The 144,179-nt window shown below is 37.5% G+C and overlaps 7 protein-coding genes and 1 long non-coding RNA gene across 9 annotated transcripts; 4 read left to right on the forward strand and 4 right to left on the reverse strand.

Annotated features, from left to right (window-relative positions):
- Positions 1 to 4,305: 4,305 nt before the first annotated feature.
- On the forward strand, positions 4,306 to 22,570 carry LOC125277511. 2 transcript variants are annotated; one of them, XM_048205923.1, is made up of 16 exons: positions 4,306 to 5,390; positions 5,964 to 6,171; positions 6,258 to 6,424; positions 9,185 to 9,315; positions 9,386 to 9,552; positions 9,740 to 9,825; positions 9,955 to 10,038; positions 12,790 to 12,904; positions 13,211 to 13,386; positions 14,293 to 14,514; positions 15,571 to 15,773; positions 16,115 to 16,243; positions 16,334 to 16,471; positions 16,765 to 16,996; positions 20,164 to 20,358; positions 22,432 to 22,570. In XM_048205923.1, the coding sequence occupies exons 1-15, from the start codon at positions 5,232 to 5,234 to the stop codon at positions 20,314 to 20,316; spliced, it is 2,370 nt and encodes a 789-aa protein (XP_048061880.1). In that variant the 5' UTR covers positions 4,306 to 5,231; the 3' UTR covers positions 20,317 to 20,358; positions 22,432 to 22,570. The 2 variants fall into 2 exon arrangements, with proteins under 2 accessions (XP_048061880.1, XP_048061881.1); XM_048205924.1 differs by lacking the exons at positions 20,164 to 20,358; positions 22,432 to 22,570 and having other exon boundaries at positions 16,787 to 16,941.
- LOC125276392 lies at positions 20,722 to 23,892 on the forward strand. Its single transcript, XM_048203812.1, has 6 exons — positions 20,722 to 20,911; positions 22,381 to 22,660; positions 22,855 to 22,979; positions 23,053 to 23,213; positions 23,306 to 23,528; positions 23,632 to 23,892. The coding sequence occupies exons 1-6, from the start codon at positions 20,722 to 20,724 to the stop codon at positions 23,769 to 23,771; spliced, it is 1,119 nt and encodes a 372-aa protein (XP_048059769.1). The 3' UTR covers positions 23,772 to 23,892.
- A 208-nt stretch (positions 23,893 to 24,100) lies between these two features.
- Positions 24,101 to 35,098, reverse strand: dnaaf10 (dynein axonemal assembly factor 10). The gene is made up of 8 exons (XM_048205925.1): positions 34,763 to 35,098; positions 29,824 to 29,924; positions 29,602 to 29,732; positions 29,379 to 29,480; positions 27,611 to 27,726; positions 27,130 to 27,264; positions 24,636 to 24,733; positions 24,101 to 24,531 (listed from the first exon to the last, which is right to left on the reverse strand). Exons 1-8 carry the CDS (start codon positions 34,946 to 34,948, stop codon positions 24,324 to 24,326), a joined length of 1,077 nt encoding a protein of 358 aa, XP_048061882.1. The 5' UTR covers positions 34,949 to 35,098; the 3' UTR covers positions 24,101 to 24,323.
- Positions 35,099 to 35,224: 126 nt separating this feature from the next.
- On the forward strand, positions 35,225 to 43,537 carry pno1 (partner of NOB1 homolog). The gene is made up of 7 exons (XM_048205927.1): positions 35,225 to 35,542; positions 38,351 to 38,500; positions 40,005 to 40,088; positions 40,595 to 40,655; positions 40,736 to 40,853; positions 42,451 to 42,521; positions 43,287 to 43,537. Exons 1-7 carry the CDS (start codon positions 35,345 to 35,347, stop codon positions 43,352 to 43,354), a joined length of 750 nt encoding a protein of 249 aa, XP_048061884.1. The 5' UTR covers positions 35,225 to 35,344; the 3' UTR covers positions 43,355 to 43,537.
- A 21-nt stretch (positions 43,538 to 43,558) lies between these two features.
- Positions 43,559 to 76,606, reverse strand: ppp3r1a (protein phosphatase 3, regulatory subunit B, alpha a). The gene is made up of 6 exons (XM_048205928.1): positions 76,401 to 76,606; positions 61,254 to 61,293; positions 51,796 to 51,972; positions 49,628 to 49,687; positions 49,342 to 49,526; positions 43,559 to 46,174 (listed from the first exon to the last, which is right to left on the reverse strand). The coding sequence occupies exons 1-6, from the start codon at positions 76,401 to 76,403 to the stop codon at positions 46,127 to 46,129; spliced, it is 513 nt and encodes a 170-aa protein (XP_048061885.1). The 5' UTR covers positions 76,404 to 76,606; the 3' UTR covers positions 43,559 to 46,126.
- Positions 76,607 to 81,348: 4,742 nt separating this feature from the next.
- cnrip1b (cannabinoid receptor interacting protein 1b) lies at positions 81,349 to 85,070 on the reverse strand. The gene is made up of 3 exons (XM_048205930.1): positions 84,478 to 85,070; positions 83,598 to 83,742; positions 81,349 to 82,056 (listed from the first exon to the last, which is right to left on the reverse strand). Exons 1-3 carry the CDS (start codon positions 84,654 to 84,656, stop codon positions 81,892 to 81,894), a joined length of 489 nt encoding a protein of 162 aa, XP_048061887.1. The 5' UTR covers positions 84,657 to 85,070; the 3' UTR covers positions 81,349 to 81,891.
- Positions 85,071 to 89,049: 3,979 nt separating this feature from the next.
- plek (pleckstrin) lies at positions 89,050 to 102,855 on the forward strand. The gene is made up of 9 exons (XM_048205929.1): positions 89,050 to 89,248; positions 90,799 to 90,954; positions 91,044 to 91,225; positions 93,548 to 93,639; positions 93,835 to 94,019; positions 95,185 to 95,289; positions 101,570 to 101,653; positions 101,816 to 101,888; positions 102,081 to 102,855. The coding sequence occupies exons 1-9, from the start codon at positions 89,207 to 89,209 to the stop codon at positions 102,218 to 102,220; spliced, it is 1,059 nt and encodes a 352-aa protein (XP_048061886.1). The 5' UTR covers positions 89,050 to 89,206; the 3' UTR covers positions 102,221 to 102,855.
- A 6,748-nt stretch (positions 102,856 to 109,603) lies between these two features.
- On the reverse strand, positions 109,604 to 114,840 carry LOC125277517. The gene is made up of 4 exons (XR_007186913.1): positions 114,343 to 114,840; positions 114,134 to 114,198; positions 113,884 to 113,965; positions 109,604 to 109,945 (listed from the first exon to the last, which is right to left on the reverse strand). It is a non-coding gene; the product is annotated as an uncharacterized LOC125277517 (long non-coding RNA).
- Positions 114,841 to 144,179: the final 29,339 nt, after the last annotated feature.

Raw genomic sequence — 144,179 nt, forward strand, 5'->3', positions numbered from 1 at the left:
AAATTTGGCCTTGGTGATTTATTTTGCAAAACTGTCTGAATGTTATATAAAAATGGCAACTACTTGTTTTTAATATCTGCTCCACTCCTCACCTTTTTTTGTTTAATAGTCAAGGGATTAATATAACTGATACATATTCTCATAAACCAGTTAGCTGATGACACTGTTGATCATAACAAAGTTTGAATTTTGATAAATGTGAACTGCTTCCTATAAAGTCTTGTACTGCTCCATCCCTCTACAATATTCCTGTTAGGCCTTGGGTGAGTTATTTGATTGTAATTATTTGCAAAGATGACAATGCGAGAGGTAGACTAAACTTTGAACCTGTACAATTTTAAATTCTTGGCTTCAAAGAGACTTATCTCTAAGAGGAAGAGCTCTCTTCACCTAAGCTGAGGGTATTTCTAGATTGACCTACCCTGCTCTTTCTTTGCATGTGGACAAATCTATTTGTGTAGTGGTTGATAGAATTCCTTTTTGACTTCTTATGGAAACACAAGAGACATTACATCAAAAAAAACAAAATAGCCATTAATATCTTTGAACATGGGGGTCTAAATTTTCTTGACTTTTCTTGTTTAAACAATACTGTAGCAAGCTTTAAAGTTCAGGGAAGAAGGAGGCGGGAACCGGCAAATGTTACTTTAATCATAAAATAAATAAACAACAAAAAGAAAGTAAAGCAGCAGCCCCTCACGTACGGCTGGCGCATAAAAATATAATAAAAACACAACATAAATTATCCAGGCCTGGTCCTCCCTTGTCCTTCACTTTCGTCACTTCTTTTTTTTATCCTTCCAGAGCTCCTCCGTGCAATTTGAGATTGCTCATTAGCAATCCACCACCGACCTCACTCCGTTCCCACAGCTCTCAGCCCTGCCCTGCTTGCCACATACAGCACCTTCCACAATTATTGGCACCCTTGGTAAATATGATCAAAGAAGCCTGCAAAAATTAATCTGCATTGTTTATCCTTTTGATCTTTCATTAAAAAAATTCACAAAATTCTAGCCTTTCATTTAATTAAAACAATTGAAAGCTCATTATGAAATAAATGTTTTTCTCTAGTTTACATTGGCACCCAATTATTGCAACGTCCTTTTTCTCAAGATAACAGCTCTGAGTGTTCAACTATAATGCCTGATGAGTTTGGAGAACACCTGACAAGAGATCAGAGACCATTCCTTCATACAGAATCTCTCCGGATCCTTCAGATTCCAGCTTCATGCTGGTGCTTCTTCTCTTCAGTTCATTCCACTCATTTTTTTTAGGGTTCAGGCCAGAGGACTGAGATGGCCATGGCAGAAGCTACATTTTGTGCTCAGTGACACATTTTTGTGTTGATTTTGATGTTTGTTTTGGATCATTGTCTTGATAGAAGATCCAACCACGGTCCATTATAAGATTTCTGGCAGAAGCGGTCAGGTTTTGATTTTTTTTATCTGTTGGTATTTTATAGAATCCATGATACAGTATATATGAACAAGATGTCCAGGACCTCCAGTGGAAAAATAGGCCCACAACATTAAAGATCCAGCAGTATATTTAACCGTGGGCATGGGGTACTTTTTATCCATGTGTGCACCAAACCCATCTGGTGGGTTTGCTGCCAAAAAAGCTCTTTTCCTTTCATCTGACCATAGAAGCCGGTCCCATTTGAAGTTTCAGTCTTGACTGACAACTGAATATGCTGGAGATTGATTCTGGATGAGAGCAGAGGACTTTTCTTGAAACCCTCCCAAACAACTTGTGAGGATGTAATTGTTTGGTAATTTTTTTAGGTTTTCTGAGACTCAAGACTCAAATAATCGCTGCAATTCTCCCAGCTGTGATCCTAGGAGAGTCTTTGGCCACTCAAACTTTTCTCCTCACTGCGCATTAGGATGATTTAGACACCCGTCCTCTTCCAGGCAGATTTTAGTTGATTGGAACTTCTTAATTATTGCCCTGATGGTGGAAATGGGGATTTTCAATGCATTAGCTTTTTTTCTTACAGCCACTTTCTTTTTCTTTCAATTTTGTGAAGCTCAACAATATTTTGCTGCACATCAGAACTCCGTCTTTCCATTTGGTTTTCTCATTCACTGATAAGAATGATGTCCCTCCACTCCCGCAGGAGCTCCGTCTTTCCATCGAACCTTTCCTTCACTGCCATAGCATTGATGTTCCCTCCACTCCCGTAGGAGCTCCGTCTTTCCATTGAACCTTTCCTTCACTGCCATAGCAATGATGTCCCCTCCACTCCCGCAGGAGCTTAATTTCTCATTCAAACCTTTCCTTCACTGCCGTAGCATTGATGTCCCTCCACTCCCGTAGGAGCTCCGTCTTTCCATTGAACCTTTCCTTCACTGCCATAGCAATGATGTCCCCTCCACTCCCGTAGGAGCTCCGTCTTTCCATCAAACCTTTCCTTCACTGCCGTAGCAATGATGTCCCCTCCACTCCTGTAGGAGCTCCGTCTTTCCATCGAACCTTTCCTTCACTGCCGTAGCAATGACAACCCCTCCACTCCCGCAGGAGCTTAATTTCTCATTCTAACCTTTCCTTCACTGCCGTAGCATTGATGTTCCCTCCACTCCCGTAGGAGCTCCGTCTTTCCATCGAACCTTTCCTTCACTGCCGTAGCAATGACAACCCCTCCACTCCCGTAGGAGCTCCGTCTTTCTCATCAACCTTTCCTTCACTGCCGTAGCATTGATGTTCCCTCCACTCCCGTAGGAGCTCCGTCTTTCCATTGAACCTTTCCTTCACTGCCATAGCAATGATGTCCCCTCCACTCCCGTAGGAGCTCCGTCTTTCCATTGAACCTTTCCTTCACTGCCGTAGCAATGACGTCCCCTCCACTCCCGTAGGAGCTCCGTCTTTCCATCGAACCTTTCCTTCACTGCCGTAGCAATGACAACCCCTCCACTCCCGTAGGAGCTCCGTCTTTCCATCGAACCTTTCCTTCACTGCCATAGCAATGATGTCCCCTCCACTCCCGTAGGAGCTCCGTCTTTCCATCGAACCTTTCCTTCACTGCCATAGCAATGATGTCCCCTCCACTCCCGTAGGAGCTCCGTCTTTCCATCGAACCTTTCCTTCACTGCCGTAGCAATGATGTCCCCTCCACTCCCGCAGGAGCTCCGTAATTTCCATCGAACCTTTCCTTCACTGCCGTAGCAATGATGTTCCCTCCACTCCCGTAGGAGCTCCGTCTTTCCATCGAACCTTTCCTTCACTGCCGTAGCAATGATGTCCCCTCCACTCCCGTAGGAGCTCCGTCTTTCCATCGAACCTTTCCTTCACTGCCATAGCAATGATGTCCCCTCCACTCCCGTAGGAGCTCCGTCTTTCCATCAAACCTTTCCTTCACTGCCGTAGCAATGACAACCCCTCCACTCCCGCAGGAGCTTCATTTCTCATTCTAACCTTTCCTTCACTGCCGTAGCATTGATGTTCCCTCCACTCCCGTAGGAGCTCCGTCTTTCCATTGAACCTTTCCTTCACTGCCATAGCAATGATGTTCCCTCCACTCCCGTAGGAGCTCCGTCTTTCCATCGAACCTTTCCTTCACTGCCGTAGCAATGATGTCCCCTCCACTCCCGCAGGAGCTTAATTTCTCATTCTAACCTTTCCTTCACTGCCGTAGCATTGATGTTCCCTCCACTCCCGTAGGAGCTCCGTCTTTCCATCGAACCTTTCCTTCACTGCCATAGCAATGATGTCCCCTCCACTCCCGTAGGAGCTCCGTCTTTCCATCGAACCTTTCCTTCACTGCCGTAGCAATGATGTCCCCTCCACTCCTGTAGGAGCTCCGTCTTTCCATCAAACCTTTCCTTCACTGCCGTAGCAATGACAACCCCTCCACTCCCGCAGGAGCTTCATTTCTCATTCTAACCTTTCCTTCACTGCCGTAGCATTGATGTTCCCTCCACTCCCGTAGGAGCTCCGTCTTTCATCGAACCTTTCCTTCACTGCCATAGCAATGATGTCCCCTCCACTCCCGCAGGAGCTCCGTCTTTCCATTGAACCTTTCCTTCACTGCCATAGCAATGATGTCCCCTCCACTCCTGTAGGAGCTCCGTCTTTCCATCAAACCTTTCCTTCACTGCCGTAGCATTGATGTTCCCTCCACTCCCGTAGGAGCTCCGTCTTTTCATCGAACCTTTCCTTCACTGCCATAGCAATGATGTCCCCTCCACTCCCGCAGGAGCTCCGTCTTTCCATTGAACCTTTCCTTCACTGCCATAGCAATGATGTCCCCTCCACTCCGCAACCTTTCCTTCACTGCCATAGAGCTCCGCAGGAGCTCTTTCCATTGAACCTTTCCTTCACTGCCATAGCAATGATGTCCCCTCCACTCCCGCAGGAGCTCCGTCTTTCCATTGAACCTTTCCTTCACTGCCATAGCAATGATGTCCCCTCCTCTCCCGTAGGAGCTCAGTTTCTCCGTCTAACCTTTCCTTCACTGCCGTAGCAATGACATCCCCTCTGCTCTCGCAGGAGCTTGCCCCCATGCATGACCGTCCCCATCCAGTATCGAACTCCCGTCCGATGTTGCAAGAGTCCTCCCAGTCCAGCGACCAACAACCTCCCTGAGAACACCGCACCATCAGCCTTGTGCTTCACCTTTTTTTTTTGTGTGTGTGTGTGTTATTAATGTTGTGTATTTGTCTGTCTTGTACGTGGTGCTATCATGCTGCAGAACAAATTGCCCCTAAGGGGGACAATAAAGTTTTACAATACAATACAATTTCTTGGAGGGTTGTCAGTAACGTTTTCTGGCTGCTATCCCTCATTTGTTTTGCCCTTTTTGTGGGAGTACTCAGGTTTCAGGCTGAATTCTGAGCCTCCCCTCGGACAGCATGCCAAATACGCATACTCTTTTACTCTATCCAATTATTTGTAAGTGTGAATTTATGAATAATAATAAAATATCACTTCTCTCATCACTAGAAGATGTGTTAAATATGAACTTGTTTAAATAATAAACATTAGATCTATTAAAATCTTAGATCTATTAATGCCATTATGTCTAAAGGTCGAATAAACATGTTTTCATATCATGCATTAAACAATTCACTTATTCGCTTGATCTCCATTTCCATAGAGATTAATCTGTTTGGCTTCCCTGGCAACAAGGGTGCACCTAAACGTGGTTGTTCACTCAAGCCAAAATAACACCGCTTACAACAAAACAAATCTGTATTCCACATCCTGACTTCAAAATAAGTAAACTGTGAAGGATGGATAACTGTGATTTAGATAATTTTGCAATGTCTGAGGGAAAACTAAACCCTTCCTTCAGATCAGATATTACCCAGTACACAGCAACAGTTGAGAGCAGTGTCGAAACCACAACTCTACATCTACAGACAAGTGACTGCGGTGCCTCTTGTAATATCGTAAGTATGAAAAGCAGTGTCTACATATACATGTTAAAGTGTGACTAATATCATGTGCCTCAACAGGCGTAGTTCATTATTAACTATGTACATATTACACATTTGACAATCAAACAGTGTCACAACACATTTTGAACAGTGTTTTATTTTTCATTTTAAACATCAAACTGCCAGTTGCTTTGATATTTTGCCCCTAGTGCAATTACTTTCAAACGTTTTAAGTATGCCTTAAGTGTCCAAATAATTGTTTTGCTTGGTACATTGTATGTTGATCTATGACTTTGATTAATGTTCTGGCAAGATTCTCAAAGTTATGAATAAAGTTCTTCCAGTAATGTTAATTGAACAAATGTCTTTAATAGTATTTTTGGAACATTTAAAAAAACTGATTTTAAACGTTAAGAGAACACTCAGAAGTAATGTTTTCATAACATCATAGGAACGTTAGCAAAGCGTTCTTAGGGCATATTTTTGTTAGATGGGCCTATATAAAGATACATAGTACATAGGGATATATCTAGATAAAGAACTTATGTATATGTTGAGGTATTTTTACATATCAAATGTCTCCAGTTGTTTGGTGATGGATCCAAAACCATTAAACTAGAGGATGGATTAAATAAAGTAGAGATTGAGGTTGTTTCTGAAGATGGCACAACAAAGATGTATAGTATTGCGGTGACCAAACTCTCGGCCAGCGCAGCACAGCTGAGTGATCTGACCGTACATGGAGGACATTCACTTCAGCCTGATTTCTCTCCAACGACCTACAACTACTCATGTGAGTTATTTCAGGACTTACATTCTGAGAATCGCTGTTATTATGGCTGTTCAGTTTATTCAGGTCATTCTGTTTCTGTGATTTAGGTCTTGTACATTTTGACTGTTGTGAGGTGAGAATGAATCCTCAGACACCAGACAAGAGCATGCAGACTGCTGTCAATGACACTTCTTGCTCTGAATCCATCATGTTAAATGCAGGAGAAACAGAAGTTATTATAAAGGTGACATCAGCAGATGGCGCCAACTCTCAAGTAAGAACTAAGACCTGCTACTACACAACTAAACTCACTAAAACTCCTAAAAAGAACCACAGTGGGTGCTACCATTTTTTTCCATGGAAGCTTGTTTAATGATGATAATAATAATAATAATAATAATAGGCAATTGTGACTTTTTGTCTCAAAATTCAGACTTTTTTTTTTTCTTGCAATTGTGAGATAGGCCTATAAATTCGCAATTGCGAGTTCTAAAGTCAGAATTGCGAGATATAAACTCACAATTGTGAAAAAATGTCAGAATTGTGAGTGAACTTTTTTTTCTTTCTCAGAATTGCACGTTTATATCTCGCTAATCGGACTTTATAACTTGCACTTGATAAAAAATGTAAAAAGTCACAATTACCTTTCAAATTTTTTGTATTCCGTGGTGGAAACATGCTTCCATTTTTTTTTTGTCTTTCTACTTCAAAATGTCTCATTTAATTTAATGTGTTGTTTGCTGTTTCTTTGTAATTATTTGTGAATTTTACTAGCAATGTCTGATAGAAAATTTTTTCGAAGTAAATCCTACACCAATTTTTTTTTTTTTTTTTTTTTTCCAGTGAATGTCAATGATATTTTTGGTTATATTCTTCCGGCATGGTATTATACGGAAGATACGGAAGAGGATTAGGGCCAAGCAATAATAAAAAATAAAACCATCTCAAGATTAAAGTCATTAAATTACGAGAAAAAACGTTGTTAAATTTCAAGAAAAAAATCGAGATAAAATGTTGAGAATAAAGTCATTAAATTATGAGAAAAAAAGTTGTTAAATTACGAGAACAAATTTGTTAAATTATGAGAAAAATGTTGTTAAATTTCGAGAAAAAAGTCGAGATAAAATGTTGAGAATAAAGTCATTAAATTACGAGAACAAATTCGTTAAATTATGAGAAAAAAGTTAAATTTCGAGAAAAAAAGTCGGGATAAAATGTTGAGAATAAAGTCATTAAATTATGAGAATAAAGTCATTAAATTACGAGAACAAAGTCGTTAAATTACGAGAACAAATTTGTTAAATTATGAGAAAAATGTCGTTAAATTTCGAGAAAAAAGTCGAGATAAAATGTTGAGAATAAAGTCATTAAATTATGACAAAAAAAGTCATTAAATTACGAGAACAAAGTTGTTAAATTACGAGAACAAATTTGTTAAATTATGAGAAAAATGTTAAATTTCGAGAAAAAAGTCGAGATAAAATGTTGAGAATAAAGTCATTAAATTATGAGAATAAAGTCATTAAATTACGAGAACAAATTCGTTAAATTATGAGAAAAAAGTTAAATTTCGAGAAAAAAAGTCGAGATAAAATGTTGAGAATAAAGTCATTAAATTATGAGAATAAAGTCATTAAATTATGAGAACAAATTCGTTAAATTATGAGAAAAAAATTAAATTTCGAGAAAAAAAGTCGAGATAAAATGTTGAGAATAAAGTCATTAAATTATGAGAAAAAAGTTGTTAAATTACGAGAACAAATTTGTTAAATTATGAGAAAAATGTTGTTAAATTTCGAGAAAAAAGTCGAGATAAAATGTTGAGAATAAAGTCATTAAATTATGAGAATAAAGTCATTAAATTACGAGAACAAATTTGTTAAATTTCGGGAAAAAAGTCGAGATAAAATGTTGAGAATAAAGTCATTAAATTATGAGAATAAAGTCATTAAATTACGAGAACAAAGTCGTTAAATTACGAGAACAAATTTGTTAAATTATGAGAAAAATGTCGTTAAATTTCGAGAAAAAAGTCGAGATAAAATGTTGAGAATAAAGTCATTAAATTATGACAAAAAAAGTCATTAAATTACGAGAACAAAGTTGTTAAATTACGAGAACAAATTTGTTAAATTATGAGAAAAATGTTAAATTTCGAGAAAAAAGTCGAGATAAAATGTTGAGAATAAAGTCATTAAATTATGAGAATAAAGTCATTAAATTACGAGAACAAATTCGTTAAATTATGAGAAAAAAGTTAAATTTCGAGAAAAAAAGTCGAGATAAAATGTTGAGAATAAAGTCATTAAATTATGAGAATAAAGTCATTAAATTATGAGAACAAATTCGTTAAATTATGAGAAAAAAATTAAATTTCGAGAAAAAAAGTCGAGATAAAATGTTGAGAATAAAGTCATTAAATTATGAGAAAAAAGTTGTTAAATTACGAGAACAAATTTGTTAAATTATGAGAAAAATGTTGTTAAATTTCGAGAAAAAAGTCGAGATAAAATGTTGAGAATAAAGTCATTAAATTATGAGAATAAAGTCATTAAATTACGAGAACAAATTCGTTAAATTATGAGAAAAAAGTTAAATTTCGAGAAAAAAAGTCGAGATAAAATGTTGAGAATAAAGTCATTAAATTATGAGAATAAAGTCATTAAATTATGAGAACAAATTCGTTAAATTATGAGAAAAAAGTTAAATTTCGAGAAAAAAAGTCGAGATAAAATGTTGAGAATAAAGTCATTAAATTATGAGAAAAATGACATTAAATTTCGAATTTGTTCTCATAATTTAACGACTTTTTTCTTGTAATTTAACGAGTTTATTCTCAACATTTTATTCTGACTTTTTTTCTCGAAATTTAACGAGATTTTTCTCGAAATTTAACAACTTTAATCTCGAGATGGTTTTATTTTTTTTATTATTGCTTGGCCCTAATCCTCTTCCGTATTTTTATTAGATTTTTTTACTTAATTTTTTTATTTCTGAGAAAATGCAAGAATTTTTTTTTTTTTTTTTTTTGCAGGTGTATACTGTAAACATTACTAGAGAGCAAATTCCTCTAGCCGTGACTTTCTGTGACGTGAGAGAGCAGATTGAGTTTGAGTGTCCTGTATCTTTAAGTGCCCTCTACAAACCTGTGTCAATACATCAGAGGTGAGAGCAGTGTTTCTGTGGTCAAACCCCTTCATTTATTATCATGTTTATCTGTCATGTTTGTATGCAGTGAACCAAAGACAGTATTTTCAGCCCCATATATTGACGTGCTGACACGGAGGTCAAAAGTTGATCCATTTACTGAGCGTCCGTTGGGAGAGGGGTGGAAAGTTCGGGAGTCAGAGCTTGAGCAGAGAATGTCAAACGCTCCCGTCAAATGTTTCTTCTCACATCGTGGTATGAATATCAGTACAAAAATAAAACCTTCAAAGCTCTCTTCTTCTGCATCCTAAATAATGTTCAGACTTCAAGCCTGTAATATCTTTATTTTTTTGTTACTTTAAAAGTTGCAAATTAGATTTATAGAAATAATTATTGTCCAAAAAAACTGTATGCTGATAATGTCTGCATGGGTTTTTCATAGGATGCAGAAAGCAGATGAGATATGCAGAGATCGGAGCACATGCAAAAGAGTGTCGTCACAAACCGTCATCAGATCTAGATCCTCTGGTCAGTGTGATGAATGTACAGTTTCACTGCTTCTGAATTTGTTTCTCTTCAGTGATGTTTGTTTCTGTCCTACTTGTTTCAGTTCTACTCTCGTTCATGTTGCTTATGAAATCATTTGTGTCACTGCAGGAAGTTACACAAACAAACTGGTACAGAAAATATTTTGCATCCTCAAACAAGCTGGACATAACGACCAATCATCACACACTTGAGGTATGGACAGGACATGTGTGCGCTCATGCAAAAGATTTAAACCCAGCAAACAGGGAATGTACTCTGATCTTTGACTAATGTTATGACAATTTTTTCTCATTAATCGAATGTTTAAACATTAATAGAATGTTCATTCTGAGTTTACTGGTCTTTAATAATATTCGCAAGATGTTAGCACAAAAAAACGTTATTATAAATTATTCATGGAACATTTAATTTCTAAAATGTTTTAGTTGGACATTTGTCTTTCTTGTTTTATTTATTTATTTGTTTATTTTTTAAATGTTATTACTTAGGAATGGGCGACATGACCAAATTCTTATTTCATGAGAAATTTTACTTCACAATAACGATATACATCACAATATAGTTATTTTGTGTTATCTAATTTCGGTTATTAAAAAATAAGAAAAAAAGAAGGAAATTACAAACAATAGGACAAATACAATATAACAAAAATAAGAATTAAACAATTTTTTTTTTTTTTCAGGTACAATAGGTTTATTTAACATGTAGTTAGAATTAGTACAGAAATTTTATAATCCAATGTAAAAATAAAATATTGCATAGTCTTCACTGTATGAATTAAATATTAATTTAAATATAAAGCTAAAATAAAAAGTTATCCAGTCAAGAGCAATAAGTTGTTTTCTCTTTTGTTTGATTAACATTAATGACACAGAGCAACAGGATTATTAGGCTGCTGTCACTTTACCTGTTAACTGTCACGGGCCCACCGGTGGGCCCACAGCCATTACATATTTAAAACAGTAATATTCTATACTAAACCTAAACTAATCTTGACAAACTATATATCATTTGAAAGCTTAGAATCTCTAGTTTACATATTTGGTGACTGAATGTCAAAATAAATTACAGAGGAGCAGTAATTTATCAATTTGCAACAAGCATATTTTCATACTCATAAGGCATGTTCAGACCTTTATTTTGAAATAGTGATGAACATGAAAAATCATTAAAGATTGGTTGAAACATGTTTATTTTCATGCCAAGAGTTCAAAAGATAACATCCATTCAATTTTTTGAGAAAAAAAGGTCTGAAAATGTTTTTAATAGAAAAAAAAAATACATTTATGATTGTGGCGGCGATCTATAACCCACAAGCATGTTATTTTTATGTTTATTAGAGGCTGAATTCATATCAAATTCTGCCAAACTTCCCATACTACTTCTATATAGGATGTCTACTTCATAAATTGTATGAAAATAATGGAAATATATGGTTCAGATCACTCAAACCACATATGGAAATGGAGGCACCTTTATATGGTCAGTAATGGAGCTTGGTTGTCATCTAGTGAAAAAGTGTGGTACTGCGCCCAAACAAAATCTTACTGAAAGCTCATTTTTTGAGATATCAACCTGAAATTTGGAACACAACTTGTTCAGATTTTTGGCTTTGATTTCCTTGCAGTTTTAGAGTAAAACTTGTTTTGTAAAATATATATTTTATATAAAATATAAAATATTATATTTTTACATTTTACATTTTCATAAACTTAAACTTCTATAACTTTTTTTCTGTTTCACTTACATAAGTCATTCCACTTCTACAATAATCTGCCAAATTTCATTCAGGATGTTCTGGGAATGTTTAGGGGACTATTACTATAGGTCGTTCTGTTAACTTCCCAAATGTCCTGTTTGTAATGTTCTTATATGACCATAAAATTAACCAATTTTCAATGTCCCCCTAAAGTCATATAAGGAACCTTGAACTGCAGCACTTTCATTACCAAAAGAGGACGTTTTAAGAATGTCCCGAATGTTCTGTAAAGGTTCGGAATTTTCGTCACCTTTAGAGAACTTTTAGGGAACGTTGTGCAAGGTTACGAGAATGTCGCCTTCTACGTGGGTATTGTGCTTAATGACACTTTTTAACATTGAGCACGTCCCACATTTGCGATCACCTTCTGAGAGAGGTGGCTTTCTGTGCGCGCACTCTGACCGTGTGTCAGTCAACACGAGCGCCAAGCTCCTTTTCTGGATATATTGCGCTTATAACTCTTTTTAACATCAAGCACGTCCTGCTCTTTATATATTCTCATTCATGCATTTCATCACTCAGAAGTGTCAATAGTGTAATATATTTACATACCGCGATATACACGAGCAAAATCTCTGATGATGGACATTTTATACTGCATAACAGTATATCGTCATACCACACAGCCCTATTGCTACTAGTTTCAGAACGTTCAGAGAACATTCAAAAGTAATGTTGCCGTAATATTTCCAAAATGATAAAATGGAATGTTTCCTTAATGTTCGCATATCCACACACACACACACACACACACACACACACACATATAAAAAAAAAAACAGTTATGAACAAACATTCTTCCAGTAAGATTAACTGAACTTTTGTTAAAAGTTATCTGGTCTTTATTAATGTTCTCAAAAAATTTGCACAAAAACATTATTCATGCATAGGGTCGGGGTTAGTAGAATAAGTTGCCATGTAGTTGTAAAGTTACTTATAGTCAGTAGAATATCTGTTGGGAGCATCAAAATAAAGTGTTTGCAGATATTAAGCAGACAGTCTACTAATACTCTAATGACTGCTAGTTGATATATAGTTGCAACATTACTTATATTCAACAGAACAAAATAAAGTGTAACCAAAAAGGTTTTCATAACTTAATGGGAATGTTAGCAAAATGTTCTTAGAACATATTTCTGTTTGCTGGGAAACTGTAAGTAACTTTGCTGTTCTTGTTCAAATAGATTAGAAACTGGGAGAAAAGACTGCAGACAGCATTTGGAGAACGTGATTTAGATAATCTGATTGCTCATGCAGAGGAACACTTAAAACTCTACAAGAAATGGCTTCCTAATCCAGGTAGATCCTTATGAGCACACATAGAATATGAGACCCTGTTTCCACCTGATAAAGTCTGGGATTGATCCACGCACAAATGGTTAGCACTATAGGGTCCACTGAAACAACATTTGGCAGTGAGAAATGCACCAAACTACTTTGTAATGATTGAAGGAACACCGACTCACCTAACACATAATTAACATCAACTAAATAAATTTGAGTTGTGAATTGATTTTAATAGCTTTCTTAAGAATAATGGTAGACGGTATGAAATGGTAATCTCTAGCAAACTTACTAGCAGTTGATGTGCTGTTGTTTGTTCAGGTGACGTGATGCGCTGTGATCCAGGACAGTCTCCACTGGATCATCTGGAGCAGGCTGCCGTCCACTACGCTACTGCTCTTAAGATTAAACCCCACAATGCTAAACTGCATTTTCTTCTTGGGCAGACACTAGAGGAGCACTACTTCACAACAGAGATGTACGGCCTGAGAAAGAAGGTAGGAAATAGTGGGCATCGGTTTGGAATTTAGAGAGTCAATGTCAAACTAGCAACTTAAGTTTTAAGTGTCGGTCACGCTACACTTCATTCCATTGACTTCCATTCATACGCATGCAAATGTGGGAGACCAGAAACGCAAGCCCATGTGAATTTTGCTGCGTTCTAAAGTTCAAGTTTGGCAAACTCTGCCCTGCCCTGCTTAAAAAAAAAAAAGTACATTTTGTTTTTTTAGAATTTTTTCTTCATCGGAATGAAACTTAGTAAAGGTTTTGGCACTTGCTGTGAACATAACAAAATCATGGACATGATTCGAAAAGATATTTTCGAATTTCATCTAGTGGAAACGTTTGGTACTGCGCTCAATCAAAATCTTACTGAAAGCTCATTTTTTGAGATATCAATGTCAAATTTGAAACACAATTTGTTTAAATGTATGGCTTTGATTTTCTCACAGTTTTATAGTAAAACATGTTTTGGAAAATACATAGTTTATATAAAATTTTTGTGCATTTTAATAAAAATAAACAAGAGCCCAAACTTAAGTCTGTGCTCCAAAGCATTCAAGATTTACAACAATTTTAAGTTGAAAATGTTCAGGTCTATATGCTCAAAAAAGTGGTTAACAGGTAATTAATGGATTATAACTACTGCATAAATATCATTTAGTACCTTAGAATCCCCTAAAAGTCAAAATATTAAATGAAAAACAATATTGATCAAAAATATAGTGCATTCATTTCATTGAAATAATAAAAAATTGGTAATTTTTTGACCTCCACACAAGGAACATTAGAGGGTTAATTATTACACCAGATTTGAATCAGCAGTGCACATATGCTAATATTGTTCTCAAATAAAGAGCCATGTGTTATAATGCGGTAACTGACCATCTGAAATCCCACAGGCTGAGGAAGATGACCAGGATCTTGTCCAGGCCAAGTCTGCCGGGAGGCAGGAAGAGATCTTGGCCATCTGCAGGCTTCATGGCTTTCCAGGAACACCGACAATGGAGAACCAGCTAAAAGCACTTGACATGGAGTTACAAGATCTCAAACAGCAGGGCCAGTCAGCAAAGGCAGATTACATCCAGACACTTTTCCTCTGGCTATCAAAAAAAGTTGGAAAGGTCCCTATGTTGCCTTTTCTCAATCAGCATTTACATTTTTTTAATTATTCATGAAGCAGATGCCAGTTTATACAATTTAATTATCAATTCTTGGAGTTGGACCTACTGAGCTGCTACCTTGCTGTCTACTGCTTAATCGGCTGCTTTTGAAGCCAGCAGTGTGAATTGGCCTAAAAGAAGGTATCTTATAAGGTAACTTCCCAGACAGCAACATTGTGCCGGCCCAGATCCAGCCCACATCTGTTACGTGTGGATTCCACATATACCAGATGTGGGCCGGATATGGGCCGGCACAATCTTGATATCTGGGTTAGAAGCTATCTTAGCTTTTAGTGTTTGCAAGCGCTCCTATGATGCCTACATACCTGCAAACATGAAATTCAACATTTTAACATTGGAATAGTCAGTTCATGTGATTCATGCAAATCCGAGATTTGATATATAAGGGAACTGACTGCCTTCAGATACGTTTTAATGGCATTTTCTCTTTTTGATGCCTAATAAAGTAGTATTTATAAGCGCAGTGCTGCTTTGTGTACAAGGGTAACCGCTATATTTCTGCTTTTCCATATTTGCGCCATCTACTGCCAGAGAGGGTATTTGCATTGTCATTCAGCCCATTGTTTTATTCAGACTAATTAAACATAAAAAAACAATCATTTATTGGGCTGAAATGTGGTTTATTATTTTATAAAATGTTTAGTTTTTATGTATTATTTAAACTGTAAAGTTTTTTCTGGTCATTGTACTGTTTCGGATGTTACCATAGACATTGGTGTTGTTTCAAAAAAATGTGGTTCTATTCTAATATCAGAATTACCCAAAACCTTTTAAACTGCTGATTCCAAGCATTTTTCAAAAGAAAAAAAAAAAATCCCCATTCCCATTATGGCAGGTATAAAGAAAGCTGTCTAAGTAGGCAGCTCAGTAGGTTTTGTGACAGTGCTGTTGTCTTACATTCTGGCAGATGTTATGTGCTAAAAAGATAATTGAGATTAGAGAAAGTGTGCCTTCCTTTCATTGCAGTGGCCACAGTAGTGTTTGTCTGGTCTGTAGGACGGCAGCAGTGTTGTGTCTGATGAGAAGTGTTGGCTCTCTCGAGCCCTGCTGAAGTATCTGGACGCCTGGTCACTGAATGCAGACAGCTGGGAATATAACCTACACGTGGGGCGTTTGCTGCTACTACAGGGGAGAAGCAAGGAGGCATTGCAACACCTTCAGACTGCACTGGGTCTTCAATCCTGTCATCCAACAATTAGGTTTGACCAATCACATTCACAACATTTTAGACAAACATAGTTTGATGATGACAGCAATGCATTATGGCAGTGTTTCTCAACCTCAGTCCTCAGGACCACCAGAATATCAATTTAACACATAGTGAGACATCTACAACATCCACAGGACTGAAGCTGAGAAACACCACATTATGGGATTGTCTGATCCACAATGCATTATTGCATGCACTCTTATATCTTGAGTGCCCTTTGGTGTCTAAACACTGTTTTGGAACAGATTAAAAGTCTAATTTGGGTCTGGATAACTTCAGGACAGGCCAGTGTTTATTGTCAGTCCTTCACAAACATGTTTTTAACTGTAGGTTTTATACTGGCTTGGCTCAGCTGCAGCAGAAAGAGGAAACCATGTCCATTGAGCAGGTTGTGTTGTTCCTACAACAAGGCCTAGAATACGTCATGGGTCAATTCTTTGTCCCACATGATCACAAAGAGTATGTAAAAGGAGAATTCACATTCACATTCAGTCACTTTTAATGTTTTAATCCAGATTTGTTTTGTAATTTCACTTTTATTTTTTCCAGACAAGAGCAGTGGGACACTGGATGTCATTTGTCTGTAGTGAACGCTCAGTTTCTACGCGGTTGTCTCAGTTTGGCGGCTTTGCTTTCCAAGTACTCTTCCTCTGACCAGGCCATGAGTCCAGAGCAAGTCTATCACATGTGTGTTAGAGAGACAAACAAGAAACACATTAAAAAGACTCATTTGACTCTTTATGTTAGCTATCCTGGTGTTTAATAATAGTATCTTTGACAATAAAAGCACGTTTTTTGGCCTTATGAACATGCACTGATGTAGTAAGTGATGAATGTAGTCATGAATCAGAGACACTTGCGTACATTGAACTGAATTGATCTCAGGATCAAGGATTTGAACTTGATTCTCCAAGATATGACCCCTTTAATTATTCTCTCTACATAATAACAACAGTTCCTGATCTCTCTGATTCTAACAGCATCTCTGGGCTTGCGGCACAGGGCATCAGCAGGTGTGTGAATGCAGGTGAGGTGGTGCAGCAGCTGGAGTGGGTGTTGCTGGACGCTCATTTTGCTCTCCTACAAGCCCTCATTCAGCAGGACAGAGAAGGCAAACAGCCCTGGATAGTGAAGAGATGCCAGGCTCTCACTGCTTTGATACGGCTCTCATCTATCGCCCCCTGTAGGGAGCTTCTGGACATGCAGGAGAAGGTAGACTGTGTGCTTAATAATTGTACGATTCTGGTTCCATTTCAGGTTTAATGGTTCTATTAAAAATTATTTTTTTATTCTTGGGGAAAAAATTTATTGAAAATTAAATGCTATTTCATGCTTCAGTACCTATAAATTTTAATTGCATTCACTGCCTGTTGCCAACTGATCAGAAATTAGAAATAAATGTATACAAATGTTTAGAGGCATAAATGAGATACAACACTTGTTCCTAACTATAATAAATTAAATATTAAACAAAATATTGCATTCATTCATTAAATTTGTATAGAATACCAATAACACTCACAATGCCTTAAGTAATCAACTAATTTAAACAATAAACACTCAATTAATCTTTAACTACACATGCTTTATATAAACAACCATCCAGGGGTGCGTTTCCCAAAGCCAAATATGGTTGCGAGTTCCGTCGTTACCAATAGAGTTCAGTGGGACTTACGACCATAGTTGACTAACGATACTTTCGGGAAATGCACCCCAGTTAGTGAGTCAGAACAATTCGTAACCACTATGATTCATAAGTACTATACTTATAATTTGCTAAAAATGCAGCTCATAAAAGTCATTCATTTGTTAATCAGATTACTGGCCATGCTATATGATGATATATCTGCAAAAAAATGAAAGAAACTGTGGGTCTTTGGAGGGGATGCATGTTTGAGAACAGATAATGAACTAATTTGGTAATCAGTAATCAGTATCAGTAATAAACTAATCAGTAGCCCCCTTTTCACCATTGGGCTGAGCGGTTCTCATTGCGAAACTGTGCCGATCCGGGCTAGTTTGTAGAATGTATGTTACTTGAGTGATGCAAGAGTTGCATATGTGATACTGTAGTAGTTAAACACACTCAAAAAAATAACTCTTTGAACGAACATAAAAAAATCATGGAAAGGATTTCCACATGATTAAGTTGCTTTATTTCAGCATTATGCAATTCTGTTATTCCAATTTAATGTACTTACGTTGGGTCAACTTAATTTATTAAGGTTGATTCAACTTATTTACTATGGTTGGGCATAGCTTAATTTAATAGTGTCAGCCCAACTAATTTGCAATGTTTTGGAAAATAAATTGTTTTTGCTTTTGTGATGTTCTGTGTTAGAAATCTAGATGTGATACTGGATTCTTCCTTAATTGCCTTAACCAAAAACATTGTAAAGCCTAAATTGATCATAAGTCCATTGGTGGCAATGGTTTAACAATCAACATAGGATTACAATGCTTTTGGGAAATGCAACCCAGAGCACTACCATGGTGATTACTTTCTTATTAAAGTAATTTGAAAATTTGTTAGCAGGTCCTCAACCCAAGCACAAGTGCAACAATTCACCACAATGGTAACCCTAAATCTATTAATTAACAGAAACTTTTAAATACCAACAGAATAGAACATTAAAAATTCTATTTTCTCATCTTCCTAAAAACTGCTTAAAATAACAATTTATTTCAACATTTCCACTCCTAGTTCAGCCCCTTTGCAAAGCATGATGGGAAGTGAAAATCCTGTTTGATTGAGTCCTGGGGCCCGTTCTTCGTACGTCGCTAACTCAGTTAGCTGGATTTGATTGTTGACGATTTGGCATGATCTTGGATCGTTTGGTTCTTCGAAGCTCATCCTAGACTTGCTGTCATAGCAACAGGTCCGTAAGCTCAAACCTGCTCGGGAGCAGGCTTATTTCATGTAAACAGGATTAGATTGCATCTTTTTAAGCGGAGGTGATGTTTAAAGTCTGTCCCAGCCTCTGCTACTTTCCCACAAGAGTACCCTAATGTAAACCAGGGACAATAATAATGATTTAAAAATAAATTTGCAAATAACTATAATGCCTTGTAGTGTCATAATATAGACACCGACAGTTTTACTCTGTGAGAGATTCATTCGTGAGGGAATAATTACGTAATATTTTTTATTGGAGTTTTACACACATGATGTACAGATGTCTATGCCATACATGCATTTGTGCATTTGAACCGTGACATATATTCTGGGAGTGGCTTGATGAAGCGCAGGAGATGCAGATAACTTGATCTTGACCCTTAAGAAACTTTAATTAATGCTGTCAAATATGCTTCAAAGGTAAATTAGTTGCTAATTACAACATTGAAATAAAAAATTGAATGTACAAATAATAGAAATTGTGAATATAGCCTAAATAATTGGGTAATCATGTAAAAAAAAAAAAAAAAAATAGTGCACATTTCATTTATCTAACATTTATGTCGTTCTTCTGTCATTTATTCGCTTGGCTGTTTCCTTATAAATGTCTAGAAATTTGTCAAGTTTTTCGTCAGGTGTCTTTTCTCATTCTATGATGTCATTACGTTGCCATCTTGACTCCAGCCAATCGCTGCATTGCTGATCAATGTTTCTACTATCGATACATATCCCCTTTTAAGCCAACACATGAACGCACAATTATCTCAGATAACTCAATCCAGCGATACTAATCATACACAACAGGTGTGTTCGAAGAACCCAATTAGCCGGATCATGATTAGCACGATGATATCATCTTGGATGTGTCATTTGATCTTGGATGTAATAAGCGACGTACGAAGAACGGGCCCCAGGTTGGGTTTACTTGATTGAAACATGTTATTCCAATATAAAAACATCAAGTTAAGTCAAAGAGTAATCGTTTCAAGTCAATTTAACATGAATCAATCACATTTAAACCAGAAACCTGATACAATGGTGTTGAATCAAAATAAATTGTTTAAATAAACTGAACAGCATCAAAAAAATCTTTTTTTGAGTGCATTGGAGTGAGCGTAATCATATTCAACACTTCTACAAAGGACATTTATTGACATAATATTAAGTGAATAATATACTTATATATAAATTAGCTAGCGCAGTGGTTCTCAACTCTGTTCCTGAAGCCCCTCAAACTGTACACAATATGTATGTCTCCCTAATCAAAAACAATTGATTCCAGTCATCTGCTCATTAGAAAAGACTTCATTCCGTAACTGTTCATCCCAGTGATGGAAAGCGATAATGGTTTACACAACTTCCAGACAAGTGTGTTTGGGCAGGATGGAGGTGAAAGCTATGATTTAATCATGATGCAGTCTAAAGCTATATTTTGACTATATAAGAGAAACCGTGTGCATGATTCTGGTTCTGGTCTGTCTAGGTCTGTCAGATGGGAGTAGTGCAGCGCCCCGCTGTAGTCGCGCTCTGTGTCTGCTGGGTTCGGCACAACTGGCTCAGAGTGATGCAGCTACTGAAAGAGGTCAGGCAGCACTTGCAAATGCCTGCCTCAGTTTCCAGGCCAGCATTGAGTTAGAAGGTTCCCATCAGACCGGAGAACCACCTGAGCAGCTTAACAGTAAGTACTGTCGTTATTTCACCCAGCTTGGATTCCATGTTAGTCCAGGCTGGTTTTTGCTGGTATAGTGCTACTCATGCACCAGCATGCCCGCTTCCCATGCTGGGGACCAGCATGTAAAACATTTTTCAGCAAGGTATTTTTTTCTCCATTTATACATTCCCCTGCTGCTCATCTGGTACCGAGTTGCAGTGGCAGCAGGGTAAGTAGGGTCGCCCACATTTCCTTCCCTGGCAACTTCCTCCAGCTCTTCTTGGGTGATCCCAAGCTGTTCACAGTCCAGCTGGGATGATTATTCCTTTTAGAGCTTTCTAGGTCTCTTCCCAGTTGGACATGTCTTACTGATGAAGGCATCCTGACCAGATGCCCAACCCACCTCAACTGTCTCTTTCGATGCAGAGGAGGAGTGGCTCTACTCCTTGTCTCTCCCGGATGTCAGAGCTTCACACCCTGTCTCCCAGGATCAGCCCTATGGAAAAAACACATTTCAGGCACTTGTACCTGCGATCTCATTCTTTCGACCACTACCCAAAGTTCATGGCCATCGGTGAGGGTCAGAACATAGACTGACTGGCTGTTAAATCAAGAGCTTCACCTTCAGGCTCCCGTTTCACTGGGATGGACAGTACAACAGCGGCATTACTGCCTCAGAGATAATACTACATTTTCTCTTTCTTTAAGTCATATGGACTAATATTATGGTGCTTTTATGGTGTTTTTGGAGCTTGCTAATATAAATCATCATCACCATCACTTGGCAAGTGCTTGACAGGTTCAAAATAACAATCAATGATGTAAACTTAAAGGATTAGTTCACTTTCTAATGAAATCTAGCCCAAGCTTTACTCCCCCTCAAGCCATCCTAGGTGTATATGACTTTCTTCTCTCTGATGAACACAATCTGAGTTATGTCAATAAATATCCTGATGCATCCGAGCTTTATAATGGCAGTGAGTGGGATCAATGAGTATGAGCTGAAGAAAGTGTCTCCATCCACATCCATCCATCATAAATGTACTCCACATGGATCCGGGGGGTTAATTAAGGCCTTCTGAAGCGAAACGATGAGCTTGTGTTAAGAAAAATATCCATATTTATCAAGTTATGAAGTAAAATATCTAGCTTCCGCCAGACCGCCTTCTGTATTCAAATTACGAAGAAAGTGCAAAACTCTTGCTGTTCAAAAAGCTTACGCTTCATCCTACACCTTCCCTATTAAACTTACGGAAAAAGTGTAATTGACGTGACACCAGTTTACATTTTCTTCGTATCTTGAATACAGAAGGTGGTCAGACGGAAGCTAGATATCTTACTTCATAACTTGTTAAATATGGATATTTTTTTTTTTACACAAACACATCGCTTCTCTTGAGAAGGCCTTTATTAACCCCCCGGATCCCTGTGGAGCACATATTTATGATGGATTGATGTGGATGGAGGCACTTTTTCAGCTCATACTCAGTCGTATCCCTCACTGCTATTATAAAGCTCAGGTGTGTCAGGATATTGATATATCTCCGACTGTGTTCGTCAGAAGAAAGTCATATACACCTAGGATGGCTTGAGGGTGAGTAAAGCTTGGGCTAATTTTCATTCTAAAGTAAACTAATCCTTGAATCAAATATGAGACAAATTGGTCTGGATCTGGACTACGGTTAACCTCAGGATAAGAATGAAAAAGTCAGACTAGTATAATAGATTCCTCTTTCAATGTAACAAGTTCATTGTGTGTTATGGGAAGTGTTCCCAGTTCCGTTGACCTAATTAATGCAGCCTGAATTCTAGAAATATGATACAGTGTTATGTGTATGCTGACAAATAAACTGGGATATCTGGGTGCGGATAACAGAGTCCGTTCATTTACATGTACTACCAACATTGTAACAATACAAAGTTGAAAATCGTCTAACTTATTCTTTAAGCAAAGACAATTTTGAGTAAAGACAATCTTGAAGGAAAGGTTACGACAAATCAGTGGATGACGAGGGGCTGCAAGACTTTGAATATGATCTTTTTAGTGAGGGAATGTTCTTTATAAATATCTCTTTAGTGAATGCTTTGTGTTTAAATTAGAGCAGACATGGTGGAAGGATCATGTGGCTGCGGAAAGAGACAAAACAGTCAAGCATGAAGCTACTGAGGCCAAACCAACAATCGAGTCATCTGAGGCTACGGTAGATGGGAAGAAGACCGGCAGAGTAGCTCCAGCCCGAGGGGTCCTTACATCCACAGCGAAGACCCTCGCTCCTACACGAGTCAACAAGACAGCCACAGGAGCCAAACAGACTCCACAAGCTGCTAGGTGAGCATGACAAGATTTCATTGCACTGGGCTAAAAATATCTGTGAATACTGACTAGACCAAAGACATTGTTTTCAGGAATGACAAGGAAACAACTAATGTGACTATTCGTAATACATCACGGCCTCTTGTACCTTTACAAATAGTGGTTTTCTTATTCACAAATGATCGTTACGTTTATATTTCTTTCATCAGAGGGAGGAAAGTAGGACTTTTAACTGCCAAGAGTATCGGAGCTGGGAAGGCACCAGGCAAAACAAGCATTAAAGCTCAAACATCTTGTAAATCTGAGCAGGAGCACAAACCATTGACTTCAGCAGGTTTGGCCAAACTTAAAATGGCTAACATGGTAAAACAAATCTTCTATATTTATGACAGTCAATATTTTCTCAGTGGAGCTTGGCAAGCAGGACAATGAAGGTACAGTCTTAACAGCTCTGAATGAGAAGTCCTATTTGCCACGGCTAGGCTTAGCCAGGGCGCTGACGCGAACCGCCAACTCACAGAAACAGGCATGTCATTTGTACCGGGAAGTCATTGACATGGCTCCAGAGGTGAGATTCCTTCAAGGCAAACTTGATTACCATGCAATGATGCTCATTTCACACCATAATAGTGCGGTTCACTACTATTACATGCGTTTTAGGTGCATGATGCGTACATTGAGCTGGCCAATCTGCTGTGTAAGGATGATCCTCTGGCTGCTGTGGACATTTACAGTAGATTCCCGCTGAAGCCCGTTTGTGAACAAACCTTTGATGATGCCTTCATAACAGGAGAGATTGTTCATATTCTGATGAAACAAGAGATTTATGAACATCCTCAGCTACTGCCCAACCTGATAGCATATGGAAAAGTCATGGGACTCTGTAAGTTCCTGAAATGGCTTGTCATCTCAATCGATCAATCAATCAACCAAATTGGGTAATATTAGTCCTGAAATGCTAAAAAAATCTTCTTTTGCATGAAAAGGTTGCCTTGAAAAATATATTGAAGCACTTGAAGGGAAATTCATGACCAATCTTCTCAGGACGGTTTACGCTGGAATTCATGACAAGTCAGTGGATGATGAGGAGCTGCAAGACTTCTTCAAATTCAAGTGTTGGATATGATCTTTTTAATGAGGGAATGTACTGTATACATTTGGTTGTCCCTATTATTCTGTCTTATGGTCATCCTTATAGATTTTGTTTCCTTAATATGTAAATCCACTCTGAACATTAAACAGACGTCTTGGTCAACACCCATTCTGGCATTGTTATATGTTTAGTCAGTGTGAAACAGTATATTTGGTGTAAGACGGGACCATGGGGAATCATGATTCATGATATGGATCATAAGTGGGCATTACAGAATAGAAGAGTTAAAAAACAAGAGAAATCTGTGACATCAGCCTGATTTAAGTTATTATAAATTGATAAAAGACTGCGAAGACAAGTTGTTTTTGTTGTAAACCTTCACATTGTGCATAAGAACAGGTCTTACCAGTAATAGCAACTTGACAACAAAGCAAAGTCACTATAGCAAATAATATTACAAATAATTATAACACTTAACTGTGTTCTTTAAAAAACAACTCTATAATTGCACATATGAACTTTAGACATACATGTGGCATATGAACAGTCATCAAATATTCAGATTTGTTTGGGAATAATGTTAACTCAGACTGTGTTGAGTTTGGTCACAATAAGGACTCGTATAGACTGGTCAAATGAAGAGCAAACACAAAGACCCTGTTTGTCCGGGCTCCAGTCCAGACTAGAAATGGGTTGTGTGGACAGGGTGACATTCTGCAGGAGGGTCACAGACCCAGCGACGCCCATGTCTACATCATCTGCGCCCTTTTTAGTCCTCTGGGCGGGATACTCACTGGAACATTAGAAAAGCAATGATCAATCAAAAAATGGCACACTAATGAGTAATAATGATAAAGCATCTTATTAGATGTTAAAAATATTAAAGAAATTCCTTACTATTTCCATAAATGTAGATTACCCGCTCCACCAGCCGTCATGAAGACGTCACGATTTTGAGGCAAATGTCTCACTTGCCATACTGTAGACTTGTGAGCCTGAAATACAGAACGCAAAGGCTAAACGCTCTCAAATGAGTATTAAGAGTAACTTTTTCAACAGTAAGTGTGCAAAACAAAGATTTAGGGCCCTATTTTAACAATCTAAGCCAGTGGTCTCAAACTCAATTCCTGGAGGGCCACAGCTCTGCACAGTTTTGCTCCAACCCTAATCAAGCACACCTGATGCAACTAATCAAGGTCTTCAGGACTACAAGAAACTTACAAGCAGGTGTGAGTTGGAGCTAAACTGTGCAGAGCTGTGGCCCTCCAGGAATTGAGTTTGAGACCACTGATCTAAGCACATGGCACAGGTGCACTTAAAAAATGGTCGGCGCGCCCGGTGCATGGTCTAAAAGGGTTGTATCTAGTCTCTTAATGAGTCATGGGTGTGTTTTGGGCGTAATGTGCAATAAACCAATCAGAGTCTCATCTCCCATTTCCTTTAAAAGCCAGCTACTCTTGCACCATGGCAGATTCACTATTTACATGGCGGAATATAGACACCCTCAACCTGACGAGTGTGTATTGCCACGATTGGTCAAATAATTAGCCAATTTCATTCGTCATTATGCAAATAGGTAATTCTGATACATGCAATGACTATCCATTATGATGATCTTTATGCACACAATAATCTTTTTTATTTTTAATATTTGGCATGTTTGTGTGCTGCTGCACATCCCTGTGTGTGTAACAAGCAGAGTATGCGTGTTGTGCACCCACCTATAGGTGCATATTACTAACAAGCTCTTTAAATAACAAAAAAGAAATACTGCACTATTGACTTTAGAGCAGGTTTTGTTGGTCAAAACAACAGTTGCCTCAAAATAGCAACACGCCAACATTGTGCCTGAACACACTTCGTTTTCAGACCAGCATGCCCATGGGCGAACAGATGGGCACGAGTGCATTCGCTATTTAAAGAATGTGGTGCCAAACATGAAAATGATGACTGCATCAGGCTGAAACTAGCAAAAACACTTGCACCGTGCCTGGCGTTGCATTGCGCCGGATGTATGATAGGGCCCTTAGGTTACAAAAGCACCATGAAAGTGATCTAAGTGAACAATGCGCTATAATCCAAGTCTTCTGAAGCCATATGATTCCTTTATATGATGAACAGATAGAAATTTCAGCCATTATTCAGTGAAAATCTAACTAATAAAACTCTAGTCCTCCAACGGCTCAAGTGATGTCCAATTTGTAAACAAATTCTTTTGATCTTTTAGTTTTATTAAATCGATCCAGTCAGCTCACTTGTAGGGCTTGATTATTAGTGATTAGTTAAATACTAGTTTCTTTCTCACACAAAGCTATCACGGGCTTCAGAACACTGTAATGTAGCGCACAAATGGCACAGGCTGCATTTATCATACTTTTAGGCTGCTTTTGTGTCATTTCTGAAGCTTGAAAGTAGAGCTGGGTCTATAAACGATATGAGCTGCAGCGGCATAGATGTACAAGCTTGTCGAGTGCACATCCCTTTCTCACAGACATCGCTGAAAAGTTTGTAGTTCAGTCAGATATTCAATTTAATTTAATTCACAATAGCAAAGAAAGTAAAACGACCTATTACTAACTTTACTTGAAGGTAATGAGAGAGATCAATTATCATCAAATACACACTGAAACTCAACAGTCCTCAGAGCAACTTGTTAAACCAAACCCTTATTTTGGCTTAACTTGAAGAAATTATGACTATTGAAGAAATATATTAATATTATATAATATAAGTGCTTCAATAATATAGTTTTATTATTATTAGGGAAATATAATAAAACCCAAGATATTTTTTCAACTATGTTTTAATTTATACAGTATACACGTTCTGTTGTACAGAAACTTATTTTACAAAAAAATTAAAATGCAATGTTTTGCTGTAAATTGCTTATTTTCATTTGATTATATTTTAAATGATTGATTAAATTATAAAAGTTTTATTCATTTCATAAGATACCATTTTTAATGATAAATTTGCATTAAATCACAAAACATAATCCAGAAAAAATAAAATAAAATGGAAAGCAGAATTTGGGGGAAAATAAAACTGATTTAATGGGGTCCTAAATATTCTGTGGCGTTTACTTGTAAACAAACAAGTTATGTTAACATTCACTCTCGCGGTCTAACAAACATGTGAAATGCATTTATTTACCATTAATGCCTTCCACATTAATGGTAAATTAATATTGTGATAAATATATCAAGATGTTATGAAATGGGAAAAAAATATGATAATATTTCTGGCCATATCACCCAGCCCTACTTGAAAGCTTCAGTGCCAATTTATTGTAATTGCATGTTTTCTACTATATGAGAGATTAAATAAATGCAAATTACATTTTTCATTGGCAAAACACATAAAATAAAAATAAAACATGAGTGAAACAAACCTTTTCAGACACTGAAGCAAAGCCCTTGGTGGGGTGCTGGGTCCTCATGTCAAACACATTAAATTTCCCCTCTAAAGATGTTGCCACTAGTTTGTTCATGTTAATGTCTTTTCTGTCAAATTCAACAGAGCACACCTGTCAAAGAAATGCAAAATAAGTTTATCCATTATAGTGCATCTACACAAAACTAGACTGATCCACTATAATCAAGAAAGATCTCTACACTGAATGTGTTTCTTAGCCTCCGACACTGAAAAATTCTTCAACAGCTCACACAATGCATTTCAGATTAAAATGAATGATGAAATGTTTCTGTCGCTGAAGTGTACTTGAGCACACAGATGATTGGTCTGTGGATGTCTACTGTCTACACAGGCAGCTGGATAGTCATGATCAGGTGTTGGGAGGCATTTAATAATGTGCACTGAAACAGTTCTGAAGAAGCAACAGGCAGACGTTATATATGTCTTGACACACTTACCCCATTTTTGATATTTGTCTCCCATCGTAAGGACATATTTCTAAGATCAAATAACTTGATGTCACCATTGTCATATCCAGCACACACACAGCGGTCCTGGTCGTTGAAAGCGTGACCTTGAGATAAAACATGGAAAGTTATGATTAGAAATACAAGCATAGAAAAAAACTAACACTAAAAAAGCACAGTTATAACTTATTTTTATAAAATATTGTGCTTTAGAAAGAGACAATGCCAGAATCTGCCAGACCTTTGAAAAATAGTTTTGTCGTCTGCCGCTTAAAATGCTTGAGCTCTTTAAAGCAGGATGGATCCTGATTGGCTGTGAATGTTTTATCTTTCATCAGCTGGAAAAAATTGTTCTGAAAGTGATTCCAGTGATATCATTCTTCTGTGTCGTTATCGTTATTGCTGTGTGTGGTGGACTCTGCTATACTTTTACATTTAGAATGATTTTTAAAACTACACTTGCAAGAAAAAGTATGTGAACCACTTGCAGAATCTGTGAAAATGTGAATAGTTTTAATAAAATGAGAGATCATACAAAATGCATGTTATTTTTTGTTTAGTACTGTCCCGAGTAAGATATTTACATAAAAGATGTTTGCATTTAGTTCACAAGACAAAAAAATAGCCGAATTTATTAAAATAACCCCATTCATAAGTATGTGAACTATTGATTCTCAATACTGTGTGTGGTCACCTGATGATCCACGGCTGTTTGTGTGTTTTGTGATGGTTGTTCATGAGTCTCTTGTTTGTCCTGAGCAGTTAAACTGAGCTCTGTTCTTCAGAAAAATCCTCCAGCTCCTGCAGATTCTTCAGTTTTCAAGCATTTTTTGCATATTTGAACCCTTTCCAGCAGTGACTGTAGGATTTTGAGATTCATCTTTTCACACTGAGGACAACTGAGGGACTCAAACACAACTATTAAAAAAGGTTCAAACATTCACTGATGCTCCAGAAGGAAACACGATGCATTAAGAGCTGGGGGTGAAAACTTTTGAATTCAAATATCAAGGTAAATTGTACTTTAATTTGTGCAAGTATCTTCTGTTGGTTCCGAAGGGCAGTACTAAATGAAAAACAATGATATTTAAACAAAATAAGAAAAATTGTGACATCTTCATCCTGTTCAAAAGTTTTCACCCCCCAGCTCTTACTGCATCGTGTTTCCTTCTGGAGCATCAGTGAATGTTTGAACCTTTTTAATAGTTGTGTTTGAGTCCCTCAGTTGTCCTCAGTGTGAAAAGATGAATCTCAAAAATCCTACAGTCACTGCTGGAAAGTGTTCAAATATGCAAAAGATGCTTGAAAACTGATGAATCTGCAGGAGCTGGAGGATTTTTCTGAAGAACAGAGCTCAGTTTAACTGCTCAGGACAAACAAGAGACTCATGAACAACCATCACAAAACATAAAAACAGTGATGGATCATCAGGTAACCACACACAGTATTGAGAATCAATGTTCACATACTTATGAATGGGGTTATTTTAATAAATTCAGCTATTGTTTTGTCTTGTGGATTATATATAAACATCTTTTATGTAAAATATCTTACTCAGGACAGTACTAAACAAAAAATAACATGCATTTTGTATGATCTCCCTTATTTTATTAAAATCTCATTTTCACAGATTCTGCAAGTGGTTCACATACTTTTTCTTGCAACTGTATACCTTTATAGTTTTAGTCGCTGGTGTGAATGGGTCTTTGTTCCGAGGTTTTAATGGAAAACATGCAATACGAGTGAGAAAAATACCCACCAAAAGCTACAGTCCAGCAGTCTCTCTTGGTTTCTCCCTCCATCGGCTCCATGTTTACCACAGGTGTGTCTTTCTGCCTGGTGTCCCACACCTTGACTGTACCTGTTAATAAAACCACACACAAAATAAAAACCAAAAATGCTGAGAACAAACATATGAAGTATGAGTTCTGAGTACAGTAAGGTAAATGTTTCATGCGTGTGAGATCAAAAGTGGTAGTTACCATCTCTACTGCCAGTGACGATCTCAGGAGCCCCGTCACCGATGCCCAATCCTCCCACTCCATCAATGGCGTTTACGATCTCCTTGTGTGCTTTGACCGAGTACACTGGGGAATCAGGTGCTTCAAGATTCCTGCAAAGAAAGGTTTCAATTTCACATTGTCTTAGCTTGGATGCTAGACGTGCCAATGGAGAAACCGCAAAACAACCAAACGTAATCCTACCAAACATTAAGATTGCCGTCGAAGTCTCCTGTGGCCAGATGCCTCTGCTGGAGAGATGTGGCTCCAAACGTTCCACATTTGATTGGCTTGGGCTTTTCGATCTGGAATAAGGTAGAAGGTATTTAAAGATTTGTTCACTAATTAAAATTTCCTGATAATTTCCTCACCCCCATGTCATCCAAGATGTTCATGCCTTTCTTCAGTAGAAAAGAAATGAAGGTTTTTGAGGAATTCATTCCAGGGTTTTCTCCATATAGTGGACTTCACTGGGGTTCAACAGGTTGAAGGTCCAAATGTCAGTTTCAGTGCAGCTTCAAAGAGCTCTACATGATCCCAGACGAGGAATAAGAGTCTTATCTAGAGAAACCATCAGTTTCTAGAAACTGCAATTTGGACCTTCAACCCGTTGAACCCCAGTGAAGTCCACTATATGGAGAAAATCCTGGAATGTTTTCCTCAAAAACCTTCATTTCTTTTCAACTGACGAAGGAAAGACATAAATATTTTGGATGACATGGAAATGAAGTGAACTAATCCTAATAATAATTAGTAAGCAATAAGGTACGAGAGGCTGTGCTGTATCGTGAATATCATTAAAGCCGTGACTTATTCACAATACAGCACTAGCCTCGAGTACCTTATTGCTTTTATAAAACAGTTACCACACAATACAAATATTAAAGCCAAAAATATGTATCAATGCAACGTTCATGAAGTAAACCTTCATTAAAAGCCTTCCTTCCGCCGGAAAAAATAGTCCCTGACTGTGAACAGCAACATAAGTTACATTATTACGCCATTAGATGGCGGCAAAAACTGTCTTTGTGAGTGTGTCAATCAGTAGCGAAGACTTTTACATTGAATTGTTGTGAACACGGAACAAGACACAACTGACAAATGCTTTGACTAGCGCTGTCAGCCATGGGAAAACCCCTTAAACGTTAAAAGGACAAGATAATACATCAGACATTTAAACAGATTTTTTTTATGAACGTAGTTCTGACCTGAAGGAAAATGCTAAATCTGAATGCAGGTAATAAACTCGCTCACTCGATCTCTTTCTCACAATTAGTGGTTAAACGGATTGTTGTTGATCCGTGATCCGTACGGACCAAGCCCCACGGTTCGGCACGCATGTGATTCGCAGATCAATTGCAAGTTTAACCACAAGAGTGAAAGGTTATCATTTGCACGTGTTTTGTCTTGCTAGTTTACACATTAAATAGATATAAAACCATTCCAGCGCTAGAAGAGGCAAAAGAGGATTTAATTCGGTAGGCTATCGCCCGCCACACTGTTATCGGTGCACATACATACAAGGCTCGCGCGCACACAATAGATTTCTCTTTCGCGTCCTCAATGCACTTAGATGGACACATACACGCATTATGTCAGTCAAAATACCCTTCTCGGCAAGTATTCTCGTGAATACATTCGGTTATGTCTTAATTGAACGAGGTGAGAATTCGGATGTATATCTAGGATGTTTGCGTGCACGGGTCTTACTCTTAAAGTGACAGCAACCTATAAATACCTGTTGTTGTCTGTCATGTAAATCAAACAACAAAACACAGCTTTAACAAAGATTAATCTGTATTAAATTTATACAGTGAACAGTGTCATTTTACATTTAATTATTACATTTCTGTACACAAAAATTAATACTACAGTTAGACCTTATACTTTATGTTGTACTTAAGTCTGGTTCAGACTACACAATTTTTTTTTTGTCTATTACGATAGTCACTGTGTCAGATTACGCGATTTTGACTCCAAAAATCTTGTCGTGTCCTGGACTTGAAACATGAATGTCAGACTACACGTTGCTACGCGACCAATTGTCGCTTGTTGTCACGATGCGCATGAGAAACAAGAGCGTAAACAATGACTGAAGCGGCATGTTTTGTACTGGCTGTCTTATGTTTAGAAAAGTGCAAAAAAAGAAAGAAAACCCGAACATGGACACGTTCCTGGCTTGCTCGAAGAGGACAGTATGGGTTGTCAATCCTCCAAAGAGAACTTGAGGTAAAATATCGTTCTTTTCATATTAAATATTTTGTTATTAGCCAGTAGTAAAAGCTTGCCACAACGTATTTGTAAAAATCTATTAAAGGTGCCCTAGAATCAGAATTTATATGTATGACCCCAATATTTGCATAATGCCAGCCCATTCGACGCATTAGACAAGGAAAGGCAGTATTAACGGCTGGATCTGTGCACAGACAAGTAGGGGTGTGACGAGACCAGTATCTCACGAGACGAGACGAGACTCGAGATTGAGTTCACGAGACGAGACAAGATGGCGAAATACATGACTAGAAAAAATATTCTGCAGGTGTATTTGAAATGTTTTAACTAATCATTTTGTAATGAATGTCATTTCAGTTCTACTTTCTGAGACTGAATTATCATATGCAGTAAAAGACAACAATACTCAAGTAATGTAAAAGGTTTTGCCACTAACTCAACTGACTGACTTCTCTTCTGTATGATTTCAGTCTCTTCAGACCTTACTGTACATGATTTATGAGCTTCTACAGCTTTTGACCTCCTAACTGAACTCCTCTCCACAATCTGATCACAGAAATAAAAACAGTATAAATAAAAATGGTAACACTTTACAATAAGGTCTCATTTATTAACATTAATGTATTAACCAACATCAACTAACAACAAGCAATATATTTGCTACAGTATTTATTAATCTTTGTTAGTTGATAAAAATAGTCATTCATTGTTAGTTCATGATAGTTCACAGTGCATTAACTAATGTTAACAAATGAAACCTTATTGTTTGTACTAGTAAATAATAAGAAGAGAAAACTGTTATTCATTTTTATGGTAACACTTTACAATAAGTGCAACCATAATCGCACTCTCTCAATATTCAAAGATCAAATAAGACCACATTTTTCTTTGATACAGAGCTGAGAGATGGTTACAACTACGCTGCCCAGCCTAAAATAGGTTTCATATTGAGAGATATCTGTATTCATCAGTGAGCCGCTTTCAAAATGCGGGGTATTGAAATCACGTTTGAATGCGCGCGCGCGTTTACTTTCACTTTTAAACGGTCGCGCGTACTCTGTAAATATGGAGCGGCGGCGACCGTTATCCAACTGAATTAAATGTTTTTTTTTTATTTAAATACAAAGCAAAACGACAGTGGAGGCAAAATGTAAACGTAGCGGTGGCATATTCTTTCCTAATCATCCTAACACTCTGTCATGGCAACATCACGAGACTACTTTTCGCCTCGACGAGAAATCTCGTCACAGTTTAGTCTCGCGAGATCTCGTGCCACGAGATCTCGTCACACCCCTACAGACAAGGTAAGCAAGCAAGAACAACAGCGAAAAATGGCAGATGGAGCAATAATAACTGACATGATCCATGATATCATGATATTTTTAGTGATATTTGTAAATTGTCTTTCTAAATGTTTCATTAGCATGTTGCTAATGTACTGTTAAATGTGGTTAAAGTTACCATCGTTTATTACTGTATTCACGGAGACAAGAGTCGTTGCTATTTTCATTTTTAAACACTTGCAGTCTGTATAATGCATAAACACAACTTCATTCTTTTTAAATCTCTCCAACAGTGTGTAATGTTAGCTTTAGCCACAGAGCATAGCCTCAAACTCACACAGAATCAAACGTAACCATCTAAATAAATATTTTACTCACATAATTCGAAGCATGCATACAGCATGCATGACGAACATCTTGTAAAGATCCATTTGAGGGTTATATTAGCTGTGTGAACTTTGTAAATGCACTGTAATATAGTCGAGAGCTCGTGTGGCAGATAGAGCGCATCTCTTAAAGGGGCCGTGCTGAAAAAATCAGTGCATAGTTAATGATGCCCCAAAATAGGCAGCTAAAAAAATTAATTAAAAAAAATCTATGGGGTATTTCGAGCTGAAACTTCACAGACACATTCAGGGGACACCTAGGACCTATATTACATCTTGTAAAAAAAACAATCTAGGGCACCTTTAAGCTTACATTACTACAGGCAGGAGTACTGTTGCCACAGCTCCACGAACTTTTCCTCCATTTCGTAATTCCATCTAGCCGCACCATCATCTCTCTTGCGTTTTGCCATGTTTGAAAGTTGTGTACAAAAAGCGTCTGTGCTCCGATTGGTCAGCGTCACCCATGTGACGGAACCCGTCGTGAATGACCGCAAAAAAATTCAACATGCTAATCTTTCTGCCGTGACGTCGTGAACTATTGCAGACGCGGTTTCGGTTGTTGTATACTATGACACGCTATACGAGATGAAACGATCAATTCTTGCGTCCCGACGTCCATTGTCGTTTACGAATCCCTACGACACCTCAAACGGATCGTGCCAGATTCGGGCTAAAATCGTGTAGTCTGAACCAGGCATTATGCTTGTGTTATGGTCCAGTCAGTATTTTCACCCCATAATGGAGGCCGCGCTACCGGAGCGCCTTCTAGTGGCTGTTCCCAAAAAGTATCAGAGTGTTGCCTCTTGGGTTCTACGCTCTTTGGCCTTGGTTAAAATTGCAATTTTCTCACGATTAACAAATAGTTGCAAACATTTGGGATATTGTAAGTACTCAAGTGAACAAAATATATAACACTGGCCTAACGGTTTTTGGATATTTTACTGCAAAAATATTACATATTGCACCTTTAATTTGTGACAGGAGAACTTTTATAACTTTTTTACACTCATTATTTTGCAATAAACTGCCTCTTTAAAAAAAATAACTTTAGCTATTTTAAAAATCGTTTAATATTCATGAAATTCGCGGAGACTGAATGAAAGTTTAACCGAACCGCGTTCTGCGTCGCTTGTTGCCATGACAACCAGGCGACTGGAGTGTTCTAGAAAGTCTGTCTTCGCTGATGAACGTGTCTCATTAGTCTTCATTAGTGTGAAAATAAACCTCCACAGATCAAACCTCTTTGACCAGCTGCAGCTCCCCGTGCTGGATCTCGTAGATCTGCATCACTCCGGTTCCTCGGGCGAAGTTTCCCATACAAACAAACTTGGCGCTGCAGGGAATCCATCTGCTCTCGAACACCGTGTAGTTCAGACTCTTCTGCAGGTGCGCGATGATCTGCGGCTTCTCGAGGGCTGTTGACATGTTCTTATGTTCAACTAAAAACGAGAACGCTTTAGTTTAAAATCAGTTGTGTTGCTTGAACAGTGCGCTTGTATCGTGCGTTTCCTCCTATTGCACTAAGGACCCTCCCACAACTCATAGCTGGCCTACATATAGCCTGATCAAAATGAACAGCTAGTCTTTACAACACAAATAGACTAAAACACTTAAAAAAAACCCCGACTATTTATTTATTTTAAAAAAGTAAATGTTTAAAAATATTTTGACAGCTAACAGGGAAACGTATGATTACTTTAATAAGCAGTAGCATTGGCACTGCATGGGCAGCAATAAGGTCCTTTACTGTAACATGGTGAACGCCACATGTTCGTGGTAAACATCTCTGTTCAACTGTAGTTTTTAAAATCTCGTTTGACGATGGAGTCGGTAACAAACACGACAGCGGAGGCGACAGCTACTATGGACTGCGACGGAAACACAGACGGGTTTGAGAAGGTGAAGTCGAAGAGGAGTCGTAAACGCAAGCGGGACACGGCTGACGCGGACATGCAGGCGGAGGGGTCAGGAGCGGCCAAGAGACCGCAGTTCCCGGCCATATCTGGAGACCTGCTCAGGGTAACTTACTGCTCCTGTCCAGCTCTGTGTGGACTGTTTATTTCGTGTTTTGATTCCAAACGCTGGGGATTGTAACTTGTAACTTAGGCATGTGACGGTATCAAATTTTCAGCTAAAGCATTTATCGCGGTATTATCACGGTATTGAAATAAGTTGCAAAAAAGTGTTGTCATAGTATAACAGGTTTAAGAACTCTGTTTAAATACAATAACACAATACACAACAAAAAATATAAAGTAACATTTTCAAACAGAATAAAGTGCAAAAGAATTAGGCTATAAAGAACAACAGGTAACACTTTACAATAAGGTCTCGTTATTTCATACATTAACTAAGATTGCGCAATTGCTAAATTTGTTACAGAAGTCGAATGAAGCCGTTTTACTGAACAATAACAAATAATCAGAACATTTCTAATCATTAGGGCTTGTTGTAGTCCAGATTAAAATATAAAAATGTTTAAGTTTGAAAATAAATAGCCTATTAAGTCTTTAAGTATTTGGTCCTATGATGAACAACATTGAGATTACAAAAAAAATGATTGGCTGTTTGAGGCATTTTAAAAACTTCAGTTGCTTTGTTTACTGGGTTTCCGGGGTAACCGCTGCATTTCTGCTGTTCCATCAGTGCAGAGAGTGAACGTACACTTCATTCAGTGCGTCTCCTTCACTCGTTCAGCCATGTGCTTCTCATGCATGTTGGGCTTGTTTATATCTGAGCGCGTCTCTTTGACGCAGAATACAGTGGTGTTGTGCATTTTATACAGTTGATGGGGAAAGTATTCTTAATGCATTATAAAAATTTTAATGATTGGTAATAAATTATTATTTACAGTATTTTGAAGTGCCCACAATAACAATATCGTTCATATTCATTATCGCAATATATCGCATTACCGAATATCGGCACAAGTCTACTTGTAACTTTATCTATATTAGATGGGTGAACGAATGGTTCTTTTGAGTCAGACCTTTTTAGTGAAGTGATCGAACGGGTTCTGAACGATTCCTTTACGAGTCACTTTGAATTAATAAGAGCGGTTCTCTACCCGATCATTCTCTCTCTTTACTTTCCTATAGTCATAATTGTGACTTTCTGACTTAGTATGTCATTTATTTGTTTATGCCACAATTTAAAATGTCATAATTTCGACTTTTCATCTCATAAATATGACTTAGTATCACAGTTTCGACTTGTTCTGTATTAATTATGATTTACAAAAGCATGATTTTGTTCTTTATAGGGTTAGTTCATGCAAAAATGGTCACCCTCTTGTCGTTCACCCTTCGTTCATCTTCAGAACACAAATTAAGATATTTTTTGATGAAATCCGAGAGGTTTTTTTTTATACTCCATTGACAGCAACAAAATTACCGTCATTCAAGCTCCAGAAAGCTACTAAAGACATCGTTAAAACAGTCACGTGACTGCAGTGGTTCAACCTAACTGAATGTACAATACATACACACTATTATTATAAGCATTGAAATTAAGTTATTTTAATTGATTATATGATTATAATAAAAAATTGATAAATTTATAATTCCTAAGTCTATGCAAAATGTTGATTTCAGATCAGTCATAAATCCAGAATGAAATATAGTTGCTTTATGTCCAGGGAAGAGGATACAGAGGTTTCACATCTGGTTTTAACCTACAAGCCTCAAATAATAAAATCAGCAGAGTAAAATCACTTAGAACAAACTGAAGCCAAAGTATCTTTTTTTTTTTATATATATATACTCTCAGAAAAGAAATCATTTGATTATGAAAAATAGTAAACTACAGATCAATTAACAAGACTTGTCCAATAAAAACAAAGCAATTCATGTTTTCTTTAGGTAGCTTACTGCTAATTTTAACTTCATGTCTGTCATAATTTGTGATTAGAACACAGCACACTACAAACACAATAAGATACACTAATGTTGAAACGAACATCCTTACAGTTCTACTTAAGTTCATTGACAAGTTTGTTTATTCATTGAAATGAATGTCCCATGTTAACGTGGGCGTGGTTTGTGAGCGTGACATGAGAGCATGATAAACTTCCTTGAAACTGCTCCAAATACGCAAGAACGAACACCGTGAAATCAAAGCGCTTTATTATGCATATCAACGTTTATAACTAGTGAAACATACGTTTTTAAATCTGTGATCCGTGGAATATCGCATATGACGAATCTGTCGCCGTTTAACATCTGCCGGAAATCCAGGTAAACATACTTGCGTTCACGTGCCCGTCCCCACTTAACATGATCCCCAGTTGATCCGTAACACTGGCTCAGTATTGGCCAAAGCTGATCAGGTGATCAGCACGATGCATGTGTGTGACGCTGACGCTGGATCTGGCCAATAATGAGTCAGCGTTCTGACGGAGAACCTGGAAGCGCTGGACGTAAACAGCGTAAGAGAATGACTCAGAAGAGAAGAGATTGTAGAATAAAGTCATTATTTTTGTTTTGTTTTTGAGCACAAAAAGTATTCTCGTCGCTTCATAATATTAAGGTTGAACCACTGCAGTCACATGACTGTTTTAACAATGTCTTTAGTACCTTTCTGGACCTTGAATGATGGTAATTTCATTTCTATCTATGGAGGACACAAAAAACCTCTTGGATTTCATCAGAAATATCTTAATTTGTGTTCTGAAGATGAATGAAGGTCTTACGTGTGTGGAACGACATGAGGATGAGTAATAAATGACAGAAAAATTCATTTTTTGGTGAACTAACCCTTTAATGAAAGAAATGTGCTCCCATATTTCCCTGTCTGCTTTAATAACAGGTGAGGTGTTGTTTGTTTCAGGGAGGCTCAGACGAGATGCGGAAAGTGTCTGTTCCTGCTCATCGTTACACACCCCTGAAAGAAAACTGGATGAAGATTTTCACTCCCATCGTAGAAAACCTGCAGCTTCAAGTGCGATTTAATCTCAAAACAAGAAACGTTGAGATTAAAGTAAGTGATGACAGCAGTAGCACACATCGGTTATGTTTTTGAGGAACCGTCACCTTAATGGATTAGTTCAGTTTATAATCAAAAATGAAGTCATCATTTACTCACCCTGGTGTTGTTCTAATGCTGTATGCTGTTCGTTCTTTTATGGACCACAAAAGGATTTTTATTTTTATGTCACACTAATCCATATCATAGCTACCAGCATCAATCTTTAAAAAAAAAAAACATTAGGGATGCACCGATATGAACATTTTGGCCGATAATTCTTTATATAAGCCGATAACGATATATTGGCCGATAAATCTAAATCCAAATTTTTATATAATTTTTCAGAGCCCGATTACAAAAACTAAAGTCTCGCCATTAAAAGCACAATTATAATCTTCTCAATATAATATTATGTAGTCTATATGACAGACTCACATGCTTCACACGTTGAGCTTAACTGTGTTTTCCTTTCTGAAGTGATTTCAATCTTATTTCAAGCAATTCAAAACCATAATGAAAGACAGTGTGCATCTGAAGTGTCTCAGCTGAAGGAAATAACCCATTATTTATCGGCTGTAATATATCAGCCAAATGTTCTTATCAGGCCGATAACATTAAATATATCGGCCAATACTGATATGGTGGCTCATATGTCGTGCATCCCTACCAAACATATCACAGAATGGTCTGATGTTACACACATCATATATCTCAAGTGTTCTGGGGGTTTACGATCGAAGTTTGGTAAAAAAACAAACCGACATTTAATGTATTATTTAACGAAAAATGTGAGTCTCTATTAGTGCCGCAGTTCACTCCGACTCACACAGAAAAACACACAAGTTGTGACAAAATTAGGATTAATAAAAAAAAGAAAGAAAGAAAGAAAACCGACATGTGCCTTGAAATCCCCAAAGTATCTGTGTACTTTCTTCACTGGGTTGAATATCTCCAGTGGATAGATGTGAACGTGAAAACGTCTTGTGATGAAGACATTGGATATATTCACCTCAGCGAAGAAGGTACATGGACTGTATTTCATGTCGCTTTTTTCTTAATCTTGATTTCTCACAACTTGTGTGTTTTTCTGTGTGAGTTGGAGTGAATTGCAGCAATAATAGTCTCATGAAGGCGTAGAGGTCAGGATTTTCATTATTCATTAAATTTCCACTTGTTTTTCACCAAACCCTATCGTAAACCCCCAGAACACTTGACACGTGTAACATCGGACCATTCTGTGATACTTCTGAGTCTTTTTTTTTTTTTTTTAAAGCTTGATGCTGGTATTCACTGCCATTATATGGACGAGCACGAGTGGGCCATTTTTTTTTTTTAATTCTCCTTTTGTGGTCTGAGAAAGAAAGGCGGGCTTTAGAACAACACCACGGTGAGTAAATCATGACTTAATTATCATTTTAGGGTGAACTATCCCTTTAAGTGATGACAGGAAAACGCTTGGATAATAAATGCATGGTTTTATTTGCTCAGATATGCAGTAAAATCTGTTATTTTGCAGACGTGTAAAGAAACTCAAGACATCGGCGCTCTGACCAGAGCTGCTGACTTCGTGAAGGCATTTGTTTTAGGGTTTCAGGTGGAGGTGAGTGTGGGTGATGTTCATTATTCATGGTATATTCTAATCAAAAAGCTTTACATTTATGCTCTTCATTTGGCCATTATGTTTTCAGAAGACCCTGTCATTGGATATGGATATTATAACAGATGTTAATAACTCTGATTTAATTCTCAGTTCAAACTGTCCCTTTAATGAATCCATTACAAATGTTTATTCATCGATTTGTTTGTGTCATCATTCTCAAAAAAGTTACTCCAGTCACATGATCATTCTAATATGCTGATTTGCTGCTCAAGAAACATTTGATTATTATCAATGTTAAAAACAGCTTCATATTTTTATGGAAACCTTGATATGTTTTTTTAAAGACTCTTTGATGAATATAAAGTTCAAAAGAACAGCATTATATAGTTTTTATGTACATCACCCAGCCCTTTCTTTCAGTAGTTTATTACTGTTATTAGTAATGATGGTATTATTTCCAGATTGCGCAGTAATGATATAACATGTGATCGTATGTCAATCCACAGGATGCACTCGCACTGATCAGATTAGATGAATTGTTTTTGGAAACATTTGATGTCACAGATGGTACGTGTCTGTTAACCTGAGCCATTTTTTTTATTTATGTTTTTTGGTTCCCAGTCGCTGAATTTTGTGTGTTTTTGCAGTTAAACCTCTGAAAGGAGATCATTTATCCAGAGCCATCGGGAGGATAGCAGGGAAAGGAGGCAAAACTAAGTTTACCATTGAGAACGTGACAAAAACCAGGATTGTGCTCGCAGACACGTGAGTGCGCTTAAATATATCGTTGCTTGTTTGTGAACGGTCTTAGTGAATTTCATGAATTCTAACAAGAATTCTAGAATGTCTTGGGCCCGGTTTCACAGAAAGGGTTTAGATTAAGCCAGGATTAGGCCTTAGCTCAATTGGGGTATTTAAGTAGCTTTTATAAATGTGCCCTAGAAAAAACATTACTGGTGTGTATCTTGAGAGAAAACAATGGCACTGACATATTTTAAGATGCTTTCAGCTCAAACATGCATTTTAGTCTGGGATTAGCTTAAGCCTTGTCTGTGAAAATGGGGCTTAGTGTTTGTGCTGAGGATATAAGGAATATATAGTTTGGCCACCACCAGCTTTGTTGTTTTAGCAATGTTTTAAAGGTCCCGTTCTTCGTGATCCCATGTTTCAAACTTTAGTTAGTGTGTAATGTTGTTGTTAGAGTATAAATAAAATCTGTAAAATTTTAAAGCTCAAAGTTCAATGCCAAGCGAGATATTTTATTTAACAGAAGTCGCCTACATCGAACGGCCAGTTTGGACTACATCCCTCTACTTCCTTCTTTAATGACGTCACTAAAACAGTTTTTTGACTAACCTCCGCCCACAGGAATACACAAGAGTTGCGTTTGTAGAGTGTGTTTGTTGCCATGTCGTCGAAACGCTGTTATTTTCATCCCGCAGTCCAATCACCGGGTCTGATTCCGCTCAAATTGATAGGGTAAAATTTAAAGACATGTTTACAATAACACTGAGCGCGTGCATCTCCACGTTATGGTAAGAGGCGTGACCTTTCCGGGCACTGTGCGCTCAGAGCTGTCGAATCACAACACAGGAACCGCTGGCACAATCAGAACTCGTTACGTATTTCTGAAGGAGGGACTTCATAGAACAAGGAAGTCATCAGCCCGTTTTTATGACAGTGGAAACAGCGGTATACAGATAAGTAAATTATGTGAAAAATACTGTGTTTTTTACACGCGAAACATGAACACGTGTTATATTGCACACTATAAACACAATCAAAGCTTCAAAAAACCACGAAAAACGGGACCTTTAATGACCATCCATATTTATTTTTCAGTCTCTTTATACAAACAGAAAATAACATGTACACAAAATGAAAAAAAAAAAAAAAAAAAAAATCAGTATTTAGTGTGACTTCCTGGACTTCTTCCAGTTTCTCAAAGAAGAAACTCTGAGAAACTTCTCATCATGCTTTGAAAGTTTTCTTGGCCTTCCAGCCCTTTTCCATTCCACTCAGGTTTAAGAGAGCCGTTCCTGCTATTGCTCAAGTGTGGGGCGGTCACTAAGTACTTGCCACTTTAGCCTATAGAAGCCGATTTTTCTGATTTTGTTCTGTTTTTTTTTAATACTGCATACACATTTACTGTATTTTCTGGTTATTTTCTAATAAAGAGACTGAAAAATAATTATATATGGTCATTATACCATTGCTAAAACATCTAATGGTGGCCTAAGACTTTTGAACAGTACTGTATAATTTTTCAATTAATTTCAATTTATTATATATATAATATAATTATTATATTATTTTTTTTTTACAAATGAATACAGAAATGATATTTTTTTTTTCTTTACAGGAAGATTCATATATTGGGATCTTTCCAGAATATCAAAATGGCACGGACAGCAATATGCAACCTCATTCTTGGTGAGTGAAAATGAAATACTTAAAGTGCCTCTATAATGCTATTTTAAAGGTTCCTAGTTTATTTGAGTCTCTTACAACAGGTTCACATGCATCCAAGATCAAAAACATTTTTTTTAATTTTCTCATTATTTCCATTGAAGCATCAGCTGTTTTCTCTCAGTGTCTGAAAAGGTTCAGTCTCTCTAAACCCCGCCTTTCTGAGAGCTGCTCTGCTCTGATTGGTCAGACGGCTCAGTCTCTTGTGATTAGTTGTAAACCAAACGCTCATTATCATGTCTGAATCTCATCACATGATTCACAGTGATACGAACAGTAACGATGGCGTCGGTTTTACTGTATCGATCTCATCAAAGAGGGTTTGCGGAAAACAGCGTCTTCTCGACACGAACCAAACTCTTCCAGTCTCAGACACAACTACAGTGATTGAGGGCGGGGCAAAGAGACGCTGTTCAGCCAATGAAGACCATACGCTGCCATTATGCAAATTAGTAAAAAAAAAAATCTACATAAGGTTCAGCAGGAAGTGAAACTGGAGTTACTGACGACTAGTTTCAGCAGTTCAGAATCACTTCTTTCTTTTGAGAGACAAAAAACATTTATCTTTGAAACTTTGCAGACCTTTTACACTCACAAACAGCTGCTCTATTACACACTGCATGAAAGGTCGTGTCCGAAAAAGCATAATAGGAGCACTTTAATTTACGCACATAAAAACAAACAAAATACAACAGGAAATAATTCTGATGCATCATTTAACTTTTACAGGAAGTCCACCATCAAAGGTATACGGCAACATTCGGGCCGTGGCGAGCCGCGCAGCTGAGAGGTTTTAACCTCAAAACACTCAGCTCATGGACTAATCCAGAAATACTGCTGATTTACACTGACAGCGCCACATCGGCCTGAAAATGTCTATGAATCATACGATGAAGCATCTTGAACACCAGTGGACCGATTCCTCAACCAATGGATTTTTCTGAACCTTCAGAGAATAAACACATCATGAATGAAAATGAGACACGTGTGAATCCATTGAGTCAAGTTTTAAATGTTTATTGTTTCATACAGTATCAAGTAGTCCATATATCCCATAGTAGTTAGATGCAGCATGCAGAAAAGACATCCCATAACCGACGTGTTTATTGTGCCTTCATGTGTAGGAGATACCCATTTAATTCAGCAAAAGTTGCAGAAAAATTAATTTTATTAAACCATGACTTGCTTAAAAGATGTATTTACAAAACAAAGGGCAAATGATGTGACCTGACCATGACTGAAGAAAACGTTTGTTTCTAATTTGGCAACATATGTAATGCATTCATGGTTCTTCTGATATTGGATATAACTTTCACAGCTTGAGTATAAAGAATTACAATAGGTGAAACTGATAAACATGCAGAAATGAACTGGTTAACACAGCAGAAGCCTCAAAGATTGGTTGATATGCTGAGATCAGAGTAAATAGACCAGTGATGAATTTGGTTAAGCTGCTCCTGTCATGCATGTAAACATTCAAGAGTAGGCTAAATTCATTTTCGTAGTAGTCCGTAGTCTTGTTGAAAATATTATACTTGACTATACCCATTTTGTACTGTATTGAATGCCTGTGGATGTCAATCAACTGTGTAATACATATGTTTACCAAAGCACAAGGGTATCCTGCTGCATTTACATGTGAGTATACAAAAGATGGACATGAAAATCATCCATGTGTTATAGATTATTAGATACACGGCAGTCCCAAAAAGGTTTGGGCACTTCAGTCACATTATATGAAAAATCAAAGCAAGTGTCATTGTGAGAGAGCTTATTTTTAAGCAATATATTCGAACAAATTTAGTAGGTTTGTTGGATTTTACGTAACTTTATGTAATAATTTTCATGTATTAATCGCTTTTTTATTGCCACGTGTGAAATGCTTGTAACGAAACTTAAAAAAACGACACTTTCCAGCCTGACTGGTTTTTAAGTCAAAGACTTCGGGACGTTTTTGCCGGGAAAATCAAGAGGCTGTGACGGTTACAACGCGCGCTGCCGAGAGCCCCTCAAAGTTTATATTTTCATTTTTAAATTGTATGTACATTCATAATAACATTATAATTTGCATCAAATTACACAAAAATTAGTTTACGCTGCTGTGCGGGTGTTTGTAATAGGGAGTGACGTCAAATTGAAATCTTTCTCTCTTCTTATTGCCGTTATCAATCTCCATTTATTTTTTTTCCTCTTTTGAAAGTTGGGAAAATACTATTGTGGAAAATATATTTAATGTAGTCTCTTAAAACACTTACGTTTTGACGTCGCCGGAAGTAAATTTACCCTGCGATGCCAAGCACTGGAAACCCGGAAGTGTGAAAAAGGCTAATTAATGCTTACAATGACCCAAAAAGAGTTATTCTGTATTGTAATGTCAATGTGTCATGCAAAGAAAAGGGATTTATTCAAACTATAGTCTCAAATATACTTAAACGATCATAAGTTAATTACCTCACCTGTCGACATGATGCCGGTGAGTTGCAGAGCTTTTACTAACAAATCCACATCACTATGATCAGATGATTTCTTTACTGCCGTTTTCTTACTGCTGTCATTTTTGTTGTGTTTATTTTGTTATTGAGAAGAAAGCACACAGTATGCAGTTCACTTAATGGCCACCGGTGTCGCTAATAATAAGGGTTTTTGAATTCTACATATATAGACCTTTTCAATGTGACAAAAAGCCTGTGAGAACTGACAAACACCAGTTTAAAAGTCATTGTCTCAGAAAACTGAAGTTAATGCTGAGGAAAGATCTTGCTTTGATATTGAGTTTTCTACTGCAGTGACATTCAGACATCGCTATTGTGACTTTAGTGTCCAAATACTATTTGTGACCACCGTATGCTGGGATTATCATATGAACAAACCTATTCGTTGTGTTTCACATGAAGCGTTATTGAAGTAAACCAAATCGTATTTTGTTTCTTGGTAACTTTCTGCTGGACTGTCTCAACGATTCAGACCTGAAGATGCACTTTCCAACAATATAAACATTTATACATAAACATTATATCACGATTAATACAAAAACAGGTATTAAACATGGTTAGATGCTAAAATCCAAAATGCTAGAATGATAGAAATAGAGTATATCACAAAGCGTAACAGGAAAAAAGCAAACATTGCATCATTACGTCATGCAATGGAACAAGCTTTTGAACATGACGGTGGTGACTGTACGTTTGTTCTGTATGTTCTGCTTGGCACGTCATACCCTACGTATACTTATTTATATTATACTTAACTTTAAAAAAAAAAAAAAGAAAGAGATGAAACAAAATAAATATTAAAAAAAAGAAGCATTAAAAAAACCTAAATAAATATGGACAAGCCAATGCTCTTTCCTCTTTAACTGACATGCTCTTTCAGTGTCCATAAGCCCATAAAGTGCTACAGCAGGTTATTGAGCAGATTGGAGTTCAATAACACGCACACGTTGACAAGGCTTCTATTTGACAAAAGTGGCTTAAATACTTCCATTGAAATACACAGAGAGCATTTGCTGGATGTTTTGAGCAGATCGTCAGAGATGGAGAGGAAAGCAGATCTGGTGGAGATGGACTCGCTCACACATCCACGACCATCTTCTTGTGTATATCGAGACCTCCAACAACCTGCGGCGGGAAACAAGAAATGTACATACAATAAAATCTCCACATACAATAAAACTAGATTTACTTGATTTTAAACATTTTTTTCATAAGTACTATTACTTCTTCAAAAATATTATATTAAATATTAGGTGTGTCAGAAAAACGTCCAATATCAACTCTGAAAAATGTATACATCCCGCACAGTACGTTTCGATCAATCGACCTTCCTCAGCCTTACAAAACACACAAGTATCAGTAAATTTAAAGGTGCAGTATGTAAGAATTCTGTCCACTAGAGGTCGCTAGAGGCCTATTCAAAACAAAGGCGTAGCTTGATGACAGCAAGTTTGAGAGCGGAATCTTGGGACATGTGGTCTCCACCTCAACGGACGGTGCAAAAGAATCGGGATTGGACTTGGGAAGAAATCATGTTCATGGATGCGATTATTAACGTTACTGTAGTATGAAGCAGAGCAGGAGCGAGTGTTGTGGAGCTGAACGAGGAGCTGGAGCGACTGATCAACACACGCCTCACGAGCAGCGGGACTTTTATTATGACACAGTCGCCGGCGCCACTTCCGCTTTTCCGGTCATGAGTATGAGGTAACGCAGCTCTGTTTATCATATTAGATACATTTGAGAGTGTTGAAAATGATGTTATAAAGTTACTCTGTGCGTTCGCTCGGCGGCTGCTGTGAGACGCTGTTACACACTGCAGTAAGATAGATCCATTTTACAATATCATATTAAATGCTGGATGGCTTGTGTTGATAAATGGCATGCAATTAATTTTAAAACGTATTATATGATGGAGAAAATGCTGTATTACTGTTACTAAAAATAAAGCTGCATCTGATTATGCTATGTTAGCTACTTCACAAAATAGTGTTTTTCTCTGAGGCATGGTAAAAGCATGGTACTCGCAAAACATCAAGAAAATTAGATTTAAACAATAAGACTAAACGTGTTGAGCTATATAACAATAATTAGTTTTCTGTCTATAAATATATCAAAACAGTTGTTCCCTTGTCTATTAAAACGTGTAATATATTAAAGCGTCTTTGGTGTTTCCATGGTTTCTACAAGATAAAACCGGAAACCGAGGGTAACGCGGGTATGACGACATTGACAGGCGACTCCTCACACGTCCCGGAGCCTTGGTTAAAATTGCAGTTTTCTCACGATTTACAAATAGTTGCAAACATTTGGGATATTGTAAGTACTCAAGTGAACAAAATATATAACACAGGCCTAGTGGTTTTTGGGTATTTTACTGCAAAAATATTACATATTGCACCTTTAAGGGCTGTTTACACGACACCGTTTTCAGCTAAAAACGAAAAACATTTTAAGCGTTTTTGCATTAATTTACAAGACGACAGTGTTTTGGGGGCCTGAAAACGCAAACGTTTGAAAATAGGGATTCAAAGTGCAAGTTTTTGAAAATGCAAACTTTTTTTAAAACCTACAAAAACGTGAATTTGTGAAAACAAATGACACGCATATTACGTGTTCAGTCTATAGGCGTGTAGTGTTTCTTTACAAAGTGACATTTTGTGACCATCTACTGTCCTGGCAGCATTTTTAGTCGTTTTTTGCGAATACATGTGAATGAGGATCTTGTTCAATGGAACGATGGAAGCTTGTTTTCTCCCTACATAATAAAAAAAAAAAGGTAATTGTGAATTTTATCTTACAATTCAGAATTGTGAGCTACATTTTTTTTGAAAACTACAAAAACATGAATTTGTGAAAACGGTGACATCATGCGCATGTGTATTATCAAAGACTATAGAATAACACAAGACGTGTCACTCGTATTGTTTTGAATGGGAGAAAGTGTAACGCGCAATATGGCGGAATAAGTCCCGCCTTCTAAATAAGAGCCAATCGCCGACTGGTAAAGTCATCGCGTCACTTCAGCGGCCGTTAGAATCACCGGTTTCTATAGAAACAGTCAGACGCGCGCCTCCGAAGAGACGCGCATTTAGGTCTGCGCATGCAGCCTGAAAAATACATTTTTTTGTCATGATTCGAGCGTTTATAAACTAAATTTATGAGCCAGTTGTTGTTAGATTTCATTGGTGATTTCAAATATGATATGTAATCGTAAGGTTGGCGAACAGTTTTGGAGAATTTGATGTTTCCCCATTCAAAGAGATTGCATGATGCCCGAGAGGCGTTTCAAAGATGGCCGCCGAGTGAAATGACTTGTCTTAAAGGGACTTTGGTATTATGAGATCAGTCTATAGGCGTGTAGTGTTTCTTTACAAAGTGGAGGAAAAACTTTTCAGTTATTAGTACATCGTTGTCGTGTAAAACGCGCCCTTAAAAACAACTCATTTTAGAGTATTTACATTACTTTTTTGAGATAGGCCACACCTCCTCCAGTTACACAGCCAATATAAAATTCAAAATGCTAATAAAATATGCTTTTGTTTGAGTAGTTTGAGTTTGAGTAGTACGGATGCTTGTTTTCACCACATAAAAAAATTGGTAACTGCAAATTTTCTCTCACAATTCTGAATTGTGAGATGCACACAGAGATTGACAAAAAAAATATGTATATTGTGGCCAAGAATTAACATTTAGTCCATGACTTCCTAATACGTCAGCACTTTTAAACAATTCATTTAATTGTTTTAAATAAATCATGGCCACGTTTCTTAAGTTAGAAATGGGGGAATGAATTAGTTTAACGTGGCCACGATTAACTAAAAAGAGAGAATGAATGATATATATGTCATGTGCGGGGGTATAAACTTGCAATTGAGTTATGAAGTCAGAAGTGCAAGATATAAACTATTATTTCCTCGCAATTCTGACATTTTCTCTCGCAAATCTGATTTTTTTCAATTTTTTTTGAGCTTATACTTATAAATTAAAATAAAATACTAAAAGATTTATACAAAAAAGTTTTTCAAATATATATACAGAAGTATTGTATAGTTATTCTGGTGCAACTTCACACGATCAGCAAGGTGCATGGAATAATATATACATAAATTTGATGGGCAGCCAGACTAGCTAACCAGGGGTGCGTTTCCCAAAGCGAACTATGGTCGCCAGCTCCGTCATTCCCAATAGAGTTCAATGCGACTTACGACCATAGTTGACTAACGATGCTTTCAGGAAACGCATCCCAGACTAGTTTAAGCTCAACAAGTAGCTAGTGTAAGTTGTCTCACAGCACAGAATTCCTCGAAAGATATTCTTCCATCCCCGTCCTTGTCTGCATTGATGATGGTCTTATCCACGATCTGCTGCAGCTGCGTGTCCTTCAGGTTGTTGCCCACCATCATCTTCAACACCTGGAACAGCTCCCCGTTGGAAATGTAGCCATCCTTGTCCATGTCATAGATCCTAAAAGCAACTGGTTCCAGAAAAACAGCACATTTCAACCACAGGTCAAGTATTGTTTGACGTCAGTTGATGCAGACATACAGAAGAGAGGTGAAGTGCTTTCATACTCACAGCGGAGCTTCATTTCTTTATCACCCTTCACACTGAACTGTGAGACGCCCTCTATAAACTCTGTGGAGACCAAACAACACTCGTGATTATTAATCCAGTAACTGACCAAGCAGAAATGCACTTTTTATTGCTAGAATGCACATTTTATTAAATGTGACTGATGATCATTTGATACAAATCAAGACTGATCAATGTAGAGCTGCACGATTAATCGTTAAAAGATCGCAATCTCATTTAATAAACCCACGTGATCTTATTCCTAAATGACAGTGATTTGTCTCTCTGTCTACTAAACCTTTGACAAGTCACAGCGAACATTCAGATCTGTGTTCTGATCCAGAGAGAGCAGTTGTCATGTATGGATGAAACAGTCTTTTCAACCACACAGTATCATTATTTCTGTCTTACAATAATTCACACGATCACAGAAGTACTGGGATAAGAGTTTATAGTTCGGATATAAACACTGATGTCTACTTTAGCGATCAAAATAGAGTAAATCACCTTTTGAAAGTAACTTCAAATAAATAGCGTGTCAATTATATTGTAACACCAGTAGGCGGCGACAAGTGATTGTTAAAAAATGCGTTTGTCATTGAATCATTCATTCAAAAGATTTGTTCAAAAAACATTGATGCTGCATTCCCAATTCACAAAGAAGCTCCTCATTTCATTTCCTACAGAATCTGGGAGAAATGCAGCAGCACGTTTATCTGCCAGTCACTTTTTTTTCCAAGCGAAAACTCTCCTTATATTTTTGCATAATGATGCATTTAAAAGTTAATGGCCAAACGGATCTTTATAAAAGTTCACATTGTTATTGAAATATAACACGTATAACATAAATATTTTTTATCAGGTTAAATGTTGATTATTAGTCACTCAAACCCCTTTATCTAAACCTCTCTACGCACATCTGCCATGTTTGTAGTTTTTTAAACACTTTTTATTCATTTTTGTAGTTCTGAACCGAATCCTCCTTTAAAGTGCAATGGGTTGTGGGTAATATTAGCCGTGTGCACGGATCCACACTTCGAAAATCTAACAGAAATAGTAGACCATCCGGGGACTTTTGACACTCTTTTCAACATACTATGCTTTGGGACAAACTTATTCTAATCTCACATACTATTTAGGATGGATAGTATGGACAATGGGATGCAGAGTGATTCATTCAGTAATGAAATGAGTCAAGTCTTTGAGTGAGTCAGTGAATCATTCATTCAAACTATTTAAAACATTCAAATTAATTAAATATTTTTTTTTAAATAGACTGTCAGAACCTCTAGTAAATTATGTGTTTTGTTTAGTTTGTCTGTTCAGAATCGTGGGAGAATCCTGTTCTCTATTTGAAACTAAAAAACTCAATTTATCCAGAATCCTGCAGCTCTAGATCAGTGTGAAGGAATGTGAATGTTCTTGGCAAAGGACACAAAGGGCTTCTTTTCAAATTGTGAGGCAACAGGTCTGAGCTACTTTAAGCTCATTTGTTGAAGTATTTCACAGCTAGAAGCTTTTGCGTTTAAGGACATACATGTTTTTGCATGCAATATTCTCAGAAAAAAAAAAAAAAATTATTAGATTCAAAATGCAATACATTAAAATTCATTATATGGCAATCATGTGGTAATTTGACTAAACTTGTCATATTTCAGTCCACAATCAAAAATTATATATGACACAACAAATATTAAGCCTATTTAAGAAAATCAGGATTTGTGTGACATTTCATGACAATATAACATGAATCAATTTCTTAATTCTTATTATTTTTATGCAAAACTCTGATTCCCATTACCCTCAATTTTAAGTCACTTTGGATAAAAGCAATCTGCTAAATCAATAAATGTACAGTAAAGAGAAAAAATGCATAATTTAAATTGCAAATTAAAATAATTATTACATTTAATATGCATCTGTTGTACTGCCTTCATGCTGGTTTAAATTAAACAAAAATTATTGTATTAGATATATTTTTTAATTACTACTGTAATGAGAATCAAGTTCAAATAACCTTTGAGAAGACAGTAAAATAGGTCAAATGTGTTTAATTGTAATGAAAATTGGCTTAATGAATACTTAACACAAAATAATTAAATATATATCATTTATTTATTTAATTATTATATATTTCTGGTACTTATGAGTAATCAATCATTCAGCCTCACCTTTGAAATCCACCTCGCCGTTGCCATCCGTGTCGAATATATCGATGACTCTCTGCACCAGCGGATTCTGCTGTAACTCGGGCAAAGACATGAACTCTTCCACACTGAGGGATCCTGAATTATCTAGGTCGAGTTTCTTAAACCTCTTTCCCAGCCTTTTAATCTCATCAGCATCGACTAGAGTGGACAGAGAGGGCAGGGGAGAAAATGGGAGAGAGACAAAACAAACAAATAAATGGACAACATTAGCAGACAATCCAACACACGCAAGAAACTTTCACCGTCCTGTCTGCGCAGGAAATCCACCTAATCGAGCCACTATCTGTGCTTCGGCCAAAACACTCCAATGTGCCAAACAGTACAAATACAATCAAAAACAGTGAGAAATGAATCAAACCGGACACACTCACATCCCATGGCAGGATTTTTAGCTGCGGCTGGCCTTACATTGGTCATTCCACAGAGAGGCTTTCCCATCGCACTATACCTATGAGCCATACGGATCCACGATGCTGTTTAATACCACTGCTAAGCTTTGCCATATCAAACTCAGTTACTAACTGTAAGCTCATTCAGATTGTCACATGACTCTTTAGTCGGCCTCCCCCAACTCTGATCAGTTCAACAAAAGCTACGGCTCTTTAGACTGACAGCAAGATACACCTATTTGTATTTTAATACACTACGAGTCAAAAGTTTGGAATAATTAAGATTATGACTTCTGAAGGATCATGTGACACTGAAGACTGGAGTAATGATGCTGAAAATTCACAGGAATAAATTAGTTTACAATATATTTACATAGAAAATTAAATTGTAATAATATTTCACCGTTTTTTTTGTATTTTCACCTTGTTGAGCAGAAGAGACTTCTTTCAAAAACAACAAAAAACCTTACAAATCGTAAACTTTTGAACGGTAGAGTATACTCTACATACATGAAAAGATATATCCCTGTAATACCTATGTCTGAAATTTCCATATTCTACAGAAACACAAAGATTGATTATGACTATAAAAATAAACTCTTACAGAAATGTCATCGCCCGTGCGTGTGTGTGTGTGTGTGTGTGTTTGAGTAGGAGTATTATGAGGAGCTTCTGCGACTGAAGAGTGCAGACTAGCATGTGTTCCCAACGGCTGATGACTAATCAAAAGAAGTGGATGGATGAATATACTCTGAGTACTGAGAAGGGTTTTTAACTCTTTCCCTGCCATTCATGGAATTTCAGGCAATCCATGTTTTCACTGTAATACGGTAGGGGGCGCTATTATTTAATCTTCTGAAAGAGTACAGAATCTCTGGATCAAAACACAGGAAAAGAAGCAGCAGAAACAAGCGATAGAAGCATTGCTGACGCACATAAATGACACGATCAACAAATATTAAAGAGCGTACAAATCAAAGCTGCCTAACGTTACTGAATTAAAAATGTCGAAATGTTGGTTGCGAATCAGACTGCTGTCAATAATTCTGACTTATTATTAGACTAAGGGTGTTTTCACACCTGAGCGTTTGTTTCGGAGCCTGGTGCGTTTTCTCCCTTGGCTCAGTTCGTTTAGGCATATGTGAACACGGCAATCGTGCTCTGACAATATACACACGAAGCAAACTTGTCAGTCATTTTAATGGATGACGCTGAGCAAACTCTGACCAATAAGGGGACAGTTGTACATGCATGTGACTTGCATAAACACATTTTGGTATGCTTTGAAATACTGCCTTGTGAAAGCAAACCGAACCAAGAAGAAAATGCAACACTGTAACAAATTAAGTCCTTGTTTCGGAACAATGCAATCGATCTGTGAAAACACCCTAAGCAAGCATGTTCGAGTCATTAAACTTTAATCATTGAAATAATTACCTTACCTCCACTTTTTTCAGAATCTCTTACAGTTTTTGATAAATATTAGTGGTCAGTCAAGACATAACTATTACACCCAGTATTACAGCCACCATGAAAATCAAAAAATTATTTATTAATTCACATTAGGGCTTTTCACACTTGAAATAGTTCAGTCATTCTAAACACCGGGTAAACAGAATCATGGGTTATCTTTATTCACGTTTCACACTGTTCATTTGCGTGTCTGTAGTGTCAGTGTCATTGATTGGAGGAACGCAGCAAGTGACCGGTTTACATAAAATCCTCATATTAATATTGCCGACTTTACTATCGAGTTTATACTGAATGGACTATAAAGGTAAGAATGAAATGGTCTGTCAGCATTTGACTCTTTTCCTCTCAAACGCTGAATTCCTGTTTATATACAATGTGCAGTGTTTCTGTGACTGTCCAAATCACACAAATATGAGGCACATGATTGGTTGTCTGTTGCTAAGTGTCTAGATGTAACATTCTAACACCGCATCGTTTCACACTGTACAAGTTTGGCAGCGCAATGCGGGGTTAACACCACAAAAGCGGCTCTAATCCTGCTCTGGAGCAGGGTTTCATAACCCCTGGGTGAAAAGCGGTGCTAACCCCGCTTCTAAATTACAACTGTGAAACGTTCCTTTACCTGGGGTTAAAAGCGGTGTTTAGAACGCTGATAACCCAGGGTTAAGCGCAGTGTGAAAAGCCCTATTGTGTTAAATTCATGTGCCGCGTGAGATGCTGGGTAAGATATTATGTCTAGTCTAAAAGTCTTGTGCATGTCTTAAATGTATTCATTTGATTGTTGCTTTCTTTTAGCGCTCACCACTTCTGATTGGATCACCACAGATGGGTATTAATATCAGTCATTCTAGTTTAGCACACTTGTGTTACCAGGCAACTAAAGGTATAATAACACAATATCTGTACACCTGTACTACTGTCACATAAACCTAAAACTGGATGAAAAAAGCAAATGTGATAACCCCTGAAATTTGCCAGTTTTCTGTGTGCACATCCATTAACTCCGTGGTGAGATGAGTGGCGATGATGAATCACGAGAATTAGCTCAATTGTAATTAATGCAGTTACAGCCAGTGAGATGATTGTGATGACTCTCTTAAAAGCGTGACGACTGCAGGAGGTGAAACTATCAATCCATTAGTACAATGACCTTCTCTGAGCTGCTGATGTGGGAGAGCAAATCTGCCCTCAGCTGTACAAACGTTTATCCTGACACAGATACTGAATTCAAAATTGATGAGGGGGGAAATGTAAAAAAAAAAAAAAAAAAAGCAAACAAGGCATTAACATTAAAAATATTATAAACCAACACGTGTCGGCAGACAAACTGCCTTCATCAGGGCATAAAAGGAAAGACCAAATCAATCCAGTATCATGACACTCACAATGTGCAGAACTGTTTATACTATATTTTTATATAGTCTTGTATATTAGTGTGTGGTCTGGTCAGTTTTTGTGTATAAATATAATATTTATATTTATGAGTCATTGGTGTATTTTTCATATTTAAGGTATAATATTCATATTTATGACTGTATTATTGCTGCTCGTTTTATATTTAAGGTATTGTCACTGACATGTTCTATTTGGTTTAGTTTTCCCTGTCACTAATTGCCTGAGTTCTTGTTCATTGTCTGTTGTCATGGTTTCTAATTAGTTTCCCACCTGTGCCTTGTTCTGTTGATTATCATCCCTGTGTATATATAAGTTCTCTTTGTTCTTTGTTTGGTGTTGTCAACATTAATGTATAGTGTGCTAAGATTTTCTCTGTGTTCATTAAAGTCTCCTTGTTTCTATTGATCATTCTGCGTTATGCTTCGCATGACAGAACACTGAACCCAAAACATGGATACAGCAGCAGCATTTATTGCTATTGCCCGTAAAGGTCTTCTTTTGATAGATTACTCTGACGGTTCTGTGAGTTAGCCCAGCACACCATCTAGACGGTGTCACCTTAAAATCTACTTTTCAGGATGGGAACAAATTATTATGGCCCTCTGACGCTGCCAGATTTGGAGAATTTTACTTGGCAAGAAGCCATTCTTCGTTCCCTTCAATGTTTCTACCCTTTGTCAATGACTTTGCCCACAAACCTTGCTGACCCAGAACCAGAACCCAGCCAAAACCTCCACACGCCCACCAAGAACCCAGAGCCAGTGCCTAAACCCGCTAAAGTCCCAATACCAGTGCCCACTGCAGACTCAGGGCCAACTCCAGCTGAGTCTAACCAGTGAGCGGCCCCTATGTCTGTCCAGCTCATGTCTGAGCCATTATTCGTCCCAGAGCCAGAACCTGCACTCTCTATGTGGATGGACAGCAAACCAGAGCCCACCATGTGTGAGTTGGTATTTATGTCCATCCCTGAAGGAGTGTTGGTGGAGTTGGACCTTGTGGAGCAGAGTTCCATCCATTCCCCTAGCCCTTAAAGGTGCCCTAGAACTTTTTTTAAAAAGATGTAATATGAGTCTAAGGTGTCCCCTGAATGTGTCTGTGAAGTTTCAGCTCAAAATACCCCATAGATTTTTTTAAATTCATTTTTTTAACTGTCTATTTTGGGGCATCATTATAAATGAGCCGATTCAGGGCTACTGGCCCTTTAATTCTCGTGCTCCATGCCCACGGAGGTCTTTTAAACAAATGAGATTTATATAAGAAGGAGGAAACAATGGAGTTTGAGACTCACTGTATGTCATTTCCATGTACTGAACTCTTGTTATTTGACTATGCCAAGATAAATTCAATTTTTCATTCGAGGGCACCTTTAAATATATTCTCCACCATGTGCACTCCTGGATCCCTTCAGCACCTTGGCTCCTCCTTCAGTGGATCTGCCCAACTGCTTGGATCTGCCTTGAGCTTCCAGGTCTCCAGCTCTGCCTTGGTGCGTCGATCCTTTGGCTCCACCACGGGCCTCTGAGCACCGGACTCCACCTCAGCCCTCCAACCCATCGGCTCCACCTTGGCTCCACGATCCCTCAGCTTCACCATAGTCAGTCATCCCTCAGGCTCCACCTTAGTCAATCTTCGCTCTGGCTCTGCTTCAGACATCTGTATTTCCAGATGCGCTTCAACCCTCAACTCCTATGGCTCAGCTTTCCCTCCGGTTTCGCCATTGTAGTCAGTCCCACTGTCTCCGCCCAGGTCACGCACACCTCAGTTTTACTTTACCTTGGCCCTCCAGGCATATGGAGTCACCCTGGGTCCTCTCCTCTATCTCGGTCGGTCAGTTCCTGGTTCCACCCTGGCTCCACCTGCCATGGGCCTTTGTCCTGGCTATTCTCTGAGTCTCTCTCTGGCTCCTCCCTTCATCATCTCTTCCCTGTCTCCTTCCTCAATCGTCTTATCTGTGGGATTTCCCTCTGCCGGCTCCTCCAAGATTTCACTTGTCTATGGCACCTCATCCATCTCCGGAACCACCTCCTTCCATGCTCTGTTGGACCCATTACGGATCGAGTACTCACATTCCGTGAGGGGGATGTACTGTCACGGTCATGTTCGGTAAGGTTTTGTTTTCCACATCTCTAATTGTGGTATTTATGAAGGTATAATATTTATATTTATGGGTGTATTATTGGTGCAATTTGTAGGTATTTTTTCCATCATCAATTTTCACAACACCATCTCACATGAGCACCTTTTGAAAATAATTTGTTGCCAAAGCACATATTTACGTAATCCTCTTCGTCCCGTGTGAGACATAAGGCCGCCAAAGTAATCACCTTTTTTATAGATAATGATTTGTTTGTTCCTTAAAAAGTAAATAAATAAAATGACAAATAATTACATTTCTCATTATTTTCATGAACACTTTGTTTTGCTCAGAGTTGATACATCATACTTGAGCTTTGATAATAACTCAATTTCACCATACAAAGACTGCAAAAGGCATTGCCTATTTTACGGTTATCATCTGGATGGACGTATAAATAAACTCTAATTGCAGTTTAAATGCTGGAATGTGCTGCTTGTGGATCTTCTCTTATGTACGACAGCTTGCTGTTGCCAGTTTCAGATCCATCAATGTTACTCTCCCCGCCAACAGCCAAAACCTGACATCAACGTATCAATGACTGCAGAGCATGAGCTGGGCAAGACCTGAAGCGGTCATATTTTTAGCCATGAGATCATAAGAACCCCCCATTAGCACCCTAAGGGAAACCCCCAGCAACAAGGGACTCCAGCAAACAGACTCGGGTTTATTTTGAGCGGATCGGACAGTTTGGGAAGCTGAAGGCCACATGCTAGTATGAGACACATTATTCCACACATGGTCTTGTAAGTGGGTCATTTGCATTAGCAAGCTGCCAGCTCTCAAAAATGAACTCCTGGTCTAAACTATCATGTGTATATTTAAAGAGATTTCCTGAAGATGGTGCATTTTTGTGAACACCAAATGTACTATAGCAGACTTTGTTCTAGCACTTGTGGCTTCTTTAAGGGTGAGCCAACTGAAACCTGACTACGGTAAAATTTCACCTCGAAATCAAAAGGAAGGAATAAGAAATTGTATTACATATTTTGCATGAATGATGAAGAAAATGAAGCCTATTCTAGGACCATTACAATGTTTTGCAGTAGGACATTATTTTCATGAAAATCAACCTCTTAATTTCATTTTCATACATTGTAAAATGCATGAAATGACAATGTCAGTCTGTTCCTCGCACAAATATGTAAGTGTACAAGCCTTTAATGACACTTTCCTGCTGATTTTGAGTCCTCATTCATTGTTACTGAATGGAAAAAGTGACTATAATAGTATATCACGAGCTCAAAGAATGAGGATGATTTGATTATGACATTATGAGTTTTTGGAAGAGCTATTCCTTTGATTGTCTTGAACTTAAAAGACATGAAATGCTAAAATGCATTTTCCTTTATGAATGTGAATTGGACATGTTTTACTTTTCTTTTTTTGTGAGATTAAGCCAGAATCTATGCAGTTATACGTTCGTATAAATAGGCGTGTATTTGCTGATGTAGTGAACAGCTGTCCTCTGTGTGTGTGTGTGTGTGTGTGTGTGTGTGTGTTGAATGTCAAGCCTCATATATGCCAGATTGGTGTTGCAATATGTTGCAGGTCATTTATCTAGGTTAACATTAGAGCGAACAAGTAAAGTTGCTTCTACTTACATATTTCAAATGATAAGCCATATTTGAGGTCGATGGATGATAGGCAAACGTTTGGGTTTCCTGCCCAACATACTGTAATTACCACAAGGAACCACCGTTTTCCAATTATTTATTTTTTTTAATTTAATGTTTTGCCATGATATTATAATATTTTATAAAGTCGATTTTAATGAAATATAATCATTTTAATATTAGGAAACGTTACAATTAGACATGTTGTCAATACAGCAATGATAACAGTCAAGAGAAAAAAAATGATCTGACTGCATGACGGCGCACCTGATTAAGTCTGTGTGTGTCGACCAAAGTGTTTTTAGCCATCTGAAAACGCCTTGCTGTAGTCGCTTGAGAATGTTTCTTTTCAGTTGAGATGCTATATGTGCTATGATTCGGAATATCCGCGGAACTGTTACTAGTATCTGATTTCGCAAATAGTTTGTTTCTGAATATAAAAATGTTGACACAATATAACTTTGGATGAAGAGATGTGCTTGTTGTTGTCATTTGTTATCGTCGTACAAGCAGGTTGTGGCGGTTGGTCGCTGTTGTATTTGTCCCGCCCCTCCTTCACTGTGATTGGACGGCTGGGTAAAAAGTGACAGTGATGAGTACTGATTTTTACCCAAAATTGAAGATTCTTCAACTCTCAGCGACAGGCAAAAAACGCCAAATGCTCAGTGTGAAATAGACACTCAACGCAACGTCACCCTGCTGTCGTTTTAAAGGGGCTCTATGTAGGAATGACACCCAGTGGTCGAAATAGGTACTGCAGGCCAAATTCAAAATATTGTTTGCCCCGCCCCCTCATTCAAAGACGCGGGTGGCCAGCTTGATGACACGCAACAAGAGGGAATGCAATTGACAATGAAAGCTGAGAAGAATAAGCTGATGAGTTGATTTATCTGTGTTTTAATATGCTGTTGTTGATAGAGATATTTAGATGGATTCAGAGGCTTTTTAGGTAGAATCTGTGATTCTCTGACCCAGTTTGTTTGTTGGCTTCCATGGCTGCAATACGCGTGTTTTCCGCCAATTGGCAACCTGTGATGTCGAAACACTATTGGATAAACTGGCATCACAGACCAAAACAAAGACAGACATTCCGACACGGAACGCACATTTTAAAATTAGAATATCAGACTGTAACATTGTTATTCTGAGAAACAAGTAGGTGAACTTAGCATGTTTCCTAAATATATGCAAACATATAGGGGTATTTTTATGCTTTATTAAAGTAAAAATCATACATATAGCTCCTTTAAAAAATACGGAGCTCCCACTGAAAAAAAAATTGTATAAATACGCTAGCCACGGGGGAAAAAAACGCTTTGGTGGACACACGGCCTACCGCTCTCGTGTGACGCGATGAAGGACCGGAATGTAGAACACATCGCTAGTCCTAACCGGCTAATCACCCAGAATGCATTTTTGTGTTGAAAAAAATGAGACGCAGGCAGTGGAATGGGAAAAAACGAGTTATGAGACGTTACTTGAACCATATTCTAGTTACGTTTTTAAGTTGACTAGTTAAACATTAAAAAAAATCAGAATCGTTCAAACGTTCTGAATTATTATTTTTTTGTCATATCGCCCAGAGCTACATCACACCAGTTTGTTCTTCAGTTGTGCTTGTAGTGTAAGACCGAGAGCATGTGCTGACGTTGGGTCGAGTCTCACAGCTCATTAAAATCAGCTCTGGAGGCCCACAGCGCTTCACACCACAACCTCATCTGCACACACAGCTGATTCCCAATTCATGCTCTTTCGGTCTTATTTCTTTCACTGCTCCACTTTGTGAGAGATCTGGCGCTTGCATGAGACCTCTTCAATATGGCACACAAATGGTTAATCTTGGCAAAGATTAACTAGCACACGCAGGGACCGGAGCGTGTCAAATTCCCTGACCTGCCGCAGACCATCCTCCTCTCTCGGTTAGTTCCGCACGTGCGAAACATTCACGTACATCAGAGGGAAGCTAAACTAATTAAAACAAAAGTTTCAGAGCTAAAAATAAGCCTCAGCATCTCTGGAGACAAGCTTGACTTGACATCATTTTCACTACAACCGATTCAGATGATGATCACATTTCAGTCACTATCGAGGTTTTAGAGAACGAGCAAGTAAACTTAATATACTGAAATAGATTAGAATTATTTGAGAGATTTCACGTCAAGTCAACATTACTTAAATAGGGCTTCATAAAATGCTGATTGTTTCAAAGCAGCTTCACAGTAATAAACTGTAAAATAACAGAATCAATGATGCAAACTATGAGACTAATTTAAATTATGCAGTAGAGTAGCTCGTCAGAAGACAATAGACTCGTTATTCAGCTTAATTCATTTCAGTGTCGATGTTGAAGTTAGTGTCATTATCCAGTTCAAATTTTGTATGTAAGTTAGGTACAAACTAAATGATACTTACAATGTGAGCACATTTCCAGGGGATAACTTGCCTCATTTCCCTACAAAAGAAGAAAACATAAGATTTCATTAACTTTTATTGAACGAATTACACATGACCTCTTCTATTCATCAAAAACACTATGATATTTGGCCACTCATTCAATATTTAATTTCACAACCAGTCAGATACACCAAGTGAATTATTTGAGAAACTTTGAAATTATAATTAGAACTAATATATGTTAATAAAACTTAAACAGTAAACCATAGGCATATATATATATATAACTGTGACACCGAAACACTGAATTCTTCCCTTTCATTTGATACAAACCAAATGCTGCTGCTGTGTTCTAGAAGATGAAATAGCAAATACTCCACCCTCTGTATCTCCATCTGCTTTGATTTATTATTTATAAAGTCTCATTCAGTTCAAGGGCTCAAAGGCCCATGTTCTGTATCTGTCACAGCAGTGGAGGACAGATGAGAGCTTTGCCTGTCTTGTTCTGAGTGTATGCTGGCTTTAGGATGAATTACCCTTGTTATTAAATTTACTATGCCACCAGGAGCAAAAGAAATGGTTAAACATTAGTAAGTAGTTAGTAAATTACACAATTAATTACAAAGTGCCTCTATTATGCTATTTTAAAGGAGTCTCCTACAACAGGTTCACATTCATCCAAGGTCAAAAACACTTTAAAGGTCCCGTTTTTCGTGGTTTTTTGAAGCTTTGATTGTGTTTATAGTGTGCAATATAACATGTGTTCATGTTTCGCGTGTAAAAAAACACAGTATTTTTCACATAATTTACTTATCTGTATACCGCTGTTTCCACTGTCATAAAAACGGGCTGATGACTTCCTTGTTCTATGAAGTCCCTCCTTCAGAAATACGTAACGAGTTTTGATTGTGCCAGCGGTTCCTGTGTTGTGATTCGACAGCAGTTTAGCCCATCTTGCCCGGAAAGGTCACGCCTCTTACCATAACGTGGAGATGCATGCGCTCAGTGTTATTGTAAACATGTCTTTAATTTTACCCTATCAATTTGAGCCGGAATCAGACCCGGTGATTGGACTGCGGGATGAAAATAACAGCGTTTCGACGAATGGTGACAAACACACTCTACAAACGCAACTCTTGTGTATTCCTGTGGGCGGAGGTTAGTCAAAAAACTGTTTTAGTGACGTCATTAAAGAAGGAAGTAGAGGGATGTAGTCCAAACTGGCCGTTCGTTGTAGGCGACTTCTGTTAAATAAAATATCTCGCTTGGCATTGAACTTTTAGCTTTAAAATTTTACAGATTTTATTTATACTCTAACAACAACATTACACACTAACTAAAGTTTGAAACATGGGATCACGAAGAACGGGACCTTTAATTTTCTCAAAATATCCTTTGCAGCATCAGCTGTTTTCTCTCTCAGTGTCTGAAACGGTTCGATCAAGGATTCTGTCTCTCTAAACCCCGCCTTTCTGGGAGCTGCTCTGCTCTGATTGGTCAGAAACCAAACACTCATTATCATATCTGAATCTCAGCTCTTGATCCACAGTGATACGATACACAGCACCGGTTCTTCTCGACATGAACAACACGAACCAATGAAGACCATAGGTGGGAATTATGCAAATTAGTTACAAACCTACATAGATATGTTACAGTAGTAAGAGTGGATTACTGACGACTCGTTTGGAATTCATTTTTCAAGAAAACTAAAGTATAATTTATTCCTGTGATCAAAGCTGAATTTTCAGCATCATTACTCCAGTCTTCAGTGTCACATGATCCTTCAGAAATCATTCTAATATGATGATTTTCTGATTATTATCAATGTTGAAAACAGTTGTGCTGCTTCATAATGTGTGTGTGGAAATAGTAATGATTTTTTTCAGGATTCTTTCATGAATAGAAAGTGCAGAATTTATTAAATGTATTTTTTCAATTTATTAAAGCATGTATTAAATATAAATCTTTTGTAACATTATAAATGTCTTCACTGTCACTTTTGGTCAATTTAATGCATCTTTGAAGTATTAATTTCTCTCTTTTTTTAAATCTTACCACAAATGTTTGAATGGTATCATTGTTTTCACATAAACCTGAAGCAGCACAACTGTTTTCCACATTGATAATAATCATAAATGTTTCTTGAGCAGCAAATCATCATATTAGAATGATTTCTGAAGGATCATGTGACACTGAAGACTGGAGTAATGATGCTGAAAATTCAGCTTTGATCACTGAAATAAATTATACTTCACTATATATTCACAATGAAAACAGCTGTTTTAAACTGTAATAATATTTCACAATTTTACTGTAGATTTTGATTAAATAAATGCAGCCTTGCTGAGCAGAAGAGACTATATAAAAAATAATAATGATAATAAAAAAAAAAACATAAAAAAATTGTAATGTTTCCAAAGTTGACACATTACATGAAAGGTCATAAAAAAGCATAATAGGGGTATTTTAAAGACTGAAATTATATTTTCTTGTAAAACACACTCCAATAATCTTTATTTACAACTTTGAAAAATATTTTTTTACAGTGACTAGGCCTAAGCATTTCATGCCCGAATTCTTGTTTTCACAGAACAGCAACCGTTTCCACTCTGTCCCTCTGAATGTGTGATGTGTGGATGTCTCTCGGCTTGACGTTACGCAGCAGCGTGGGTTTGTGGAACGAACCATCTGATCTGCAGCGAGAGGAGCTGTTGATCGCTGTATAGACTATCCTGAACCCCCACAGCAGCCGCTGCGCTGCCCACTCACAACAGAGACGCCAATCTGCCATGAGAGACACGGCCACTGCTGGGGAGTTTCAGCTGGGATGGGGGTGGACTAAGACCTTCCTGTTAAGAAAAGCTATCCTTATTTTGTTATTGAGCTCTAGGTTTTCCTGCTTGAATGTTGATTATTCTCCTCATATTCTCCATTGTTCAGCTCCTCTCTTCCCAGTCTGTCAGTAACGCTCTGTTTAGTTCCTGTCTCTATGAAGCCCCGCCTTCTGAAAAGCACAATGTGCTCTGATTGGTCGGCTGGAGCAGTGTGTTGTGATTGGTGTTTGGGAAATGTCCCGCCCCTTAACATAATCACCAGTTTCAAAACACTACTAACTAACTCAACCAGGCCCCGCCCCTTTATTCTGCGTATGAATATTTAAATGAGGAATATTGTGATGAAAACTCAAGACTACAATGGAGGTGTTTCAGAGAGTTCAGAAACACTGATATAGAGAAGAACTGGAGCTTTGCAGAGCTTTTTCATGCTCAAACAGCAACATTACACACTAAAGAAAGATGAAGATGGACATAAAGCAGAATAGGTCCTGTATAAGGCACAGTAGCATTTAATAAGTGCAGAATATTTACATTTTTCCCTATAAAAATAATTTTGCACGTTACTGTTAATATGTTAATTTTATCTGCATCTCAATTCAAGCTCAGTGCTTTAATGTCAAATTTCCAATGAATAAACGTAATATTATTAGTAACTGCACTTATTTATGCAAAACAATAGTGATACGATTACATTACCTTTATAATTAAAAAAAAAACGTAAATAATTTTCTGATGTTTAAAATATTATTTCTTGTCTTTTTGATTTTGGTGTGAGATTTGATCTGGACATGTTTTTGTCGCTCAGCACTATTTCAGGCTTAATTCAACTCATAATCCTTCTATAATCAGAAGACATTTGCCTTATTTATTAATCACACAACAGTTATATTGATTCTGCATTACACTTGGTGGTTTTGTCTTGTAAAAGGCTTGCTTCCTTTGAGATGAACAGATTAGATGAAACGGCACAAACCTATGAAACCAACTGTGAAAACAGATGCAATATATGCAAATACAAAGCTGCAGAAAAACAGCATCTGAAGTGTTTTTGAAGAGTTGGACTTGGTTATTAATATCAGATCCCCTGAGCCCAAACTAAACATGAATTAGAGCAATGACAATTCACAGCAGACCTACTATCTGTGAGCTGATGAGAACAAATGATGCCTTGCAGCTCAAAAAAGAGAAAATAGACAGGAAAACACAGAGTTTTAAATGAACTCCTGAATCATTAGAGGGCTCTTCTGAGATGTAAATGAACTCTTTAGTGGGCTGAACATTGTCTGGGAAGCCTAAGAGGCAAACACTCAGCGCAGTTCATAAATAATGCATTCTGCATTCAGAGTCAATTAGACCGCACAAAATATGCACTGCACAATGAACAGACGCTTGCATCCGGCAAAGCAAAACATAACTAAATACAAACAAAACTCATTGAAACATCTTCAATAACAAGGTGGAAATAGACAGAATGACAAATGTTTCATGGCCGGAGACGCTACTTATAACTGTCCATTTTGCTCATGCCGAGCATTATCTGGATCAAGAGGTCTGTATCTGTTTCTTAATTCTCTAATTATGAAAATCACTATTGAAAATATTAACCATCTGAACTCATAAAGTGATGAAAATTTAAAAGGAAAATGTCCCATTGCAAAAAAAAAAAAAAATCTAAAAACGGACTTCATGTTTAATGCAAACTATATCTTAATTTTGTATTTTCTGGTATATACACGGACATGATCTCTAAACAGCAATTTTTCAGCATTTTATGGCGCTTTTTACAGCGTGTTACAACTCGGTTCGGCTCGGTTTTCTTTTCCACTGCAGTTATACCCCTTCAAAGTGGGTGGGATTATAGACTGAACGTTATAGTTGCGCCACTGTGGTGAGAAATCGAGTCCCCCAGGAATCAGGTCTCCTTCAGGACCCTGAGTGATCCCACTGGACTTTTAATGGGTAGCATTTTTAGCCTGCTAGATATCTTATATTATATTAGGTATGTTTTTTGCTTCCAATATACACCGATCAGGCATGACATTATGAGCACTGACAGGTGAAGTGAATAACACTGATTATCTCTTCATCACGGCACCTGTTAGTGGGTGGATATATTAGGCAGCAAGTGAACATTTTGTCCTCAAAGTTGCTGTGTGGAAAAATGGGCAAGTGTAAGGATTTGAGCAAGTTTGACAAGGACCAAATTGTGATGCTAGACGACTGGGTCAGAGCATCTCCAAAACTGCAGCTCTTGTGGGGTGTTCCTGGTCTGCAGTGGTCAGTATCTATCAAAAGTGCTCCAAGGAAGGAACAGTGGTGAACCGGCGACAGGGTCAAGGTGAGGAGCGAAGGCTGGCCCGTGTGGTCCGATCCAACAGATGAGCTACTGTAGCTCAAATTGCTCCAGAAGTTAATGCTGGTTCTGATAGAAAGGATACACAGTTCATCACAGTTTGTTGCGTATGGAGCTGCATAGCTGCAGACCAGTCAGGGTGTCCATGCTGACCCCTGTCCACCGCCGAAAGAGCCAACAGTGGACATGTGACCATCAGAACTGGACCACGGAGCAATGGAAGAAGGTCTGGTCAGATGAATCACGATTCTTTTACATCACATGGATGGCTGGGTGCGTGTGCATCTCTTACCTGGGGAACACATGGCACCAGGATGCACTATGGGAAGAAGGCAAGCCGGCAGAGGCAGTGTGATGATCTGGGCAATGTTCTGCTGGGAAACCTTGGGTCCTGCCCTCCATGTGGATGTTACTTTGACACGTACCACCTACCTAAGCATTGTTGCAGACCATGTACACCCTTTTATGGAAACGGTATTTCCTGGTGGCTGTGGCCTCTTTCAGCAGGATAATGCTCCTGACACAAAGCAGAAATGGTTCAGGAATGGTTTGAGGAGCACAACAATGAGTTTGAGGTGTTGACTTGGCCTCCAAATTCTCCAGATCTCAATCCAATGGAGCATCTGTGGGATGTGCTGAACAAACAAGTCCGATCCATGGAGGCTCCACCTCACAACTTACAGGACTTAAAGGATCTGCTGCTAACATCTTGGTGTCAGATATCACAGCACACCTTCAGGGGTCTAGAGGAGTCCATGCCTCAACGGGTCAGGGCTGTTTTGGCAGCAAAAGAGGGACCAACACGACGCTCAAAGTTCAATGTAAAGAGAGATATTTTCTTTTACAGAATTCTCTGTTTAAGGACTACAACAAATGGCTGGTAGGGACTACAACGAGCTTCTTCCTGGGTTAGTGACATCACTAACCCTAAAATTTACATAAACCCCGCCCCCAAGAACACAACAAAGGGGGCGGGGCCATGTTGGGCTGCTTTAGAGAAGAGGAAGAGTTGTTGTAGTAGAGTGTTGTTGTCATGCCGTCATTTTACGCCAGACTGCTTCACAAACGAGGTTCAATTCAACACAAAAGATGAACATGACGGCACATGCTAGTGGATGAGTTGAATCAACTCCACAGCAACTACATAAATTTATCCACTAACCATTCAGAAACGTCTAAAAGTTGTAACTTCTTCCTGAGTCTCTCCATCAGTGTCGACTCCGGTTTGAACAATGTAAGGCTGAACACTTTCGTCATTTTGGCTGCGTGAGATTCTCCAGCTTTGTTGTTGTTGAGCTTTTAAAGCTCCGCCCTCTTCTGGAAAGGGGGCGGGAGCAGCAGCTCATTTGCATTTAAAGGGACACACACAAAAACGGCGTGTTTTTGCTCACACCCAAATAGGGGCAAATTTGACAAGCTATAATAAATGATCTGTAGGGGATTTTGAGCTGAAACTTCACAGACACACTCTGGAGACACCAGAGACTTATATTACATCTTGTAAAAGGGACATATGTCTTTTTGGTCTGTCTCCACCTTGTGCCTTCTTAAAGAGCGCAATAATCACAGTTGTCTGAAATAATTGCGGTTACATCAAATAATCGCGATCAGACTTTATTTATAGGGGTGTAGCAATACATTGTGTCACAATATATCGCAATACAGAAATGCAACAATATCGTGGATAGTGACAAAATGAAAATTAGTTTGAGAAAAAAAAAGTTTACAGAGTTTGAGTGTGAGTACTACATTAAGCTACTATATATAATGTTGAATATAAATTAATAATAATGCAATGGGAGAATATTTGTTGGTCCTGAAAATGCCAAATGTCTTGTGTTACCAGTAAGTGGCCTATGTTATTTTAAATATATCTAGTCAGTGACAGAGTGCAAACATATTCATCTAAAACAAGTCTGTCCCTGCGTTCCATTCGGAAGGGCTCATCCCTATGCCCTAATCCCTTCAGAGGGTTTACCGTCCGGAGTGAGCGCTTTGAAGGGATGAAGGGTGTAGGGGTCAACAAAACTCTTCTTTTGGAACGCACTTCTGCGTCACCTTGACGAGACCAGTGTTGCATGATATACCGGTACTGGAAAGGTATCGCGATACCCTGCTTTTAAAAACGGTTCAGCTGTATTTCCTAAAGTGCGACAGCAGGGGGCAGTGTGTGTGCAACGCGCTGCTTCTAAGGCACATTGAGTGCGTCTTTATCAGTGTTGGTCACGTTACTTTAAAAAAGTAATTAGTTATAGTTACTAGTTACTTCTCACAAATAGTAACGGAGTTAGTAACTGAGTTACATCATTATAAAAGTAACTAATTACCAGGGAAAGTAACTATTGCGTTACTTAAAAAAAAAAAAAAAAAAATAGCCTATGCCAAATAAATTGAATGCCCCCAATATTACATATAAGTCTAAGAATAAATTATTCTTGATGCGACTCCTGACTCATGATCCGCTCTTGCTCACGACATGAAATTTCTTGTACTGTGTTGGTAGCCATTAAAGAAAACGTAGTTTCATATTTATGTTTAAATAGTCATATGTTATGTTTTAAATCCATTTATTCGATTATGAAAAGTGAACAGCATGAGTAAGATGCATCATAAGATGCGCAAATATATCGGGAGACATGGAGTGGCTCAGACATGATTTTAAACACTTCATTAAGTTTTGTTTTATAGAAAGCCTCTCTTTAAAGTGAATTTCGTTTTGTAAAAATTGTATCTTAATTTTAATCAATGTTTCATCAACCAATTGCTTGGATTTAATATATAACAAGCAAATATAGCAGACAATAAAATCATGACATGGAGGCGCGGGCGCGATCACTGGCGCGTGAACTGGAGCGCGTCTTATAGGCTAAATGAACCGAAACTCAGAGGCTGCTTGCCTCGCAGACATGAGAAATATATCTATAGAATGCTTGAAATATCTACTTTAACGAAAATGAAGTAATTAAACACGAAAAGAAAGAGGCTACTCTGATTATATAGCCTAATCCGAATGAAATGTGCGTTATCTCTCTATAGGCGCGTCCATATGAGCAGATGATCAGCAATGAGAATCAGCAATGTCAACTTCATCTTTGCAGCCGACACTGATTCAGAAAACATTACTTTATTAATAAACAATTAAAATGTCTCCTTGCTGTTTTTGTCACACTCATAATCATTACTTTTGCCGGTTCTTTATGGCAATTATGCGTGCCATTGAGTGCTATATAGCCTATATTATGTAAACGCTCCTTATTATGGTTTATTCTCTCCAGTATTTAAGAAATTAAAATAATATAAATGTGATTAGTCAACTAATAGCTTAAATGAACAACTACTAGTCGACTAGAAAAAAACTCATTTCACATATTTTCGATCAAGCATCAAAAAGGGTATTCTGGTTTGAGCTCGCGCTTCGCGCGCATGCTCTGACAGACACACACACAGCGCATCATACATTATTATCAGTTTAAAATTATATTTGTGTATGACTAACCGCAGCACACACCAGAGAAAAAAACTTTGCAGGTCCTATGGCTGAGAGAGAGCTTACTCGGATGAAAACCGCATCAGTGAGCTCAATTATAGTAACGCGGCATTTTTTTTTGTCAGTAACGCTAACGGCGTTGTAACGGGAGAAAAAGTAATTCGTTTGATTACTCGTTACTGAAAAAAGTAACGGCGTTAGTAACGCGCGTTATTTATAACGCCGTTATTCCCATCACTGGTCTTTATTCCTCTCAACTGCGTAAGGGCTTTTATGGTGACGAAACGAGAGGTGTGGTTGCAAATACAGGTGCTCTTCCAGACCGTCCACAAATTGTTGAGAAAGCAGATGCACGAAGCGAAATATGACATTATTTTGCTTACATTGCTGACAGACAGGGCAAGCCCATGGACACCACAAAGCCCATCTGCAAAAGATGCTACAAAATAACACAAACGAAGGGAGTCAAAAGCATCTTGCCGACAAACATCCCGATTTGTACAAAGAATTTAAAGAGCGACAGGTTAGTGTGATACCAGCATTATGTTTATGCTCTCAAACATTAAATGAGTGTTTTTTTATTTATTTTACTCGTGCAAGCAGACCTGAGGTGTATTATTGAGTCTAAGTTTAATAAGTGATATCTGGTAGCAAAAATAAAATTAATTTAAAAATACATAAATATGTGAAGGGTATATACAGTTATTTTAAACCAATTTATGCTTTATAACAATATAACTCTATAACATTGCTCTAAGTATTTACAGTAATCTAATTTTTACAATAATCTTCCTATCAAAAACACCTACATATATATAAAAAAAAACAGCAAAAAAGCATAACAGCAAACAATTTAAAAATTTTATTGAGCATGAAAATAATAAACATTAAAAATTATATTAAATCTAACTCTAACTTCACGGCAATGAAGCTCAAATCCAGAATTATCAGCCTGCACACTGGTGAAGAAAGAAGTTCTGTCATATGTGTTATTTATTTACTTTTCCTGCTGTTTAAGGTTTTTGCCGTAGTATCGTTTAAGTATCGGTATCGTGATATTTAAGTTGGGTATCGTATCGAAGTCAAAATTTGGTATCGTGACAACACTAAACGAGACAATCAAAGAGGAGTAGATTGTGCAAGCTGCGCCCTTTGTTTAACGTTAGTTTATTTATTTATTTATTTTAGGTTTATCGCACCATGTATATTGTATCTACGTATTTGAAACATTTGAATGGACTGATAAAGGGAGCTGTAAAGTATTTTTGTTGAAGTACAATGGTTGTTTTGACCATAATAATGTACCAAATCTAAGTCGTATAAATATTACAGTAGTATAGAAAAATACTATATATACATTTATAGGTAAAATCAAACTCCGAGCCTCCTGTACCTATTCTGTGACGTCAAACAACTTCCCTGTGCAAAGGATCATGGGGGCCCGAAGTGTCCTTCATTCCGAAGGGCCCTTTGAAGTGGCCAGTTTTGAGCACTTCGGTTTGGAACGACCCTTCAACATGGCGGCCATGATTGTAATGCGCTGCAGACGTGTGCAGTGTAAACGAAGCTTTAAAATCATGAGTATTTTTATTCTGGTGTCACCACTGTCCTGTGCGTTGGGTTACCAGCACCAAGTCCAAGCCTATTCATTTCCACCCCCACTGTAATACCAAATTTAGCATTTTAATCAACAGTACATTTTTTGTTATCATTTTTCCATATGTCTTGGAGTATCGCAATAATATCGTATTGTGAGTTCAGTATCATGATATGTATCGAATCGTGACATGAGGGTATCGTTAAACCCCTAATTATTTAATAATCGCGACCATATAACCTGTATTACATCATAGCTGTATATCACTGCCATATAGACGTTACTTTGACACACTCATCTCTGACTGATATTGTAACATTGAAGCAAGCATTTTCTGTGAAGCTGCTTTGAAACAATATGCATTGAGGAAAGTGCAATAAAAATAAACTGAGCTGAACTGAATGGTTTCTGTAGATTCTCCCAGCTTCATAAAACTTGAAGCAGATTAGATAGCTGGGAGTTGAAAATATCAGCCCTCAAACTAAAGATTATTATTTCCTACTAAAAGTAAAATTGCAAGCATGAGTAATAAACGGGAGATAACCAATATGATTGTTCTTCATTCTCCTTCATGATGCCCACAATAAATGACTAATGCTCACAAACAGCTGTACACTGCCTGATAGCAGGCCTCCGCTTCAGTAATGCTCTGTGTGTGTGTGTGTGTGTGTGTGTGTGTGTGATACCTGGAGAAAGCTATCGGCTAGCATTCCTATTGATCTAAAATCCACGTAGGAACAATACAAACTGTGATGGATCACTTTACATGTCAGACAGACGGCTCTTCCTGTTCAGGTGGGTGGTTCTTGACAGAATAAACTGCATTAAACACCAGGTCTTATGATGTCTAGTGAAAAGTCTAGCAAAACCTTTTCAGCCCTCGCTTGAGAAAGTGTGCATGAGTAAATCAAACGCAGGGCTGTACACTTGATCAAATCACAATATGGATCCGTGTCTGACTGTGAATATTAAAGCACAAAAATACTGTCTATTTAATTATGAGTGTTTTGTGTGTCTCTGTGTGAAAGAGCAGCGTAGTCTGTGTATTACACATTTCATTTGATAAAAATATTGTCATATCATATACACACAGAAACTCAAAGGACATCATGACGGCCAATCCACATAAAAGTTTGGTTTAATTCCAAGAAACTATGACAGTAATATATTACTATTGTACAGCAGATTTTACTTTGCAAAGTAATAATAATGATAAAATAATAAATAAAATAATTTTAAAAGGAAACCTCTTGTCAACACTTTGTTTGCCAAAAAAATAAATAAAAGGATTTGTTCATTTAATTTAATTACATTTTAAGAGATTAATTAGGTTAAATCGTTAATGTTTCATGCCATTTCATGTAGGGGTGTATTGTGTCACAATATATCGCAATACAGAAATGCAACAATATCGTATCATGGATAGTGACAAAATGAAAATTACTGTGTGAGAAGAATTTTAGTGTCAGTATTTAAACTACTAATATAGTAATTAAACTACTATATATAATGTTAAATATAAATGAATAATAATGCAATGGGAGAATATTTGTGGGTCCTGATAATGCCAAATGTCTTGTGTTACCAGTAATAAGTGGCCTACAATATTTTAAAAACATCTAGTCAGTGACAGAGTGGAAACATATCCTTTTAAAATAAATCTGTGTTTTAGCGTTAGAAGAATCATGAATATTTTTATTCTGGTGTCACCATCGTGCATTGGGTCCAAGCCTATTCATTTCCACCCCCAATGTAATACCAAATTTAGCATTTTAATCAACAGTACATTTTTTGTTATCTTTTTACCATATGTCTTGGAGTATTGCAATAATATTGTGAGTTCAGTATTGTGTTATGTATCGAAACGTAACATGAGGGTATCGTTTAACCCCTGATTTCATGTCATCACCACCTCCTGATAATACATTTGTAATAAATCATAAATCCAGAATCATTTAAACAGACAACACAGTACATTTCATAGTGCACTATTATTGTAAATGTGTTTATAAATAATAAACTGTTAAAGTTTTAACTGATTAGACATGCTTTTTGATCATACAAATTTAATTTAACCATTAAAACAAAATCCAGCAAAAATTTAAAGGTGCCCTAGAACTTTTTTTTAAAAAGATGTAATATAAGTCTAAGGTGTCCCCTGAATGTGTCTGTGAAGTTTCAGCTCAAAATACCCCATAGATTTTTTTTTTATTCATTTTTTTAACTGCCTATTTTGGGGCATCATTATAAATGAGCCGATTCAGGGCTTCTGGCCCTTTAATTCTCATGCTCCCCCGGAGCTCACGCTTGCCTTGAACAGTGCATAAACAAAGTTCACACAGCTAATATAACCCTCAAATGGATCTTTACAAAGTGTTCGTCATGCATGCGTCAGATTATGTGAGTATTGTATACTGTTATATTGTTTACATTTGATTCTGAATGAATTTGAGGCTGTGCTCGTGGCTAACGGCTAATGCTACACTGTTGGAGAAATTTATAAAGAATGAAGTTGTGTTTATGAATTATACAGACTGCAAGTGTTTAATAATGAAAATAGCGACGGCTCTTGTCTCCGTGAATACCGTAAGAAACGATGGTAACTTTAACCACATTTAACAGTACATTAACAACATGCTAACGAAACATTTATAAAGACAATTTACAAATATCATTAAAAATATCATGTTATCATGGATCATGTCAGTTATTATTGCTCCATCTGCCATTTTTCGCTATTGTTCTTGCTTGCTTACCTAGTCTGTTGATTCACCTGTGCAGATCCAGACGTTCTGCCCTTGTCTAATGCCTTTCATAATGTTGGGAACATGGGCTGGCATATGCAAATATTGGGGGCGTACATATTAATGATCCCGACTGTTACGTAACAGTCGGTGTTATGATGAGATTCGCCTGTTCTTCGTAGGTCTTTTAAACAAATGAGATTTATATAAGAAGGAGGAAACAATGGAGTTTGAGACTCACTGTATAACTCTTGTTATTTAACTATGCCAAGATAAATTCAATTTTTCATTCGAGGGCACCATTAAATGGAAAACACCAGGGCTGGATCGATTCATTGATTTTCCGAATGCATCACGATTCTCTCTCAAATCGATTCTGAGCTTAGTTTTTAACAGCAGATTACTTTTTAACCTCATGCTGAAATGCTCATGAAGAAGAGCGCTCGTGCATTCGGCCGAGTCTGAGAATGTATTTGCACCTCAGAATGCTTTTATGATGCGAGATTAATGTAAACAGCCCACCGCAAACACCCTTTTCGAACTTTATGAATGATTATTTTATAAAAAGTTAATGTGGTGTGTGTAAGGAACTGGAAGAGAGCAGAGCAATGCTGTTTCTAAAACACGTATTGCCAAAAACTAAGCTCAGAATCGATTCGAGAGAGAATCGTGACGCATTCGGAAAATCTCAGAATCGATCCAGAATAATTTTTCGATTTGCGATTCAACGATTTATTGACCCAGCCCTAGAAAACTCAGACTTTGGGGAAAAAATTAAATAGATTTCACAAAGTCCTAAAAATTTAATTTGCACCAATGCAATATTCATAATATCATTAATGAAAGAATTAGTCAAGGCTCTGGATAATTGTGCACTGAATAAGCAGCAGGACCATATTAAACCTAATAAAGATTGATATTTAGTTTCTTTTTCCAACGTGTCACAACACAAACTCGACATTTCAGGGTTGCCGTTTGACCTCAAGTTGACAGCCGTGTGTTTGACATGACACCCTCCCTAAGACTCTTCCAGAAAAAAAGACAGACTATGGCACACAGTTTTTATTAAAACGCCAAACCCCTGAAGACCTGGAACAGAACACGGTAGGCCAGACCTAGTTTTTGTTCCAGTTTACTTAAATGAAAGCATTCACACACAGTGCCTCATCTTTCACTAATCTGCAGTGGTTAACCGCTGATCTGATGTCAAGGACTTACATACAATCTGTACTGATTTCCGTATCTAGTTACATACTGTAAATCTCAATACACGTAATATTCATGTGGACTTATCAGCAAATAATACTTTACATTTATGTCAATTCACAGAAAGTGGTTCAGCTGCTATAATGGCATCTTCCCAGCATGCATTGCCCAATCTGTCAATCATGACGTTATTAACCAAGTGTAATGAGATTCTGCTGTGTGTGAATGAGTAGCAAAGTTTTACGACTGAGAGAACAAACATTTGCTACATTGGTGGTGATGATGATGATCTCTGTAGTATTACCATGCTTTCTGAACCACAGTATTCTTTAAAGTACCATTTAAATACTATAGTATGTGAATATGGTAATTATCATGCTATTATTATCAGATCACAGCATTTTTTTTGTAATATGGACATGAAACGCTTCACTACAAATGATCATGAGGGCTGAATACATAGTACTGCACCCTTTCAGATATATTATACAATGCATAATAATTTGCTATAAAAATGGGTGAAATGATGAGAAACGGTATAAACAACCTGTGCCTTCTGGCATGCATTGGAGAACAGATCTCTTATTTATCACAATATTGTAAATAGATTCGTTTGCTACTTGGAATAACTGACTGATGTCATATTTAATAGCTCTGGCTTTGACTTTAAATGCCAAACAGCATCACACAAGGTACATTCAGTCCTGTCTGACTCAGGTAAGCATTTATTTCTGCGATGGCTTTGCAACCACTTTGCATGAAATAGGCTAACAATAGATACACACATTCACAACCTGGCAAATGATGCACAATCGCAAACACACAAATCTTCGTGTTAGGACAGCTTAGCTACACAATTTGTTGGCCAGTGCATGCATGATGCGTTTGAAACTATGATATCTGCTATTTGTTTACAGTGCTGCAAATGTGTTCCTTACCATGTTGCTGCCTGTGCGACGGAATTCCCCCTCGGAAATGAACAGCAATAAATGAAAGCACAAATATAAGAGGAAAATTCTGCTCTTGGTCTCGTTGTTTTGTACAGAAAAGGCTGGTTTTGACACAGCAGCAGCGTTAACCTATTTTCCGTCTGTTTCCGTGGGTTTTACTGCAGCAGCGACGCGAGGAAGAGCCGCAGGGCGGGGAGGGAGGGAGGAGCGGAGGAGGCTCGCTGCTATTGGACGACAGCCGAAAGGGGCGGGGCAAAGAAGCGCTGATAGGCGGTCCTTCGGTACACTACATACGGGAAACCTTAGCCCCACCCACTGCCTTCACCCTCACACAAACACACACGAACACACACGACAATTTGCATACCAACTATATGGAAAGCCATTTTAACATTTAAAGGTGCAATATTTAATATTTTTGCAGTAAAATATCCCAAAACCACTAGGCCAGTGTTATATATTTTGTTCACTTGAGTACTTACAATATCCCAAATGTTTCCAACTATTTGTAAATTTTGAGAAAATTGCAATTTTAATCCAAGGCTCCGGGACGTGTGAGGAGTCGCCTGTCAATTGCGTCATACCCGCGTTATACGCGTTTTATTTTGTAGAAACCATGGAAACACCAAAGATGTACGCTTTAAAATATTAAACGTTTTAATAGACATAATTATTTGTATTAACAGTAATACATAATTTTCTGCATCATACAATATGTTTTAAAATTAATTGCATGCCATTTATCAACACAAGCCATCCAGCATTTAAAGGTGCCCTAGAACCAGTTTTTACAAGATGTAATACAAGTCTAAGGTGTCCCCTGAATGTGTCTGTGAAGTTTCAGCTCAAAATACCCCATCGATTTTGGGGCATCATTAACTATGCACCGATTCAGGCTGCGGCGCTCGCTGCCCCCCTACTCTCGACTATAATACAGTGCATTTACAAAGTTCACACAGCTAATATAACCCTCAAATGGATCTTTACAAGATGTTCGTCATGCATACTGCATGTATGCTTTGGATCATGTGAGTACAGTATTTATTTGGATGTTTACATTTGATTCTGAATGAGTTTGATAGTGCTCCGTGGCTAAAGCTAACATTACACACTGATTGGAGAGATTTATAAAGAATGAAGTTGTGTTTATGAATTATACAGACTGCAAGTGTTTAATAATGAAAATAGCGACGGCTCTTGTCTCCGTGAATACATTAAGAAACGATAGTAACTTTAACCACATTTAACAGTACATTAGCAACATGCTAACGAAACATTTAGAAAGACAATTTACAAATATAACTAAAAATATCATGTAATCATGGATCATGTCAGTTATTATCGCTCCATCTGCCATTTTTCGCTATTGTTCTTGCTTGCTTACCTAGTCTGATGATTCAGCTGTGCACAGATCCAGACGTTAATACTGGCTGCCCTTGTGTAATGCCTTGAACGTGGGCTGGCATATGCAAATATTGGGGTCATACATATTAATGATCCCGACTGTTACGAAACAGTCGGTGTTATGTTGAGATTCGCCTGTTCTTCGGAGGTCTTTTAAACAAATGAGATTTACACAAGAAGGAGGAAACAATGGTGTTTGAGACTCAATGTATGTCATTTCCATGTACTGAACTCTTGTTATTCAATTATGCCGAGGTAAATTCAATTTTTGATTCTAGGGCACCTTTAATATGATATTGTAAAATCGATCTATCTTACTGCAGTGTGTAACAGTGTCTCACAGCAGCCGCCGAGCAAACGCACAGAGTAACGTTATAACATAATTTTCAACTCTCTCAAATGTATCTAATTTGATAAACAGAGCTGCGTTACCTCATACTCATGACCGGAAAAGCGGAACTGTGTCATAATAAAAGTCCTGCTGCTCATGAGGCGTGTGTTGATCAATCGCTCCAGCTCCTCGTTCAGCTCCACAACAGTCGCTTCTGCTCTGCTTCATACTACAGTAACGTTAATAATTGCATCCATGAATGTTCTTCCCGAGTCCTATCCCGATTCTTTTGCACCGTCCGTTGAGGTGGAGACCACATGTCCCAAGATTCCGCTCTCAAACTTGGCATCATCAAGCTACGCCTTTGTTTTGAATAGGCCTCTAGTGACCTCTAGCGGACAGAATTATTACATATTGTACCTTTAACCATTTCCAGCTGCTCAAGGAGGTTCAGTTCAGGTCAAATCCTCCTGGGAAGTTCGTATTTACAAGTTGAGAAGTCATGTTTACGAAGTCAGGTGCGTTCAGATCACTTTCATCGGAGCATTCTCTTAATTAACTACACAAAAATACAGCTAAACTGTACTTCTAGAAAATGAAAAACAAAGAATGTGTATCATGTGTGTTTTGCATTTTAATGTTCTTAATTCATTTATGAAGCCACTGTAAAGTTTATCGTTACATAGGCTAAATGCTATTGTTAGCTTACAATGCTATTATATTTTGTGCAGGCAATTAGCTTATTTTGTTGTAAATAAAAAAGCCTGACAATGTCTAATACAAAATACTAAAGTATTGTGGTATTTCTCGCTGACACGCCCCCAACTAGTAAAGATCGAGGCCTAAAGAAAATCCCGAGCTTCCCATTCGTATTTACGACTTCTTGGAGGTGTTTATGTTCGTTCAACTTGTAAATACGATCTTTCCGACATGACCTGAATGTGACATCACTCTGCATACTCTGCAGTTCATTTTCATGTCCTTCCTATTCCAATATATTAAAGCCCTTATGTAGCCAATAATTATTTAAAACTCATCTTTGATCACCAAAATGACATATTAAAACGTTTTTTTTTCCTGTGAAAAAAATTATTTATGCCTTAAAATAGCTTAAATGTAACTACGCCCTTTCTTAATGATAATTAGCCCCACCTCCACTCACTCGCGCAAGCTCAGATGAGATCCACTCGGTCAACTTACTGATGTAAATGCGGCTTTTTTTCGGCCGATTCGAAATGTTGAATCGGCGTTGGAGCTCGTCGGGCCATCTGATCATTCTGATTGGCTGTTCAGCTACTGCCGTCTGCTGGTTCGGAAAGGCATTTCATCTCACGCAGGCGCAGAACGGATGTGTTACTTGGCCGTCGGCTGTTTAGCGTCGGTTTGGCGTGTCAGGGCGACTTTGGACACAGACGCTGCCGACGTGAGCCAACCCCTGCAGTCTGCTTTCATCGCCACTAGTTCGTCGGCGTCAGCTTGGTGTGTTCTGGCCTTTAGAAACGCTTTGAGCAACTCAGAACATCAGTGGAGAAAGGCTTATAGTTCATCATAACGTCGTAATATACACCATACACCCGCTATATTGCTAAATCCATTGATTTTTCATATCAACAGAAAAATATACCGGGATAAACTTCTCTTGAGACTCCCCTCGCAAAATCGCAATAATCTGTGTGCTTTGTTACTTTTGATATGAAGCAAAGTCTCAGATTTCAAATGACGTCCATCTTATTATGAGATTCAAAAAATAAATAGCGTTTTGGCGCTGTTTAATGTGGCGTGACAGATCGCTTTAGCGCCTCAGTTAAAGAGAAGCATGTGATCATCCTCTCCTCCGCTTTAATACCAGTTACAGCGAAATAAACATGCATTAACATCTGAAGGTATGTTAAAATATACAGTACAACTTACTGAAATCCGTATCATGTCTCGTGTAATCGCTCAATCAGTGTTTCAACCTCAGAAAGACGTCAATAAAACAGCTTCAATGTCACGTGACGTCACATTTACCTCAGAAAAACATTCAGTGACAATAAACTCATTAGTCAGCTAGAAAAATGAACTCTAGAAAGCAACATTCTGATGAATATAGCTATGCACCGTTTCATAATGTTCTTCAATACTTAATGCATGTTTGAATAAATCAGTTACCACATCCGCGATTAAAATGTTTATATTTAAAAAAAAAAAACGAATTTGAGTAGAAATATGATTATGTAATTCTAAACTTTATTTATAATAAAAACATCGTTTAATTTAAGTGTTTGTATATGAATAAGTTAATTTTACCTACAGTGTAGTACCAACTGACTTACATGTGCAGTTTACAGCATTTGGTTGAGATTTGGTTTTTTTTTTTTTTTTTTTTTTGCCATGTACTGTAACTGAAATACTACATCCAAAAATTTCAATACCCAGCCCTAGTATAGCCCCCCCCCCCCCCCCCCCCCATGTTTAACGCAATCATTACTATAACTGAAAATATTACAATGTACTCTATATAGAATGTTTTATTTTATTTACAGAGCATCTGAAAATCTTGTATAGCCTTATATAGAAGTGATTTCTTAAATTAGCACAAAAACTTAATTAAATTTGAATTAATTAAAAACTAGTTTAAACTGCATAGCAGGACTGAAAATTCAAAATGGAAGTAGTATTGATACTGTAATAATTCTGACTTCTCTATACAAACAGACCATCATAGCAGCATTATAACAAAAATTCTCCTGTAGCTATTTGACTGATATTATATGCATATTTATTTTTCCACTATTCACACATCTGTGAGATAAGTATACTGTTTTTACACCTTTATAATCTGATTGAGATTTCATCAACACTTTAGGACTTTAGGTTTGCAGTTTTAAAGTGTCTTACCCCACCTTACTTCAAGGTCTTAACGTGGTCTTACCTCATTTAAGATGTGAAGGTCTTCTTAACATGTTTCATGAACATATTAAACCATAAGCTTCTTGATATTTCACGAACACTAGGCTGCAGCGCCACCTGCTGGCGTCCATGTGGAGATCATATGAACAGCCAAATGATAATCACATTATCTGGGTAAACCTAAACTATTGGAACATTTTCAGCTGAGGGATAAATCAGTTGAGTAAACATAGGGGTATTTCCCTGCTTTCTGAAAACCTCTGCTCTGCGTGATGCTCCATGCATGTTGAGATATGTGCATATAAAATATGAGACCACTCACACTTTTTATTTGATAGAATATTGCCATTTTGAAAAATGCAAAAACATTGAAAAATACATCCACTTACAATTATTGCACATATACCACAATGCACCATGACAAATACTCATAAAAAGACACCATATAGAAGGTATATTCATACAAGTAAAATTTACTATGAAAATGCTACGGTATAATAACAATTCTATCATAAAATCTATATAAAATCTGTAAACTCATATAAAAGTAAACTTCATCCTCGCGGGTTCTTCAGAGGTAGACAACTGGAAGGAATTGCGAAAAAAGACGACACTACAACAAACAGGGTAAAGTGCAGCTAAAATGCAGTGATCTGATTTTCCAGCACAAATCCGGTAAAACTCGTACTTGTAAATTCATCACAACACTCTAATCAGTTCTTAGGAAAGGCTACAACCCTACACTATCAGGAACCGCTGATTCATATTTCTGTGATAGTGGGCAGTGTGATGTTTAGGGAGGTCTTCATAAGATTGTCTTCTCTCGCAGCTGACACACACTTCACACGTGGTTCACAGAAACAGCTCTTTATTGATCCACATGAGGGTGCGTGTGTCGTTGGGTTTGCACTCGTACTCGATGCTGTTGAAGCTGTTCCCCCACTGGCAGTGGTCCCTCTTGTTGTAGTTGTAGAACTTGACCTGCCAGACGGTCTCGAACAGACCTGCCTGAGTGAACTGGCCAGCACAGAAACAACATCAGGTGCAACTCTTATTTTTACACTCATGCTCTTAAAAAATGGTTCCAAAGGGTGTTTTTGCAGCAATACCTTAGAAGAACCATTTCTGGGTCCTTTCAGAGTGTTTTCACACTTGGGTCATTTTTTTTCTTGGGGGTTTCACACTTATTCTTGCACTATATCTCACATCCATCTTTGTAAATAACATTTATTTTCAATTTTTTCCTTGAATCATGTTTTTTTATTGCAGAAGGCAATGATAACAGTAATGCATGGATCCAATATACTGATAAAAAATACACAATTTCTTTCCCAGATACATTCACTTAAGACAAAGCCTGTTTATGTGAACCTAGAGTGTTTTGACACTTTAAACGTGGAATAAGACGCTACAGATGATTCAGTTTAGTACACGTGGTTTTCTGTGCATGCACTCGTACAACCGTAAGGCAACACATGCACAGTATCTCTTACACAGTTTGGAAGCAGTTAAAATCACAATAAACAAGAGTACGTTGTGAAGGAATAATTTGTAGAGATCTGAGAGAAGAAGCAGCCATGATGAACAGCTGATCTTGTACGGAGTCATCTGATGACCAAACTACACTGGAATTCGCAAACGGAAAAAACAAGTGAAGCCCAGAGCGATTTGTGTTCAGATTGCGTGTTTTTAGCAAATCGTACCGTAAGATGAAATCGAATCATACTCAGACCACCTCCTGAGATGGTCTCGGTTCGCTTCGTTTTTTAGGGGTCTGAGATTGTTTGGAGTGTTCACACAAGGGCCAAAAATCACGTGTAAAAACACCCTCAGTGAATATTTTAAAGGATTAGTTCACTTCAGAATTAAAATGTCCTGATAATTTACTCACCCCCATGTCATCCAAGATGTTCATGTCTTTCTTTCTTCAGTGGAAAAGAAATGAAGGTTTTTAAGGAAAACATTCCAGGATTTTTCTCCATATAGTGGACTTCACTGGGGTTCAACGGGTTGAAGGTCCAAATGTCAGTTTCAGTGCAGCTTCAAAGAGCTCTACATGATCCCAGACGAGGAATAAGAGTCTTATCTAGAGAAACCATTGGTCATTTTCTGAAAAAATAAATTATATACTTTTTAACCACAAATGCTCATCTTGCACTGCTTTGCGATGAGCCATGCATTACGTAATCACGTTGGAAAAAATCCTAGAATGTTCTCCTTCATTTCTTTTCCACTGAAGAAAGAAAGACAAACATCTTGGATGACATGGGGGGGGGGAGTAAATTATCAGGAAATTCTGAAGTGAACTAGTAATCCTTTAATAGCCTAATCTGAATAACCCTTTTCTCCACTATAACAAACCTTTTGTGGAATGGAAAGATTCTATGGATGTTAAAGGTTCTTAATGGAACCACAGATGGCAATAAAGAACGCTTATGTTCTTCTTCCGCCTTTTAGGATGTATTTAAAGGCTTGGGTGCATTGGTGCACTTCTTCAAACTGAAATTAAACCTCATAGCTCATAATCAATCAATCAGTCTTTCAAAAGCGATTCTCACCTGTATGTTGACTTGAACAGGTTGCCTCTCTCCACTTTTGGTGTGCGTCACTCCCTCGGTGTCATACATGCCAGTGTACACTACAGACTGAGGGTCTTTAGACTGCTGCTCCAAAGGGAAAGTCACGCCGCCAACAGTCATGGATCTGAGGAATGGAGAGCCAGGAGCTAAAACCTTTGATAGCTAATGGTACTATGGGAGTACCATTGATTGTTAATGATTTCCTGATCATGACAGCTATTAAAAAAAACATTCACATTGTGTGCATTAAGTGCATATATGGATATGATAGAATAGCTTTTAAATAAAACAGAAACTCAAGATTATTCAGATTGCAATATCTATTTGATTTGGCAGACATCTTAGCCTAGATATCCGTAGATGTACGTGTGCACGGAATAGGATCCTACACGCACCACAACATGCAGTCAGTCAGACATGGTTGATGCCTTAATCGTCTGGATTTGACTGCCAAAGGAAGCAATCTGTCAGCGCATGACATGTAGACACAATCCTGTAGGATAAGCCCTACAATCATGATATCCCATATGCATTTGTAGCAATCACGAGATGTTACATCTAAAATTTTTAGTTGCTTTCAATTATTTTCATTTTTTATTTCACCAGGGTAGCCTATTTTTTGAAATAGACAAGTGCAATGAGATTTAGTCTAAAATAATCATTTTGCATTGTATATGTCAAAGTAATATGTTAACAGTATGGTATTGGTCATCTGTCATTTTACATCACAACTACACAAAATAAACCTAGGCTATTCTGGTTAAACGCTTAGTGCAAACGAAGTGTTGTGCAAACGACACTATCACAATGAGAGGATCAATAAGTTCACTTACTAATAGATAAAGCATTATCTACTCACGTCGCCTCAACTGCTCCCGGTTTAACGACCACATCCACCTTGTATTTAGTTCCCGTCAGTAATTTGATGGTTCTGCTCTGACCGAACCTCGTCCCGTCCGACTTGAAGAACACGGGTCCGTTATTCGGAGTGGTTTTCAGCGAAACGCCGATTTTAATCAGTTGGGGGATGTCGGCCATGATGCAAAATGATGCTGAAAGGCGGTCAGGTGTGAGGGAACAGGTCGAGATATTTCAAGCTGAACTAAATCGGTGTGCCGTGATGTGTACTCGAGTGGAAACCCGTGGAAACCGCATCGCAGAAAGCACAAATCATGTCTGCTGTTCATGTCCATAATCCCCTTCACAAACAGTAATCCGAACAAGCGCGTGCACCTAATGAGATCAAGAGAGAGGCGGTGCAGCCCAGGCTTCTTCAGATTAAACCAATACAACATTCGTGTGTTTAGCTAATTGATCATTTAAATGAGATTCTACCAAAATAAGTTGCTCAAGGACATCAACTCAAGTAGGCCTATCATCCAATAAGATCAGATGGTGATGGTGATGGGTGAGTGTTGGCACTGAAAAAGGCTATAGCCTATGGGCCATTCTACAGAATTGGTGCAAACTGCTGTCCCACAACCAACAAACACATTTTTTAGTATTCAAATTTTAAATGTTTACTAAGATCCTTCTATTATCTATTGAATCCCACAATAATATTTAAAATACCAGTAAGTTTAATATATATAAAATCATCATTTATTGGGTACTTTCAATTGGGAGGTGTCTGTCCTGAACCCTTATATTTCAACTTGTGAAAATGATATTGAAATAATTTTTGCATTTATTTCCATTGTTGTTTTTAAATTTTATATATATACATATATATATATATATATATCGTTTTATTTTTTAAAGTGAAGTTTATATTTTATTTATTTTTAAATCATGAAACTTTATGTAAAAAAAAATGTGTCCCACATTTTCATGTCACTACCGAAACAGTGTATGTTTGAGTCATTGTCTGAGACTGATTGTTATAGGGTTAGTTCACCCAAAAATGAAAATGCTGTCATTTATTACTCACCCTCATGTCGTTCCACACCCGTAAGACCTTCGTTCATCTTCAGAACACAAATTAAGATATTTTTGATAAAATCTGATGGCTCAGTGAGGCCTGCATAGGGAGCAATGACATTTCCTCTCTCAAGATCCATTAATTTACTAAAAACATATTTAAATCAGTTCATGTGAGTACAGTGGTTCAATATTAGTATTATAAAGCCACGAGAATATTTTTGGTGCGCCAAAAAAACCCCAAAATAACGACTTATTTAGTGATGGCCGATTTCAAAACGCTGCTTCAGGAAGCTTCGGAGCATAAATGAATCAGTGTATCGAATCATGATTTGGATCACGTTTCAAACTGCCAACGGTTGAAATCACGTGACTTTGGCACTCCGAACAGCTGATTCGATACACTGATTCATTTGTGCTCCGAAGCTTCCTGAAGCAGTGTTTTGAAATCGGCCATCACTAAATAAGTCGTTATTTTGTTTTTTTGGCGCACCAAAAATATTCTCGTGGCTTTATAATATTAATATTGAACCACTGTACTCACGTGAACTGATTTAAATATGTTTTTAGTACATTAATGGATCTTGAGAGAGGAAATGTCATTACTGGCCTCACTGAGCCATCGGATTTCATTATAAATATCTTAATTTGTGTTCCGAAGATGAACAAAGGTCTTACGGGTGTGGAACGACATGAGGGTGAGTAATAAATTACACAATTTTCATTTTTGGGTGAACTGACCCTTTAACACACTTCTACATTTCTGATCAGGAAATATTCCTGTGTTCCTCCTCTCACAGCCTCTCTTTCAAAATAGATAGATCATCATTCTGAGTTAAATGTGTTCAAATGTCTGAAAATCTGTGTGTAACTTTAAGGAACGTCACTACCAAACACCTTTTTACTGCAATTAAGCAAACCTTTTTTGAGTGTTATTCCATAAAATGTAGTTTTTGTGTGTGTAAAACTGTTCAGAACTGTGCTAGATAACCATGTGCTGATTATCATCTTTGAGCGGCTCAAAAATATCGAAAATTGTCACAACCGAAACAGTCATGACCGGAACATGTCATCATTGTTTTGGTAGCGACAAAAGGGAACAAAATCATTTCTTTTGGGGAAATAAACAACATTTTAGTACAAAGAGACTTCATATTAGTATTTTAATATGTTTTAGTATGTTTTAGTATATGAATTAAAATCCTGTAATGTTCTGTGGTCACTACCAACACATTACTGTCACTACTGAAACTGTGCAGTCACGACCGAAACATGGGATGTTTTGTTAAAAATCAAGTATACTGAATGATCAATTAAGATGTTATTATAGTGTTTGGTTCAATATATATTCATACTAATGAATCCTTCACTTTGAAATCAGTGTGATAAACGTTATGCCTTTAACAAAGAAAGATTGGATGCAAATACAACAAATCTCATAAATTACACTTGAAATATTGTTAAAATTGTAATTGTTATTGATTTACCTGTGAAAACATTTTTAGAAAATAGCAAAAAATATATTTACAAGGTAGATGTAAATAAAATCTTAATAGGTCAATGTAACCCTTCTTATGAAATTATTTATTACTGTGTTTCGGTAGTGTCAAATTTGGGAAGAGGAAAAATATTCCAAAACTTCCTGAAAATGCAATATGAGAATTAACACAGTTACTAGAAATGTGTACCTTGGATATTATACAATTTATACATACAAAATTTGTGAAAAAATTTCCTGCTACTCCCCAACAGAGGTCACCGGTTCACCATTGTGACCTTTTCATGGCACACACAGTCACACATCACTCTGGACTACATTTCCCACAATCCCCCATCTAGGAACCAATCACACACTCACACCTGTTTCCCATCATATATAAGCTGCACTCTAACACACACATTGCTGAGTATTGTTTAGCCTTTATCTGACCTTGTCTCTGTGTTTCATTGGCCTAGCCTTGCCTTTGTTTTGACCGTGGACTGTTTTCCTTGTTTGATGATTGTTTGCTGCCTGCCTTGACCATTGCCTGTGTTTTGGATTACTCTTCTGCCTTGCCCTCCTGTATCTGTTTGCTGGTGTTTGACCTCTGCCTGTACGACTACGCTCATTTTAATAAAGCCTGCACGTGGATCTCCCACTCCATCGTCCAGTTCCCTTCGTTACAAAGACGTTTCCGACTTTGAACCAATTGTGTAGAATGACCCATATATTAGCATAAAAACACTATGGTGGGTTTCTGTCTTGGTTTTGAACATGACAGGTTTTATTTCACCCTAAACCAAACCCTACCCATAACTCATCCCTAATATCAGAGGGAAATAATAAAATGGCGTAGAAGCCTAAACTTCACATTAACTGTAAGTTTAACTCTCAAATCTGATTGGCTGCTTGGAATGTTGTTCCAAGATCAACAATGATGGTGAACCAGGAACATGTTGCACTTGGTGAAATCACGTTCACCATGAACGCATAAGCATATATGACCAAGAATCAATCAATAGTGTCAATTTAAGTTTATTTGTATAGCAGTTTAACACAATACATATGGTTTCAAAGAAGCTTCACAGAAAATGCTTGTTATTAAGACATCATTACTATGAAAATACCAGTATTTGAATTGGTAATCAATAACATATATAAGTTATTAATACCAAGTACAATGATATTGTCTGATACACCAATGTATAATAATAGTACCACCGCAGTGCTTTTTATGTTTGTCTTGTTTTGACTGAAATAGTTGGGTTGGAAGTGGTTTCTACTTTTAGCAGCTTATGAATAATTACTGTATACAAAGGCACAGCAGATCAGGTCATAAGATATGAGCAGATAAATATATATAACTCCCACTTCCTTTTAAAATCACAAGTGAAAACACCTTGCATCTGGTTGTTTTTTTTTAAAAGATGGTTTTCTTCAACAATCATTTGATTTATCATAACATTTTAGGCAGTGCACAGTTGGATAATGTTTCATATTCTCATGGGTGTTGCAACTTTATTGTAAAGTCTCTTCATAAACACATCGAAGGCTGGGTCCAGTGACCGCAAACATGCAATGTACAACTCTTTTGTAACACCTCCCTTCATTCAGCTTCCTGTGAAAGAACTGTTTCTCTAACTAAGCTAATGTGATTTGTTTCTTCAAGTATTATTCCCACAAGTGTACCCACAAGGCTCTTCAGTGGTTCATTGCTGCAACAAAATAGTTTCAGTAACAGACCTTCTGAAAAACCAGTTTTTCAGTAGAGGTTACAATGTTCTCGATGTTAACTGGTGGTTTTTCAGATACTGAAAGGCACGGAAAATGTTTGTTCCAGCAGATAAAAATGATATTTTTAGTTATATATTAGGACCACAATGGACTTTTGTTTAAAAAAAAGACTTTGACGAGTATAAACTCGTCATGGGTTGATTATTACTAAACACAAGCGGCATCATCCACCCTTTGACTCATTAACTGTGTGGGCTAAAAAAACACACACAGAGGAAACTAGCTGACCAAGTTGGTTGTCAGGCAGTGTGCAACTTCCCTTTCATCAAAAATTATGTCTATAACTGTCAAGCGAGGCTGCACGTCACAGACACAAACCCTGCTGAAGCGTATGGGTCTCACATTCACCACTCCCTGAAGAAGACAAGCGAGACGCTCGTTGCAGTTTATAGTGATGGAACCAACAACAATCAGAGAAGGATACTTGGTGAAAAAGGTAAGAGTTGGAGTTTTATCTTGTGGTACAATAGCTTTAGGGTTTGTGAGATTTTTTTTGTAAGATGTGTCAATATAACTGAATTCTGGTCATTTTACTGACAATTAAAATTGAAGAAACAGACTCACCACAAAGCACTGATGTCATGAGATTGTTTAGTCATTTTTTCGCCCATGGCATTGATCCATTTGGAGAATAGAACGGGAAACGTCCTCTTTCTTTTCCAAAAATAAAACCCAATTAGTGCAGCATTTAACACATATTGTCCACAGTTCATTTTTGACCTTACGGTTCTTTGGATTGAATTCTTTCAAAGGGTTTAATGTGGACTTTTTTGAGACAGCATTTTTCTGTTTCTCTGAAAAACTGGAATAATTTGTGAATCAGGATCTAGCAACTGAAAGTACAGTATAGTAATTCTGACCACAACATATGAGAGCTAAAATACAGAACTGAAAATGACAGAAATTGAATGTTTCCACTTCACTAAATTCATTTGTGATTGTGCTGTTGCAAACAGTCCTGATGTAATCTTTTGCCTGAAACAATTTGTTTACTTTAACCTCGGGAAAAATGTTTTTTGAATTTAGTATTTTTTCATGTCATTACATTTTTTAGAGCATAAGAAACAAATATGTATATATATATATAAAATTCATATGTTATGCTATGTCCTTGGAAGTGGACTCATTGTTAAAAAAATATGATGACATGATATAATGACATGTATAGGCAAAAACAATGGGATTTTTTTTTTTTCATTCACCAATAAATTTTTAGGTTTCAGGAGTTTTTTTAATCAAACTTTGTTTAAAGATGATTCTCAACTATGTTATGAAAGATATAATGGAATGAATTGATAAACCATTTTACTTCATGCAAGATGTGGGTAAAATGGCCATACATGGGGTTCCCCATTCGATACAATGTATCTAATTTGCATATTAATGTGTTCTTGGAGCAACATGTAATGAAAAAAGAAGTATAAATAATATACATATGAATAATATAAATAAATAATGGGAGTAATAGTTGGCAACATATTCATAATAATATCTAATATTTCATAGGAATATTGATATTTCCATATTCTCCCAAAAAACCTGATAAACATGATTTAGTCCTGGTGTCCTCCTCTGAGGACATGTATGAAATCAATGTTTTGTAACAGAAAGTCATATTTTGATTAGAAATCCTATAACATTTTCCTGAGATGTTGATTTATAACAAACAGTTTGAAAATGAGTCAGATTTAAATGATAATTACAAAATATTATCATATTTCCATAAGAGTGCTAAATTTCACCATTCAGTAATTTTTAAAGTCCAAGGAGAAGCTTTTGATATCTCTGAAAAGCCCTGAATGTGCTCTTTACAGGATATCCAGGCTTAAAACTGTCACATGTATGGTGTCAGAGAAATTCACTAAAATATAATGTCCTCGTACGAAGACAGAGGGACCCAGGAGGTTAATCTTATAGCTCATCAAGTATTGAGTCAGTACATGTACTTTGGCCATTTTAGGAAGCTAAAGTCTTTATGTTCTGTAGGGTACTGTGCTGAACACGTGGAAAGTGGTGTGGGTGGTGTTAGCAGATGATGCCATCGAGTTTTACAAGAAGAAGACGGACAACAGTCCGAAGGGAATGATCCCTCTGAAGGGGGCGACTCTGACCAGCCCATGCCAGGATTTCACTAAAAGAACGGTGGAGGAACCACAACTCTGTAAAACCAATATACCTCTGACAAATCTTGATTGTTTCATTAATATCTTCCTTCGTATGCTTTTCAACAGCTAGTGTTTAAGGTCAGTGCAGCTAAGAAACAGGACCATTTCTTCCAAGCGACACACCTGGAGGAAAGGGAGCTTTGGGTTAAAGATGTCAAGAGAGCGATCACTTGTTTACAGGGCGGCAAGAAGTTTGCCAGGAAGTCAACGCGGAGATCCATTCGGTTACCGGAAAATGTTAACCTGAGGTATAACCTTATGATTTCAGTTATAAAACTGCACTGAACAAAAGTTTTCAGACCAACTTAAAAAAAGCGAAGATAAATCTAAAAACATTTTGTTAGTCAATGTTTAATTTCATTCACTTATAAAAAAGACAGCTCTGAAAGACCTTAAAGTCAGCATGAAACAGAAGTTGATCTAGTCTTTTTCCCTATTGTGACGTATATCGAGTGAAACGCTTCTCAAACAAGAACAAATACAGGGCGGGGCTTGATTTTGTCCATGGGGAATTGATTGGATGGTTGTGGTTTGCTATTGGTGGATCTCATGTGAGTGACAAGTTGCCCCACCCTCATCATCAGAGAAGATGGATAAATCATTTATAATAAATTCTGCAATATTCTGTAAAAAATAAAGTCAGAATAGCGAGTTATAAAGTCAGAATTGCGTGATATAAAATCAGAATTGTGTTATAAAGTCAGAACTTCGAGTTATAAAGTCAGAATTGCGAGATATAAAGTCAGAATTGCGAGTTATAAAGTCAGAATTGCGAGATATAAAGTCAGAATTGCGAGATATAAAGTCAGAATTGCGAGTTATAAAGTCAGAATTGCGAGATATAAAGTCAGAATTGCGAGATATAAAGTCAGAATTCCGAGATATAAAGTCAGAATTGCGAGATATAAAGTCAGAATTGCGAGTTATAAAGTCAGAATTGCGAGATATAAAGTCAGAATTGCGTGATATAAAATCAGAATTGCGAGATATAAAGTCAGAATTGCGAGTTATAAAGTCAGAATTGCGAGATATAAAGTCAGAATTGCGAGTTATAAAGTCAGAATTCCGAGATATAAAGTCAGAATTCCGAGATATAAAGTCAGAATTGCGAGATATAAAGTCAGAATTGCGAGTTATAAAGTCAGAATTGCGAGATATAAAGTCAGAATTCCGAGATATAAAGTCAGAATTGCGAGATATAAAGTCAGAATTGCGAGTTATAAAGTCAGAATTGCGAGATATAAAGTCAGAATTGCGAGATATAAAGTCAGAATTCCGAGATATAAAGTCAGAATTGCGAGATATAAAGTCAGAATTGCGAGTTATAAAGTCAGAATTGCGAGATATAAAGTCAGAATTGCGAGTTATAAAGTCAGAATTGCGAGATATAAAGTCAGAATTGCGAGTTATAAAGTCAGAATTGCGAGATATAAAGTCAGAATTGCGAGATATAAAGTCAGAATTGCGAGTTATAAAGTCAGAATTGCGAGATATAAAGTCAGAATTGCGAGATATAAAGTCAGAATTCCGAGATATAAAGTCAGAATTGCGAGATATAAAGTCAGAACTTCGAGTTATAAAGTCAGAATTGCGAGATATAAAGTCAGAATTGCGAGATATAAAGTCAGAATTGCGAGTTATAAAGTCAGAATTGCGAGATATAAAGTCAGAATTGCGAGTTATAAAGTCAGAATTGCGAGATATAAAGTCAGAATTGCGAGTTATAAAGTCAGAATTGCGAGATATAAAGTCAGAATTGCGAGTTATAAAGTCAGAATTGCGAGATATAAAGTCAGAATTGTGTTATAAAGTCAGAATTGCGAATTATAAAGTCAGAACTTCGAGTTATAAAGTCAGAATTGCGAGATATAAAGTCAGAATTGCGAGTTATAAAGTCAGAACTTCGAGTTATAAAGTCAGAATTGCGAGATATAAAGTCAGAATTGCGAGTTATAAAGTCAGAATTGCGAGATATAAAGTCAGAATTGCGAGATATAAAGTCAGAATTGCGAGTTATAAAGTCAGAATTGCGAGTTATAAAGTCAGAATTGCGAGATATAAAGTCAGAATTGCGAGATATAAAGTCAGAATTGCGAGTTATAAAGTCAGAATTGCGAGTTATAAAGTCAGAATTGCGAGTTATAAAGTCAGAATTGCGAGATATAAAGTCAGAATTGCGAGATATAAAGTCAGAATTGCGAGTTATAAAGTCAGAATTGCGAGTTATAAAGTCAGAATTGCGAGATATAAAGTCAGAATTGCGAGATATAAAGTCAGAATTGCGAGTTATAAAGTCAGAATTGCGAGTTATAAAGTCAGAATTGCGAGATATAAAGTCAGAATTGTGAGTTATAAAGTCAGAATTTTGAGTTATAAAGTCAGAATTGCGAATTATAAAGTCAGAATTGTGAGATAAAAATAAAAACCTTATTTAATTTTTTATTTAGTGGCGGAAACAAGCTTCCATAGTATTCTGCTAAAACTTGAGAAATGTGATAAATAAAGTTTGAAAGACCCTGCTGTGAATTGTAAAACTGTTTAAACATTGCTTTTGTTCTGTCTGTTTTCAGTGAACTGTATGTTCTAATGAAAGATCAAGACACAGGTGTTAAAGAGCTGAAGCTAGAGAAGGACAAAAGGCTGTTTAATCACTGTTTCACAGGTGAGTTACTCATTTCATAACATCATAAAATAAAGAACTAGACAAAACCGGACTTACTGCTACAACTAAAGTGCCTAGACACAGCTGAATGATTACTGAGGTAATTTCCTCTGCAGAAACATCTCCATTTAATCTCTCTAATCTCTAATCTCGTAAATGTCATCTCATGGATCTTCTGTGATGGTCTACTTGCAGGAAACACAGTGATCGACTGGTTGATCGCTGAGGGGAAGGCCAGAAACAGACCTGAAGGACTGATGCTGGCCAGCGGACTGCTCAATGAGGGATTCCTGCAGCCCGCTGGAGACGTGTCCAAAGATGGGGCAGAGAAAGGAGCAGAGTGTGTTTTCTTGGACCAAATTGAGGCTCTTTATTATTTTGTAAGTAATCATATAGAGCACTATTATTTACTGGCTCTATTGCAAAACCTGAGTGAGTTGTCAGAAAAAAAATTTGCAAAAATTGTACCTTTAGGGGTACAACAGCTTGTCACTGGGACACAACCCTTAAAGAGGACCTATTATGCTTTTTTTCCATGTTGATCTTCCTTTAGTGTGTAATGTTGCTGTTTCTCCAAAGCACAAAGTCACTCCAGCGGAAGTGATTCTCTATGTCCACTTTCAACCACTTCTGACCTGATTTCTTCAAGGAGAGGGTTTATGGGAGGGTAAATGTATGGGCTTTTTTAGTTCTTTCTATCTAATGGACAAAATAAGCTCACACAATTTACATATGAACACGACAGAGATGGCAGAAAAAGAGAGCATCAGCTTTCGTTTCTGTTCTGTTCTCTGTGTTAGAAATCAGGAATGGTGAGAGAACATCATGCTTGGTGCATTTATCATCTTTTAACCGTTTAAATCCCGTCTGGCTAGCGTGCTTCCCGTAATGTTTATGCATTATGTCAGTAGGTGGAGAGTAGGTGGTCTTTTGTGGCTGTTCGAACGCATTCGACCACATGAGCGTCTACACTACGAAAGCAAACCGGGTGTTTTCGACTACCTCTCGAAAGTGGACAATCTCAAAATGTTTTATGCCTGTATTCAGCATTGTTCACTTGTGACTGGATTGATGAAAACACTTCTTGATACCAGGTGTAAACAGGGCCTTAGAGTAGTAACATGTACCCGTAAGGTACTACTATGAACCTTTTAGGGGTAAAAAGGTACAAAGTTGTCTTTTTAAGGGTTCTGCCCCAGTGGCAAGCTGCCGGACCCCTAAAGGTACAAATTTTGCACATTTTGGCAGTATTTTAAGACATCATAAGAACTCTTGACACAATTGTCTGTTTTAAAGAACAAGAAATATAAGCTTAATAATATATTATAAATATATAATTATTCATTAAAAAAGTGATTAAAAATAGCTTCTTCCTTGGCAATATGCTAAAGTGAAACTGAAATGTGTGAATTATCTTATGCACTTCTCATGAGTCTTTGTATCTTGGTGAGATTGAAAGACGTGTATAAGGCATGTGCAAAAACATTGAAGTGGTGTATGAAGCGAGAGCTGTTGTTGAGGCTGTGCATGTTTGTTGATTTGCAGGCAGATAGTGGTTTCTTTTGTGAGGGTTACTCCAGTGATGAAGATGTGATCATGAAAGAGGAGTTCAGAGGTGCGATAGTCAAACAGGGCTGTTTGCTGAAACAGGTAAGCTAAAATAGACCAAGTTCTGTCATGAAACTCTAGATGCACAGGCTGATGGGTGCTTAACGCAACCTGCTGACAATTACATCTTAGTTGCTGCTCAACATTCAAATAGTCGGTCAGTGTATGCTACGCACTTTTAAAGTTCCTCTGAAACCCTCCACCTTCCCCAGCTCCACATGTATAGATTAGCTACATGTCATTTTTATAGATGCTATTTGTGCAGCAGCAGCTTTTCTTACATGCTCACAGCCAGAAAAAGCTAAAAGCGCTGTATTCTGCTGCCAGGCCAGTAGTTGGCGATGTCACTTTGTAAAGAAACGATACGCACCTAAACAGTGTTATGTAAATGGCGCCTCGACCGTTGAACAGACACTGGCATTGTTATTTCAGCAGGTTGGTGATTGGATGCGTAAGAATCTCACAAAACCTGTCAGGATTAAACCCCAGAATTAAAAGAAAGATATAAGAAAGTAGGCAACACTTTACAATAAAGTCTCCTTTGTTAACATTAGTTATTGCATCAGGCAACCTGATCTAACAATGAGCAGCATGTTTTTACAGTAGTTATTGACCTTTGTTAATGTTACTTAAATGTTCATTTTAGTTCACAGTGCATTAACTAATGTTAACAGTACAACTCTTGAACTTAAAGGATTAGTTCACTTCAGAATTAAAATTTCCTAATAATTTACTCACCCCCATGTCATCCAAGATGTTCATGTCTTTCTTTCTTCAGTCGAAAAGAAATGAGGAAAACATTCCAGGATTTTTCTCCATATAGTGGACTTCACTGGGGTTCAAATGTCAGTTTCAGTGCAGGTTCAAAGAGCTCTACATGATCCCAGACGAGGAATAAGAGTCTTATCTAGAGAAACCATCGCTCATTTTCTAAAAAATAAAATAAAACTGTATATACTTTTAACCACAAATGCTCGTCTTGCACTTGAATAAGACCCTTATTCGTCGTCTGGGATCATGTAGAGCTCTTTGAAGCTGAAACTGACATTTGAACCCGTTGAACCCCAGTGAAGTCCACTATATGGAGAAAAATCCTGGAATGTTTTCCTAATTTCTTTTCGACTGAAGAAAGAAAGACTTGAACATCTTGGATGACATGGAGGTGAGTAAATTATCAGGAAATTTGAATTGTATTAATAAATGTAGAGATTAACATTAACTAAGATTAATGCTGTAGAATTATTGTTCATGTTAACTAATGTAGTTTACTAATGTTAATAAATTAAACCTTATTGTAAAGTGTTACCTCAAAGCAAACTAAGCTATTAGTTTTACAATTATTTAAACAAGCATTGATTTTAATGGTCCCATATTAATTTTCTTCTTGCAAAATATAAGTATTTACAGTATTTATAAGTGTTTATACTAACGGGGCTGTTGAATGCTCGAATCTGCTCGTTCTAAGGTGTGCAATTATTTTCAGGGAAATGCACGGTTAAAGTAGTTCCAGGCAGGTCTTGACCGCATTACAGTTCTATATCACTTCGCCAAATGATTTCACATTTCAATAGATCCTACAGCTTACAACCACAAAAGAAACAAAACCCACAACGACACTGACCAAGCAAATAAATATAGTAAACAATAGGGTGAAAACGACAAATTATTGTCATGTTTTTTGCCACAAAATATGTTTATTGTGTCCTGAAAGCGCACTCGCTCTCTTTCAACTCTACACAGGTCACACTCCCACAGAAACGTTTTGTCTGCGCTGCTCTGATGAATTAATAATCAGTAAAATAGTTTGGCACCTTAAGAGCTACATGACTCACCAGCGAGGTAATAACTGTGCGGTTCTTGAGGTACATAAAATTTTAGTTTCGCTATTAGTTGAGACTCCCGTGAGAGAGGCACAGACACTCAGGAAAGGCTAATTCACATGCTTACTCTCTCTCTCTAGTATGTTAAAGTGCATATTGCAGGTTTAACATTTTTTTCGAGATGAATATATAACATTGTACAAAAAATACCATATAAAAAGGTACTGCAGGGTTTAAAAATGTTTTGCGAGACATAAGGGCATTAATTTAGTAGATAAAGTGACGGTCTCTGTAAAACCCGCTTTTTTTTCAGCGTCGCGTCATTTTACGTCACTACAGGGAGATGTTCGCAGAGCTCAGTGTTGATTCAGTGCAGAATATATTGGTATTTAGCAACAGCGGCCGTGAATCAGTGTGTTTTCGGTAGTTTTTGTATTCTATTTATCATCGTAATGGTAAATTATTGTGTTTGTGGAGGTTGCACAAACTCCAGCCAGTCAGGACATCGAGAACAGAGGTTTACTAACAAGAAAAACTACGCTGCTATCTTCTGTGCCGGGGTTTGTTTTGTGCAGGTGAAGAGACGGGACTTCACTTCTGCATCTGCGTCGAAAAACGCGTTCATTTTAGACTGGAGGATTATCATCCTGGCGATATGATGGAGTTCAACATTGTAATACTTCTGTAAATGATTATATTAAATGAATAAACTTACACACGCTATGCTTCTTCACCGTTTTTACTTGAATCAATTTCAACACTGATGAATACAAATTATGTACACATGCATACAGTCTCACACTCACACAAAACAGTTTTGAATGATGTGCTGGTAATGTAAATACTCCAATTTCACGCATGCCATGCATGTAAACTTATATATACATTCAAGTTCACACAACTACATAATCACGGCGTCATACATCCTCACACTATCAGTGAATGGGCACGGAATAAACTCATAACACAGAATTAATGAATAAAGGATAACATGAAACACATACAGTAACACTATATGTTTGGCCGCCGGCGGGAAATGATCACGGATCCGTCAGAGATGCAGCTCGATGAAGACTTACGGTGCACATTTTAAGTTTTGTGTTTGATTATTACATTTGCTAACTACCAAATCAGTCGTGATAAGAAACGGCTATATCACGTAACGTTAGTGTGGACGGATATTAACGCGTGTGACATACGCTTGATCAAAGTTTATTCGTTTCTGTTATTAGTAATCAGTTAGGCCTACTCCTAGATACCAATTTTGCTATTGCCTGATTCATGATAATAATCTGTACAATTTGTGATCTGAGCACATGTCGTTACCTAACGTTATATCTATAAGCTAACACCGGTTCTGCCTGTTCTCCACTGCTTCTCCTCACACAACAGCTCAATTTGTCTCTTTTGACCGTTATTCTGTCTAATTCTGGTCTGTCCCTGCTCTCTTGACCACATAGCAGGCTAATTGTATGGCTGTGATTAGTTATACGAGTTAAATAAGCATTTACAATTTCCTCAGCATCCGAACTTCATTGCGATCCATTGTTTTCCTACAGTTTATATTGATCGCGTTCCCTTCAGTGACGTCACGTCCGATTAGGCATTTTTCAGATGCGGAAGTAAAATTTTCTCACAAAAAACGACTCCAGAAGCCTATGTAGCGTATTTATGCGTGTTTTTTCAAGAAAATCCATTTCATACATTATTTTTCTACACATTGAATCACTAAAGCTCTAACCTGCAATATGCCCTTTAATAACTGTATCGATGGTATTATTCTGCTATCAAGGCTCAAGCCTCCATTACTACTTCTGAAATGACGTGGAATGAGCAACAACGGAGGCTTAAAGGAGTTCCACTTTTAAATACACTTTTCCTGCCGAAAAAGGACATTCGGGATGCTCTCTGTCATACATGCGCTTCGCACACACACGCAAGGTCTCTCTCTCGCTCCCTATCCCTCTCTGCCGTGCGCGCGCTGGTTTGAAACACAGTCTCTATGCGCGCTCTTGCTCGCTCGCTCTAGATTCCGGGAGATTTTAACTAATTTGCGGGCATCAGGGAGCCGCTATCAATATGCGGGAGACTCCCGGAACTTCCGGGAGACTTGGGATGTCTGATGTCTTTCTTTCGTCAGTCGAAAAGAAATTAAGGTTTTTGATGAAAACATTCCAGGATTATTCTCCTTATATTGTATTTCAATGGCTACCAACAGGTTGAAGGTCCATATTACAGTTTCAGTGCAGCTTCAAGGGCTTTAAACGATATCAGATGAGTAATAAGGGTCTTATCTAGCGAAACGATCGGTCATTTTCGAAAAAAAAATACAACCGTTTATGCTTTATAAACAAAATATCGCCTTGAACGTACTTTCCGCTTCCGCATTCTTCATAACGCTTACGCTGAATGTCCTACGCCTTCCCTATTCAACTTACGGAAAAAAACGAAACTGGCGCCGTGTTCGTTCCGTAAGTAGAATAGGGAAGGCGTAGGACATTCAGCGTAAGCGTTATGAAGAATGCGGAAGCGGAGAGTACGTTCAAGGCCATATTTTGTTTATAAAGCATAAACGGTTGTATTTTTTTTCGAAAATGACCGATCGCTTCGCTAGATAAGACCCTTATTACCAAAGTCCCTTTAAGACAAGTCATTTCACTCGGCGGCCATCTTTGAAACGCCTCTCGGGCATCCTGGGCATCATGCCCTATCTCTTTGAATGGGGAAACATCAAATTCTCCAAAACTGTTCGCCAACCTTACGATTAAATTTCATATTTGAAACCAACAATGAAATCTAACAACAACCAGCTCATAAATTTAGTTTCTAAACGCTCGAATCATGACAAAAAAACTGTATTTTTCAGGCTGGATCAAGCTAATGCGCATGCGCAGACCTAAATGCGCATCTCTTCGGAGGCGCGAGTCTGACTGTTTCTATAGAAACCAGTGATTCTAACGGCAGCTGAAGTGACGCGAAGACTTTACCAGTCGGCGATTGGCTCTTATTTAGAAGGCGGGACTTATTCCGCCATATTGCGCGTTACACTTTCTCCCATTCAAAACAATAGAGGGTATGCACGTGACGTCACTGTCGACCGTTAGGACTGCGGTTACGCACGCTGAGTGGCAAAAGACTGAGCGGTAGCATTGGTTTTCAGCGTGAATGTCGCGAAAAACACACAAAACACATTCAAAACGGGAAAGAGCTTTGCAGCTGACTGTACAAATAGATTTGACACAAACCCTGAGGTATTTATTTAAAAACTAGAGAAAGCAACAAAAAAAAGAAGCAAATGGATCACTGCAAGTCACGGAAACAGCTGGACTCCAGGCAAAAAAACATGGATTTGCAGTCGAATTGTTGGATTTTGAGGTAAAATCATACCTTATATATTGTATTGTTATATATTATGTTGACAACTCATCAATTATATATTTTCCATCTTATATTATGCATAATTGGATGTTTTTAAATAAACAACACTGCCAAAAACTATACTATAAAACTATATATGTTTTAGGGCTGGACAATATGACGATATAACATTGATATAAGTGATTAAGCAGATTTAAATATTGTAGTTATATAAAATATTTACAGGCAGATTTGCTTTATGTATTTCCCCGGCGTCAAATCAGGCACATATAAATGTCAGGAAACACGACTCCTGGCTGCATGTCAATATCCATGGATTAGGTTGATTTGACAAGTTGTAAGAAACACTTTGGAGTCCAACCTTTAGGGTAATTCGTTAGTTTTACTCGCGTTTTTGCCGTTTCTCCTATTAATCCAGTTACTCAGCAGGTTCTTTTGCCACTCAGTCCAGCTGATGGAGCGCATTTTCGGCGGGAAAGTGACGTCGATGCATACTCTCTATACGAGTGACATACGAGTCTTGTGTTATTCTATAGTCTTTTTTATTACTCATCTGATATCGTTTAAAGCCTTTGAAGCTGCACTGAAACTGTAATATGGACCTTCAATCTGTTGGTAGCCATTGAAATACACTATATGGAGAAAAATCCTGGAATGTTTTCATCAAAAACCTTAATTTCTTTTCGACTGACGAAAGAAAGACATGAACATCTTGGATGACATGGGGGGTGAGTAAATTTATCAGGAAAAAGTGTATTTAAAAGTGGACTTATCCTTTAATGCGTAAGAAATTAGTCCCACACACAAGAGTGTTTTAAGGACAAAAACCTGACAAATGTCTTGAAATACTACATCGAAACAGTGTCTTGAGGTGTGGTAACCGTAGTATAAGTGGAATAATTGACTCCGGGCAAAATAATGCACACCCGAGGTGTAACTCCGCTTCACGCCGTGGCCGCATTACCAACTCGGGATTATTTTCTAAGAATTCAACAGCCCGGAGTCAATTATTCCTTACATAAGAAAGATGTTTTCAGACATTTCATCTTTCTTTCTTTCTTTCTTTCTTTCTTTCTTTCTTTCTTTCTTTCTTGTTTGTTTGTTTGTTTGTTTGTCTTATACAGGGTCACCGGCGAAAGAACTGGAAAGTAAGAAAGTTTATCCTTAGAGATGATCCTGCTTATATTCACTACTATGATCCCACCAAGGTAAACATGTTCCTATCATATTTAAACATTATATATGTATATACATTATAATATTTTATATATATATATATATATATATATATATATATATATATATATATATATATATATATAAATGTAACATTAAAACATACTTTTGTATGGTGTGTCTGTCTCTGTAAGGGTGAGAATGATCCGCTCGGCTCCATTCACCTGCGTGGCTCAGTCGTGACTGCGGTGGAATATGTGCCTGATGGTACGACGACTCCATCTAAATGATAAAACAAAACATGATCACAACAACACATCCATTTTAAATATGCCAAATTCTAATGAGACACAAAATCTGTCAAGAACGTTTCATATATATATATAACATTGAAACTGTAAAGCATTTATACAATATAGAATGTATGCAAATGTTTCTCTCTCTTATAAACTCCTGCAGCCAAGAAACTGGAGGCTGATGGGAATTTCTTTGAGATCATCACTTCGGATGAGACGCACTACTACCTGCAGGCAGCTACATCTGATGAGCGCAAGGATTGGATCAAAGCCATACAAAGTGTTGCAAAGTCAGGAAAATAACAGTATTAGATCCATCCTGTGGTCTGAAAAACTACAAACTCGCTCATTAAAGACAGAGTTGGGATCTGTTGGAAAGAAAGAAAGGTCTCCTCTTCAGCATTTTCTAAAAATAAAAACTCTAATTTGTTTCTTCACCTTCCGTATTTGGCAAAAACAATAGGCTTTCTAACGGTCATGTGACACATTTTGTCACATAAAAAAAAAAGAAGTTAGAGACAGGATGTGGGCAAATGTGTTGTTTCACCAGAGACTGATACTGAATGCCATTTATCTGTCCATCCAGAACTGTCAACGCAATGGAAAGCATGTTTGGGGAATCTTCAATGGCCAGCATTTTCCTGTCTATATTTAAACTAGTAGCACTTCCTGTTTTTATCTTGAGTTGTTCCAGATATAGAGATGTAACAGTCTGGTAGTGTAACAAAAACTGTCTAAAATCATCACAGCCCTACTGCTATACATATATGAACTTACAATCTTCTATAACTAATAACTATATAACTTAACAACTATCTTTCAGTTACATGCATTTACAATGTAAGTACTTGGAGCAACACAATAAAAGTGAAAAGAAAAAACACTGTTTGAAATATATGCTATGTTAAATGCAAATAAAAATTAGAAGATAATTGCAACTTTTTATCTCACAATTCTGACCTTTTTTCCTCAGAATTAAGAGATTGTAATTTACAATTTGGACATTATAACTCGCAAAAACAGTTTTTGAGATGTAAACTTGTAACTGAGTTATAAAGTCTGAACCGAAAAATCACAATTCAGACTTTTTTCCCTCAGAATTTTGAGATATACTTGCAATTCTGAGAAAAAAAAGTTTCCATATTCTTTGTGTACTTTAATACTACAATGGTGTTAGACGCTATACTGCCATCTATCTGCACAATAAATAATTACATTACCTGTCCATCAAAAAGTAGCAACTTGAGCATCAATACTGAGGATTTTCTCTATCATCAAACCATCCACCTTGTGTAAGGTGTACGGATGTTTACGCTTGTTTTTGTCTTCTGATCTCAGACATTTTCAGTCAGATACTGATTCCCATTCAAAGTGGAACTTCAATGCTGCGTCATGAAGTTGATGTTATGGGGAACACCCTCAGTGTGACCGGTGTCTGAACACATGTAACAAACACACCAATTTATTGGCCGACGGCAGTCCATGACATCACAAGCAGAGCGTGCGTGAGTAAAAGAGGTCATCAGGAGCCGCTTTGTTTGTATATGCGTGTAGGACGAGAATCTGTTGGAGCACATTGGACTCTCGAGGGAGCTAGATGGGCTCATTGTGATGCATTTATGGTAATTCATTTGCAGTAGGACGCTCTGTTTTTACTTCATTCTCTTAGAGTGATGAGAATCAAGCATTTGCATGGAGTGCGTTTGGCTCTCGAGGAAGCTGAATGCATTTACTGAGATGCGTTCGCTGTGGGAAGCTCCACACATGTTTGACTCTCTCGAGAGAGATGAGAGTCGAGCCCATTTTGTGGATTTGAAAGCTTGCTCTGAAACTACAGCAAATTCTTCCTGTCAAAAATTTGATTTATTAAAGGTGCCATCGAACATTTTTTTACAAGATGTAATATAAGTCTAAGGTGTCCCCTGAATGTGTCTGTGAAGCTTCAGCTCAAAATACCCCATAGATTTTTTTTAATTAATTTTTTTAACTGCCTATTTTGGGGAATAATTAAATATGCACCGATTCAGGCTGCGGCCCCTTTAATTCCTCACACTCGCCTTAACCAGCATAAACAAAGTTCACATAATATAGTCACATAATAAGTTCACACTAATATAACCCTCAAAATGGATCTTTACATGATACTGCATGCATACATCAGATCATGTAAGTACAGTATTTATTTGGATGTTTACATTTGATTCTGAATGAGTTTGATAGTGCTCCGTGGCTAAAGCTAACATTACACACTGTTGGAGAGATTTATAAAGAATGAAGTTGTGTTTATGAATTACACAGACTGCAAGTGTTTAAAAATGAAAATAGCGACGGCTCTCTTGTCTCCGTGAATACAGTAAGAAAAGATGGTAACTTTAACCACATTTAACAGTACATTAGCAACATGCTAATGAAACATTTAGAAAGACAATTTACAAATATCACTAAAAATATCATGTAATCATGGATCATGTCAGTTATTATTGCTCCATCTGCCATTTGTCGCTGTTGTTCTTGCTTGCTTACCTAGTCTGATGATTCAGCTGTGCACAGATCCAGACGTTAATACTGGCTGCCCTTGTCTAATGCCTTGAACATGAGCTGGCATATGCAAATATTGGGGTCATACATATTAATGATCCCGACTGTTACGTAACAGTCGGTGTTATGTTGAGATTCGCCTGTTCTTCGGAGGTCTTTTAAAAAAATGAGATTTATATAAGAAGGAGGAAACAATGGAGTTTGAGACTCACTGTATGTCATTTCCATGTACTGAACTCTTGTTATTCAACTATGCCGAGGTAAATTCAATTTTCCATTCGATGGCACCTTTAAAGGGTTAATTCACCCAAAATTGAAATTTCCGTCATTAATTACTCCCTATACTACGACCCTCATGTCGTTCCAACACTTGTAAGACCTTCGTTCATCTTCAGAACACAAATTAAGATATTTTTGATGAAATCCAATGGCTCAGTGAGGCCTCCATTGACAGCAAGATAATTAAAACATATTTAAAACAGTTCATGTGACTGCAGTGGTTCAACCTTAATGTTATGAAGTGACGAGAATACTTTTTGTGTGCCAAAAAAAACAAAATAACGACTTTATTCATTAATATCTAGTGATGGGCGATTTCAAAACACTGCTTCATGAAGCTTCAAAGCTTTACGAATCTTTTGTTTGTTGTTTATTGTTGAACAAAGTAGTTTTTTTTTCATTTTTTTGTGCACAGAAAGTATTCTCGTCGCTTCATAACATTAAGGTTGAACCACTGCAGTCACATGACTGTTTTAACGATGTCTTTAGTAGCTTTCTGGGCATTGAAAGTGTTAATTATCTTGCTGTCTATGCGGGCCTCACTGAGCCATCGGATTTCATCAAAAATATCTTAATTTGTGTTCTGAAGATGAACGAAGGTCTTACGGGTGTGGAACGACATGAGGGTAAATTTTCATTTTTGGGTGAAATAACCCTTTAAACTTTATTTTGGTGGTCCACTTCAGACATTTTACTAGTGTTCTACAGTTTAGTCGACTGTTAGGTTAGGGATATAGTAGAATAAGGTGAAAGTTACTTATAGTCAGTAGAATGTCTGTGGGCGGACAATCAAAATAGTGTCTAGATCTGAGGAATTAGATACAGAGAGTGAGATGAGGTGGGTGTTATTTATACTCCACCTCCTCTGCTGCCAGGCCTACCTAATGAGAGGTCTTATCTATTGAGGCAGTTAAAAAAAGCTGCATAAGCCCATATCTAGCCATCAGTGCCACTAAACACACGGCCAATGCATCGGCCGTCCAACGGATGCTATAGTTGCCACGGAGAGGCATCTGTGATAAAGAGAAAGAGAAAACTTTTCTCTTTGATGCTCTGATCTCACATTATGGCCTCTTCAGACTGCCGTAGAGAAGCTATAAAGGCAAGGCCTCAGTCAGCAACTTTCAGGAGATATAAGAGGCTTTTGCACTATAGGAACCTTTTCATAGTTCCCAGAATTATTGGCGGAAGTACTCGGATTTTGCTGTGTTCGCACCACAGGAACTAGGAATGATTTTATTTCTAGGAATTCCTTTTGGGGAACTAAATTAGCTCAGAGTAGAGACTTTTTAATGTTTTTAAAATAAGTCTCTTCTGCTCACCAAGGCTTCGTTTATTTGATCCAGCAAAAACAGTAAGATTGTGAAATAGTTTTCTATTTGAATATATTTTAAAATGCTATTTATTTCTGTGATCAAAGCTGAATTTTCAGCATCATTACTCCAGTCTTCAGTGTCACATGATCCTTCAGAAATCATTCTGATATGATGATTTGCTGCTCAAGAAACATTCATTATTATTATCAACAAATGAAAACAGTTGTGCACAATTTTTTTTTTTATTATTATTGGATGAATAGAAAGTTTAAAAGAACACAATTTATCTGAAATATAAAGCTTTTGCCACTTTACAAATGTCTTCACTGTCACTTTTGATCAATTTAATGCATCGTTGTTGAATAAAAGTATTAAAGTGCCCCTATTATGCCTTTTTTAAGGTTCCTAATATTGTTTTGGGAGTCTCCTACAACAGGTTTACATGCATGCAAGGTCAAAAAACACTTTCGTTTTCTCATAACATACATTTAATTTCACATCCAGTTCTGAATGTTTTGTAAATGAATCGTTTGAAGCAGTTCAAAGAATCAGTTTCTCTAAACCCCTCCTTGAGCCTACACTGCTCTGATTGGTCAGATGGCCCAATCCTTTGTGATTAGAATACTTCAACTAGTTAGCATGGACTAGCATCTTAACATCCTGTTACAATACAGAGCTCCACTCTACTGTAATAATAAAAACGCAGAGGAAAAAAACAGTTTGTTTTGTATGTTGTAAACTCCAATGTAAGCCAAGCACAAATGTGAATAGCTGATAATGCATTACACTTTGTAAACAATCCTTGATCATTACTCCAAGTAATAAGATAGACAAGCTGCATTAATCGACACATTTGTAGACGATATTGGACCCACATCTGAATAGCAGAACTACAGAAACGTGAGTTAGCCGGTTAGCAGGAGACATACAGACGAGGGTGTACGTTACACAACATGACATACAAAACTATGAATTTTGAACGATCACTAGAAAATATAAACATCAATTATTAATCATTCTTACAGGTTGAGATTCAGAGGAACAAGCTGGTCCAAATGAACTGGGCATTGATCCATATTTTAAGACCAAGCGTTTTGTGAATCCTGCGTTAAACTCACTGAGGTTTGAGAAGTAAAATGACAGGAACACAACAAAAGATTGAACTGTTGTTGCTGAAATAATTAATTTTCCCTGGCGTCTGCATGCGCAATAAGCAGTGATGGGAATAACGGCGTTATAAATAACGCGCGTTACTAACGCCGTTACTTTTTTCAGTAACAAGTAATCAAACGAATTACTTTTTCTCCCGTTACAACGCCGTTAGCGTTACTGACAAAAAAAATGCCGCGTTAAGTGGGCGGGCAATATGCTAATGTTTCACTGTGACGTCACAACGAAACGGCTTGGGATTCGTTTTACAAACGACTCGTTTAATTGACTCAGAGTCGACTCTTACTTTTGAGAGACAATAACTTTATATACGGTGCACTTTCAGATTTAAAACTTTGCAGGATGTTTTCATTCACTTAGAGCTGTGTTACACACTACATGAAAGGTCATTTTCAAAAATCCATAATAGGAGCGCTTTAATTTCTTTCCAATACTTTTGAATGGTAGTGATAATGTTACAAAAGCTTTCTTCTATTTCAGATAAATGTAACCCTTTTTATTGCTTACACCCTGCATATGAGGGCATGATTGTGTGAAATAAATTAAAGGTGGAACGTGATCCCCTCTTCATGTTTCACCAGCTGAGCTGGAAGAAGCGCAGACTAAAAGTGAAGGTGTCGCCCAGAGGTCGTGTTAACCGAAAATTTTCCGTCATTGACGGAATTTTTTTTTATCAATGACGGAAAAATCTGAAGGCCGTCCGTCACGGTGACAGATTACACTCAGGGTGATCTACTGTAAATTGTAACTGTAATTCCCACCCCTGTCCAGTTGGTGGCGAGTGCGCTCCAATGTAGCAGCAGAGCACTGGATCCAGAACAAAAATAAAACTGGCAGGAATCTTTTGCTATGCGTTTGATACTGATAACGCACAGGCGAGTACCCAGAAGCTACAACTCTCTATCACGCCACATTAAAGAGCGCCAAAACGGTATTTATTGCTTGAATTTCTTAATGAAATGGACAGAATTTGAAATCTGAGACTTTTGTTCCATATCAAAAGCAACACAAAGCGTCCCAGCTAGAAATTTTTTGTTCTAAAAATGTTCTGAGAACATTATCATGTATTGTTCTTATAATGTTTTTAGCGGGTAGTTTTATTTTAGTTCCCAGAATGTTCTTCTATAAGTTAGGATAACATTCTTTAAAAAACATTCTAAAAATGTTTAGCAATAACATTGTTAGAACATTATTCCCTAACGTTCTTATAATGTTTTCAGCGGGTAGTTTTATTTTAGTTCCCAGAATGTTCTTCTAAATGTTAGGATAACATTCTCTAAAAAACATTCTACAAATGTTTAGCGATAACATTCTTAGAACATTATTCCCTAACGTTCTTATAATGTTTTCAGCGGGTAGTTTTATTTTAGTTCCCAGAATGTTCTTCTAAATGTTAGGATAACATTCTCTAAAAAATATTCTACAAATGTTTAGCAATAACATTGTTAGAACATTATTCCCTAATGTTCTTATAATGTTTTTAGCGGGTAGTTTTATTTTAGTTCCCAGAATGTTCTTCTAAATGTTAGGATAACATTCTCTAAAAAACATTCTACAAATGTTTAGCGATAACATTCTTAGAACATTATTCCCTAACGTTCTTATAATGTTTTCAGCGGGTAGTTTTATTTTAGTTCCCAGAATGTTCTTCTAAATGTTAGGATAACATTCTCTAAAAAACATTCTACAAATGTTTAGCGATAACATTCTTAGAACATTATTCCCTAACGTTCTTATAATGTTTTTAGCGGGTAGTTTTATTTTAGTTCCCAGAATGTTCTTCTAAATGTTAGGATAACATTCTCTAAAAAACATTCTACAAATGTTTAGCGATAACATTCTTAGAACATTATTCCCTAACATTCTTATAATGTTTTTAGCGGGTAGTTTTATTTTAGTTCCCAGAATGTTCTTCTAAATGTTAGGATAACATTCTCTAAAAAACATTCTACAAATGTTTAGCGATAACATTCTTAGAACATTATTCCCTAACATTCTTATAATGTTTTTAGCGGGTAGTTTTATTTTAGTTCCCTGAATGTTCTCCTTAAAGGTAGGATAACATTCTCTAAAACATTCTAAAACTGTTTAGTCATAACATTGTTAGAACATTATTTCCCAATGTTTTTATAAAGTTTGTAGTGGGAAATTTTATTTTTGTTCTTAGAATGTTCTTCTAAAAAGGTAAGATAACATTCTCTACAAAACACTCTAAAAAAGTTTTGCGATGACCTTCTAGAAATGTTTAGTCATAACATTGTTAGAACATTATCCCCTAACATTCTTATAGTTATTTAACAGGAAGTTTTATTTTTGTTCCCAGAATGTTCTCCTAAATATTCAAAAAAGAAAAAAGAAAGAAAGAAAAAGCTTAGCTATAACATTGTTAAAACATACAATTTTATTAATCTCAAAAATAAAACAAAATCTAACAGGTCTATAAATGGCATCCACATAAATTATTGGCTTTAGAAACAGTAAATGTCCAACATCACATGTTGAAGAACTCTAAAGTCCAGTGTGTAATCCTGCGTCTGACTGCTGTGTTTGCTCTGAGTGCTCATCACTGTCTTTGCTTGACCTGGTCCTTGAAGAAAAATAATACAGTCATCCGTATTAATGTTCTTCTTTTCTTGTCTTTTAGTTTTCCAGCTGCTCTGCCAGTTAGCAGCATTGAGCCGTCTATGTGTGTAGAGCGTCTGTGTGTAGAGTTTTTCCTCAGAGCCTATAACAGAGGAGCATACAACAGTGTAAACACAAAATACATATTACATTTTAAGATCGCAAACAATATTGATATTCAATAGATATAATACTTTAAGTATCTACTCTGTTTGCTATTTAAAACACATCTACTTAATCCATTATGTTAATAACACAACTACAAACTTTGATGTTGGCTTGAAAAGCATGAACCTCGAACCGAGACTCGAACTTGAGTCAACTTGTGCAGAGCTGCAGCAAAACGCTGCCAACAATTCTATTGCTACAACATAGCTAGTTTTCATCAGTTATTTTGTCTATGGATCGTTACATCTCTTACAGATTTCTGCTTTTCTTTTCATTTAGATACAGATAAAGTAGCACTGTATTTGAATGCATCAGCGAGAGCAACTGTGTGTGTGAATTAATCCTACCAGTGTAGCATCTCTTTGCTAATAGTGAAGTTGTAGGTTTTAGTTACTTTAAAAGCAGAAAGAAAAATATATGCCATAACTTTCAGTTTCTACACCGTTTTGTTATTGTTAAGTTATAGGACAGTTGACAAGTTTCTGTGCTCCTGGATGTTTCCGTTTGCAATCTGCACATTATATATGAGCTACAGAATGTGCGTATGGACGCTTGTTTCCACTATGGAATAAGAAAAAACATAAACTGCTGACATTTTCTCGCAATTGGGAGTTACAATGTCAATGTCATTGTGCAATGTTTTTTTTCTCACAATTGCTTTTTTTTGGCTGACTTTTCTCAGAATTGTGAGATAAAAAGTTGCAACTGCAAGTTCTCAATACTGTGTCACTACCTGATGATCCACGACTGTTTGTGTGTTTTGTGATGGTGGTTCATGAGTCTCTTGTTTGTCCTGAGCAGTTAAACTGAGCTCTGTTCTTCAGAAAAATCCTCCAGCTCCTGCAGATTCTTCAGTTTTTCAGCATCTTCTGCATATTTGAACCCTTTCCAGCAGTGGCTGTATGATTTTGAGATTCATCTTTTCACACTGAGAACAACTAAGGTACTTAAACTCAACTATTAAAAAAGTTTCAAACATTCACTGATGCTCCAGAAGGAAAACCCGATGCATTAAGAGTCAGGGGTCTGGGAATATTGGGCAATTTTAACTGTTAAGGAAAAACAAGGGACTCATGAACAATCACCAAAAAACAAAACAAAAAAACATCCGGGTAACGACACAGTATTAAGAACCAAAGGTTCCCAAAATTTTGAACAGGGTTATTTTCATAAATTCAGCTATTTATTTTCTTGTGGACTATATGTAAACATCTTTTATGTAAAATATCTTACTCAGGACAGTACTAAATAAAAAACAACATGCAATTTGTATGATCGCTCTTATTCTGTTAAAATTATTCACATTTTCACAGATTCTGCAAAGGGTTGCCCAACTTAACACTGTATATGACAACTATTAAGTCTGATCAGTTACAAATGATAGCACTGAACTTAAGGTCTGTGTTTGGTGCTTGAAAATGACACCAAGCTTTATTCACCCAAGCCATCCTAGGTGTATATGAAGTAAAATATCTAGCTTTGGCCAGACCACTAGATATTTTAGTTCATAACTTGTTAAATATGGATATTTTTCTTACACAAATGCATCGCTTCACACTTCAGAAGGCCTTCATTAACCGCACGTTGTTTGTCATTAAAGTGCATATTGCAGGTTAAACATTTTTTTCGAGATGAATATATAACCTTGTACAAAAATACCATATAAAAGGGTACTGCAGGGTTTAAACATGTTTTGCAGGACATAAGGGCATGAATTTAGATAAAGTAGATAAAGTGATAAAGTAGTAGATAAAGTAGTAGTGATAAAGTAGTAGATAAAGTGACAGTCTCTGTAAAAAACGCTTTTTTTTCAGCGTCGCGTCATTTTACGTCACTCAAGGGAGTCGATCGCCGAGCTCTGTGTTGATTCAGTGCAGAGTAGGCTGGTATTCAGTGACAGCGGTCGTGAATTAGTGTGTTTTCTGTAGTTTTTGTATTCTATTTATCATCGTCATGGTAAATTATTGTGTTGTGAATTAGTGTGTTTTCTGTAGTTTTTGTATTCTATTTATCATCGTCATGGTAAATTATTGTGTTTGTGGAGGTTGCACAAACTCCAGCCTGTCAGGACATCGAGTACCAGAGGTTTAATAACAAGAAAAAGGACGCTGCTGCTATCTTCCGTGCCGGGGTGTGTTTTGTGCAGGTGAAGAGACGGGACTTCACTTCTGCATCTGCGTCGAAAAAACGTGTTCATTATAGACCGAAGGATTATCATCCCGGCGATATGATGGAGTTCAACATTGTAATACTACTGTAAATAATGATATTAAATGAATAAACTTACACACGCAATGCTTCTTCACCATTTTTACTTGAATCAATTTCAACACTGATGAATACAAATTATGTACACATACATACAGTCTCACACTCACACAAAACAGTTTTGAATTATGTGCTGGTAATGTAAATACTCCAATTTCATTCATGCCATGTATATACTGTAAACGTATATACATTCAAGTTCACACAACTACATAATCATGGCGTCATATACATCCTCACACTATCAGTGAATGGGCACGGAATAAACTCATAACACAGAATTAATGAATAAAGGATAACATTACATGAAACACATAAACTACGTTCGGCCGCCGGCGGGAGACATGATCACGGATCCGTCAGAGATGCAGCTTGATGAACACGTGAATTGTGCACCGTAAATCTTTATTATTATTATTATTATTTTATTATTTAATTTGCTAACTACCAAATCAGTCGTGATGAGAAACCGCTATATCACGTAACTTTAGTGCGGACGGATATTAACGCGTGTGACATAGGCCTGATCAAGGTTTATTAGATTCTGTTATTAGTAATCAATAACGTTACTCCTAGATGACCAATAGCTTTGCTATTGCCTGAATCATGATAATAATCTGTACAATATTGTGATCTGAGCACATATCGTTAGCTAAGCTAACATCGGTCGCTGCCCTGTTCTCCACTGGTTCTCCTCACACAACAGCTCAATTTGTCTATTTTGACCGTTATTTTGTCTAATCCTGGTCTGTCCCTGCTCTCATAAACACATAGCAGGCTAATTGTATGGCTGTGGTTTGTGATACAAGTATGAATAAAAATGTACAACTTCCTCAGCATCCGAACTGTCATTGCGATCCATTGTTTTCCTATTGTTTATATTGATCGCACTCCCTTGAGTTACGTCACTTCCGATTTGGCATTTTTCAGATGCGGAAGTAAAATTCTCTCACAAAAAACGACTCCAGAAGCCTATGTAGCGTATTTATATGTGTTTTTTCAAGAAAATCTATTTCATACATTATTTTTCTATACATTGAATCACTGATGCTCTAACCTGCAATATGCCCTTTAAGTGCTGCTGTTTTGTGCTGTAGAAGACGTGGATCAACTTGTCAGATGGCATTCTGGATTTTTGCGTTCGCGTACAGTGGCTCTGAATTGTCAAAACGTCTCTCAAAACGCATGCCACGGATGCGAAAAACGCAGAAAATCGAACCTGATCCGAATATTTTTTTGACGGAAGAAAGTTTCGGAGGCAGTGTGCAAACGCAATTGACATAACGTGAGGTCGAATTTATTTTTTTATTTTAAGTTTCACATGCAAATTTTGGACTCAGTGTGCAAAGGCCTTTAAGCTTGGGCTAATTTTCATTTGAAAGTGAACTAATCCTTTAAGGGTTAAAAAATTTTGTCTCGGAGGAAAACATAATAATAATATTATTATTATTAATAATAATAATAATGTTCAAATAGGTTAACAATATGTTGCATTTCTTAAACCAACATAATTTTGTTCTTGAAAATATTAGTAAATAATTACTACAAACTGTTTCTAAAGGACATTTTATTAAGATTTACAACAAAACTTACAAAACCACTTACCCATATCTTCCCATTCACTTCTGCAGGTAAATTTTTGCCAGATTGTGTCCTTCACAATGGCTGTCTGTCAGCCCCAAAGTACCTAAAAAAATTAAAACATATCTTTCCCATTTCAACATATCTTTATGAATTACTTTAATATTATTATTTAAGTTAAAAAGAAATAATCAGATTAACACTTTTAAGTAGCAAATGCACAGTATCCGTATTCATATAGAACACAATATCGCATAACGACGGATTAAAGTACCTTTGTTGTAAATGAAGACTTTTTGTTGCATCATCAGTGTCCATATTTAAGTAGGCCGTCTGATTCTGAATGAAAACAAATCTAAAAGTTAGCTGTTATTCTAAAGCAGTATACATTATCTTATATTCTAAGAAAGATCTAACGGATTTTAGTGTATACGTAAAGGATAAACGAAAGATGTAAACTGAAAAAGACATTTAAAAACTTACATTCCAGTATTTATTGTTGAGGGCAGAGTTCCGTTGACCAGGAGACAGTTCTGTTGTTTGGGCCACAAACTGTCCGAGCGGGTAAAACATCCTCCATCACAACTCTGTATCTGCCGCGACTCTGTTTGTGAACGAGTCCGTACTCGCTTTTTCCGTCAAAAAGACAATCAGACCAGGGACATTTTGCGCCAATTTCTTCAACTACCATTCGCGCTGTTCGTCAATTTCAAATGTTCCTACGTCACGAGAAAAGCACGCTGTGATTGGTGGATTTACGCGTCGATTTACCATGGCCCAATCAGCGCCTCTCGTCTCCTGTAAACACCCAGTAGATTGTCATATTTTAAAATAAGCACTTTTTAACGAGGCTGAGTTGAAAATGTTCTCCAACCTTGTAATCAAATATAAACTGTAGCTACATTTGTTAGTTGCAAATTTACAGAAAATGCCATTGAGATGTTAATATTGTTAATAAAGATATTAAAGGGATAATTCACCCAAAAATAAAAATGTCATTATTTACACACCCTCAAGTTGTTCCAAACCTGTATAAATGTATTTGTTCTGTTCAACACAAAAGAAGATATTCTGAAGAATGTGGGAAACTGAACAGTTCTGGGGCACCATTGACTTCCATAGTATTAGACCCAAAGCAACCTGGTTACAAACATTCCTCAAAATATCTTCTTTGTTCAACAGAAACTTGAGGGTAGGTAAATGATGACAGAATTTAATTTTTTTGGGTGAACTATCCCTTTAATATTGCTTGCCAACTGAAAACAAAGTTTCCCCATTTAGGCTACAGTTAATACAATCTTTTTAAAACAAATGACATTAATTATACATAAATTTCCCTTAGTAAAAAGTAAATTGAGTAAGACAGTGTAAAAGGTGCGAGTGTGGATTAGTAATCTGGTCCCCAGGTATCAAGGAGAAAAAATGTTGGCCCTCGTCAATATCAAAGTTGCCCATCCCTGCCCTATGGTAAACACGTTCGCGCAACAGTTCAGCCAAATACGAGACTTTCCCTTCCCCCAGAATTCATCTCACTATTGCAGTCAAGCCAGTGTTCAGCTAAATTAATGCATTTCATCTTTTGTTTCTTATTATATTTTGTATTTTATTATATTTTGTTTCTTTTGAGTTCAGCCCAATGCTGTTTCGCACAATGGTGTTAAAACATGATGCCAGCCAGACCCAGAACCAAAACAGAAGTGCCAGATGTAATGATGATCTGGCCCAAACTTCATCACAATCTGGAATAATATCCACATTTTACAAATGTTGTTTTGATAATGTTACTCCTTTATTATGGAACATTGTGGCAATATTGTATATTCTCCATTACATAAACCAAGCTAACCATGTCTTGAACATTGGGGGGAAGTTTCTTTCTTTCTTTTTTTTTTCTTTTAATAAAGCATAAAAAAACAAAACAGTGAAGGAAATTGTTGCTAATACAATGCTATATCAGTTATGTATAAGACTTCAGATGCAAAAGCCTTTAAGTGCCATTTGAAATTTTCTTATAAAACAAGCATGTTTATCAAGCTTATTACACTTCAATGGCAATGAAAAGGACCTATTAATTGCCATTAAAGTGTTTAAAATATTTACATCATTATATAATGTTACCTCAACAACATCCTCAAAACATCCTCAAAATGTTCAGGTAAAATGTTCTATCGTGGTTAATACGTCACATTAGAAGAACATTTTATACAGAACATTTCATCACCTCAAACCTCAATCATGTTCTTATAGCGTTCTTCCTAATGTTGCTGAGAGAATGTTCTTCCTTTGTTTTATTGAAACATTGTGCGAATGTTATATTTACAACATTATATAATATGTTACCTCAACAACATCCTCAAAACATCCTCAAAATGTTGCAGGTGAAATGTTCTATCGTGGTTAATACGTCACATTAGAAGAACATTTTACCCAGAACATTTCATCACCTCAAACATTAATGATGTTCTTATAGCGTTCTCCTAATGTTGCTGAGAGAATGTTCTTCATTTGTTTTATTGAAACATTGTGCGAATGTTATATTTACAACATTATATAATATGTTACCTCAATAACATCCTCAAAATGTTGCAGGTGAAATGTTCTAGATTTGTTAATACGTCACATTAGAAGAACATTTTATACAGAACATTTCATCACCTCAAACCTCAATCATGTTCTTATAGTGTTTTCCTAATGTTGCTGAGAGAATGTTCTTCCTTTGTTTTATTGAAACATTGTGCGAATGTTATATTTACAACATTATATAATATGTTACCTCAATAACATCTTCAAAACATCCTCAAAATGTTGCAGGTAAAATGTTCTATCGTGGTTAATACGTCACATTAGAAGAACATTTTACCCAGAACATTTCATCACCTCAAACATTAATGATGTTCTTATAGCGTTCTCCTAATGTTGCTGAGAGAATGTTCTTCCTTTGTTTTATTGAAACATTGTGCGAATGTTATATTTACAACATTATATAATATGTTACCTCAATAACATCTTCAAAACATCCTCAAAATGTTGCAGGTAAAATGTTCTATCGTGGTTAATACGTCACATTAGAAGAACATTTTACCCAGAACATTTCATCACCTCAAACATTAATGATGTTCTTATAGCGTTCTCCTAATGTTGCTGAGAGAATGTTCTTCATTTGTTTTATTGAAACATTGTGCGAATGTTATATTTACAACATTATATAATATGTTACCTCAACAACATCCTCAATAACATCCTCAAAATGTTGCAGGTGAAATGTTCTAGATTTGTTAATACGTCACATTAGAAGAACATTTTATACAGAACATTTCATCACCTCAAACCTCAATCATGTTCTTATAGTGTTTTCCTAATGTTGCTGAGAGAATGTTCTTCCTTTGTTTTATTGAAACATTGTGCGAATGTTATTATTGACAACATTATATAATATGTTACCTCAACAACATCCTCAAAACATCCTCAAAATGTTGCAGGTAAAATGTTCTATCGTGGTTAATACGTCACATTAGAAGAACATTTTACACAGAACATTTCATCACCTCAAACCTCAATGATGTTCTTATAGCGTTTTCCTAATGTTGCTGAGAGAATGTTCTTCCTTTGTTTTATTGAAACATTGTGCGAATGTTTTATTGACAACATTATATAATGTTACCTCAACAACATCCTCAAAATGTTGCAGGTGAAATGTTCTAGATTTGTTAATACGTCACATTAGAAGAACATTTTATACAGAACATTTCATCACCTCAAACCTCAATCATGTTCTTATAGTGTTTTCCTAATGTTGCTGAGAGAATGTTCTTCCTTTGTTTTATTGAAACATTGTGTGAATGTTATATTTACAACATTATATAATATGTTACCTCAATAACATCTTCAAAACATCCTCAAAATGTTCAGGTAAAATGTTCTATCGTGGTTAATACGTCACATTAGAAGAACATTTTACACAGAACATTTCATCACCTCAAACATTAATGATGTTCTTATAGCGTTCTCCTAATGTTGCTGAGAGAATGTTCTTCATGTGTTTTATTGAAACATTGTGCGAATGTTTTATTGACAACATTATATAATGTTACCTCAACAACATCTTCAAAACATCCTCAAAATGTTGCAGGGAAAATGTTCTAGATTTGTTTGCACTTAACATTATAGGAACATTTTCTGAATTTAAAAACATTCTTAAAACATTTTTGGAACATTACATTCAAATGTTTTCTTTAAAACATTAAAAAACCTTTACAGAATGTTAGCCAAAGTTCTGAGAACGTTCCCTGCTAGCTGGGGTTAAACCTATTGCGATTTATTGGATGGGAGGCGCACAATGCACTGTTTAATCATCAACTGAAAACAGCATATAGCCTACCAAGAGATCGATTGTGATTTACGAATCGATATTGGTCTCATGCATGCACAAAACAGCAAGGAGACATTTTAATTGTTTATTAATAAAGTAATGTCTTCTGAATCAATGTCGGCTGCAAAGATGAAGTTGATATTGACTCTCATCATCTCCTCATGGATGCGCTAGAGAGAGAATGCACTTCATTCGGTTTAGTCTACATAATCAGAGTAGCCTATTTCTTTTCGTTTTGAATTAATTCGTTTTCGTTAAAGTAGGTATTTAAAGCTTTCTGTAGATATATTTCTCATGTCTGTAAGGCAAGCAGCCGCTGAGTTTCGGTTCATTTAGCTGACGCATTCCAGTTCACGCGCCAGTGATCGCGCCCGCGCCTCCATGTCATGATTATATTGTCTGGTATATTTGCTTCTTATTTATTACATCCAGGCAATTGGTTAATGAAACACTGTTTAAAATTAAGATACATTTTTTACAAAACGAAATTCACTTTAAAGAAAGGCTTTCTACAAAATAAAACTTAAAGGGGTACTTCACCCCTGGAAAGATGAATGTGTATTTAAAATTGGTCATTTATGTAGTAGAAATGTGAAATTATTTTTGAATTTGGAGCTTTCTAGACTGAGAAAAGGCAGAAAATGTATTTTTGACTAATGTGGATGAAAGACAACAACTCCCAGAATGCACTTGTTTTGCTGCCCTTGCGAGGCCACGCCCAAACCACGCCTATCGGTTACAGGCGGCATTCAGGAAAATTCAAACAACTAGGCTTGCTTTGTTACATATTAATTCTATAAATCGTGAGTTAGTTCATACATTTACAGCGAAATGGTGCTAAATTGACACACGGCCTAAGGCTGAAACAAATTCCTGCAAAATCATTTACAAGTAAACAGTGCCGTGGATATTCCGTATCATAGCAACAAAGCAACGGAAACGGAAAAAAACGCTGCGCTGCAGAAGCGCTCTCAAGCGCTCACAGACGGGCGTTTTAAGCAGAGCGCCAAGCGTTTTCAGCTGGCTAAAAACGCTCTGGTGGACACACGGCCTAAGCGTATTCGCCTAGAGGTAAGACTCGCTGATACTAGCCTCTATTTCTGATAACACAGTAGCCTATATGTAGTGTTGTAGGTAGCAGTGAAACTGCAAACTTAGCAAAGTAACGTTAGATAGACAATTACATATAAGTTGCATATAAGTTGACTGTTATCAAAGTAAAGCCACTGTTCTGTAAAACTGAGTTAGTCTATTTATCTATTTATGCTAACGTTACCACAAAAGCCTGTTGCTGTATTGGTTGAGATGACTGCAGAGACCGATAAATTTGCGAGATGAACCACTGATGTAGTGCAGACTATAACAAAATAATGTTAATTACTGTAAGCTTAAAAATATAATTGACACCCACTTTTGATAAAATCTTTGATCTATGTCCGTGAGTAACCTCAAACGCGCATATGTATGGGCGTGGTGAAAAAATGCGGAACTACCTGCTATTACTGGCTGTAGTTTTAAGCCTCTGGCCAAAAAAGCCTCCGATGACGCAAAATGACGATTTTTGCGTCATCGGAGGCTTTTTTACAGAATAAAAATGCATAAATCTCTCATCTCGGGCTGATATGAAGGGGGAAAGCACGGTAATTCGAAAATACTAGTGGTATTCTACTAATACAAAGCTTAATGCTAAATCCTGAAGTAACCCTTTAATGAAGTGTTTAAAATCATGTCTGACCCTCTCCATGTCTCCCGATATATTGCGCATCTTATGATGCATCTTACTCATGCTGTTAACTTTTCATAATCAAATAGATTAATTTAAAATATAACATAGGACTATTTAAACATAAATATGAAACTAAGTTTTCTTTAATAGCTACCATCGTAGCCTATAGTACAGTACAGAGAAATTTCAAATTTATTTGTGAACAAAAATAAAAGCAATTAAATGTGTTATTATAATTAAAATATGAAAATTAAAATGACGGGTAGTAATAGATTATGACGGAATTTTTACGACCCTGTCTGTCAATGTTAAAGTCTAACGCAACCTCTGGTGTCGCCTCATCTCAAAGCAGCCACTCCTTCAGTAAGCTGCTCTCTCAGCGGGTCACTGCTAACACCTCGAGTCACACCATCATCTCACCGCAAACACTACTGCTAAAAACAGTTGTTCCTCAGCTGTGACCAGCCACTTTTTAGCAGAGGTGTAGCATTAGAAACCAATAACTTCATTTCAACATCCTTTTTTCTGTTTTCACATCAGCAAACAACATTACAAGGTTGAAGAATTGATAGTGTTGAGTTGGTGTGGCCCCTTCACTGGTGACCACAGCATTAGAAACCAATGGCTGGTAATAGCTGAGGAACAACTGCATTTAGAAGTAGCGGATCACGCGACCCCTTCAGCTTTAGACTCGAGGTGTTAGCAGTGACCCGCTGAGAGCAGCTTACTGAAGGAGTGGGCGCATTGAGATGAGGCGACACCTTCACTTTTAGTCTGCGCTTCTTCCAGCTCAGCTGGTGAAACTGCTGTAAAAAGACACATTTCTACAATTGAATAACATTTTCAGTTGATCAAATATGCATTTTATTTCCAGACTTCATGGCTGTTGTAAATGTTATGAGCCATCAGATGGCGCTGTTGTCAGTACTCTGAGGCGTTGAGTCTTTTCCTGACTGGCGGTGCGTTCCAAACGGGATATATCGCCCTCCGAAGGGCACTTCGGAGTGAAAATAATCATGGCCGCCATGTTGAAGCGTCGTTCCAAACCGAAGTGCTCAAAACTGGCCACTTCAAAGGGCCCTTCGGAATGAAGGATTTCGAAGGGTACAACTGATGGACACTTCGGGCCCCCATGATCCTTTGCACAGGGAAGTTGTTTGACGTCACAGAATGGGTACAGGGGGCTCAGAGTTAGATTTTGACTATAAATATATTTTTCTATACTACTATAATATTTAGACTTAGATTTGGTACATTATTATGGTCAAAACGACATTGTACTTAAACAAAAATACTTTACAGCTCCCTTTTTCAGTCCATTCAAATGTTTAAAATACATACAATATAGGCTACATGGGGCGATAAACCTAAAATAAATAAATAAATAAACTAACATTAAACAAAGGGCGCAGCTTGCACAATCTACTCCTCTTTGATTGTCTCGTTATGATGACGCAGAAGTGCGTTCCAAAAGAAGAGTTTTGTTGACCCCTACGCCCTTCATCCCTTCGAAGCTCTCACTCCGAAAGGGTAAACCCTCTGAAGGGATTAGGGCATAGGGATGAGCCCTTCCGAATGGAACGCAGGGACAATCAGCAAAAGCAGAGCTTCATGAGGCTTCGTTTCAGCTTCCTCCTTTCTGTTTTCACATCAACAAAAACACTACGCCACTAGCGTTTCTACGGAGGCGGCAGCCAATGAACGTGAGGATTCTCTCCAACGTTTGCGTCATTTCAACATGCCGAAATTCATTGAGAGGGTGACACACACTTTTTAAAGAAAATTATTATGAGAAAAAGTCTTCATCTCATGCAAGTGCTCACCATTCAGATGTCTAAAAAAGCACAAGTTATTTCTTAATGTGTACAACTACTGAAAGCACCTTTAGCACGAGACTCGAACTCATGTCCACCTAATACATAAACTTGGTAACTTATTATGATATGCGCAAAGATAGGCCTAAGGACTGTTTGCATTGAACAAGCTATGCATTAAACTGTACTGTGCATAACAACATTAATCCACTTAGGAAAAAGTACAAAGACATTGTTGTCTACACAACATTACAGGTCAAATATGAACTAAATAATTAAAGTTCTTCAAGAAAAATACAAGCTTCATATGTTTACTGCAGAACCCTCTGGAATGATGAACCAACAGACTATCATTGTAAGTAAGTTTGATACTGTAAATGTGTTTTGCACATTTGTCAAACCTGAATGTTTAGTGACTATCTTTTAAAGGCAAAGCTCCCATGTTTGATTATTATATTTTGAAAGTTTTTTTTTTTTTTTCATAAACCTGATATACCATACATTGTGATATGCAACACTATATAGCTTAATGTACACAATATAAAATCAGTGTACAAAGTAGATATAGGCTTAATATACAGAGTAAGAGGATGAAACAATATCAGTACCTGGAAAAAAAATACATACAATGAAGTGGTTGCATTTATGTAGTAAAATAGTGTTATAAAAATGAACATGAAAAAATATAAGTACCTATACAGTGTGTATGATCCTGCAGACAGATGTTTAGGACACACGAGGGCAGTAAACGTCAAAAAATTATATATAATAAAGAACCACTCAACTTTGATATGCGTTTTGTGAACAGTGCAGAATCTGGATTTGCTTCATCAAATGCTGCAAATCTAACACTTTAGCTTTGAATAACAGATTTTGACAAATATATATTTAGCAAATACTGTTAACGATAACTACTTTTAATAAATTAGAGATTACAAGATTGGGTTTTTAAAATGGTTTTTATGCTGGACGTTAAGATGCATGTCTCAGAGTTTTAGTTCTGATTGCCAGGTATTGGTGAGGGAAGGATGAGCGACGACTCAATTGCAGGAGAAATAGGCTTTTTATTAATAATAAAATGAAACAAAAACAAAAACTACCCCAAGGGGGAAAATAAGACTTGACTTAGACTCAACTTGACTTGAACGAACAGAGACGCAAACACGAGGTGACATTCAACAATGATCCAGCACAGGACTGCAAACACAAAGAGAATAAATAGGAGAGCAAATAAGGCAACGAGGGAGGACAGGTGGGGCAAATGAACCAATAATCAGGTAGGCGGGGTCAAGACAATAGACATGAGAGCACATGGCACAAAGAAACACATGACAAGCCATGTGCTCACACCAAACATGACAAAAACACAAGCACATGGCCAGTGAAATCAAATCACAAGACACAAAACAAGACATGAACACGCAACTATGAGAAACTCATAAGCTGCGTTCACACAAAATACAAGAAAGCATGCGGCAGATGTAAATAAACCGCATGCTACACAGAACATGACAACACAAGAGCGCCTGGCCAATAAGAACCAACCAGGCGCTCACAAAACACGAGACAAGAGCGCGCGGCAAGTGAAAGTGAAATGATTCTAGCTGCTTCCTCAGTTTATTTAAATGAAAAAGCTGAACCAACACAAATCTTTAGTTTTTTACTTAATTGTCACTTGCACTCAATTGTATTATGTTAAATGAAATGAAATTTGTAAAATGTTAGGTTAACCTAAACCATTTGTGTTGGGACTACATGAATCATTTATGTTGCATTGATTGAAACTGGGCAGTGGATTTCTAGTTCCCAGCATGCTTTGCATAGGGATAGATCAGGAGAGTAAATGTTGAAATTAGGTGCTGTTTAATGTTTTTTAGTATAAGGAACTTTTAAAGTTTGATGTTCAGTTATCTTTGACATTTAAAAGAGTTTATGTTATGTCGATTTTTTGAGGTTACCATTATGCTGAAGTGTAGACCTCGTGGTTAGGCTGTGGGTTGCTACATGAAATAAATGTATGTTGTTCTTAACCCTCTGGAGTCTGAGGCTTATTTGGGGCCTGGAGAAGTTTTGACATGCCCTGACATTTGTGCTTTTTTCAGTTGTTCATAAACATATAAATGACAAAAGTGTCATTACACTGTATTCAGCACAAACTAGGCTACAATAATATGTGAGGAACATGTATGTACATGTTTGTGTTTTTGAAGGAATAATGTTTATGCATGGTTACTGAAAAAACAAAAAACTTAAGTCACTGAAATAAGGCCAAAATAAGTATAGTAAATCTGTGTTTACAATACTTTAGGGTATTGGAGGTTGTAGACTAGAGTTTTTGCTTCAAAATTATGTAAAAATTATGCTGCCTACTCCTTCATATAAAACAATATATTGATTTAGTTTTTGTAAGACACTTTTTGCCAAGAAACACAGTATGCATGGAGGCGTGAATCACCACTGAATAATGGGCCATTCTCACCTGAGAAGACAAAAGAATTGGATAGTAATGAGCTGAAATGACTTGCATATTAATGAGGCATTTCAGTCAGGTAGGCTGTGAAAAAAACCTTCTGTGATGTCTCAAGCTCATCATGATATATGAAACATACAGAAAAATATTATTACAATATAAAGTAATGGTTTTATATTATACTTTAAAATATAATGTATTTCTGTGATGCAAAGAGTCTGAATATAGGCTTTTAGTTTAAAAGCATGCACATTTGGAGAAATATTGGATTCTCATATGCTTATGTCAATTTTCTATACAGAGAAGTTATATTTATTTAATATTCATTGTCATTACTATGAGCGCTGGTGTTTTCAATTCATACTGCAGCCGGAGGGCGCTAAAGAAACAAAAACTCATCTAAAATTCATCTATAGAAGAAAAGAAAACAGGAACTAACTGCATGTCTTCTAGAGCTCGCTAACCATGGCTTTTACATCCAGATAAACACTTTTCAAGACAATAAATACACGATTGAGGCGATGAATGCATGTATTGACTGAATTTGCGTCTGAATAGCGCTGGCTCCGTGGGCGTGGCCGCATTAGCAGATAATGAGCTGAATCACAGACTTCTGACATGGCTCTCTTTTCATACAGATTACATAAACACAGAAGGTTTGTTTTCGATTTGACTTAAATGATTTAAAACCTGACATCTTAACGTTTTTTTAGACATAAGTTTAACTTTTCTGTGATTAGTATTCACTAAGTTACAGTTCATTTTATGAGAACTATCAGATTGGACTTCGTTCAGAGGGAGAGGAGAAATCACGCATCATGTTAGTTTTCTTTATTTTACAAAAAGCACAACATTGTGTTTTACTCTGAGTGTATACAAATAAAAGAAGATATTCTATAGTTTAATAAGCTTTAACTGAGTTAAAACCAGTGATGAGAAATTTTTTACTGGGTCAGTGTTTGCATGTTACAATTGGTATATTTAGTATGTGATCAAGTGTTGATTATTTGTTATCATAGAAATAAATAAAATGAATTTCATTTCCTTAAAAGTGCAGAAAACTTGCACAACTCTGCACAAGGGCACCAGTTTGAATTGCAACAGCACTGGTTGGATCAACAAGAGTGAATTATGTTCAGCAGACTTGCACAGAATGCGTCAAATGAAACTGGTGTGATCTCATTCAATTAGGATGAATTTTACTCATCAGTACAATTAACCTACCAAAGGTTCAGATAAATCAGTTCAACTTTGTGGAAATAGGTGTCATAACTGAATTAAGTAACATTTTATTTTTTTGAGTGCACAAACCGTGCGCTCACAATAAAGACCGAACAGAGAGCGAGTGTCCGAACCCCGACACAAAACCAAAACCGAACCAGACATGAGTGCTGGGATCCGAACGCCACACACCCAACATGAAACAAGGCACAAAGACAGGACAAAATGGGAGCGTCAGAGCTCTGTCACAAAACCACGAAATAAACTAGACAGAAGTGACAGAACCCTGACAGTGATTGTTCAGGTCCCTCTGAAATGAGTCTACAGCGGTCATTTGAAGCTAATGTGATCTTACAGATCTTTAAAAGCCATTTCTAATCATTCAGGGTTTGATGCAGTGGCGTAATGTCTGGGTATGCAGGCTCTAACCCACATTATTTTTTGTATTTATTTATTTTTTTGCATATGGGCATTGCTACGCCACTGGTTTGATGTTACTTTTTTTTTTTTATGAAAAAAAAAAAAAAAACATCATGGCTGACAGAATGCAAGTATGAATGCACCTAGTACCAAGACCCTAACCTATGGAAGCTTGTTTCCACTATGGAATTAAAAAGAAAAAAATGTAATTGTGAGTTAAGTTTAAAAAAAACATCTTCTTAGATTTTGCTCAATCAGTTCTTTATTTGACCAGTGGCTGATGAGGGGAGATAAATGATAGTTTTGTATAGACAATTATTATTTTTATGATTCTATTTGTGTCAAAATTATATCAATCACATAGTGAACATAATGGAAACCAATTGGAAATGTACAACAGGAAAAGAGCAGTACAAGTACATTAAGGTCTAACTGCAGAACTACTGTATCTAATTCTATTAGCTTCTATCTTGTTGAATGTGATATGAATATAAAGATGTCATAGGGTCACATCAAACAAAAGTCTGGAAAAGATCAGAGAGATTAGTGAAAAATAGAACATTAACTTAGGATCTGCATTGCATTTAATGATTCGTATCCAGCAGTGAAGTGCATTTAAAATTAACTTCAGAAATTAATTTTTTTATTGTTTATTTATTACTTGACAAAGCATGAGAAAATAGTAAAATAGACTACTTTATATTTTAACAACAGCCTTCAATACAACAGCGAGTTTCCTGTACAGTGCATCGCTGAAGAAATCAGTCACAACTGTTTCCCGAAACCATATCGTCACAAATTTGTTGTTCAACGTTGGTTAATGTCAAGCAGGTGGTGGAGTAATAACTTCTTCCACATGTCATGCAAACTAGAAACTCTGCTTCTAACCACAGGTCAAGAGCTGTCGTTCCAACCACACAACTTTGCGATGCTGTTTGTTGAAACTACAATGCTTCTGGAAGACAAATTATTTGACAACAACCATATAATATAGGAAGCATTTTTTTCCTCGATTTCAAAAAGTGTATAATCTTGAAATCCTGATTATACACGGTAAGCGTTCAACATTCTTTTTAGTTGTGACCACCAGCTGTGAACCAGTGCTTTGTTTAGACAGGCATCCTACAGCTACAATAAAGGGCTGAATATCAAATGCAAAGATATTTAAGCCCACACACAATGACAAATTGGAGCTATCTGTGAGCTGATGCAGAAACGTAGTCAGTTATCTGTGAATGATAAACAACATGTGCATGTAAAACAATTGGTCATTTGGGTTATCCATATGCAAATCATGACATCTGTGTGGACATCTTTCATGCTTGCTGCCTATTGCTAAGGATCAGTTGATTGTTTCACCCGGTGAAGTTTAAAGCCTCAAGCACACAGACGTTACAGATCGCTCACATTAAAGAACTGTGCAAGAGCTGAGCTGAAAGGCAAGACTGATGTAGCAACATCATTATGCCGTCATGAACTCAGAACACTGTGAGAATGTGTTTGCTAACTTTTTTCTCACAAAGATACATTGTTATCTTGTGTAGGTAACACCCACTCACCATAAGCATGCTTCAGAGACTTTGTGAATCCCACGGGTCTCATGCAGTCTCTTCCTCTGTCTGTATGGTATTGAGATCACATGGGCTGTTGGCACTGAATTGTGCTCAACCTGAGCTGACTGACATAGACATCTGCTGGATTTGGCAATGACTGCCAGTATATTACATTATGCTTTTCTGTAGTTTTAGTTCATAAGAAGCACTCAAATAATAGAAAAAAAAATTACTTAAACTAAAAATTACTTGTATTCTTATTGTTCCAAACCAGTACCGTTCTATGTCACGTCGGAACGTACTGGACCAGCTGCTGCTTCCACCCTGCAGCTGGCTGCAGCCTCCCATCTACTTATTCCATTGCTGGCCTCACAGCCAGCGGTACTCAAATTTTCAATAAAATAGCAGTTTCCTCTATCTCTGGGTCCCAAGAGGGTGCAGTTGGAGGTGTGTGACACTATGTCTTACCACCCTCAACCCCCTCTTCTATCACCAGCGGGCAGCAGTGTGTGCTTCGAGGATGTAAGGAAATCTCCTCACGCACCCTCTACCCAACCATGGAACTGTGGGTACATCTGGTACTTGTATGGTCTCTGGGGGCCTGGCTAGCACTCCCCAGACAATCTTACTGGCTCATCCGGACCATCAGACTTGGCTATGCGATTCAGTTCGCCCGGAGGGCATATCAGTACAAAGTCCTCCCCTTTGGGCTGTCCCTGTCACCTCGCATCTTCACGAAAGTCGAAGGTGGACTTTGTTCCCATGAGAGAACACAGCATTTGCAATCCTCAGCTATCTCGAAGACTGGCTCATACTGACCCAGTCATGAGAGCAATTGTGCGAACAGAGGGACATGGTGCTCAGACACCTCAGCCTGCTGGGGCTTCGGGTCAACTGGGAAAAAAATCAAACTTTCACCCGTGCAGAGGATCTCGTTTCCCCCAGTGATCCTACATGCACAGACACTGTGCAAAGTCAGGGAGGACAAGGAGCAGGTCTTGCTATTTGCCCCATATTAGCCCAACTGGACTTGGTTCCCTGGACTTGGAACTCGTGCTCCTCATGACAGCCCCTCCCTGGCGCATTCCTCTGAGGAAGGACCTGTTTTCCCAGAGACGGGGCACCCTATGGCACCTGCGTCCAGACCTCTGGAATTTCCACATCTGGTCTGTAGACAGGAAGCAGAGGACTTAAGTGATCTACCCCAGGCAGTGGTAGACACCATCACTTTGGCGAGAGCCCCCTCTACGAGGCACGCTTACACCCTGAAGTGGTACCTATTCATTGAGTGGTGTTCTTCTCACCAGGAAGATGTGTAATCTTCACCCCCGGAGATGTGTAATCAGAGCTGTGCTCTCCTTCCCACAGGAGGGGTTGGAGCACAGGCTGTCTCCCTCCTCCCTAAAAGTATATTGCCGCACATCATGATGTAGTCAGCATTGCAAAGGGCCCCCTTTGAACCTCTGCAGTCAGTTGAGTTGAAAATCTTGTCAATGAAGACGGTGCTCCTGACTGCAATGGCTTCTATCAAAAGGGTAGGGGACCTGCACGCATTTTCGGTAGACAAATCGTGCCAATGTGCCAATGGCTCCCACCACTCTTTTTGGGGACCAGGTGGTGAACCTGCAAGCGCTGCCCCAAGAGAAGGCAGACCCAGCCCTAGCTTTGCTCTCTCCTGTCTGTGCTTTGCTCCTGTACGTGGACCGAATGAAAAGCTTCAGGACCTCAGACCAGCTCTTTGTCTGTTATGGAGGCCAGCAGAAGGGAAAGGCTGTCCCCAAGCAGAGGATGTCCCACTTGATAGTGCATACTGTCGTCTTGGCGTCCTTGCTTGCTACGGCATTCCCCTCTACGGACCAGATATACGTGCTTATTTCTGCTCCTCAGTTCCTGTATTTGAACCTGTATTTGAATCAACATGTTGATTTTGCAAAATTACATAGTGTAATAAAACACTTTCAGTAGCAATTTATGTTTCCAACATCTATGACATAGTTTTGTCTTAACATGACTCTGTATCTTGAGCTGTGTGCAGACATATGGGTCTATTTTGTATATGTATGTGTAGTTATAGGAATATACATTCTTTTTCCCATGTATTTGATTATTTTGTCATGTTTATAATATTGTTTCAATTGCTGTTAGTATGCTTAATGATGCGTAATACGCTCAGTGGACAGTAGGGGGAGACGCTGTGCTGATTAGGGACTGTGTGGATAACAGTGAGTCGTGGAGAAGAGGCCATTACAAGAGCGACTCTGTTACTGAAAGCAGCACAACTGTGTCTCTCATTGTTTATTTAAACAGGTGGGTGAAATCAATCACCAAGGACAAAAACATGAAACAATATGTCGATAACATGTGTATGTTGTTTTAGGAGGGTAATATAAATTTCCTGAGTAGAATTAAGATGTTTAAGGCCCTGTCCACATGGAGATGAGTTTAGCTGTATACCTTTGTTGAAAATGTACCTTTGTGAGTGAGCATACATTCATTTATGTTGCGGCTGGCCCTAGACGGTCATAACAATTTAGTACAAGATTTTAAAATATTACAACATTTTCCATGTTTTATAGCGGTTGCAGGCTGCGGGATTGGCTCACGTCAGCAGCGTCTGTGTCCAAAGTTGGCCTGACACACCAAACCGACACTCAACACCCGACGGCCAAGTAGCACGTCCATTCTGTGCCTGCGTGAGATGAAATGTCTTTCCGTACCAGCAGGTGGCAGTAGATGAACGGCCAATCAGAATGATCAGATGACCCGACTGACCGACGAGCTCCGACGCCAATTCAACATGTCGAATCATCCGAAAAAAAGGCAACGAGGACCAACTTCAGCCGATGGTGCGAAACACACTGAGAAAACTTAGTCGGCCGACGAACAAACTGCACAATGGATCGGCGACAGAAGGTTTCACACTGCATGACTTTACAATAGGAAGAATTGCCGACAACTCTGTCTGGCACGCAAACTATGTTTCACAACCAAACACACGGGAGATGTGATAAGGAAACAACGTGATATCACGCGATACCGTGCAAGACCGGAGTTCTCACGTGAGACTGGGATTATTATTAAAAATGGTAGCCCGCAAGAAGCTTGCAATACAAATTGCCTGTGCGCTGATTTGCATCGAAAACAAGAAAAAGAAGAATATGGATGAGAAAATGGTTGGAGAGACGCGAGGAACAAGGATTGCTGATATTGTGGTCTATAACTCCTCCCCGAACTCCCCCCTGCTCTGTATCTTGCTCTCTCATTGGCTGTCGATCATTGCTGATGTAGTTTTCAGTCAGAACACTTTTCACACAGCAGGATTTTGAATCGCAGACAGGTCCAGTTATTTAGCATGCCAAATATCTCACGGGTGTCGGTGACTCGTCAGCGATTCTCTCAGATCTCATCTTTGCTCATTCACACTGCGTGATTGTCACTCGCGTGAACGAGCACCAATTTGCCGTTTTTGGCGAGCCAAATTCGGGGCTAAAATCGTGCAGTCTGAACTCGACTTTAATTGTTTCAGTTCTCCTCATTTGCCTGTCTGTTTGTATCCTTGGTTACTGATTAATTAGTGTCTTCAGTTCAGGTGTTTCTTGTTAATTAGTCTTGTTAACGCCTCTGTTTGGTGTGTATTTAAGCCCTTAGTTTCAGTCCATTCTTTGTCTAGCTTTGTTTATGTCACACTGTGTTTGTAGTTGCTTTCCTGGTGATTTTTCATGTTCCTTGTTCAGATTACTCCATTAAATGTTCTTGAAGATATCTCCTTTGCGTGCATTTGAACCCTACAACCCGACCGTGACAAATTCAAATACCATTTTGCATGTTGATATATGATGTTATAAAATCATGTCAGAATAAAAAATACAATATTTTAAGATATTTTAATCACAAATGAAATGGCTGTATTGGCCTTTGGGCGGTTAAACTGAATGATCTTTTGATACTTCAAAATCTTTATATGTAACAAAATATAATTAAAACCTTTTGGATTCAATAAAACAGATCTAGTTGTACTCCCTTACATACTTTAAATGTCATATCTTTGAATTATTGTAATAAAACCATTACAAGAGCGACACAGTTACTGAAAGCAGCACAGCTGTGTCTCTCATTGTTTCTTTAAACTTACTGCAGCACCGCCAGTCAGACAGCAAGCGTGTTACATATATCACAATTTCAATTCAGAGATTAAATGCACCTTTCACCTTACTATTATAAAGATGAGGGATGCATGCTCTGCTTTTGTTTGCAGGGGATAAATTGCCCTGCGGTGATTGAGCGTTTATCATCAAACTATGCGATACAACATGGTCTAAATGAAATGTCTAAGGGACTCTTAAGACTTGCATCTCAATACATAAGTACACTGAAAAAAGTATTGATTTCTGTTGCATGTTTGCAAGACAGAGGTAACCTCATATTATGCTGGTATTGAATCAAAGGATTGTTGATGATGACTTTCTTTTTCTTTTTTTGACAGTGTTTATGTGGATAAAATGTATTGATGTTTGCTGAGCTGCCTGAGATATGTAGTCGTGTTCAGATGAAAAATAGATGTGGTGGGAATGTTGTGCAGCTCTGCTGCTACTAGTGTGCATTTACCACAGCAAAACAGACCGCTGGAGACAAACTTTGACATGCTCTCAATGAATATAGAGTTTGTTTGTGCAGGTGTGTGTGAACTTTTACATTTGAAATGGGGCAGTGAAACAGATGCTTGAAAACAAGACTAATTACAAAGAGTAGGGGAGCGTTGGGCACAAATTAATGCAGGGTTAGTTGTAACACACGTGGTTTAAATACTTCCACACATGCTAGCATGAAGAAATTTAGCGTATTTACTAGTTGACATATCGACAATATCTAGAGAAAAAATTGCACCAAAATTCAAAAATCTTTGGAAGGTATCACTGAAGATTCATTTAACAATAGCAAAAGTAAATTTCTAAATTAGACAAATCTGATGTTATTTTAATCTCCAATCTGTTGTTTAGCAGTTTGGGTAGCTCTTTAATGCTTCACTAGCTATCAGAAGACACTAACCAGCCCCGCGTCCCAATGTCCATACTATCCATCCTAAATAGTATGTGAGATTAAAATAAGTGTGTCCCAAAGCATAGTATGTTGAAAAGAGTGTGCCAAAAGTCCCCGGATGGTCTACTATTTCCGATAGATTTTCGAAGTGTGGATCCGTGCACACTATAAAGGCTAATATTGCCCACAACCCATTGCGCTTTGGACGAGGATTCAGTTCAGAACTACAAACACGAGTAAAAAGTGTTAAAAAACATGGCGGATATGCGCGACCGATGCTAAGATCTTTTGAGTGACTAATAATCAGTTCAACCTAATAGAAAATATATATTTAATGTTATCTGTGTTATTTTTCATTTGCAAATACCAATGTGGACTTTTATAAAGATCCGAATGGCCATTAACATTTAAATGCATCATTATGTATTAATATAAGGAGAGTTCTCCACATGAAAGACCCGCAACTGCAGATCAACGTGCTGCATTTCTCTCCAATACGGTAGGAAATTAGCTAAATGAAATGTGGAGGATGTAAGATGATTGACAGGCCAGTTTACGATGACAGGATGCGACAGAGAGCAAAGACGCGATTGTATGACGTGATAGTATGTCCCAAAGCTTGTCTACTCTTTTGCTACACACTTAAAAGTAAGTACTTTTTGTTCACAGAAAGAGTACATACTTTTAGGGCGTAGTATAAGTAGGCGAATTGGGACGCAGCACAGGTTTAAAGTCCAGTTGCACACTTCCCGTCACTCCAATTCCCATAATCCTCCCTGCCAGTCACCTGCACACACTCCACACTAATCACTAATCACCACACCCAGCTGCAGCACATTTACCGGACTATAAAAGACTCTCATTCACCACATATCATTGCGAAGTCTTTTTTTCCCTGTGTTACAATTCCGAGCGTTTATATCTTGTCTGCCTGTTACCGATCCTGTCTGTTTACCGTTTACGATTTCCTGCTGCCTGCCTTTGGACTGTATATTGTTTCCCGACCTGTGAGTGATATCTGCCTGTCCTGACCATTGCCTGTATCCCGACCACGACTCTGTCTGTCCCTTGCTGTTCCTGTTTGTTCCCGTTTGACCCAGCCTGTACGACCACGCTCTTATGGTACATATGGATCCCTGCCTGAGTCCAGCTCCGCTACAATAGGGTTCATTGTAACACTGCGTTACAATGTGCCCCGCTATTAGAACTATACTATTCTATATAGTTACAATATAACAGGCATAATCAACTTTTATGAATTTATGTTGATAAACATGGAAAAAATGTGAATGAAGACTGAGAGGAAGAAACTGGACATCCAGAAAATATTATTTCAAGAAATGTTCAGCATTTGTACTGGCTTCTGCGAGAGCTGTGAGTGGAGGGAGAGGAGTGTTTTGTTCAGCTCTGTGTTTTTCTGAATGTCTGGATATGTTTCTTCATCTGTTTGAGTGTATTGTTTTGACCAGTCCTGTATAGCTGTGTTTTGCAGACTGTTCATTGTCAAACTACAAAATTATTTAAATTTGAATTTCTAAACAAATGCTATTATTTTATATGAAAAAACTGACAACATATTTTAGTTTGTCATGTATATATTTTTTTTAATTAAGTCAGATAAATTTTTTAGCTGTCATATGGTCATGTGACAAAGTGCCCCATCACATGTTACAATGTGCCCCACCTATGGGGCATGTTGTCACATTTCACTTTCCTTCTTTCTGGGTAAATAAGTATATATAAAAAGTATACACTGTATTAATGAAACAAAGCCACATATTTGCACCAGACATGTGTGAAAGTAATGTGGAACAAAAGAAATTCCTTGAACCCTAAGTAGATTTACACAAACTGAGAAAGTCAAAAAGCGTTAGGTTGTGCCCCGCGCTCCCCTACATTACAATTGTAAAGGCGCCAAATATTGCAATAACCTTCCAATTAAAAGGGAATGCTAACAAAACATTTTGCCAAGGTTCTCTAAAAGTTCATATGGTGTAGTATATTATAAAATAGTATGCAATAATAACAACATTTTCTGTGTGTATTATTATATTTATTAAAATCATAACTGGATGCTGCTTTATTGGGACATTGTACTGGGCATTAACTCTCCCCTACACCTACCCGTTAAACACTATATATGTGATGGGAAATGGAGAAACATGAGATTGGTAAAGGCGGATTTGAACTTGGGTTGGATGTGCCAAAAGCAAACGCCATCCACCTTACTCTCCACACCAGTGATCCTGTTATCAGTGGAATTTTGAATGTAATTTTGTCCGGCTCAATCAGACACTGGTGGGTGGAGTTAGTGTAAATTGCCTGTGTCAACAAGCTGGACTAATTGCACTTGAGTTTTTTTTAATGAATTTTCAGAGAACATTCAAAAGTAACGTTCTCATAATTTTTTGAAGAATAATACAATGGAATGTTTCCTTAATGTTCATTTAAAAAAAATTTGTTGATGTAAAAAATCTAAGTTTGAATGTAATCTGTTTGTTACACAGTTCTGGCTTTATTCACTACAAAAGGTAAAGACTTTGAGGGAAATGTTGTTTGCAGAAAATGAATACAATGCTTACTTGCAAACAATATAATAATATTAATATTTAATGGTTTCTTTTTTCAAAAACCACCATAATAAAAAGATAACAACAATATATAAAGCAGTTTGCATAAAGTGAAAACAAGTTGCTTTTGCTGTGATCTCTATCTTGGAATTACGGTGTTCTCAGGAGTTTCCTGCTGTTTCACATGCATACATACAGCCCAACTGTTTATTTCTTATGAAAGGATTCTCATGAATTGGCTTAACACAGCAGACGCCTCTCAGCAAGTGTTCTCAGCTAGATCAAAGGCAATTTTTTGGTGAGTGAACATGTGTTTGCTTGTAAATACTCTCTCTGTACTACAAAGATTCACACACAGACTGTGTAAAAGGACCAGACAGATGGCATTGAAGAGTTTTGTGTTAGAGAATAATGGTGAAGGTGAGCCTTGATCTCAAGTGTAGATAGAATGCATTCGCTAACATCACTTAAGTCGGCTTACTTTCCTTGCTCACTTCAAAAATCTTCATCATTAAATGAAGTTATTCATCCTAACTCCTTAACGAACTTCTCATCTCAAATCTAAATATTTAGGCCTACATCGTAGTATACACAACATCACAAAATCTCTAACACTAGACATTTTATACCGTCGCAACAATGTATATCATCACACCTCTCAGCCCTAGTCTACATGATGTAATATAATGAAAGTAGGTAACATTAATGGATATGATACAAAAAGGTTCCTGTTCATTATTCTTTACAATTATGTGCCATTAAACACTGAGACCTTGGGTGGATATTTGCTTTCTACATTCATCTTCAATGTTGCACTTTAGTTTGATCAAGTACCAGTCCTGTTTGGAAAATAAACATCATGGCTCGACCTTGCTGCATTAAAGGTGTAGTCCTCTTCCAGACAGACATCTGTTTTTGATCTCATTTTTCTGCTGCTTTTTTGTGTTTAAACACTGAAAGTAAAAGTGATGGCCGTTGGAGAACCTGTCTGGAAACCTCAATATGAAACAAAGTGGGACAAACAATGCTGAGTTGCTGCTGAAGAGAAACAAATCTCATATATTGTGGATGAAATATCTGATAGCACTTTCCTTGAATTTTAATTTGAGCAGAGAGTGGCTGGCATGTTCATGGAGACTCAGGGTTTTTAATTTAAATAAAATTAAAATGTGGTACATTTCATATCTAAATGTCTGGTACAGTAAAATATTGTCATTGTTATCAAAATGTTTCCAAGAAAATCTGACTTTGAAAAGCTTGAAAATATTTTTAAAAAGCTTTGGTGTTGGGGAAACCATGACATTGTAATTGGCCAAACTAATTTAAAGTATTTGCTAACAAGAAAATAATTAAATTTACAGTAGATAAGAAGGCAATATCTTTTCACATATATAACTACCCAGTTATATGATTTATAATTTTCAAATTAATGTCGTTAAATGTATAAAAAAATGATGAAAAAATGGGTAACACTTTATTTTACAGTGCCCTTGATACATATTTTTCATGTACTTCCTAAACTATGCACACTTGTCCAGATACTACTACTTACTAACATGGAAACAAGATTGACCAATCAGAAAGTAATAGCAAAATTTAGGAATGAGATAGTTCCTTATTAGGTAATCAATGATTACTGAATGAGATTAGCCTCATTAAGAACTATTAACTGACAGATTATAAAGAATTACCAATTAATTACTAAACAGAACATGTGTCTGAGGTGTGAGCAATTGCCCTTTTTACTCTGAGGATGGTCATAAAATGCATCACCAATTACTCGAGTGTTGCATAATCACTCTGCAGAAACTTCTAGTGATCTAAGTGGAAAACAGTAGTTTATAGTTCTCAATGAGGCTAATCTCATTCAGTAACTATTGATTACCTAATAAGGAACTATCTCAGTCCTAAATGTGATATTTACTAATTAGTTAATCTTGTTTCCAGTAGTAGTTGAAGTCAGGGCTCTGAACCGGTTCAAGGAACAAAAACAAAATCACATTTAATCAATCTGAACAGAAACGCTTTTTACACTAAATTACCATTAACTGGTTAATAACATTATTTTGTCATGTCATATCCATATATTTTGAAACCAGTGAAAATTTGCAGGTTAGTGTAGAACCGCTACTATTTTGGAAAAAATAATAAAAAAAAAAATCTGAAGCCTATTTTTTTTTTTTTTAAACAATTAAGCACCATGTTGTCAAAATTGTTATTGTGGCTTAAAGGTGCCCTAGAATTAAATATTGAATTTATATTGGCAAAGTTGAATAACAAGAGTTCAGTACATGGAAAAGACATACATTGAGTTCCAAACTCCATTGTTTCCTCCTTCTTATATAAATCTCATTTGTTTAAAAGACTTCCGGAAAACACGCGGATCTCAACATAACACCGACTGTTACGTAACAGTCGGGATCATTAATATGTATGACCCCAATATTTGCATATATGCCAGCCCATATTCAAGGCATTAGACAAGGGCAGCCAGTATTAACGTCTGGATCTGTGCACAGACAAGGTAAGCCAGCAAGAACAACAGCGAAATATGGCAGATGGAGCAATAATAACTGACATGATCCATGATAGCATGATATTTTTAGTGATATTTGTAAATTGTCTTTCTAAATGTTTCGTTAGCATGTTGCTAATGTACTGTTAAATGTGGTTAAAGTTACCATTGTTTCTTACTGTATTCACGGAGACAAGAGCCGTCGCTATTTTCATTTTTAAACACTTGCAGTCTGTATAATTCATAAACACAACTTCATTCTTTATAAATCTCTCCAACAGTGTAGAATTAGCCTTTAGCCACAGAGCATATAGCCTCAAACTCATACAGAATCAAACGTAAACATCAAAATAAATACTTTACTTTACGAGCATCTTGTAAAGATCCATTTGAGGGTTATATTAGCTGTGTGAACTTTGTAAATGCACTGTAATATAGTCGAGAGCTCGTGTGGCAGGGAGCACGCGATTTAAAGGGGCGGCGCTGCCAAAATCAGTGTATAGTTAATGATGCCCCAAAATAGGCAGATAAAAAAATTAATAAAAAAAAAATCTATGGGGTATTTTGAGCTGAAACTTCACAGACACATTCAGGAGACACCTTAGTCTTATATTACATCTTGTGAAAAAGCATTCTTGGGCACCTTTAATGTATGGTCAGATGCTTGCATGAATCATTCTATTATATTATTAAAATTTGACCAAAATCAAGCTCAAGTGGAGTTAAGTTATTATTTTTATTATTATTATATTGGAGTTATTATTTTCATTATTAACCTGCATTTTTCTAACCAAACCATTTTCGGAATGATATAATGTTACAAAAGGAATGCATGAACAGAAGCTGAAATTATGATTCTGCTCTGAGTGAACCAAATTACTTCTTAAAGCCCTGACTGAAGTGTTAAATCTGTGAACTTCAAATGATCAAAACCAGTTCACTTACACTTAATAAACAATAACTTTTGTAGGGAATTGTTCACACTGGTACATTCATGTCTTCAAAGAAAGAACATTTCTGTTTTACAGGACATTTTTCATATGGAATATTCCTTCATTTCTGCAATAAATAACTAATTGCCCTTAAAGCTGAAGTGCAAACTCATTTCACTGTTATCAAGCAGATAGTTCTCAATGAAATTGAGGACTGAGAACTGTATCTTTGCTCTCTTTTATGTTGTAGTAAAGAGTGTGGTGAAGTGGTACTTTTCCATCAGGTTTCCACATATCAGAACAGCTTAGCATCAACATAGACCTCGATGAGCCTTTAATCTGAGCCACAATCGACCTCTGCCTCAGTGCAAGTCCATCGTGGCCTCAGGGTTGCCCTTCTCTCTCTGTATGTGCATGTCCATTTGTGTGTGTTTTGATAAAACCCTCAGGGCATTGACATTGGGCTGCTGTATCAAGGAGTGAGTGAGTGAGGGAGGGAGGGACGTGTAGAAGATCTGTTCGCTGCCATCTTTTCATCACTGATTCACTGTTATCCTTTCAAATCCAGCACAACCCACAGGGAAGGACACAAACAAGAGTATCTCAGTTGATTCTCTTAAATTGCAATGAGATTCAACTGAGAAAAAAAACTAATTTTTTTCCTAATCCATTTGTACATTATGTAAAGAAGTCTTAACAATGTATTGTGGAAGATTTGCTATGATACCAAAAGTTGCAATAAAAAGTCAGCGATTCCTTTTGAATTGAATAATTTCTCATCAAATTCTTATAAGACCTGTAATGAACAAATTCCTAACCTTAAGTATTCACATGTACAGGATCAAGTACATAGAACATAGAAACAAATGTAATTCAATTTTTTGAGTTCTAGAAGAATTCAAATATATATCAACATTGTTCTTGAAATAAAAAAAAAAGGTATTTTCTTTGAAAATTTACATTTATGAATGTATACTTTAACAAGGAATAATACAAAAATTATTACAAACTTATGGATGCACTAAAGGGATATGGTGATTTAAAAAAATATGAGATGGGAAAAAAGAAAAGAACTCAAAGAATATGTAAAGAACTCAAAAGTTTTACGAGCGAAAGCAAAGTTTCTCGAAGGACCCACACAGGCCCTCACAGGGCAAAGCAGATTCAACTTTTCTTGGTCTAAAGAACTAAAAGGAGGAAGAAAGAAGGCCTGCAGGACAGTAGTTCTAGCCAGATTAGTGGGAACTTTTGGAACATACACTGGTCTAGGGTGTAGAAAAGCTTTCACAATTCCTAGTGCAAAGTTTAGACACTCTCCTGAGAGATGTAATAACAAGAAGAAAGAGGACTTTCAAAGTCCGAAACGTTTCTGATATTTCCTCACTGGTCTCAAAGAGAGCCACAGAAAGGCCTTCTAGAACAATGGCCAAATCCCAGGATGGTACTCTTGTGTGAACTGCAGGCCTCAACCTCAAAGTGCCACAAAGGAAACAAACTACTATGGGGTCTCTACCGACTGACATACCACCAAAATAAGTGTGCTAAGCAGATATAGCTGACACATACATCTTTATCATGGATGGAGATAAGCCTGCAGAGAATCATTCCTGCAGAGACTCCAGAATTGTATCAACAGGGCAGTTAACTTGGTCCTGCTGGTGACCCCTGCACCATGAAGTGAAAAGTTTCCTCTTCAAAGCATAGAGTTTCCTCGTGGAGGGAGCTCTGAAGTGGAGGATGGTCACAACAACCTCAGTTGAGAGACCTGCATCTATTAGTTGGGGCCCCTCCACAGTTTCCACAGTTTTGGGTGGGGGTGAAGGATTGAGCCCCTCACCTGAGATAGAAGGTCCCTCCTGACCGGAATCTTCCACAGAGAGCCGTCGAGGAGGGACATCAGGTCCAAACTCGGTGTGGCCAGACCAGACAGACCCGTCTCAGCGAACTCTCTCCAGAACTCCCGGGAGCAGATTGATCAGGGGAAAAGCGTCCATGGCATCCAACCCCAATGGAGCTGGATGCATGTTACCTGTCCCACCAGAGACAGTAATACACTGGATCACTGTTACACAGCAATAAAGGATGCATATCACTCTGTCCCACGGGCAGCTTTGGGGCTCTCTGATCACTGTTTAGTTCATCTCATACCAACCTACAGGCAGAAACTGAAATCAGCTAAACCTGTAGCAAAGACTGTAAAGAGATGGACCACCGAAACAGAGCGGGCTTTACAAGCCTGTTTCGGATGGACTGATTGGAGTGTTTTTGAAGCTGCTGCCACCGATCTGGACGAGCTCACAGAGACTGTTACATCATATATCAGTTTCTGTGAGGATCTGTGCATTCCTACAAAGACTCATTTATCTTACAACAACGACAAACCCTGGTTCACTGCAAAACTCAGCCAGCTCCGTCAGGCCAAAGAAGATGCTCGCAGAAAAGGGGACAGAGTCTTGTACAAACAGGCCAAATACACACTGGAAAAGGAGATCAGAGTGGAAAAGAGGAATTATTCTGATAAACTTTGGAATCAGTTCTCTTCTAATGACACAGCTTCAGTGTGGAAAGGTCTGAAAGTTATCACCAACTACAAGACACCACCCCCCAGCTCTGTGGAGAATCAACAACTGGCAGACGATCTGAATGGGTTTTATTGCAGGTTTGAAAAATCACCATTCACACCTCCATCAACCCCCCTCTCCCCCACACCTGCAATTCAGTTCAGTGAAGATGATGTGCGCCAGGTCTTCAGAAAGAACAAGAGAAGAAAGGCACCAGGCCCAGACAGCGTTTCACCAGCCTGTCTGAAAACCTGCGCTGACCAGCTGGCCCCCATCTTCACACAGATCTTCAACAGATCACTGGAGCTGTGCGAAGTCCCTCATGCTTCAAACGCTCCACCATCATCCCCGTCCCAAAGAAACCCAAAATTACTGGACTAAATGACTACAGACCTGTGGCTCTAACGTCTGTGGCCATGAAGTCATTTGAAAGACTGGTTCTGGCTTTTCTGAAGGACATCACTGGACCCTTACTGGACCCCCTGCAGTTTGCTTACCGAGCAAACAGGTCTGTGGATGATGCAGTCAATATGGGACTGCATTATGTTCTCCAGCATCTGGACAGACCAGGGACTTATGTGAGGATCCTGTTTGTGGACTTCAGCTCTGCTTTTAACACCATCGTCCCATCACTCTTCCAGCCTAAACTAACTCAGCTCTCCGTGACCACCTCTGTCTGTCAGTGGATCACCAGCTTCCTGACAGACAGGCAGCAGCTAGAGAGGCTGGGAAAATTCTCATCCAGCACCCTCACCATCAGCACCGGCGCCCCTCAGGTCTATGTTCTCTCCCCACTGCTCTTCTCCCTCTACACCAACGACTGCACCTCTAAAGACCCCTCTGTCAAGCTCCTGAAGTTTGCGGATGACACCACACTGATCGGCCTCATCCAGGACGGTGACGAGTCAGCTTACAGACTGGAGGTTGAACAGCTGGCTGTCTGGTGCAGTCTTAACAACCTGGAGCTCAACACGCTCAAGACAGTGGAGATGATCGTAGACTTCAGGAGAAACCCCCCTGCTCTCCCCCCACTCACCATCATGAACAGCACTGTGGCAGCAGTGGAGTCATTCAGGTTCCTGGGCACCACCATCTCCCAGGACCTGAAGTGGGACTACCACATCGAGTCCATTGTGAAAAAGGCCCAGCAGAGGTTGTACTTCCTTCGCCAGCTGAGGAAGTTCAACCTACCACAGGAGCTGCTGAAACAGTTCTACTCTGCCATCATCTAATCCATCCTCTGCACTTCAATTACCGTCTGGTTCAGCTCAGCTACCAAATCTGACCTCAGAAGCCTACAGAGGGTAGTCCGGTCTGCTGAGCGAATCATTTGCACAACCCTCCCCACTCTCCAAGAACTGTACTTATCCAGAGTGAGAAAAAGGGCAAAGAAGATCACTCTGGACCCCTCACATCCAGCACACTCCCTCTTTGAACTGTTGCCATCCGGTCGACGCTACAGAGCCCATAATTGTACATACAATTGTCTATAATATATATTGTCTTTTGCTTTTTTTGCACTTTGTCTATCTTGTAAATTTGTATATTATTATTTTATTCTTTTTATTATGTGTCTTGTCTTGTCGCTGTTACTCTGTTGCACTGTGGAGCTTCTGTCACTAAAACAAATTCCTAGTATGTGTAAACAACATACCTGGCAAAAAAGCTCTTTCTGATTCTGATTCTGATTCATATGGGAGAACCAGAGCGGACAGTGTGTTGTCTCTTGGGATGCAAACAGATCCACTTCCGCCTGGCCAAGCTTCTCCCATAAAGGTTCACCACCTCATGTCTCCATTCCCCGGGCCTCAGCCCATCTCGACAGAACATCTGCTCCTGATTTTGAGATTGAGGGATGTAAGCTGCTCTCAGTGAGCCTACTAGATGACCTGGTGTGCCAATTTCTAAAGCGTGCATGACTGCAGACCCCACTGATGATCTATGTAGGCGACCACCTGGATTGTCTGTCTGGACCAAAACATGGTGGCCCTGAGGTCTGGGAGGAAGTGTTTTAGTGTTAGAAACACTGGCATCATTTCCAAACAGTTTATGGGCCATTTGAAATGTTGGCCACTCCACAGACCTTGAGCTGTGAGTCCATCTAGGATTGCTCCCCAACTCGTGAGATAAGCATCTGCCGTTAGCATTCTGTGATGAAAGGATCTCCTAGCACTGGGCCTTGGGACAGGAACCAAGCCTTCTTCCACATGACAAAGGCACAAAGGCATCACCATGTGACCTTGATCATGCGAAAAGGGTTGCCCCTCGGGGAAAACCCCTTGGTTCTGAGCCACCACTGTAGAGGTCTCATATACAGCAGGCCAAAAATGTGTCACGGTGGATGCAGCTGCCATGAGACCCAAAAGTCTCTTCTTCTCGGTTGCTAGAATCAAATAGATATGAACAGGGGAAAGATGTGCTTGCATCGTCATTGAATCCCATATCACTCCTAAGAAAGTGGTCCTCTGAGCTAGAGAGAGCCCACTTTTCTTGGTGTTGAGCCTTAAACTTAAGCCTTAAGCGAGAACGACATCTCTATAGGAACTCTGTAGGAAACCAGTTTTCTCCACGACCTCGACAGCTTGGTTTGGAGGTCGTGAAAAAAACGGTGAGCCCCGACACAGAGTGAGCAAGATGGTAGGAAGAGTTCTTCTAATTTACTTTTCTGATGAACCTTCTGTTTCTCGGCTGGCCAGTCGTTTTTTAACAGGGCAACAGCATGAGTCACAACCTCCATAAGCTCCTCATACACTGGAGTGTGAAGTGGCCAGTCTTCCAACACCTCCAGGATCCATGCTTACAACATCCATTGTTGTTAAAAGCAGCTTCTATCAACTGAGAAGCATTGCCAAATTGAAGAGAATTTAGAGACATGGAAAATGTGATTCATGCCTTTATTTCATCCAGATTGGACTATTGCAATTCACTTTATATGGGGCTGTCTAAGAACCTGCTTTCACGGCTGCAGCTGGTACAGAATGCTGCGGCCACATTGTTGACTGGTACCAGGAAATGGTCCAGCATTTCCCCGGTGCCGGCTTCACTGCATCGGCTTCCGGTTGAGTACAGAATTCAATATAAAGTCTTAACTATCGTTTTTAAAGGTCTGCACGGACTGGCTCCTGAGTATAT

This window comes from Megalobrama amblycephala, linkage group LG10 (genome assembly GCF_018812025.1).
Source record: "Megalobrama amblycephala isolate DHTTF-2021 linkage group LG10, ASM1881202v1, whole genome shotgun sequence".
Classification (NCBI taxonomy): domain Eukaryota; kingdom Metazoa; phylum Chordata; class Actinopteri; order Cypriniformes; family Xenocyprididae; genus Megalobrama; species Megalobrama amblycephala.

Bases quoted from the DNA above. Each gene is read 5' to 3' on its own strand.
- LOC125277511 (XM_048205923.1), top strand. From the start codon at position 5,232: ATGGATAACTGTGATTTAGATAATTTTGCAATGTCTGAGGGAAAACTA. The intron at 10,039-12,789 runs GTATGGACAGGA...TTGTTCAAATAG, and splicing joins CCAATCATCACACACTTGAG to ATTAGAAACTGGGAGAAAAG. The intron at 16,997-20,163 runs GTAGACTGTGTG...TGGTCTGTCTAG, and splicing joins TTCTGGACATGCAGGAGAAG to GTCTGTCAGATGGGAGTAGT.
- LOC125276392 (XM_048203812.1), top strand. From the start codon at position 20,722: ATGCCCAACCCACCTCAACTGTCTCTTTCGATGCAGAGGAGGAGTGGC. The intron at 22,980-23,052 runs GTTTGGCCAAAC...ATATTTTCTCAG, and splicing joins CAAACCATTGACTTCAGCAG to TGGAGCTTGGCAAGCAGGAC. The intron at 23,214-23,305 runs GTGAGATTCCTT...CATGCGTTTTAG, and splicing joins TCATTGACATGGCTCCAGAG to GTGCATGATGCGTACATTGA.
- dnaaf10 (XM_048205925.1), bottom strand. From the start codon at position 34,948: ATGTCAACAGCCCTCGAGAAGCCGCAGATCATCGCGCACCTGCAGAAG. The intron at 29,733-29,823 runs GTAGGATTACGT...CTTTCTTTGCAG, and splicing joins GACGGCAATCTTAATGTTTG to GAATCTTGAAGCACCTGATT. The intron at 24,532-24,635 runs GTAAGGAATTTC...CTAATGTTCCAG, and splicing joins AATCTACATTTATGGAAATA to TGAGTATCCCGCCCAGAGGA.
- pno1 (XM_048205927.1), top strand. From the start codon at position 35,345: ATGGAGTCGGTAACAAACACGACAGCGGAGGCGACAGCTACTATGGAC. The intron at 38,501-40,004 runs GTAAGTGATGAC...GTTATTTTGCAG, and splicing joins CAAGAAACGTTGAGATTAAA to ACGTGTAAAGAAACTCAAGA. The intron at 40,854-42,450 runs GTGAGTGCGCTT...TTTTCTTTACAG, and splicing joins AGGATTGTGCTCGCAGACAC to GAAGATTCATATATTGGGAT.
- ppp3r1a (XM_048205928.1), bottom strand. The intron at 49,688-51,795 runs GTGAGGCTGAAT...TGGTCTCCACAG, and splicing joins CGGCGAGGTGGATTTCAAAG to AGTTTATAGAGGGCGTCTCA. The intron at 49,527-49,627 runs GTGAGTATGAAA...TTCTGGAACCAG, and splicing joins TAAAGAAATGAAGCTCCGCT to TTGCTTTTAGGATCTATGAC.
- cnrip1b (XM_048205930.1), bottom strand. From the start codon at position 84,656: ATGGCCGACATCCCCCAACTGATTAAAATCGGCGTTTCGCTGAAAACC. The intron at 83,743-84,477 runs GTGAGTAGATAA...TCCATTCCTCAG, and splicing joins CCGGGAGCAGTTGAGGCGAC to ATCCATGACTGTTGGCGGCG. The intron at 82,057-83,597 runs GTGAGAATCGCT...TGTGCTGGCCAG, and splicing joins CTGTTCAAGTCAACATACAG to TTCACTCAGGCAGGTCTGTT.
- plek (XM_048205929.1), top strand. From the start codon at position 89,207: ATGGAACCAACAACAATCAGAGAAGGATACTTGGTGAAAAAG. The intron at 93,640-93,834 runs GTGAGTTACTCA...GTCTACTTGCAG, and splicing joins GTTTAATCACTGTTTCACAG to GAAACACAGTGATCGACTGG. The intron at 101,654-101,815 runs GTAAACATGTTC...TGTCTCTGTAAG, and splicing joins ACTACTATGATCCCACCAAG to GGTGAGAATGATCCGCTCGG.